Raw genomic sequence first — 121896 nt, 5'->3', positions numbered from 1 at the left:
AGTTCATTGTTCCATGTCCATCTGTAACTGTTGCTTCTTGACCTGCATACAGGTTTCTCAAGAGGTAAGGTGGTCTGGTATTCCCATGTCTTTAAGAATTTTCCACAGTTTGTTGTAATTCACACAGTCAAGGCTTTGGCTGAGTCAAAGAAGCAGAAGTAGATGTTTTTTCTGGAATTTCCTTGCTTTTTCTATGATCCAGTGGATGTTGGCAATTTGATCTCTGGTTCCTCTGCCTTTTCTAAATCCAGGTCTTATGGTTTCAGGTCTCACATTCAAATCTTTTACCCATTTTGACCTAATTTTTGTATGTGGTGTAAGACAGTGATCTAGCTTCATACTTTTGCATGTGGTTGTCCAGTTTTCCCAGCACCGTTTATTTAAGAGCATGTTCTTTTCGCATTGTATATTCTTTGCTCCTTTGTCACAAATTAATTGATCATATATGCATGGGTTTATGTCTGAGGTGTCTATTCTGTTCATTGGTCTATGTATCTGTTTCTATGCCAAAACCATACTGTTTTGATTACTATGGCTTTGTAATAAGTTTGAAAACAGGGAGCATGATGTCTCCAGTTTTGTTCTTCTTTCTCAAGATTGCTTTGGCTATCTTGGAGCTTTTGTAGTCTACACAGATTTTAGAATTGTTCTGTTTCTGTGAAAATGCCATGGAGTTTTGATAGGGATTGCAATGAATTTGTAGATTGCTTTGAGTAATATGGATATTTTAACAATGCTAATTTTTTCCAATCCATGAGTACAGAATATCTTTAAATTTAAGTGTCTTATTCAATTTCTTTCATCAATGTCTTATAGATTTCACTTACAGGCCTTTTATCTTTTTGGTTGAGTTTATTTGTAGGTATTCAATGCAATTGCAAATGATATTGTTTTCTTAATTTCTCTCTCTGATCACTAGTATGAGTGTATACACCCATAGTGTATACACTACATAGTGTGTATATACTACATAGTGTATACTAGTGTATACAATACAACCAATATTCGTATTCTGATTTTGTACCCCATAACTAACCTGGATTTGTTTATTATTTCTAAAAGCTATCTTTTTTTTTGGTGGAATCTTCAGAGTTTTCTACATACAAAATCATATCATCTACAAATAGTGACAGTTTTACCTTTTCCTTTCCAATATAAATGCCTTTTATTTCCTTTTTCTACCTAATGACTGTGACTAGGACTTCCAATATTGTGTTGAGTAAAAGCGGCAAGAGTAAGCACCCTTTTCTTCTTTCTGGTTTTAGAGCTGAAAGCTTTTCATTTGTCAGTATGATGTTAACTATGGACATGTCGTGTGTAAACTTTATTATGTTTAGGAAATTCCCTCTATAGCCACTTTATTGAGATTGAGGTGAGGATTTCTCAATTTGTAAAGAGATTTAAATAAAAAATTTACTCTAGGATCCTGAACATTATTAATTTAAAGTCAGCAATTTTTAAAAATTGGGCTTCCCTGGCGGTTCAGTGGTAAAGAATTTGCCTGCCAATGCAGGAGATGCAGGTTCAATCCCTGGGTGGGGAAGATCTCCCAGAGAAGGAAATAGCAGCCAACTCCAGTATTCTTATTTGGGAAATCCCATGTACAGAGGAGCCGGGCAGGCTACAGTCCATGGGGTGGCAAAAGAGTCTTGTTTTGTCTAGCAACTAAACAACAAAAATTTTTATAAATTAGCTATATGCCTCAACTATAATTTTCTTACCTTCCCCTATTTTGAAAAGGAACAAACTTTATAAAAATGATAAATTTATTAAAGCTGGAGAGAATACTAAGGTTCCCAAATGTTGCTTCCATCTGTCTGTCCTAAGTCACATTCAACTCTTTGTGACCCTATGGATTACAGTCTGCCAGGCTCCCCTGTCAATGGGGATTCTCCAGGCAAGGATACTAGAGTGGGCTGCCATGCCCTCCTCCGGGGGATCTTCCCAACCCAAGGACCGAGTAATATGGAAGTCTCCCACATTTCAGGTGGATTCTTTACCAGCTGAGCTACCAGGGAAGCCCAAATGTTGCCTTAGACCTTCTCAAATATAAGATCTTGAATGTCTTGAATTTCTTCTAGTTTTAGGAATAAAACATTAACTTGGTGAAATCCTCTAGATTTACAATTTTGAAATTATTCATATTGTTAAAAATATGACATATAGAAATACAATTATATAATACTATTTTTAAATGCTAAAGAAACAAAAACAAAATAGAACTTACAACAGACCTAGGAAGACCAATATGAATCAGTTCAGTTCAGTTGCTCAGTCGTGTCCAACTCATTGCGACTCCATGAATCGCAGCATGCCAGGCCTCCCTGTCCATCACCAACTCCCGGAGTTTAGCCAAACTCACGTCCATCGAGTCGGTGATGCCATCCAACCATCTCATCCTCTGTCATCCCTTTCTCCTCCCACCCCCAAACCTTCCCAGCATCAGGGTCTTTTCCAGTGAGTCAACTCTTCGCATGAGGTGGCCAAAGCATTAGAGTTTCAGCTTCAACATCAGTCCTTCCAATGAACAACCAGGACTGATCTCCTTTAGGATTGACTGGTTGGATCTCCTTACAGTCCAAGGGACTCTCAAGAGTCTTCTCCAACACCACAGTTCAAAAGCATCAATTCTTCGGTGCTCAGCTTTCCTCACAGTCCAACTCTCACGTCCATACATGACCACTGGAAAAACCACAGCCTTTACTAGACGGAACTTTGTTGGCAAAGTAATGTCTCTGCTTTTTAATATGCTATCTAGGTTGTCATAATTTTCCTTCCAAGGAGTAAGCGTCTTTTAATTTCATGGCTGCAATCACAATCTGCAGTGATTTTGGAGCCCAAAAAAATAAAGTCTGACACTGTTTCCACTGTTTCCCCATCTATTTGTCATGAAGAGATGGGACCAGATGCCATGATCTAAGTTTTCTGAATGTTGAGCTTTAAGCCAACTTTTTCACTCTCCTCTTTCACTTTCATCAGGCTCTTTAGTTTCAAGAGGCTCTTTAGTTCTTCTTCGCTTTCTGCCATAAGGGTGGTGTCATCTGCATATCTGAGGTTATTGATATTTCTTCCAGCAATCTTGATTCCAGCCTGTGCTTCTTCCAGCCCAGCATTTCTCATGATGTATTCTGCATATAAGTTAAAGAAACAGGGTGACAATATACAGCCTTGACATTCTCCTTTTCCTATTTGGAACCAGTCTGTTGTTCCATGTCCAGTTCTAACTGTTGCTTCCTGACCTGCATACAGGTTTCTCAAAAGGCAGGTCAGGTGGTCTGGTATTCCCATCTTTTTCGGAATATTCCATAGTTTATTGTGATCCATACAGTCAAAGGCTTTGGCATAGTCAATAAAGCAGAAATAGATGTTTTTCTGGAACTCTCTTGCTTTTTCGATGAGCCAACAGATATTGGAAATTTGATCTCTGGTTCCTCTGCCTTTTCTAAATCCAGCTTGAATATCTGGAAGTTTATGGTTCATGTATTGCTGAAGCCTGGCTTGGAGAATTTTGAGCATTACTTTACTAGTGTGTGAGATGAGAGCAATTGTGCGGTAGTTTCAGCATTCTTTGGCATTGCCTTTCTTTGGGATTGGAATGAAAACTGACCTTTTCCAGTTCTGTGGCCACTGCTGACTTTTCCAAATTTGCTGGCATATTGAGTGCAGCACTTTCACAGCATCATCTTTCAGGATATGAAATAGCTCAACTGAAATTACATCACCTCCACTAGCTTTGTTCGTAGTGATGCTTTCTAAGGCCCACTTGACTTAACATTCCAGGATGTCTGGCTCTAGGTGAGTGATCACACCATGATTATAATCTGGGTCGTGAAGATCTTTTTTGTACAGTTCTTCTGTGTATTCTTGCCACCTCTTCTTAATATCTTCTGCTTCTGTTAGGTCCATACCATTTCTGACCGTTATCAAGCCCATCTTTGCATGAAGTGTTCCTTTGGTAGCTCTAATTTTCTTGAAGAGATCCCTAGTCTTTCCCATTCTCGTTTTCCTCTATTTCTTTGCATCGACCGCTGAGGAAGGCTTTCTTATCTCCTTGCTATTCTTTGGAACTCTGCATTTGAATGGGAATATCTTTCCTTTTCTCCTTTGCTTTTCGCTTCTCTTCTTTTCACAGCTATTTGTAAGGCCTCCTCAGACAGCCATTTCGCTTTTTTTTGTGTTTCTTTTCAGTGGGGATGGTCTTGCTCCCTGTCTCCTGTACAACGAACCTCCATCCATAGTTCATCAGGCACTCTGTCTATCAGATCTAGTCCCTTAAATCTATTTGTCACTTCCACTGTATAATCATAAAGGATTTGATTTAGGTCATACCTGAATGGTCTAGTGGTTTTCCCTACTTTCTTCAATTTAAGCCTGAATTTGGCAATAAGGAGTTCATGATCTGAGCCACAGTGAGCTCCCGGTCTTGTTTTTGCTGACTGTATAGAGCTTCTCCATCTTTGGCTGCAAAGAATATAATCAGTCTGATTTCGGTGTTGACCATCTGGTGATGTGCATGTGTAGTCTTCTCTTGTGTTGTTGGAAGAGGGTGTTTGCCATGACCAGTGCTTTCTCTTGGCAAAACTCTATTAGCCTTTGCCCTGCTTCATTCTGTACTCCAAGGCCAAATTTGCCTGTTACTCCAGGCGTTTCTGGACTTCCTACTTTTGCATTCCAATATGAGTAGCTCTACCTAAAGGCAGAGTTATGTAAATTCAATTTATAGGCCTTGAATAGCTTCCCCAATATTAGCCTTTGAAAAGCTCTACACTGATATTTTCAAGAAACTAGCAGCACACTTCACCTTGGAAAAGTAATACTATAAAGACACTGCCATTAGTGTATTTATGTACTTCTACATACCCTTCTTGAAATTGAAATAATGGATAAGTTCAGGTAATAATTTTTGTTCTCTTTCAAATTTTATGACTAAAATATTGAGTTGTGTTTTATGACCTACATTTATTATATTCTGTCGAGTCAGCCAGCAGCTTTAGGCAAAGAATATCTTTGCAGTCAGAAATAAGACTTGGGGAAGAAATCAGAGGTTTAAAATGAGTAATCATACATTCTGGAAGCAGAGGAATTTTCCAAAGATTTTGAAAAACAACCAATTATTGCATACTGTGTAATATATGAGCAATAATTTTCCAAGTCTCTATACCGTTTCTTTTTCTTTTGTGACTAGGATAATTATCTATTCATGCATGGGCCAGCATTGTCACTATAAAACTTAATTTCTTCCAGAGCAGTTTAGGTAGTTTTTTTTGGAGAAAGAGTTTGTTTAACAAATTGCACACTGACAATGGTAAGGAATTTTTAACTATGAGGAATTCTGACAAGGTTGCAGGAATAATACAGTCTCAGTTTTCAGTCTCAAGAGTCACATGGAAAGAATGAAATTTAAACACTATAGATTTAAACATGGTAGATTCAAAAACAAGTAAGCCTACTTAATATTTGCATGACAGGACAAAACACTGAAACTTTAGATCTTTTTCTTTTTAAATTAGGTTCTCACTCTAACGGACCAGATATAATCTGTTAATGTAACTTGTTTAAAAAGAATGAGAACATGGCTTCTATAGGAGAAAGAGATGGAAAGGACAGGGTTCTGACCTGGATTATGATCCTGTTGTGCTCCTAGCTTTCTAGAAGGTTCTAGAGAGGGCAATGGCAACCCACTCCAGTACTCTTGCCTGGAGAATCCCATGGACGGAGGAGCCTGGTAGGCTGCAGTCCATGGGGTCGCGAAGAGTCAGACATGATTGAGAGACTTCACTTTCACTTTTCACTTTCATGCATTGGAGAAGGACATGGCAACCCGCTCTAGAATTCTTGCCTGGAGAATCCTGGGGACAGGGGAGCCTGGTGGGCTGCCGTCTATGGGGTCGCACAGAGTCAGACACGACTGAAGCGACTTAGCAGCAGAGCTATCACAGTACTTTGATAAGCTTTGCTTTATTTAACAATATGTGAAACAAATATTTAACCTGGCTGTGATGAGTAAGATAGTATATTTATAAATAAAAGCACTTAAAAAATAATGTAAGTTATCATTTATTAGGGAAAAGCACAAGTCAGGCACACCGAGTTTTCACCATAGTATTAACATCACAGGCTGCTGCTGAGTCGTTTCGGTGGTGTCTCACTCTGTGCAACCCTATGGACTGCAGCCCACTAGGCTTCTCTGTCTATGGGATTCTCCAGGCAAGAGTCCTGGAGTGGGTTGCCATGCCCTCCTACAGGGGATCTTTCTGACCCAGGGATCAAAGCCGGTTCTCCTGCATTGAAGGAAGATTATTTACCATCTGAGCCACCAGGGAAGCCCACAGACTAGCTAGGTTGTAAATTCGGTTTATTTTATGGCTTTTAACATCAGAGCCCACCTAAAAAATTTCTGCACAGGGGCTGTCCTTAAGCAGTAGTTGCGGCTAAATAGATCTACTCTCATTTTGCGCACTCACTGGCTATTACTGACAGTGGTGACTAAAATCTGGTTAAAGTATCTCAAAAATTATGCAGTATGTGATAAATTACACTACTAAGGCATTTGAGAAATAATTTACTTTTTTAGAATTTAGGTCAAGAGCAAAAGCAAAATTATCAGTTATGCATAAACTCAATTTTCTTTCCCTTCAAGCATTTAGAACAAATGTGCTATGGATTTTCTCTGAAGAGGTTTGTAGTTATTATGTTTGTTTTACTTGTTTTTTTACATAGGGAATCTTATTGGCCTTTAAAATGCAACTTAGCAGTTTAACTGATGTATTTTTTGCCACCAATAAAACCAATACATATGACAAAATGAATGCATACTCATTTCAGTCTCTAAGATTTGTTTTTAAATTATTCTGTTCGCAGCCAGGAGAAAAACATGAGATCATTTCTTTTCCTTCTGCCAAAGACAAGCTGATTTCTCCAACTCACGTGGGCAGTTGAGTGGTAAGTCTACCACCGTAGCGTGCGCGAGTCTCCGGACTAGTGTCCTACCTCCTGTGGGGACGCGCTAGGTCACGGAATGGGGCAAGATTCAGTAGGCAAGGCATCTCTGGTTCACAAGAAAACTGTGGTCATTTAGCTACATGCGCCTGCCGCATCTGCCCACTGGACAGGGAAAGAAGGAAAGGTGCTCTCTGGAGAGTACACGGTTGTTCCCATTCACTCTCTCCCACTTCATACACTGTATTCATCTCCCCACGTGCTTTCCAAGTGCAAGATCACAGATACACTGCCACGCGCGCGCGCGCGCACACACGCGGACGGACACACAGACACACACAGACACACACAGACACACACACACACACACACCGTCTCTCTCCCAGGCGCCAGCCGGGACTCGCCTCTCGCACACCCCAACCTCCCTGCGGCTGGCTCCACGGCCTCTCCCTATCATCCGCACTCCACGTGGGCGTAACCCGGCGCCAGGCGGCCAGGCTGCCCAAGGAGCCCTTCGCCCGACCAGGAGCTCGAGGGAGGGCGAGGCCCGGGGTCGGACGGACAAAGCGGGCGTCCAATCGAGCCCGGTACTGCCTCCCCGAAGGGAGGGAGCGGCGGCTCTGACCGGCCCAATGAGCGGGGAGCCCGAGTAGGACTTCCTCCCGGAATCCCGTTGGCCAGAATAGCGGGGCCGTGGGTGACACGTAAGTTGGGTGGGAGGCGGCGGCCGCCGAGGTTCGGCAGCCCCGTCAGTGACATTGGCCCGCGGTCCCCCCCAAACTCGGCCGGGGCAGCCGGTCCCCCACCCAGCTACTCACCCCCGCGGGCCGCGCGCCGAGAGGCTGCCTGGAGTCCGGCTCCCTTTGTTGGGCGCGCACCCCCTCCTTTTGGTGGCCACAAAGTCGCGCAGTGGGAGCCACCGCGAGGGGGCGGGGAGCGGCCGGGGCGGGACTCCGAGCGCCGCCGGGGGCAGCCGGGCCAAAAAGTGGGGAGGAGGGAGAGAGGCAGGCGGTGTCTGGGGACCGGCGCGAGGACAGCCCGCCTGAAAGTATGCGGAGGGCCCCCTCCCGGGCCCGGACACTCGCGGAGAGTCAGCCTCGCAAAAGTTTGGCGGCGGCGGCGGCTGCCTCGGCGGCGTCGATGGCTACGCGCCCCGCGGCGCGCGGGGGCTGAGCGGGCGCCACTTCCCCTCCGGCCCGGCTTTTGTGTCTCGCGTCTCCTCCTCATGCTGCGTCCGGCCACCTCCTTCGGCGGCCGCTATTGAGGCGCTTGCTCGGGCCGAGGGGAGAAAGGCACGGCGGCGGCGCGGACGGCCGCGGCGCGGGGCCCCGGCGGGACTATGGGAAACGGGATGTGCTCCCGAAAACAGAAGCGGATCTTCCAGACGCTGCTGCTGCTAACCGTGGTGTTCGGCTTTCTCTATGGCGCGATGCTCTACTACGAGCTGCAGACGCAGCTGCGGAAAGCCGAGGCGGTGGCGCTCAAGTACCAGCAGCACCAGGAGTCCCTTTCCGCCCAGTTACAAGGTACGGTTAACGGGATGCGCGCGGCCAGTGGCCAAGTTTGCCCCGCGCCTCCAGCCCTGGCTGGAAAAGTGGCTTTGGCGAGCCGTTGGCCCTGCGGGCGCCGCCACCTCTGACCTTCAGGGACAGCAGAGGCGAGCCCCTCCGGGCCTCCGGACCCCGGAGTGTCAGAGGAGTTGACACCTCCGCACCCTCCGGCCTCCTCCGGCAGTTACATTTGAAATTGGCAGCACAACCTGGGTCCCACTGGGCGATGGGATGGGCGGGTGCACGCTGAGTCTAATGCCCCAGCACTTGTCAATTGTCAAAAGGCCCAGCTGCCATCTAGGCAGACAAACCAGGATCCCTGCCTCCGCTCTGCCAGCGCATCCGGAGGAGCTTGGTTTTCTGGTTTCTAGGTATTTGCTTTTCAGATGACTTTGTCAGTAGCCTAAGAAATGGGCAGTTTGGCCGAGACTTCTCAAACTCTGCTGTTTTTCCCCGAAGGAAATTAAGCCTGACCCAGTGGTCCGAACTAATGCCCTAGTTGAATGTAGCCTACACTTGCTAGTATCTTATTTCTGCTAACTCGGTAGTGTGACTTTAGAGATGTTCAATGTATTGGGGAAAGTCCACACTACTGTTCACCATCCTGCAGGTATGCTTTTGGAATAATTTTAAAAAAAAGTTTGAATTGTTTTCCTAGTTAACTTTTAGTTTGTCCCAGAGTGTGGGTGAGTGGGTGTGGGGTGTGTGTGTGTGTCTGTGTGTGCGCGCGTTACAGTTAGCCTTGAGAAGAGCAAGAGGAGAAACCTGGTTTTTCACTTTGCCAAATACACAGCAAGCACAATGTGAGCAAGACCTGCAGAATGACTTAAGCTCCTATTCTTCTATTTTAGAATCCCATTTAATGTAAATTTCAGGCACATAAATGATGCGTGACTGCAAATTCAGAACCAGGTGGCCTTGTTAAGAGCAGTGTCATCCTGTACATATTTTTTGAAAGCTTTTTCTTGTACTCCTGGTTAGTTTTCAACACTCATGCAGCCCTCTCCCTAACCAGAGCAAGTAATAATAGTAAAGGGCTGTGAGTAGTGAAATGTTGACAGTCTTTGCTGATAATGCAAATAGAGCTTATTTCACATTACTAGGAAGATACAAGCCGCATGGCTGGTTTCTGTCAGTGTATATTTATACAAATACAAAACAGATGCCTTTTCAGGACTTAGCTATTCTGAATATTCTCTCTAGTTAAAAAAAAAAATAAGAAAATGATCCACAGCTGATTCTTGGTCTTATTTGTTTTTCCCAGTTTAGAAGTAAAGGAAGTATTTTTAGCTTACTGAAGCTGTGTCACCACAGGCAATGAAAATATGTGAGCTGGGTTTGTTTCAAAAGGAAAATCTGTTTTGATTCAGCCTTAGGTTAAAAAGTTTTTTTTCTGTAAAATGTGTTGAAATTTACCCATGAATTACTGTTGGTTTGCAAAGTATGGATATTTATTTATTTACTTAGAAGACACTATGGTTTTCTGTGCAGTTCAGTGCACAAAACTATGAAGAACTATGAAGTTCAGTGCAGTTAGATCCAGGGAAATATTTGCCATTTAGGAGTACAATGGCAGGACTGCATTTTCACACTCGTGATAGGAAGGGTGTATATGGTGGAGTACAAGGTTGGTGCCTTATTCTTTTAGTTCAGGAGACTCAAGAGAGCAGGTGCTATCACGTTCACCAAAACATCCTCAGCACTGCACAATGTCTGACCCTGAGGGAGGGTCAATGTATTTATTTATTCACTCAACAAACAAAAATTTACTGTGGTAAGAAAACTAGTTCCAAGCACTTTTGTTTGCTTTCTCAGATTTCATTTCCCTGTCTGCTTTTTTGGAAAAGCCCAAGTAACAACAGTGAAATATTTAACCCAAGCACCACATTTGCTTTCAGTTACCAGCGCTGGAACTCATTGACTGAGGAGGTGCCGATTTCTGAGTCGTGGCCTTTATTTGCAGTATTCTATTTAGAAGATCAGGCTCAGTGTCTTTTCTCCTTTTATTTGCCTTCTTTTGATGGTGGTAGTGGGGGAGAAGGGTAGTACTTGGTATCCAAGACCATTATAGTGCATAGCAGTTGCTTTGCTGCAGGAGATGAAATAAAAAATGTTGTAGCCAGTTTGAATGAGTGACCTTACAGTCCATTTCTTAATTTACTCTTTTGCTATTTCCTTTTGAATTGTGATGCTGCAGCAATTGCAGTATGATTGTGAAGAATTATTTCCCACTCAGATTACAGTTTCTTCTTCTACAGTTTTTCTTTTTTCATACTTCTATTCTGTGGCATTTTATTTTGAATTTCACATCTGCAGGCCATTTAATGATGATTTTCTGATGGCAGGCAGCTTTTCTTCCCTTTTCCAACAACAAATGTCATTTTACTCAGCAGTGCTGTGTACGACCAGCATAGATTTGTTTTTAGGACATTAGCTATGTGATATCTTCAGACTTGTTTAGCTATGTGAGATCTCTTGACCTGGCTTGGATTAAAATCAGTTAATTATGAGTGGCAAAAAAAAAAAAAATGCCGGTTGAAACACTTTTTAGTTTGGCCATGTAATCTGAAGGTGTCATTTGTTAAATGAACATATTTGGGTCATCTTCAGTTTAATAATGGGTTGTACACTAGACATTATTCTAAAAGTAGGTTAAGTCTAACTCCAAGTGCATTTTGGAGTCAAACAGTCTCATAAATAGGAAATGGTGGGGGTGACGTGGTGAAAGTTCAAGACTTGGCAGCGCCCCCTCCACTAAAAAACAAATGTCTGTGTCTGCCAGCCTAGCCTGTCTTCCACCCATAATATTCCTTAATTATACTGAGGTGTAGGGCAGAGGTTACCTCTGGTGGCAGAGGCAGTAGTAACAACCTTTGATTAGCTCAGTGTTTAGCTAACTTAAAAATTAAGAAAAAAACACTTTGGGGGCCACCCACCATTTTCTGTGTCTATAAAGAGTGTCTCAGCTTTGACTGCCCATTAGAATCACCTGGGCAGCTCCCAGGCCTATTGTCACAATCTGTGGGAGTGGAACCCTTCTGGCCGTCTCCCCCGGTGATTCAGTGCAGCAGCCAAGGTTGAGAACCACAGCTCTGTAGTCTTAAGACTGAGCTGATTCACACATTGACTTCACTGGCTTGGCTGAAAAGACATTTGACTTTTTTTTTTTTTTTTTAAACCCAAGCATGTGATTCAAATTCTAGCCCTGCAACTTTTTGTGTGATCTTGGGCCTCATTTTTCTTATTTATATAATGGAGATTAGAATGGCCTATTTCATAAAATACTATGAGGATAAAATAATACCTATTAAGCTTCTGGGCTTCCTTGGTGGCTCAGCGGTAAAGAATCCACCTGCCAACGCACTTAGATCCCTGGGTCGGGAAGATCCCTCGGGGGAAAAAACAGCAACCCACTCCAGTATCCTTGCCTGGGAAATCCCATGGACCGGGGAGCCTGGTGGGCTACAGTCCATAGAGTTACAAAAGAGTTAGACTAAACAACAACAAATGAAGCTCCTAGCATATGCCTAGCACATAGTAGGTACCGCTCATTCACGATTAGCTTTTGTTATCATTACGGTTTCTGTTTAAGAGATTGGACCTCTTTTTCTTCCCACGGTTGCTATGGGTAAAATTTTGAAATTCACAGAATTTGTTTTTATAATTAGCTCCTTTTTTGTTGTACCTAAATGCACATCAAAGAAAATAGGTAGACTGGTGTAAATCCAAGTACTTGACTCTGGAGAAGGGACCCTCCCTGACAGTTTAAAGTTAGAATTCAAGTCTGGTTACTAATTAACTGTATATTATGTCAGATTAGGAGAGGGAGTGATAGCCAGAGATAGGAGTAACCTTGTGCAATAAGATCTGGGAGAGGAATGTAACTATGTAAAAAAAAAATTTTAAGTAGGGTCAGACAGTCCCTAGTTCTTAAAACACTGTATTACATTATTGCAGTGCTCTTGGTCTTCCCAGTGATGACCAGAAACCATCAAGAAAAGGCTCATATGTTGTCTTCTATGCTCCTATTCCCAATCAGTGTATGACAGTTATTTAAAATAAACAGGCTTGGTGCTTAAGGCTGACATGGTTATTTAAGTTAGTTGTCCTTTGCATGGTGTTCCCCTGAGACGTGGGATGACCCATTTACCTGAGCATAAAAGCATGCTGTTTCTGGTTACTCTTTTTCGACCTCCCCTGAATCTGCTTTAAAGAATAAAAAAAGTGTCCTTCAGCTAAGGGCCAGATTTTTTTGTTGTGGTGGTGGTTCTTTCTGTTGTTCTTTCCTCTCCAGTGCCAGGTGCTTGGCATGGTAGGTGCTGAATAAATAGTAGGTCTATACCTATTTGATATTGGCTCTCTGCTGATGAATATGCTTATATAAGGTGGGCAGTGAAATGTAGTGGATGTGGGCTGAGGAGTCAGAGTGCTTGGATTTGATGTCTTGCTATATTTTTCTTTTTTTAACCAGCTGGTGATCTTGGATTCCGCTTCCCAGGTGGTGGCGTGGTGGTAGAGAATCTGCCTGCTAATTCCTCAGTCAGGAAGATCCCCTGGAGTAGGAAATGGCAACCCACTCCAGTATTCTTGCCTGGGAAATCCCATGGACAGAGGAGCCTGGTGGGCTACAGTCTATGAGGTCGCAAGAGAGTCAGACGCAACTTGGCGACTAAACAACAAACAGATACTGTCTATTAAATGGATTTTTTCACTGAAGTACATACATCTTGCGGTTAAAAGGTGAAATTTATCAGCCTGTTTTTGTTTAATTCTCTTCTATTTAAAAAATGGAACAGAAATGACAACTTTTTAAGTTCAGTCAGTTTTATTTGTATATAGAATCCTGCCTTAAAATTCATTCCCTGAATAAAAGATAAAACTTTGGAAAATATGACTCAATTAAGACTTCTGTTAAATATATGTGACATGCACAAATATGTTTGGTTCTGCATATTATACCTGCCTTAGTCATGCCAGTAATGGAACTTGCCAATATTGGTTGACCAGGGAAGAGAATCGCCCATTATCTGTGAGCCTTTTATTTTGCCGTAACTTTTTATTGTATATTGGGGTAAAGCTAATGCCTAGCGTGCTGCAGTCCGTGAGGTGGCAAAGTCAGACACGACTGAGCGACTGAACAACAACAGCAAATCATCTGATTAACAATGTTTTGAGAGTTTCAGGTGAACAGCAAAGGGCCTCAGCCACACAAACACATGTATCGTTCTCCCCTAAATTCCCCTCCTGTCCAGGCTTCCAGGTAACGTTGAGCTGAGTTCCATGTGCTATATAGCAGATCCTTGTTGATTATTCATTTTAAATATAGCACTGTGTACATGACCTTTGGAAACTCCCTAACTATCTCTTCCCCACCATTCCTTCTCCCCCGCAACCCCATGCACCACCGGCAGCAGTAAGTTTGTTCTCTAAGTCGGTGAGTCTCTTTCTGTTTTATAAGTAAGTTCATTTGTATCGTTTCTTTTTAGATTCCATGTATAAGGGGTGAGTGAGCCTTTTAAGTCTCAAGTATGTTGTACAGTTGACTACGTGTTTCCAATCCACGTAGATTGGAAACCTTACTTGAGCTTTTAAAATTCCCTCTTGGCTCACCAAGAGCGTGGACATTAGACTAGGTTTTAGAGACTTAAGGAATGGGTGAATTGGAGTTTGAGAATGAAGACTGAAGCTGAGAGGACCAAAGTGCAGAGAATTTGAGAGGAACCAGAAGATGGAAGAGAGAAAGAGAGGGAAGAGGACTAACATCAGTTTATGACATTTCAGAACACTGGAGAAGATTCCTGCCCACACCTTCATGTCCTCAAAAGAAAAAAATAGGGAATAGTGAAGGGGGTGTGGATTTGGCATCAGATATTGTTTGAATACAACTCCGGTTTTACCAGTGGAGTGACCTTGAGCACACAGGTAACCTCTGTGAACTTTGGTTTCTTCATAGTGCCCTGAGGATAGCAATGTCTATTTTGCACACTTGCATGGACTAGAAATAATACATCGAATGTGACTGGCACGAATCCCAGAGCATGTCCCTATGACATTTACTAGGAAACCAGGACTGCTGTTGCAGTATTAGCATTGTCTGCTTTTCATTTCATTTGCCCTCCGTATTACACCTATAAGGTAACAGTTATTAGCTGTGGTCTAAATGTGGCTCTTTTTGGAGCCATATGCCCAACTTGGCTGAAACTTTAATTTAAGATGCTCTCACTCTGTCTTTTCTACCGTATTGACCCTTTTTTGGTAAGAAAGGACCTGAGAATGCTGTACATGGTAGCAACTAAGTGTTGCTGTTTTTCATTTTGACAACTAAGTGTTCTTATCGTATCACTGAGGACAAAATATTTTTGCTTCTCTTGCCAGTCAGTGGTTTGTGGGTTTTGTAGCTTTGTTTGAAAGTGAAAGTTATGCATAATATAACTGTACTTTAAAATAAAAATGGCCAACTGTATTTTGTCTTTCAAGCCATTAAAGCGAATTTATTTTGACAGAAATTTGGAAATTTCCTCAAAAGAATTAAATTATGTGAAGTACATACCATTTATTGTCTCCCACATTCAGGGGCTGTGCTAAGCGTGATACTTGCATTTTCTCACTTTAACACTGAACCAAGCACTGTGGTGTGAAGGAGCAATCTGAGGCTCAGAGGGGTTAATTAACTTTCCATCGTCAAGGCTGAATCTAATGAATCTGAATTTGGAACCCTAATGTGACTTTGTAGCCTGGGTTCTTTCCACGGTACTACATTGCCCTCAAAATTATTTTAGTGTCTCGTGATGATATTAATGGTTTGAAGAAAGTGGGTTAGGTGGGTCGTGTGAGGATTTAAGATAAAATTTAGAACCAGAAGTAACAAGTCTGATTATTTGATGCAGCATCTCCAGGGTATAGGGCATTTGGTTCAGTTACAGAATGTGATTTTAGTTGATTCTTGAGTTGATTTTAGGTGGTCTGCACATGCTGCTTGAAATAACATAGAATCACATGAGAAACGGCTGTTTTTTTGAATTCCCTTTCAGTGTTTTCTTGACAAGCCAAGGAGGAACTCTCAGTTTGATTCTAGAATCTCTCTCGTGGATATAGATGCTCATTTGTTTTTCTTAAAGAGAGCAGACTTCAGGCAGCCAACAGCCTGATAGCTAGACTTTAATAATTGTTTTGTTGTTTTATTGCATTTAAATTTTACAATTACAGCCCATTGATGCTGTGTAAGTAAGATTTTTCATTTACAAGGTAGTAATGTAAAGTTTCCCTTTTAGAAGTTTATTATAGGGGAAAAAGTGAACATTTGGCATCTCATAGTACCTGTACAGGTTTTACATGCATGAAATAAGAACTCGGAAGTACCTGCATCTCCAAAGTTTAGGAACAGATCAAATCACTTTGTGATACGGACACTAAATTTTACAGTTAAGAAAACAGTTTGGAAGAGGATGAGTCACTAGGTATGTGTCTTAAGCTGAGCCCAGAGTCCACATACACTGACTTCCAGAACCACATAGCATTCCTTACTGCACCCTGCAGCCCCTGGAGACCAGCAGCACCCTCATGGCAGTTTGAGCTGAAATGGGTGTTGCTATTTTTAAACAATGCTATGTAGTTCTGAATGGCACACTTGTGTTCTTTGTTTTTATTGGCCTATGGGTGCTTTTCTAGAGGACATGCCAGCCATTGCCCCACGCTAATAAGCCTCACTAAATAGGCTCATAGCCTGGAGGGATGCAGGTATGAAATAAATTGCTCGTTATAATAGTGTAACATTTTAAAAAATGTTGCTTTAGCTATTTTTCATATATACAATGTCATAATATGATAGGTAATGAATAGAAAGATGTGCTGTCACTCTGAAGGATGAGGCATTTTAGAACATTTGAATAACACCATTTCCTTTCCTTTGAGAATAGTGAATTTAAGAAAAATGTGTTATCATTTTAGGAGAGTCAAACATTTCATTTCCTATTTCACATCTCATTTAAAGCCTCTTTTTAAGTGGAATTTTTGTTTAGAAAAACAAAAATAATTGCAAATCAAGGTATGTAAGAGAACTTTGACATTTTTTATATGCTCTAGACAATAGCTATGATCCTATAAAATATTCTAAATATAGATTAAAAATGGGAAGTTGATAAATTGGTTATTTAGTTTGATTAGTGTAGAACAGTTTATTAAGCTTCACATTAGTGACATTTACTATTATAAATCTATACTTCCTACTGCATTGACCTCTCAACCTAATAACAAATATTTGGAGGGAATTTTAAAAAGGACTTTATATCCTTTATAAAGATTTGTTTCTGAAAAACATGTTAAATTGTACTGATGTTAAACATCACTTTTATTAGAAAATGAAAAAAATCCTCCTTATAGGTAAGTGTCAGCTCAAAATCCAGAAGTCATCTAAATTTTATCTGGGTGTGGGTACAACTCCTTGGATATAGTTCCTCAAGTATAACTTCTCAAGTTCAATTCCTCTTCATTGATGGATCTGTGAAACTAAACCTCAACTCAAGCAACATACAACAGTGGAGCAGGCATAAGATACCTACATATTCTTATTCAAAAAAGGGCAAAGTACAAGGTATGTAGGAGTGCTGGTCCATGAAAATTCTGAAATCCAGTTAGGCAAATGTTCCTCAGCTAGGTTCAGGCCTGGGAATAATCCTTCATGGTTCTTGATTCTACCCTGTGGACTATTGAGTTATCCTTCCTTTTCATGAAGGGTGGTATGTGTTTACAGCTGAGTTTTCTCAGCCTGTTTCTTGCCTGTAGAAAGTTGGGGATTTGTGGTGTTTTTTTATTTAGGACCCTCTCCATGCCTTCCAGTCAAAACTGGCAGTGTTTCTCCTGATAAAATCCTCTCAAAACTTTTGTGGGCCTCCTGTGAAGCTTATTGAGGTTTACTCTGTTAGCCAAAAAACACACCCATCATAGAGATGATTCCTTCTCTCCCTTGGCTTTCTGCAGAAATAAAGGAGAGACAATGCCCTTTAACTTAGCAAAACCCTGTTGATAGAACCTGTGTTAGGTGAGCTTGATTAAGGAAACTCACACTTAAGAGGACCTGTGAGTCACACCCTTAAAAGTTGTAGGAGATCTTATAGTCTGATTGAATAATACTCTGACATGCCACATTTCCCAGGGCTTACCAAAAGGATTTCAGAAGCTACAGCCTTGACCTCACTTCACACTTTTTTTCAGACAGTTCCCTAGAAATGATCTTTGGTTGGAAACTATTTCTTGATTTTAGCGTTACTGAGAATCTTCAAAACCTTCAAGTCTTGTGTTTTTTGTTTAGTGATCCCTCCCCCAATTTATCTTCTCACAGGTTTCCCTAAACAGCAAGAAGAAACCAGGTAGCCTTTTCAGTACTTTGCTGGGAAATCTCCTCAGCTAAATCACACGGTTCATTTGGCACTTTTTAAACATCTCATCTAACTGCACAAATCTGCAGATCACGTAACTACATGTTAAGTGTCAGTATTGTTAAATCTTCTGCCACTATGTAATTTCTAGTTTCCAATAAGATTTTCTTCACTTTCATTCATGCCCTTATTAGAAATCTCTTCAAAGTCCAAAGTTCTATGAACAATGTGTTCGAGATAGTTTTCACTTTGACTCATGCTCTTCTTAGGCCCACTACACAATTCCATAGCCACTACCATCATTTAGATTTTTGTCATGGCAGCACTCTGCTTCCAAAATCTGGATTAGTTATCCTGCTGAATAGCAAATTACCCCCAGACTGAATTGATTTTGAACAACAAATACTATCACAGTTTTTGCTGGAAAGGAATTGACTTAGCTAAGTGATTCAAGATCTCTCAGGATGTTGGAGTCAAACTTCTGATCAGGGTTGTGTGTACTGTGCTGTGATTAGTCACTCAGTCATGTCTGCCTCCGGAGAAGGCAATGGCGTCCCACTCCAGTACTCTTGCCTGGAAAATCCCATGGACGGAGGAGCCTGGTAGGCTACAGTCCATGGGGTCGCTAAGAGTCGGACACGACTGAGTGACTTCACTTTCACTTTTCCCTTTCATGCACTGGAGAAGGAAATGGCAACCCACTCCAGTATTCTTCCCTGGAGAATCCTAGGGATGGCGGAGCCTGGTGAGCTGCCGTCTATGGGGTCGCACAGAGTCGGACACGACTGAAGCGACTTAGCAGCAGCAGCAGCATGTCCGCCTCTTTATGATCCCTTGAGACTGTAGCTCACCAGTCTTCTCAGTCCATGGAATTCTGCAGACAAGAATACTGCAGTGGTTTGCCATGCCCTCATCCAGGGGATCTTCCCAATCCAGGGATCAAACCCACGTCTTCCGCATTGCAGGCGAAATCTTTACCGTCTGAGCCACCAGAGAGTCAGGGTTGTAGTCATCTCAAAATTTGACCAGGACTGGAGAATTTGCCTCAGAATTCACTAGTGTGGTTGCTGGCAGGCCTCAGAAGATCCAATTCTAGTCTCACTCTTCCAGGGCTTTCCAAAGGAATTTCCATGGTTCCAACCTGGAACTTTCAGCAGAATAGTTGGCTTCCCTCAAGGCAAGAGATCGAAGAGCAACAGCCAGGGAGAGAGTTTGTATGAACCCAGGATGAACATGAAAGGATTTTAATAACCTAATCTTGAAGGTATAACTCACAACTTCCTGCCCTATTCTGTTCATTACTGTTGAATCACCAAGTTTAGCCTGTGCTCAAGGGTAAGAATAACAGAATGCAAGAATCATCTGGGGCTATCTTACTAGCTGCCTGCCACAATGTAAGAATGTCATTGTCATTGTTGGAAATATCCTTACCAAAGTCATCTTTGAGTACTTGCTATATGACTTCCCTGGTGGCTCAGACAGTAAAGTGTCTGCCTACAATGCGGGAGACCCAGGTAAAATCCCTGAGTTAGGAAGATCTCCTGGAGAAGGAAATGGCAACCCACTCCAGTATTCTTGCTTGGAAAATCCCGTGGATGGTGGAACCTGGTAAGCTACAGTCCATGGGGTCGCAAAGAGTCGGACACAACTGAGCAACTTCACTTTCATTTTTCACTTATGTACCAGGTACTGTTCTAAATTATATTTTTGGATTATCCAGTGTAATTGTAATTTTCTAAAAAATGTTTTACTGTATATTAAAATGTGATTTACCATTTAATTTGACATAGTAAAAAATGACATTTGAGATCATGGCACCTTAGAGGGAAATTATCTGGTCTTTATCTGACCAGGAAGAATTCAAATTAAGAGATTTCCAGGTAACTCTCTGAAGTATAAACCTAACTAGGAGGCTGTTAAGGGAAATCCCAAAGTTGAAGCCATCCTGTCCTTCAGTTCAGTTCAGTCACTCAGTTGTGTCCGACTCTTTGACTCCATGAATCGCAGCACGCCAGGCCTCCCTGTCCATTACCAACTCCCAGAGTTTACCCAAACTCATGTCCACTAAGTCAGTGATGCCATCCAGCCATCTCATCCTCTGTCGTCCCCTTCTCCTCCTGCCCCTAATCCTTCCCAGCATCAGGGTCTTTTCCAATGAGTCAACTCTTTGCATGAGGTGACCAAAGTATTGGAGTTTCAGCTTCAACATCAGTCCTTCCAATGAACACCCAGGATTGATCTCCTTTAGGATGGATTGATTGGATCTCCTTGCAGTCCAAGGGACTCTCAAGAGTCTTCTCCAACACCACAGTTCAAAAGCATCAATTTTGCGGCACTCGGCTTTCTTCACCGTCCAACTCTCACATCCATACATGACCACTGGAAAAACCATAGCCTTGACTAGATGGACTTTTGTTGGCAAAGTAATGTCTCTGCTTTTAAATATGCTGTCTAGGTTGGCCATAACCTTCCTTCCAAGGAGTAAGCATCTTTTAATTTCATGGCTGCAATCACCACCTGCAGTGATTTTGGAGCCCAAAAAAATAAAGTCTGACACTGTTTCCACTGTTACCCCATCTATTTCCCATGAAGTGATGGGACCAGATGCCATGATCTTAGTTTTCTGAACGTTGAGATTTAAGCCAACTTTTTCACTCTCCTCTTTCACTTTCACCAAGAGGCTCTTTAGTTCTTCTTCACTTTCTGCCATAAGGGTGGTGTCATCTGCATATCTGAGGTTATTGATATTTCTCCCGGCAATCTTGATTGCAGCTTGTGTTTCTTCCAGCCCAGCGTTTCTCATGATGTACTCTGCATAGAAGTTAAATAAGCAGGGTGACAATATACAGCCTTGACGTACTCCTTTTCCTATTTGGAACCAGTCTGTTGTTCCATGTCCAGTCCTCACTGTTGCTTCCTGACCTGCATACAGGTTTCTCAAGATGGAGGTCAGGTGATCTGGTATTCCCATCTCTTTCAGAATTTTCCACAGTTTATTGTGATCCACACAGTCAAAGGCTTTGGCATAGTCACTAAAGCAGAAATAGATGTTTTTCTGGAACTCTGTTCCATGGCTGATTCATGTCAATGTATGGCAAAAACTATTACAATATTGTAAAGTAATTAGCCCCCAACTAAAATAAATAAATTTATAAAAAAAAAAAATAAAGAGCATTAGTTGCATGAATAGTAATTTCAACTTGTTCATTCATTCCTATTTTGAAAGTCAAGTTTTAAATATTATAATACATGAGGTATTCTTTTGTGCTATTGATAAAATTAAAAAATAGAGCCTATAGGCGTATTATGAAAACATCATTAAATGTTCTGAACAATTGCAATTTCAAATTCATACTCTGGCCTCACTCTTCCAAACATACGTTAGTAGTTAGATACTTGAGTTGAATATTTCTATTTTCCATTTTACTTCCATTGTACTTTCCTAAACAGATTTCTGTAAGAGGTGGGATCATCAGGAAGTGGATAGAAAATACTTTGTCCAAATGTTTGAAGCCGTACTCCACTTAAAAATCAAGGGGAGTTTCCATTCTTGTAAGTGAGAATTTGCTGTTGAATATCTGGCTATCAGTGATCGTCTTCCTGCCCCTGCTACTGTCTATGTGGGTGCCAGATTGCTGCCATGATCTTCACTGTTAGGCTAGGTTGCTGTGGACCTCATGTCTTGGTGATACTTCATAGACTGAAGTCCCTTGAGACATGGTCTCCATTCTCTGTCTGAACACGTAGAAAATTCCCTATGTGTTCTATAGGGCACCGTGTAGTTCTTAGGGAGACTTACAGTCTGCATGTTGTATTTTTCTTTTTTACCTTTTGCTACTCTGGTTGGTTAGGGTCCGTATGGATTAAGCCAGAGGATGCTCTTTTCTGTTGATACTGCTCAAGGAAGCAGTAGCTACTAACTCGGTTAACTAGAAAGATGGCATTTATGAGTACATATGAGACCCTGTTTTTAGCCTCCAAGAAGTCTTCATCTGAGGCTCCCACAGTAGCAATACTCTGAGCAGAGGCTGAGCTTTTAAAGAAAGACTGCTTTATTTTTATGGTAGGCCTCCAGCTGATCTCAAAACTGCCTCCTACCAGGCTACAACTCAGTCCTAAGACCATGCTGTGTGTCTTGGCTGTGACCCTCTCTTCCTCAAGGGTGGCGTTTTAAATTTGGAATCAGTGAGAGGTCCATGAACTTTCTGAAAATGTATGTCAATTTTGTATATGTGCCTTTTTCCAAGACAGAAGTCATAGCTTTTATCAGATCCTCAAAGCATCAGTGACCTGAAAAAGGTTAAGAACCACTGCTTTAGGGCAAATTCCTCCTTCTGAGGTTTTTTTAAGTCCATCTTGGAATTTGACCTCCTCTGGTTCTATCTCATGAATCCTTTGGAAAGTGGCCCTGTTTGTAATGGGGTTGTCAATGCTCAATGCTGTTCCTCTAAAGCCCAAATCCCCACCACCCCCCTTAAGTGTAAGAATCCTGATTAGAGATTTAAATGACATCTCATAAATTGCATTCCTAGAATCTACTAGTAATTGCTTGTTGCTGTTGAGTCTTTACGTTGTGTCCAACTCTTTTTGTGGACCCCAGGAACTGTAGCCCATCAGGCTCCTCTGTCCATGGGATTTCTCAGGCAAGAATATTGGAGTGGGTTGCCATTTCCTTTTCCAGGGGACTTCCCAACCCAGGGATCGAAACTTCGTCTTCTGCATTGGCAGGAAGATTCTTTACCACTGAGCCACCTGCAAAACCCATTAGTAATTGCTTATTAAATAATAAAAGAATGTCTTGTTATCACATGAGAAATTTAGGCTTTTCAGATTGCTTTATATTCATAATATTTAAAGCAATGTGCAACAATTATTTTAAATTTGGGGAAACAGAAATCACACAGCAAGACAGTGACGCACTTGGGATTGATGCTCAAATTACTTGAATCCTAATTCAGGGCTTTTACTCATCCTCAGTTTCCAAAGGTACATCACCCTGGAACTCTTGATAAAAGGAGGTTTTGACAGTATCTGTTCACAAAATAGTTTCTGACTTTGCCGCCTCAGAATTAAGAATATCCCCAGATGGTGACTCAGCACGACTTGAGAACTTGTCTCCTTGGGGCCCACCTGCCATCCTCCATCACTTTCCATCTCTGGGTCCATGGAAGGTACTGCTGGCTGCTCATGCTCCCACTTCCTGCTCCACTCTGCAGCTTTCCACTCACTGTCGGTGGCATGTTTCCTTGCTCCTTTCTGCATCACACGTGCCCTGGAGGATGGAGGCAGGCTCCATAGGGTTGGATCCCAGGGTAATAAGAATGATAGTCACCGTAGTGAACTTGGCTCCACCACACTTCTCATCTCTCTCTGACACGTTGTCCTTGGTCCAAAACAGGGGCTTGAGCAGTCCCTTACCTTTGGATGGTTCTTTCTCAGACTCCTCCACAAGCTGGAGTATAGACAGGGCTAAGCCCACACCCAGATCCTGCTGTTGGAACTTTCACCACAGGCTGTGTACCTTCACCTTGACTTCACAGGGGGGCTTTGAAGTTCTCCGCTCAACTGGTTCTCCAGCTGTGTTTTTTAGCTTCCAGATGTAGAAGCCAAATCACTCCTAAATAAGTTACAGATTGGAAAAGCAGGAAAGAATGTTTGTAGAAACCAGGTTACAAAGAGAAACATATGGATATGTTTTGGTTTGGTCCACACAGTGCCTGGAAAAATTTCAAGGTAGTTGTCTACATGGAAAAAGAAAGATATTTTATGTAAACATCTAGATTTCAGACTGTTTGAAAAGTTATAGGATCTCTTGACCCTGAGCTGCATTCTTGTGTGGCTTGTGCTTTGAGTGCAGCATGCGGGCTTCAGTTGGCAAAAAATATCCACTGGAATTCTTCCTCTCGAATAACTTATTTAGTTTATCAATGAAAAAGGCAAGCCTCAGAGAGATCAAATGACTTGACATCTGTGCCATCCCATGTGGTAGCCACTGGTGCTGCGTGGAAAACGCACTGAAAGTGCAGCTAGTATATGACTGAGTGGAATTTCATATTTTAATTTATTTAAGCTTAAAACTTAAAGCTGAAGCACTGTGAAATATTTTTCAGTTAAGCACAGCTTTATTGTTTTGGTGGTACTATATTTCGATTAACTCTTGGGTCATGTTAGATATCATTGGATTATTAGATATTAATAATTATTAATTATTAGATATTATTGCAATGCATGTATACTTTGTACTTTTTAAAATGTGGCTGCAGAAATCTAAAAATTGCAAATGTGGTTCATGGTGTATTTTTGTTGGTTGATGACAGAGGTTACACAGCTGTTGGTGGAAAATCTGAAATATGTCAGCTGATATCTACAGTTCTAACCATATTTTTTCTTTATTATCAATACTTTATAAAATGTTGCCCAAATTTTCTTCTAATTCTCAAAACCTTTTCATTGTACCAGACAAGCTCACAAACTCCTCTAGGAGTTTGTTTTTCCTCATTCTTGCATGGCACATGATACAGAGGTGACTTTATGCAAATACAAATTTAGCTTTGTGTATTATAGTGATCATGTAGTAAAGGTAATTTTAAAGACAATGCAGTTAATGTTCATGATATTTAAAGGCTAAAATTATTTTCTCATTTTAAGTGATACCATTAGTTGTCTCTGAATTATTTAAGAAAATAATTTTTAACACATTCAAAATAACATTGTATTTGATTTTGTCACAAATGTATATTAGTCTAAAATTAGTTGCATATTATATCTCATTGTATAACCAGCAACCTGATGAAAACACAACACCACCAGCATCCCAGAAGTTTCCTTGAGCCCCTTGCAGTCATGAACTGTTCCTCACTCCCAAAGGATAATTGCTATGAATTGATTTTGCCTGTTGTTATACTTTACATAAATGAAATCAAACAAATGAATCAAACAGTTCTTTTTCTTAACATTGTGAGATTCATCCAAGCTATTACATGTAGTTATAAATTGTTCACTTCGTTTAGTGTGCCATCTTATAAGTCTATCACAATTTATCCATTCTATGATTGATAAGCATTTGAGTAATAGGTCTGCTGCTATGAATGCTCTAGTTCCTTTTGACTTTTTAAGGGCTAGCAACTACTTGATGTCCTCAATGACTATAGCTTAAGGTCTATTTTGAGTGCATTTGCCAAGTTGTTATTTTATTATTTCCCCTCTACTAGTGCTAATTTAATATCCTTATGCATCCTGTCTGTATACACTGGACTATTACCACTACAAATTAAAAAATATGACCAAAAATAAAAGCAACTAAAACTTAACATTCAAAACGCAAGCGTTGGTGTCATTGTAAAGCTGCCTAGGGATCTGTCCAGATGTGAGCTGGCTTATCTTTTCTCTGTTCACCATCATTTGTGCTTTTCTGATACATTCTTTTTCCATTTGTACTGTGTAAAAGGGTCATTTTAAAGTAATTATTTATAAACTTAAAATTACATCAGGCCCGATTCCTCCTTTTTGCTAATTTCCTGAAACATGTTCACAATCCCCTGATTTGGGAACATTGCCTCTCACTGGAAGTGTGCAGAGGATAGCTAAGCATTTGAGAGGAGTGTTACCGAGTTAACTCTGATATCTGGTGGGTTGTTGAACTAGCCTTAAGAATATTTTTAAACTAGAATAATGTCATTTTTAAATTCTGAGATGCTAGCTTAAGTGAGCAATAATGAAAATAAGAATTATTTGTAGTGACATGCTCAGCAATTTATTAGTACACAGTTCACACTAGAGTTTGCTTTATTACATATAAATGGCTAAAAAGGCAATGATGTTCTTGGAATTGATTGATGAACATTCATTAATGTTACTTTTATAACTTGTCTTAATAGAACATGTGTCTTGCAATGCTACAGTTTGTCTTTGTACAAATTATGATAGAAAAAAATTAATAAGATATTTATGTTAACCAAAATCTACCCTAGTTTTTTAAAAGAATAGATTTCTAAATCACTGAGGAGTATATCCTCCTAGCCACAGAATTAATAGATATTTCCTATCTTGTGATTCAGGCAGGCCCTAGAAGTATTAGTATTCAAAAGTAATAAGCTTTTATGTACTAAACTCTTCTTTAATTCCAATTTTTTAGTGATTTATACTGACTCCTGTCCCCAACACTACTTAGTTCACACCTGTGAAATTTCGAAGGGACACTATTCAGTAACTGCTCAAAAAACCATATGGATGGTTCTGGAATCTTATCAGGTAGTTATGGAGATACTTGCAGTTCACTTAGAGAATTGCTTAGTAGAGACATCTGAGGTTAAAAAATTATAACTTGGGTTTCTTAAAATATAGCCCATTTAATATATTATAGTTTATTTCTGAAAAATTAGACTACATAGAACAAATGTCTTTCCATGACATTTTCTTTAATTTTTTTTAATTAAAAAGATTTCTGATTCTGTTTTCTGAAACAGAAGATAGTCAAGGAAAATTACTGTTATTAATTTAGGATGGGTAATCCAAAGAGGTGTGATTTGATGCAACTAATGTTATATGAGTAGCCATATAAAGATACTGAACATCAGTATTTTTTTGTTTCGTAACAGTTTAAAAGTCTGTTACTTAAAAGAACAGACATATTCATGATTACTGCTTGTCTGTGGTTTGAACATTGTGGTTTGGACTTGACCTGGCCTGATTTATCTGGACCTAAGGGGTAGACGAACTTGGAACTGGCTCACTGTCTTTTTGTCACCTCATTGGCCAAGCAAGACGCATGGTTAGTCCCAACACTGGTGGATTGCAGGGCGGAAGAATACTCTGCCCACAACAGTAAGCACCTCTATGTGGTTGGCAGGGTGTGGATATATAATTACAGTAATGAAGGTTAAAAAGTTTGGAGTGATGACCTCATCTACCAGAATCAATTTCAAAATTGATACAGTGTGAGATAAAAGAAGAAAGCTTCTTTCATTTGAAGAAACATTTTATGGTGATTTGACATAGACTTTTTCAAAGGTTAACATTGATTAACATAAAGAGTCAGACATAGCAACTAAACAACAACAAAAACCACAGTTTTAATCATATTTGGTTTTCTAGGCAAAAGGTATGAGTTCATAATGAAAAGACATGTAGCAGAAATTATAAACAAAAGGCAACAGGTAAATATGTTCCTTTTTTCTTCAGTCAACAAGCTTTTCTGAAGCACCTGCTGTCCACACGCTTTCTCAGAGGATATAATTTTATAGGTGCTGCCATTAAGAGAAAGAATGTAAATGAAGTATCCTTTAAAGCTGAAGGCTTATCTGTTTGGTTTTTATGCCTGCTCTTTCAGTGGCATAGAATTAGTAGAACTTCTCTGCTGAAGTATTTCAATGTTTAATATGGTGATTTTAGCAGCAAAAGCAGATGTGATAAAATATAGGATTCAATCTTACATACTAGTTTATAAGGGTTTTTTGAAAAACTAGAACAATTTAGAACATGGACTCATGGATAAATTTGGGCATTTAAAATTTTTTGTAGACTTCTTGTAGATATTCAAATAATGCTTGGCTTTTAAAAAAATATTCATTATATATTCACATGGATTCTCTTCTTTAAAAAATTAAATGAAAAATTATGCCACTAGTATTTGTTTGAAGGTTCTAGCACCTACTATGAGAGAAGGCAATGGCACCCCACTCCAGTACTCTTGCCTGGAAAATCCCATGGACAGAGGAGCCTGGTAGGCTGTGGTCCATGGGGTCGCTAAGAGTCGGACACGACTGAGCGACTTCACTTTCACTTTTCCCTTTCATGCACTGGAGAAGGAAATGGCAACCCACTCCAGTGTTCTTGCCTGGAGAATCCCAGGGACGGCGGAGCCTGGTGGGCTGCCGTCTATGGGGTCTCACCGAGTCGGACACGACTGAAGCAACTTAGACTTAGACTTCTAGCACCTACTATGGCAACTATATCTTTTTATACCCAAGGCTTTATATGTTTATACCTAAGGCTTTGGGGGAAAACTATGGAAAATTGAGAGAAATGGATGGCCTTTTTGTCAGTCTTTCTGTTTTTCTTTCTATATTTTAATAGATATATCTAATTTTAAGCATTTCTTCAAAATACCCTCATTTTTCAAGTTGCATATTTTTTTTTTTACTTTTTAAATAATCTTTTATTTAGTTATTTTTGGCTGTACTAGGTCTTCGTTGCTGTGCAGGCTTTTCTCCAGTGAGTTGGGGCTACTCTAGTCACAGCATGTAGACTTCTCATTGCGGTGCCTCCTCTTGTGGCAATAGTTGCAGCACATGGGCGCAGTAGTTGTGGCTTTGGGGCTCTAGAGCTCGGGCTCTGTACTTGTTGCACATGGGCTTAGTTGCTCTACAGCATGTGGGATCCTCAGACCAGGGATTGAACTAGTGTCCCCTGCTTTGCCAGGCGGACTCTTAACCAGTGGACCACCAGGGAAGCCCTACATATTTACTAATTCCTTCCATTTAATGTGAGATTGTGTATGATTATATGTATGTGTCTATATATATCTAATCACTTAAGAATGATATTGGTCTTTAGTTACATAACCCTAGTAGCAATTTATTTATATTTTTACTTTTTAAAGCTTGATTCCTCATGTTTCAGCTTGAGAATATCAGAATTTTTTGCTAAGAAAGGGAAGCTGAAGGCTGGTCCCTCAGTACACAAATAATGGCCTTAATTTGGAGATAGTTAATTTCCTGTGAGTCGTCCTGACATGCTTTTTGTGCTTACACTAGAAGAAGCAGTAAGAAGAGGCAGATTTTTTTTTTTTCAACAAGTTTATTTCTGTACTTTTTGTGAACAATGCCTGCTTAGAAAGTTTTCAGAGTAGGAACATGCAGATTCTTGTTAAGCACCAGTTAGTGAAACTAATACTCTGTGAAACCAGTGAATAATTGGCCAGTTACCATGTATTTATTCTTTAACTTACTTAAAGAAATACTTCTTGTTATTAACTTTGTTCCTTTGGAAATATGTTGATGTGGAAAGAAAATCTGGCTTTGGTTTTCCTTCATCTCTTTTTTTAATTTATTTTTTAACTCTGCTAATTGATTGCTTGGCTTCAATTGGAACAGACACCAAAAAGAACATTTCTGAGTAATTATTTTGTAAAGAGAAGAGTCTTACCAGGCCCCGTAGCATTTTAACTGCAAGAAATTACAGTTTTTTAACTATCATACCCAGAATTATGTCTTGAACTTTGAATTGTATCTCATTCGATTATATCTAATTTCTCCTCTTTCTAGGTCTGTTCTGGTGTTATCCAGGTCGCTCAAAAAACCTACTGGCATAGTGTAGACTACATGGATTATTTTTTATATTTGTGTTGACTCTACTTTCAAAATACATATCCTGCCTCTTACTAATCTGTACTATTTCTATTTCTAACATCCTAGTCTGATTCACTGTGCTGTCTTGATTGGGCTGATTGCAGTAGGCTTCTACCTGGTTTTCTTGCTTCTACCCTTACCTCCCACAAGGTAGCTCAGTAGTTGATAAAGATTATTCTTTGTGAAATATAAGTTAGGTAATGTTATTTCCCATTTCTCTGTAGAGGAACTTTTCTATTGCCACTTAGTTGCACCAGGTTTCCAACCACATGGACCTTTTAGCTGTTGCAGTGACCCTCCAAGCTCACAGCCTTCTCGGAGTCTTTAAACCTGCTATTCCCTCTATGTGGTTGCTTCTTCCCTGAGAATCTCTTCATCATTGACTGACTTTTTTTATTCAGGCCTCAGCTTTGATGTCAGCTCCTACAAAGGTAGCTGTGTTAGCTGTGTATTGCTCCATAACAAATTATCCCTAAACTTAACACTTTCAAGTAAGAAACACATGTAACCATTAACTATTCCACACATTTTCCTGAGGGTCACGAATTGGTGGACCCAGACATTTGGCTGGGCTGTAGTTGACTCAGGAGGAAGCTGCTGGCAGGCTTCAGCTTCTCACTATTGGTCAGATAACTCCATTTTTGCAAGGGAATGTCCCACCATAGATTGCCTGAGCATCCTCCTGATGTGGCATCCCCCACAGAGTGAGGCATCTAACAGAGGAAGAGCCCAACACAGAAGCCAGTCTTTTGTAATCTAATCCACTTGTATTGGATGCTGTTAGTCACACAGACCATCCCTGGTACAGTGTTGGAGCAGAGTACACAAGGGTGTGATTACCAGGAGGTTGGGGGTGTCATAGGGAGCCATCTGGAAGGCTGGCTACTATAGCATCCCATGAGAATTGCATTGGTTACTTTTGAGAAGCCTGCATTTTTCATTTTTTTTTTAACCTCTGAGCAGTCTTTAGAAGTCATAGCTGTGTCTCTTCCTTGATAAGGGAATAGCTGAACAGTGATGAGAGTTCATCCACCCAAGTACTTTCTCTCTCATTATTTACACTAATGACCTTCTGAAATCCCATATTGTGTCTCCTTGTTAATTGTATCTTGTTTGTCTGTCTTCCTTTATGAGGGTATGAGACCCTTGAATTCAAAAAACTGATATTTCATGTCCACTACATTATAATCCTTGGGCTTAGAACAATGCCTGAAATATAGTAGATCATTATTTGAAAAAAAAAAAAGGTTTCCCTTTTCGAGCCCTGGAAGTTTTATTTTAACCATTTCATGTGGAAAGTTGTTTTTACATGTATCACTGTTTCTAAATTTTGCTGTACTGAACATAAATTTCATTAGTTTATTATTTTCTGAGTTTACCTTATGTAGAAGGCACTGTGCTAGATACTCTGAAGTTACAAACCGAATAAGACATGGTCTTTACCCGCCCAGGAGTCCTTTTAGTGACGAAGGGCAGACTCTGGTGTGTGACATGTGAGAACAAGTAGTGAAAAAGAGGAGGAGATGGCAGGGTGGGAGGCAGGGTGAGAATTGAAAGAGGCTTCACAATAGAAGGACTTCGCTGGTGGCTCAGACGGTAAAGCGTCTGTCTACAATGCGGGAGACCCAGGTTCGATCCCTGAGTTGGGAAGATCCCCTGGAGAAGGAAATGGCAACCCACTTCAGTACTATTGCCTGGAAAATCTCATGGATGGAGGTGCCTGGTAGGCTACAGTCCATGGGATTGCAAAGAGTCAGACACGACTGAGCAACTTCACTTCACTTCACTTCACAATAGAAGGTCTTCTTTTGTCTTAGGGTCAGCATGTTATTTTGTGCTATGATATTGTGTTTCTTTTAGCATGCTCAGAATGCAAGAAGGAAAGAAACTATATTTTCTGAACAACACAAAGTCAGGAAGCTTGATCTACAGAAGTAGAAATGGTAAATTATTTAGTTACATATATTTTAAAGTTATATATTGTTAAAGACCACCTTGCTGAAATGACTAAAAATACAGGAAATTTTATTTCATAATATATGGTTGTCATCACATATAGACAGTTGCCCGTACTTCAGCCTTCAATCAGTGTACCTTTGGAATTAGTTCTCTGAGTAATAATTATGTTTATAGTATTCTTCAGTGTTACCAGTTTATTAGGGTAGTCCTTCTGTCTCCATCTCCTTAAAGTTGCTTCATCTAATTTTGCTGTGGCTTGAATGCCCAATTATCGCACTAGATAGAATTATGTATGTGAAAGTGAAAGTCGCTCAGTCATGTGCGACTCTGAGACCCCATGAACTGTATAGTTCATGGAATTCTCCAGGCCAGAATACTGGAGTGGGTAGCCGTTCCCTTCTCCAGGGGATCTTCCTGACCCAGGAATTGAACCAGGGTCTCCTCCTTTGCAGGTGGATTCTGTACCAGCTGAGCTACCAAGGAAGCCCAAGAGTACTGGAGTGGGTAGCCTGTCTTTTCTCCACTGGATCTTCCCAGTCCAGGAATCGAACTGGGATCTCCTGCATTGCAGGTGGATTCTTCACCAGCTGAGCTACCAGGGAAGCCCCAGAATTATGTATAATAAGAATAAATGAGACTCCAAAAAGAGTTTTTGAGTAATTAAGGGAGGATTTATTTTTAGTGTAGCTCTCTCTGACTCATGGTTTTCATCTTTCTTATACTCACCTGTGTTTTAACAACTTCTCTTATTTACTAGGTGGTGTTTTACTTAGGTTTGCTGTTGAACTTTGTGTTTCTGATCAATGTATCATAGTTGGCTTTGAAGTCAGACTGACTCATGAGTCTGCCAAATTTTAGTTTTATATCCTTAAACAAGTTGTTGAATCTTTCTGAGCCTTATTTAAAAATATATCTGACAGTATTGATGTAAAGAGTAAATATGTTCAAGGCCTAGAATGTTACCTGGCATGACTTTCCTTCTGCCCTCTCTGCTTCCCCAGTTATCCCCACCAGGTGGGCTGGGCTTCACACTCCACCACCTGGTGCCTGGAGACAAATGCTTCAGTGAGCATCATCCGTATGTATGCCACTTGGACAAGGATGTCCTAGTTTATCCCCAGTGGTGTTGGGCTGGACTTTGAAGAACAATCCTGCAGATACCTTTCCTTCCTAAGATTGTCAGCACAATTTGGGGAGCAATCCAAGATTGAGTTTCATGGCAGACTGGTACCAGTAACTTGGCCCAATGGAAAATGCACAGTCCAAGATTGACTGTAATATTAAACTTACTTTCTAAGTATCCTTTAGAGATTTGATCCTCTGAAGCAGGTATTGACTGCTACATGGTATTTCACTCCCTGCCTGGGATTTATAACAGTGGAATTCAGGAGCAGCTCAGCCCTTGAGAAGAAGAAGGCCATGGGGGTTTCTTGAGGGAGATGTATCAATCCCTGTGCATACTCAGAGTTAACAAAACATTCAGAGCAAGGAATTTTTTAATTAAAGTAAGTTTTACAACATCCATGTAATTACTTACATATTTTCCACTCCCTAACATATTTTCTTGGGTAACCCACCCTTGTGACTCATTCAGTAGCAAAATCAGTGAAATCAGCATTCCCTTCTAGTCATCAAGCAAAACAGTTCATCTCCGTACCTGCTGGATTGTCTGGTGTCCCCCCGGAGAATCTCATTTCAGTTGAGGTCTCTTCTGCTGCCATATTTCCTTGTTTTCCTCCTGGGTGGTTTCCACTGAACCGTCGGGAACTTCTCACCATGGCCAGTTTCTTCACTCCTGTTGCTCTCTTTCAACTGTTGGATTTCTTGTGTTTATTCATCATTCATGCCTTGAGAGTCATGCCAAGATTCTGCCCTAGTTTTAAATTCAACTAAAATTCATTGAGTATCTATTTTGTACCCTACATGGAAATAAGCTGTATTACTTACATTATGGAATAAAAGAGTAAGGTTCAGAAAGGTTTTGTGTTCAGAACAAAAGTAGTATATGAGCGAAGGAATCTGAATGAAAATCTGCCCACTTTAAATTCAGTTTTCTTTCCACTTTAGCACAACTCCCATTTCCTCTAGGTGTGCCAGGGTGTTGGGAACCTCTGATGACATGAACTGGAAGGCTTCATTAGGTCATGCTTAAGTCTGTGCCACTGAGCATCATCCTTCTGCTGATGCAGGAGGCTGCTGGAAGCAGTGTGTGGCAGATGTGCCCCAGGTATCTGGAGGGTATGGACCTGGAGTCCGTACTGCCAGCTCCTGGCCTACAGGATGGAGAAAATGCTGTTATTTCGCTATTGATTTTTTTATTTTAAAGGACTGGTCTTAAAAGTAGATTTAATAATTTAGGGAAAGAAACCTCCACTCATTAAAAGAAGTGAACTTATTAAAAGCAAAGAAGTCAGGGGAACTCCCTAACTTCAATTTTTTTCAGAACATGATTTTACTCTTTCATTAGAAAGATGTTACATTGAATAAATAGGCTTTCCCTTTTAAGTTATAAAGCTGTATGCCTCTGTCTAGGCAGGCCATAGAAATTGTTTTTCTTTTAAAATTACTTCTTTAATAACTCTAATGAAAATGAAGGTGGTTTCCGTGAGTTGAAAATTAGGCCATTATTTGATTGATTATATCATTGGTTGATGAGAGTATTAAAAATAATTCATTTGGGGGGATTTCCTGGCAGTCCAATGATTAGGATGCCTCACTTCCACTGTTGAGGGCACAAGTTCAATCCCTGGTCAGGTAACTAAGATCCTGCATCTTACAAACCTTACTGAGTGGCTGCCAAAAAAAATTCTTTTTGGGTTTTATAACACTTTTTAGAGATTCTGTGAATCTGTATTTGATGAGGTAGATGATTATGTCAGAGACTTTAAGATACAGTATGGACAGCAAACTTAAGAAGATGAGGAAACTATTCACTTTCCCCAAATTTGAAATGACTGTAGCCTGTGGTTCAAATTTGAACTCCATAATTAAATACTTGGATAAGCCTTGACTGGTTACCTAGCCACTCAACCTGTTACATTGCCTATTCAAGTAGAGATTATACTTGCTCTCTGAAGTTAATACTTGCTCTCTGAAGTTAATGAGTCTAATTAAAACATCAGTTCTATGTCTAATACATAGTAAACATTTTGAAAAAGGTAGTCAACTCTACCTCCATTTTAATTAGTTGAGCAATTACAACTTCTAGAAAAACAAATTCCCAGGTGGTGCAGTGGTAAAGAATCCACCAGCAGTGCAGGAGGTTCAAGAGACACGGGTCCAATCCCTGGGTCTGGAAGATCCCCTGGAGGAGGCATGGTAACCCGCTCCAGTATTCTTGCCTGGAAAATTCCCTTGTAGGCCAACAAAGGAGCCTGGCAGCCTATAGTCCATGGGGCCTCAAAGAGTTGGAGATGACTGAGCACATACACAAAATACAGAGAAAAACAAATTAAAATATTTGCCTTATTAATGGTGAGTTAGTAGCTATGGTTTTTCCAGTAGTCATGTATGGATGTGAGAATTGGACTATAAAGAAAGCTGAGTGCCGAAGAATTGATGCTTTTGAACTGTGGTGTTGGAGAAGACTCTCAACCAGTCCATGCTAAAGGAGATCAGTCCTGAGTGTTCATTGGAAGGACTGATGTTGAAGCTGAAACTCCAATACTTTGGCCACCTGATGCGAAGAGCTGACTCATTTGAAAAGACCCTGATGCTGGCAAAGATTGAGGGCAGGAGGAGCAGGGGACAACAGAGGATGAGATGGTTGGATGGCATCCCCGGCTCAATGGACATGAGTTTGGGTAAACTCTGGGAGTTGGTGATGGACAGGGAGGCCTGGCGTGCTGCGGTTCATGGAGTCGCAAAGATTCGGACATGACTGAGCGACTGAACTGAACTGAAGTAACTTCATCTTTCTATACAAAGGCTTCATATTTGAAAACTAGCTACATTACATCAAAGTTTTTATGTAACACCAACTTAGAAAATAAAAATAGGATATAAAGCTCTAATGACACCCTTTAAAATCTCCGTTAGGAAGTTTAGCATATTAAAAGACATGATTTTTTTTAACAGGCATTTTTATTTCTCTCACGAAGCATATTTTGGAATGATCTTTGAAAGGCTCCTGCTTCAATCGTTAATTCATTTTACTCAGCGATTATAAACATCAAAGCAGTAAAACTCAGTTAAGTGAAATAGTCAGGAAATGGCATATTCTGGAACATTCAGTTGTCAGAGTTAAATAAGAAAAGTACCACTTTGTCCACCCATATGTTTTCTGGTCTGTATACTTAAACCATTCTGTTGAATTTGAGATTATATTGAAAACTGTATGCCAAGTATTTTTCTGGTAAAAGAGAAATCAGTTAAATTACTTTTTGTTTCCTGTTATATTATTGAAAGACATTCCAAACTGTACTAATTGCTTAAGTGCTAAGAATGGTTATCATTAGAAACAATAGTCTCCTCTAGTGCTGGAAAGGAGAAGGCAATGGCACCCCACTCCAGTACTCTTGCCTGGAAAATCCCATGGACGGAGGACCCTGGTAGGCTACAGTCCATGGGGTCGCTAAGAGTCAGACACGACTGATCGACTTCACTTTAACTTTTCCGTTTCATGCACTGGAGAAGGAAATGGCAACCCACTCCAGTATTCTTGACTGGAGAATCCTAGGGATGGCGAAGCCTGGTGGGCTGCCGTCTATGGGGCCGCACAGAGTCGGACACGACTGAAACGACTTAGCAGCAGCAGCAGCAGTGCTGGAAATGTAGATCAGATATGAAGAAGATTCAGCTAACTGTATACTGTTCATTGGACATGGCAATGAACTTGTCAATAGATTTTGATCTCTCCCTTTATTTTAGAAGATGAGTACAAAACAAAAAAACTCCATTTAGTCAAGGTATGGTAAAATTAGCATCAACATAATTATTACGATATAAATTTAAGAGTAGTTTATGTTCCTGTAGAAATTTGAAAAGTGCAGAAAAATTTTAAGAGACAAAAAGTCACTCGTAATAACAACCAGGGCTAGCTCTAAAATTTTAGTGTTTAGTCTTTTTATAGAATTAAAGGCAAGTGGATGTACAGGGTGTTTTTTTTTTTTTTGACTATTTTAAGTTTTTATAGAACTGTTTAAGTTGATGTTTTACTTTATTTGTATTTCCATTTTAAGTTTTAGAGAAATCATTTTAAAATGGATGAGAAGAATAGAAATGAAGTTTCCCTTATGGCTTAAAAAAATCTGCCATTCACTTAATCAACATTCAGTATGTTATTGGTGAAACATAAAAAAATAACAGATTATTTTTAAAAGTTTTTTTTATCCTGCAAGAAACTGATATATAAATATATAAAATAGTAAATCACGTACCTGCTTTCAGAATTTAGGGAAAAATTTCTCTGAAAAATAGAACCATTAAGAAGTTAAATTTTAAGAGATTTTTATTTTCATTTTATTTTTTGACTTGGAGTATTGAAAGAAAAATTTTAATCACAGTAATTTTTGTTGATTTGCTTTCAGGGTTTTCCACTGCAATAAGGAATGTAAGCCTAACTGATAAATGCATCCATAAATTATCAATATTTGCTTTATCTTACATAGGTTAATTTCTTTTTTTTTTAACTGAAGGATAATTGCTTTATAGAATTTTGTTGTTTTTTGTCAAACCTCAAGATGAATCAGCCATAGGTATACATATATCCCCTTCCTTTTGAACCTCCCTCCCACCTCCCTCCCCATCCACCCCTCTAGGTTGATAAATTATTTTAACTCAGAATGATAAATTAAGCTTATAACGCCTTTTATTTCTTAGCTATGAAGTTAAGAAATTATAAAATTACTTCTGTATATTCCTAGTAAATAACCAGGCCAGAAAATATTAATATGTTCTTGTTAGATTTCATCTATGTTCTTTTCAAATTCATGAAATTCCAAAAGAGGCGGTAATGGAATACTCCCTTTGTACACCTCAGATAAATATCATGTATATTTTGTATATTGATAGTGTAGAATTTTCCTTTCTGCTTTATAGGTATGTTTTAAAATGAGTCCTGGCCTTTTTTTTCTTCCTCAAATGCCTGTGTTGTTTTCTCTCATGCATTTAGTACAAGGATGATTTACTAAGTTGACAGTACATTGGCAACTATGTTTAGATCAGAGGGTTTTATTTTTTTGTTTTTCGGGCTTTTTTTTTTTTTAGTTCTTTTTATATCGTGTGTGTATGTGCGTGTGCATGTGTGTGTTAACCTCAGAAGAAAAACTATAATAACTAGTGCTGTTTTTTATTTGCTTACATATACTGCTATTTATTTAGGTAACCATCTAATGTATATTTCTAGGTTTATTGTTTTGAATCAGGGACTGCAGTTCCTAATTCATAAATTTGTAGTGTTGAAGGGATAGGATACTTGTAAGTACTGTAGTTTTTATTTTATCATGGAGTAAGTAACAGAGTAGCACAAAGTTATCTTCATTAAAAGTAGAACTCAAAAGTGCATTCCTTAAAATGTTAAAAAATTTACCTAGTGAGTTCCCAAGATTCTAAAGCAAAGATGAAAGAACCAAGCATGAATATTAACTAAAATTTGTCCCAGTTCTCCTATGGTAATTCATATTCAGCAATAATTAATAAAACCATTTCTTTTATCTACATACTTAGATTCATACAGCTTTATGGCAGGATGGCAAATATGTTGTATCAACAACTTAAAGGTAAATTTAAAGACAATAATTTCCTTTCTCACAGTCTCTTGAATGACAATCAGAAAATTACCATAATAAATGAATTTCTTTTCTTATCAAGTATCTCTACAGAAATTTAGAATAGTGGAACAAGACCACACTAATTCACTAAAAAGTTTAAAGCTTCTTAAGTAAATACCTTTTTCAGTGCTATACATGTAAGATGAGCTAATGGCTAAAGAAAGGTCACTGGATTGTCTAATGAATAAAAAGGAGTAGTTTCTAATTAGCACCTTGTTCCACCACAAATTACTTGTGAATTGGGAGTAAAAACCTCTTTATATATAAATTATAAAGAAGTATAAAAGCATAGTCTATGATGATTGCTACCAAAGTGGGTTTTAAAGGATACTTTTTCCTCCTGAATAGATGAGCGCTCATCTGCAAATGTATTTAACCTTTTAGTGACAGGTTTATCTACAAGGTAATAAAGAATAGAACTGGGATCTTTAGTGGAATAACTGTTTACTCTTTCAGAGAAATTCTGATTTACACTTTGTCAATAGGGAAATAGCATCACACCAGAGGTGAAGTGTCTGCTATGCTAACGAATCTTGTTTTAAGCTATGGTTATAATTAGTTTTATTCTACATTTGAAAATCAAGCTGTAGTATAATAATAAATGTCAATTACTCATGTCCAAATTACTATAAATATTGAATTGTTAGAATCTGGAACTACTGAGGTTATTCTTTGCCCAAACTTCTGTTTTCACCCATCTCCCAAATACTTGGCAGCTGTCAAAATAATTTTAATCATTTTCAGATACTTTGCAGAAGAAAAGAGACTTAAGCCCTTCAGCCAAAAGAGATGTTGCCCCTCCTCTCGTCTTCATTTATAGCCCCGCTGGGCCCCCCTATTCTAGTCAGGCCAGCATTCTTTCTGAGCATCACTTTTCTGCTATAAGATCTTAAACATTTATTCAGGTCATTCCACGGTGCTGATTCTGTGTCCTTGCCTGTTAAGTCACATCAGAGAAGCAGAGAATTTTAGAGCTGGAGGAAGCCTGAGAAATCAGTTGCTAAGCCAGGTTTATTTTACCAGTGATGAAATGTATGACATTAGATAAATACTTTTCAGATTAAAAATTAAACCCAAATCTCTGGACTTCTAGCCTTTGACCTGCTCCACTATGGAATGTTGCCTGCAGATATGCTCAAGTAGACAACCACAGACATCTGCCTACTCTGAAAAACACTTGACATTTGCATTTTCCCACCTCTGTGTCCAGGCTTTTCACCAACTATGCTTGAGTATTAGTCCCTGGTATGCGGAAAAGTCATGAAGAGAGCAAACTGAAACATTTATCAGGCAGGGAAAAAAAAGAGGCAAGCATGCTCCTTAGACCTGTTTACAGTGGAAGTAGTAACTGTGTGTATGCACTTTACTGCTTTTATTATTCTTTCAGTATCAAAATTCAGTCAGTATCAGAGAAGGATAATGTGCTTGTAGTTTGTTAGAGTCGTACCTACAGAAAAGGAGAGCCCCACCATAGGATGCTTTAAGTGTAACACAGGGTCTTAGTTTATACATAATGCTGCTGCTGCTGCTAAGTCGCTTCAGTTGTGTCCGACTCTGTGCGACCCCACAGATGGCAGCCCACCAGGCTCCCCCCGTCCCTGAGATTCTCCAGGCAAGAATACTAGGGTGGGTTGCCATTTCCTTCTCCAATGCATAAAAGTGGAAAGTGAAAGTGAAAAGTGAAAGTGAAGTTGCTCAGTCGTGTCCAACTCCTAGCGACCCCATGAACTGCAGCCTACCAGACTCCTTTGTCCATGGGATTTTCCAGGCAAGAGTACTGGAGTGGGGTGCCATTGCCTTCTCCTTATACATAATAGTTTTCAATTAGTTGAAAATCATAAGTGACAGATAAATCCAAAATAGTGTTATTTTTTTTAATCTTTTTTCTTTTTTTAATCTATTTTTTAATTGAACGATAATTGCTTTACAGAATTTTGTTATTTTCTCTCAAACCGCAACATGAATTAGCCAAAGATATACATATATCCCCCACCTTTTGAACCTCCCTCCCATATCCCTCCCCATCCCACCGCTCTAGGTTGATACAGAGCCCCTGTTGGAGTTTCCTGAGCCATACAGCAAATTCCCCTTGGCTATCTATTTTACATATGATAATGTAAGTTTCCATGTTACTCTTTCCGTACATCTCACCCTCTCTTCCCCTCTCCCCATGTCCATAAGTCTATTCTCTATGTCTGTTTCTCCACTGCTGCCCTGTAAGTAAACTCTTCAGTATCATTTTTCTAGATTCCATATATATGCATTGGAATACAGTATTTATCTTTATCTTTCTGACTTACTTCACCTTGTATAATAGGTCTAGGTTCATCCACCTCATTAGAACTGACTCAAAGGCATAACTTTTTACTGCTGAGTAATATTCCACTGTGTGTATGAACCAGAACTTCTTTATCTATTCATTTTTTTTTTTTTTTTAGGTGTGGAGTTATTTTTGGGTTTTTTTCTTTTTTTTATTTTCTTTTTTTTAATTAGTTTATTTTCTATTTTTTAATTTTATTGTATTTGTTTTGCCATAAATATTCTCAGTAAAATACATGAGAGGAAAGATTCAATTTAGCAGAATGCTGGGAATGGCTCTGATTTTTCAGGAAATGGTTTTTGACAAAAATAACACTATTTTAACATGTACACCCATGGTGGATTCATGTCAAAACAGTGTTATTTTTGTCAAAAACCATTTCCTGAAAAATCAGAGCCATTCCCAGCATTCTGCTAAATTGAATCTTTCCTCTCATGTATTTTACTGAGAATATTCAAGTTCAGTTTGAAATGATTAACGTACTGTCGATGCCTCCTTTGCTTTAAATATGTATATTGAGAATTTTAGCATTGGAAGGACCTTGGTGACTCAAATGTCCAACTACTTCATTTTATTACTCAGGAAACAGAATTCAAAATGTGAAGATTCTTAAATATGACAACAGAACTGATTAGTGTATGGTAGCATGGGGCTCAGGAATCTTGGCTCAGGCAAGTGTTATTTTCCCTAAATTACTTGAAAATTTTCTCATTAAATTGTCTCTTGGCTCCATCTGTTTCTTTTTCTCTGTCCTTTTGTCCCCTTTTTCCTTCTTTCTCTTCTTTAATTCTTCCAGGTTAATTCATATCAGTCCTACTTAAGTAATTTTCAGTGGATTTAATATGCCTACTAACTATGAAATGGGTTGAAATGAGAAACTGGAAGTCTCACTTTAATTAGAATGCTGATATCATCAAAGTTTGTTCTTTTTCCTTTAGCATCCACTTATTCACCTTTCTACTGACAGATCTGGACTGTCAGTTGATTTTACTGTGCTTTCAAAAATCCCCATGTACTCTGTTAATTTAAACAGTATAGATATTAGATATATTGTCTCTACCTTTCACAGAAAAATTTTAGAGGTTGCCAATGAATTTCTATGTTTATATCGGTATAAGTTAAGTGTATCAAATAGCTGGACTCTCAGAAATCTATCTTGGTATATAACCAATTACATGTTTTGTAGGTAAATTTTATGAAGTAATTGATATGAAGAGTACATTGTAAACATCACCTGCTAATTCTCTTCATCCAGTCATTTCATAAACCATCAGCAGGTACCCATACTCAAGGCTAGGTAACACTGCACAGTTTTGATTCTCTCATGAGTAATTCTACAAAGTAGTAGGAATGACAAATCCATACATAAAAGTATTATAATAAGACCATGGATAGAGATTTGCTGAGGACCCTGTGGGAGAATAGGCGTGAGGCATCCAGATGACCTGCAGAAGCCTCTGGGGACCACGGTAAAGGTGGACACTGATCTCACATGCCAGGTGTCATGTAGGTGACTATGTTTATGTGATGGAGTCCAGTATAATGGAAGTATTTTAAGGCCTACTCACCAGAATTTCACAAAACCCTCTGTGTTCTCCTCATGTCGCATCATGATCAAAAGTCTCCTGCTATCACGCTGAAATCCAGATGTCCTGATATGTACTATACCCTTTCTTAAATGTTGAAAAGAGGATGTTTTTATTTGACCTTTGGGGGTCTTAACCAGTGAACTTATCCTTCTACTGAAGGGCTTTTATGTGCTGTGGAGTGAGTAGAGATTAAACTCTTACCCTCACCCCACATCAGACAGTGCCCAGGATCTTAGCACAGTGTATGTGTGTATATGTTAGTCGCTCAGTCATGTCCGACTCTTTGCAGCCGCGCCAGGCTCCTCTGTCCATGGGGATTCTCCAGACAAGAATATTGGAGTGGGTTGCCCTCAGTACAGTAGATATTCTTATTTAGAGTTGCATATGATCTTCCTAGCAAACCATCAGGAAAATATTCATTGCTCTATAGCAAATATGAGAAAAGAAAAGAAATTATACCTAACTATATTCCTATCTCAGAGGAGAGCTTAAAATGTCAAAAAATGGAAAAAGAATGCAGGTTATCACTAAGAATTCCAGTCAAACTGGTAAAGCAGGTTTTAGACATCTGTTGTTGATCTTGTCCCCACAGTGTCTTGTCTTAAGTTCCCTCAGTGGTAACTGGGAAAAACAGTTTGTTGTGGAACAAAAATGTCAGGAAAAGTAAGAGGTGACTGTGGAGGGTTGGCTGGGGGTTTCCCTTATAGGGGTCCTTGTGTTGCGTCTTCTTAGACTTGTGATAGTGATGTAAATGTTCCCACCATTGACCTTCTGGCTATCAGCCACTTGAGTGTTTCCTTGGTTATTCTTAAAACTTTCTTGTACTATTCTGGTGTCCATATCAGGCATTAAACATGTCCACCATGAGATGCATGATACCCTGCCCCCCTCCTACAACCCCTGCTGTCTTCCTTGGTCTTGGACCCTCCTTCCTTTTAGTGACGAAGGGCAGACTCTGGTGTGTGCCATGTGAGAACAAGTAAAGTGAAAAAAAGGAGATGGCAGGGTGGGAGGCAGGGTGAGAATTGAAAGAGGCTTCACAATAGAAGGACTTCCCTGGTGGCTCAGACGGTAAAGCGTCTGTCTACAATGCGGGAGACCCAGGTTCGATCCCTAAGTCGGGAAGATCCCCTAGAGAAGGAAATGGCAACCCACTGCAGTACTATTGCCTGGAAAATCCCATAGATGGAGGTGCCTGGTAGGCTGCAGTCCATGGGATTGTAAAGAGTCGGACACGACTGAGCAACTTCACTTCACTTCATAAGGCAGAAATCTTTGCATCATCCTTGATCCACTTTCATAATGCACTTTGAGTCAGTCACTCAGGCATTTTGCATTTTTTTCTTAAATATATTTTGCTTCTGTGCATTCGTCTCCCTGTCAGTGGTTACTGCATATACTTGAATATTATAAAGTGAAATTCCCTTCACCCTGCAAGATCACTCCTCAGAAAAGAAGGGATCTTGTTGTACTGGTATGAGTACAAAGCCTCTGCTATTTTTGGGTGCTTTCCCAATTGCTTTATTTTAAACAGCAGAGCACTGTGTGGGGAAGATGCATTGGCCCAAAATGACTTTGTTTAATGCGGCCAGATATTTATGGAGGGCACCTGACAAAATCTTTTTTTTTTTAAAGGATGTGGCAGCATTAAAGATAGTGTGGGTATTTATTCCCAGGAATGTGATCTCGCAATTATAAATGTAAAATGTCTTTATACATAAGCCTTTTTACTACCCCCACCCGGCAAAAACAAAACAGAAAACCCTCACCCCTAAAACGTTCAGGAACTAGGGCTACTGGAAGTATGAATCTGCACCTACAAGACAAATGGAGATGTCAGCTATCCTAATTTTTACCAAATATCTGTGACTTAGGACTTTTCTGGTAACAGCATCAGATGGAAAATTTCACAAATGGTGTACCTCTAGGGAAGATGAGTATGCTCTAGAAAACTGTCAGAGGACTGAAATACTGACCTGAGATGATGCAGACACAGATGCCAGACATGCCTGTGAAGAATTTGAATCAAACTGCTGGGGTGACACAGACAGAGGGGAAAAATGATCTGTCTGAATGTTTTCTATTTCACTATTAATTTCACTTATAATATGTAACTCAAAATAGGACTTCCCTCGTGGCTCAGTGGTAAAGAACCTGCCTGCCGATGCAGGAGACATAAGAACCACGGGTTTGATCCATGAGTCAGGAAGATCCCCTGGAAAAGGAAATAACAACCCACTCCAGTACTCTTGCCTGGAGAATCCCATGGATAGAGGAGTCTGACGGGCTACAGTCCATGGGGTTGCAAAAGAGTTGGGCACAACTGAGCGACTAAGCAACAACAACTGAAAATAATAAGTCCATGATCTTAGATAAATATACATTCAGAAAAGTACATTAATTCTAAATATATAGCTCAGTGAATTTTCACAAAGCAGACAATGTGGAATCAGACCAGGAATCAGAATGTTACCAGCACCCAAAAATGTGCTCTCCTGCCCTCTTCCAGGAACCACCTGCTCATCTCCCACTGCCACACGCAAGGTAGAACTGCCTTCTCTCACCATAGACTGCACGTGCATGCTGTTGCTTTAGTCATGTCCGACTCTTTGCGACCCTGTGGATGGTAGCCCACCAGGCTCCTCTGTCCATGGAATTCTCCAGGCAAGAATATTGGAGTGGGCTGCCATTTCCTTTTCCAGGGGATCTTCCTGACCCAGTGATTGAACCTATGTCTCCTGCAACTCCTGCATTGGCAAACAGGTTCTTTACCTTCTGAGCCACCTGGGATTATCAAGACCCTTCCCAGGAAATTCTGACTCAGTAGATTCTAGTTGAGCCCCAGGAATCTGTGTGATGAACAAGCACTTCAGGTTCTTCTCACTTTCAGGGAAGTCTGAGGAATACTACAAACAGATTGTTTTTGTGTTTGCCCCAGTGCTTTCACATGTTCTCTGTCTTCTGTCTCTGCTGCTCTCCTTTAGAAAAGAAACATCCTTCCTCCATTGGAAGGAAACATCCACGCAAATGTTGCCTCTGGGAATCTAGACTGACCCCTGCAGGCTGAGTAAATCACTCTGTAATCAGTAGTCTTAACTGCTGGTCTTCCTCATAACCCTAGTCCATGGTGACCTTCCCCATCTCAGCTGATTACAGGCACTGGTGTTACCTTCAGTTTAAATGCAGAACTGGCTGAGGCTTCTGCATCGTCCTATTCTATCATTATACTCAGGCCTGGATGACTGCAGAAGCCGGCTACTAACTAGCTTTCCCACTTGCATCTTGCATGCATGTGGTCAGAGTGATCATTATTTTAAAAACTAAGTGAACATCACACATTACTGCTCAAAATTCTCCACTGGCTCCCCATTTCTCTCAGAGTAAAAGCCAAGTGTTCACAGGGTTCTGCAAGACCCATTGCCATGTGCCCCCTTCCCCACCTTCACCCTTTAACCTTCTAGGCTCACTCTTCCTCAGCTATTCTGACCTCCCCGCTTTTCTTAGACATACTTTCGCTGTAGGACTTTTGCATTTCCAGTTCCTTATATTTGAAACACTTACCCTGAGGAGTCTAGAGTGCCAACTCCACTTTTTTTCAAGTCTTGGCTCCTTCTCTGTGAAGCCTATCTTGACCACCCTATTTAAAAATGAAACTTGGGGAAAAAAAGTGAAACTTGATCCATTCTTCCTACAGCTCCAGTCTCTTTTACCCTTTCTATTTCTTCCCATAGCATTCACTAACTTCTTATATACCATTGACTATGTCATCATTTTTATCTCTCTGCAAAATATGAGCAGAGAGAATGGTAGAAAAGAATGGTAGAAAATATCATATTTTCTACCATTGTGCTCAGGATATATTCCCAAAGTAGTAAATGCTCAGTGAATATTTGTTTGATTTGTTGAATGAAATAGTCATGATGCAATAGATAAGAGGTTTTACATAGTGTCTCTTAATAAGCCAGATTTTCATGAAGACTTCTAAGAAATGTTGCAGACTTTCACATTTTGAAGTGAAGACTTGACACTGGGAGTTTGGACGATTTTGGGGGTGCTTATGTACTGCTGCCTTAATTTGAAGAAGCCAGTTGCAGCCCAGCTCACCCTTTCTGAGTTGTGTGCTGCTAGATACAGGTTTATACAAGGGGGTTGATACTTGAGTACTGGATTTTCTTTCTTTGTTGGCATTACTTGAAGTGTCCATAGAGGCAGGTTTCCATGAAGAAGCTAGATAACTTAAGAAAATTAAATAATGTCTTTCATGTTTGGTCCAAGCACATAGACTTTGAAAGTTTATGCATAAATTCTTAGGTTCATTATAAAACCAGTGTGCTTTTGCATATTTTAGCCCATCCGAAGAGCATTCTTATATGCCCTTACTTCAATTTTGGGATACTGGAAACCTAATCATCTCTGTCATGCATTATTTCCTGAAGTGTTGTGATGCAGTCCATCTGAAATCTGATTTCTAGATACGAATATTACTTTAGAGGGTCTATTTTTATTCATTTGATTTTAGAATAACTTCTGTTACTGTGAGTTCATAAGTTTTTAATATATATGCATGTGAAGTGTTATTCGCTTAGTCATATCTGACTGTTTTCCAGCCCCATGTACCCACCAGGTTCCTCTGTCCATGGAATTCTCCAGGCAAGAACACTGGAGTGGGTTGCCATTTCCTTTTCCAGGGGATATTCCAGACCCAGGGATCGAACCTGGGTCTCCTGCATTGCCGGTGGATTCTTTACTGTCTGAGCCACAAGAGAAGCCAATATATACTCATATATACTTATTTAGGCCTTCGAGAATGTAACTTTTACATTTGTCATGGGACAGGAGGATAATTTTTCTTTTAGCTTACAAAGAGACTAGGTGTAAAAATCTGCTGGCGCAGAAGGTTATTCTGTCATCCTGGCTCACCTAGCCTTTAGAAAGAAAGTGAAGCCTCTCAGTCGTGTCTGACTCTTTGCGATCCCATAGACTGTACCCTGCCAGGCCCCTCCATCCATGGAATATTCCAGGCAAGAATACTGGAGTGGGTTGCCATTTCCTTCTCCAGGGGATCTTTCCCACCCAGGGACTGTACCCGGGTATCCCGCATAGCGGGGAGGCTCCTTACTGTCTGAGCCACCAGGGACATCTAGCCTTTGGTTGTCTCTAATTGTCTTCTTACTGTTTTACCTGTCTTAACCTCCTCTTCGCGTCCAAATTTATTGATTAGAGGCTTTTTATAAGAGTAAATCTTATACTTTAGTGTCTCCCAAGGTGCCTGGAATACTGCTGGGCTATGATAGCTCTGAGCATCTAAGAGAAGAATTATTTCATGAGGAGTGAGTAGGTTTCCTCTAATAATAAGAATAATTATTAGTAGTTTACCACTTGAAAGAATGCCAAGGAGAAGACTTGTGTGAAGACAAATATCTTAAATCAGCTAATACAATACATGTTTGAAAAAAGGCAAATTTCAATTAGATAGTGTCATGAGGAAAAGCCTGGGTATAGTTTTATCCAAAATAGGAAAGGCAGTAAAGCACCAATTCAAATCATGGTTAAAATTTCCATTTGAACAACTTCACAAACTATATGCATTAGCACACTTAAAAATAGACACTTGTGTGAACTATTATAGGAAGTTTATTGTGCAGCTAAAAAAAAAGTACAGCAATTGCCATGCAGTAGAAAAATACCTAATCAGACTATCTTTTTTTCCTCTTGGCTTTCTGAAAGCGTCTGTATTTCAGGGCTGTGATTTAACTAACACTAATCTTATGAGCCTATACATCAAGAGATAAATGTATATTTAATCTATTCTGTTATCTGTCTGTTCTCTGGGATGTGTGAGTACTAGTGAGCCTAAAAATACGGAAATTCAGTTAAAAATACTGGGACTTAAAGGATAGCAGGCAAATGAGGAAGAGAATGACCTATCTTCTAAATGCATTCAATCATTTCACAAGTATTATTGAATCCTGCTAAATATTAGGAGATGGGGGGTTGGAACTGAAATGGTAGCAAGGGTTGGGGATATAGAAGAGAAGGAAAGGGAACCAGCCAATCCCAGCCTTCATAGCATATATAGTTCATTAATTTAGTCATTCATTTGTTCATTCATTACCTATTCAGTGCCTGTAATTCACTGTAACGGGGATAAATCAAACCAGACATTTTTGTCCTGTCTGAACTTATATTCTGGTGAGATGGCAAGGCAATAAATAAAGCAAAAATACAGTAGAAAGAGTTAAAGAGTAAGGAGAAAAATGAAATGGGGGAGGAGCCTGGAAGCGTTGAGGGTGAGAAGCAGGTTGCAAACTTAGATAGGTTGTCCAGGAAAGTTGTTTATGAGAAGGTGTCTTTTTAGTGAAGATCTGAGAGAGGTGAGGGAGATAGTCACGCAGAGAAGGAGCAGTGGGGGCACCAGAAAGAGGCAGTGTGAGATGCTGAGGTGAAAGCTCGCTGGTGTGTTCAGGGAATAATGAGGAGGCCGCTGTGGCTGGAGCAGAGGATGGACGATAGGGTGAAGCCTCGTGAGGCTTTGGGCTTCATTCAAGGCATGACAGGAAGCCACTGGAAAGTGTTGCCCCCAGGCCTGCAATACAAAGATGTAATTTGGCAAAGGGAACTAACCATAGGACAGGGTTCTTTAATAATTCAATTCACACATGCACTGTCGAGCAAACTGGAAATGTGGAATTGTACTGGAAGAAGTAAAACCAGAATGGGGTGAGAGGCCGAAGCTGGACTTAACTGTGTAGGGGTTAGAGGTCCTAGTGGAGTGAGGAGGAGGGGGCAGAGCTTGAGGAGACCTCGAGGAAAGACCGGGGCGGAGACACTGAAGAGGAGCCTTACGGGCACTAGAGGGGGTCCCATGTGATCTTCAAAACGGTGATAGTTGTCCCCCATCTTTTGTCTTTTACTTGCTTTATGTGGGTTGTTTTCTAGGGAGATATTTGGTATTCTTTCTCAGACTTGGTATGGAATGAAATTATGAAAGAGGGAAGGAAAGAAGAAAAAAAGATGATGTTGACTTTGTGTTAATTACTAACTTGTTCAGCACAGGAGGTGAGTGGGCAAGTTGGGGGGTTCTACCCCACTTCTGACTAATTAGAACCACAATCAAAACTGTTCTTAAAGATAAATAACAATGATTTTAGGCCTAAAAATCCAAAATGAAATAAAACCTCCAAAGTATTGTGTTCTGAGAGCTATGATGATTTCAGTTGATTTTCCTTTTATGTTATTTGTCTTGCTATCCTAAAGATCTTCAGCCACAATTACCAAAGCACAGACTTGTTCATTTTAACTTTTATCACCTGTAAAACGATAAAGACACTCACAAATCAGTGTTTTCACAAGTTGAACGGTGTGCCTGTCCTACCAAGACTCAGTTGTTGTTTTTTTTTTTAAATAAAGATAAAATTTTGTGTTATCATCAGGACTGAACAAAATTTCACAGAAATTCCAAAGAAACATTGCCCTCTCTTGGCTTAAGGTGTTAAAATGCTTAGCAATGTTTTCTGTTTAATTTTCAAGTGTTGCTTTCTAATTCTGATTGGAAGCAGTTTACCCTGAAATGTTATAGATGTTATGTTTTACCCTTAAGTGGATACACACGGGCTTCCCAGGTGACTCAGGTAACAAATCCATCCGCAATGCAGGAGACACAGGAAATGTGGGTTCGATCCTTGGATCAGGAAAATCCCCTGGAGAAGGAAATGGCAACCCACTCCAGTATTCTTGCCTGGGAAATACCATAGACAGAGGACAGCTAATTTCTCTGTGCCTTTCAAATGGAAATCAGTTAAAATGGAAAATTGCTGTAGGAAGCTGGCATGTTTTAAAACTCTTGAGTGTGTTGAGAGAGGTATAAAAACTCTTTCCATTCTTGACTGCATGGAAAATATTAAACTCCTTGTCAGTAAGCAGGGGAGATAATGAGTATTGTGGGTTTTCATCTTTTTCTTATGAGTTCTTGTGATTCACATCCTGTCCTGGTTGCAGTGTTGGTCTGCGTTAACGATCTTGAATGCCAAGATTGAACCATTATTTTTAAACTTATTTTTCCTGGAGCCTGTTTGGTGCTTTGAGCATATTCATTATATACATATTTTGCTGCAAAAGTTCTAACAGTATGATTTCATCTCGACTGATGCCTTTGACTTAAGAGTATAAATAGAAAAATAGAGATAAGTGACAAGGATTGATTAGCAATCCTCCTTCTAAGCAAAACAGTACCTACCTAGATAAATCACTAGCCCCAAAGCCTGGAGAATGTGTGTTAAAGAATTAAAGGTAGTGTGGGTATATGTATGTGTCTAATTGATAGGGACATTTTCTAGAAGAACTGTAAGAACACAAAGATTCCATCTGGTCTGTTTTGCTGTCCTTCAAGTTTTATTAAAAATAGGCTTATAGGTTTTACTAAAGTATTAGAAAGTTTATTCACAACCCTCTTCCCTTTTTTAAGGGAATTTTTTTTAAGTAACAAGAAACTGAGACCAATATTTTATCGCTGTTTCAAGTCTCTCTCTCAATACATATGTATATGTGTGTGTATGTATAATTGCTTTGTTATTATTAGACTTTAATTGTAGGGTTGAAAGAGATCAGGGAATCACCTGACTCATTTTCTGGCACTTCTAAGCCATCACAGACAGATGAAAACATATTTTAGTATTTTCTAGCATTTTCTCTGTGTCCTGCAGTGTTTGAAGGAGTTGATGTAAATTAACTCATTTACCCTGACATCCACCCGAACGGATGTGCACTGTTATTATATTATTCCCACGTGCCATATAAGGAAACTGAAATGCAAAGAAGTTCAGCATCTTGCCCTGTAAGGACTGGATCATGAACTTGAACCCAGACACCAGAGTGTGTATTTTTGATCGTTATATTACCACCTGCCTCTTCTCTCTTTCTTACTAGAATTTCCAATTTTAAGGGTTAATTTTTACTCTCACTTTCCTTTACCTAATAACATGGTTTTCCCAGCCTGTAATGTTCCTTTTCAGTTTGTTTTCCTTTTTCTGAGCACTTCTCCAACCTTCTGTCAGTCACTGCTGTTCCATCCTCTCACCTTCCTCCTCAGTGATACTCTGCAACCCTCAAACCATTTCTGAATTCTTAGGTTATATATCAGGACTAGATGCTGGCGCTTTAGTAATGGCTTGACCAATTCTGAGTAAGTTAATATTAATAGTACAATTACATCATGGTTTCTACACATACCCTCTTCCTGTTTATCACATCTTTTTTCTGCTGCAATTTGCAAAAACACATTTTTCTTGCCTTAGGTTGTGCTATGAATGATGCCATTTTATGCATTCATGTGTCGGATTTCCCAAGACCTTTGTGGACTGTAATCCACAGATATATTCGCCTCTTTGTGGACATTGTATAGCATCTCGTCAGGTTATTTATGAAAGTTTCTAACTTTCGTGTATCCTGGAATCTTCTAGCTGTTGAGACAGGCTGCTATTAATATGTCAAATGTGTAAATTCCCATTCTGCACATAATTGTCAGACAGCTTTGTGATTAAGTTTGGTCGACGGGTACTTTGTACCAGCTGTTTGCATGTTATCCTCCTGACTGAATTGGAGCGAAGAGAGTAAAGCGCAGAACCATCTCTCTGCCATCCTTCAGGCTCTCCTCACCCCATCCACCAACTCCCTCTCCACTAGCTGTGACCTAGTGACCTTCTACCCCAATGAAGATGCGTTTCTGCAGATGCAGATGTGTTTTCTGCTCCCTAAACCAAAGATAAGCATTACATGATGACCAAGTACCACATAAGTGATTGCTGCTCTATTTTATTGTCAAGAAGAATTTCACAGGATTATAATTTGTAAATGCAGCGTTTTCCCCCATCCTTACCTTGCCATGGTAACAGTTAATATTAGAGACTGAAGTGTCTAGGGATGGTGATTAACAGTTCGCTCACATATGTTTTCTTGACTGTGCTGCTGCTGCTGGTTTTTTTGTTGTTTTTATCTTGGGTGTTGCTAGCCTGCATTATCTCCCCCTAGCGGTCCTGACCTCCATTCAGGAGCCCCTAGACTCAGGACCCGTGCTGCCACTTCGCTTCCTTTAGAGCAAGATCTTGACTACATTGCCTGTTCACCTTTCTTTGAAAGTGATGCACATGCTTGCTAAAATTGTCCATATGTCCAGTTAGTGCACCCATTTAGCATAATAAAGGTATATTTAAGCCTTATTACCTGGCATGTTTATGTTCCTGTGAGCCACTGCCCAGACCGTGGGGACTTTAGCCAGTGGATTGGAGATGAGGGAGTGTTTTTCCTACCAGCTGGAAGCTTAGATGTTCTCATGGCATCCTGTTCTCACCTGTGTATATCATGACAACATTGTAATTTATGTTTCCCTGTAGGCTTCCCCCACTTGACTGAAAATTTCAAAGACTGTGAGCACAGAGTTCCGGGCTTGGCTTGGTGAGGTTCCATCGCACTAATCTTTGTTTTCCCTGCCTTGTTCCAAATGTCATTCAAGATGATAGCATTAGTACCAATCCAAGGAAACTCTTGGTTTTAATAGACTTTTAGAAATTGGCCAAGAAACATATATACTATACACCTATATGTTTGAAAAACAATGTAATTTCTCAGCAGTGGACTTGGAACCAGCTTTTTGGAAAACAACTACCTTTGGTCCAATTTCATCACCTCTGCACCTCTGTCCCTGTGATGCCCTCCAGGAATGCCTTTCTCCTGTGGTGCCCCCACCTACCAAATTGTTCTTCACTCTGAAAGCCAGCCAAGAGTCTTCCCTCACTCCTCTTCCTTCCAGAGCTTCACTGGGCTTAAATATACTTTTATTATGCCAAATGCAGTTAGCTCTGATTATTTAAAATTACTGAATCTATCTCTTGTGTTAGACTAGAGCTTCTTGAGGCCAAGGCCCATATCTATTCACTTTGTGTTTCTACTCATATTACAGTGCTGAGTAAAGTGGAGTTGGATGAGATCCCTTTATAATAACAGCACTGGAGGAGGGGGAAGGATCATCTGGTGAAGAGAATAGGGACCCTAGTGGAGAAAGGGAATGGGGAAGGTTGTTATTTGGATGACTGTTGGGAGGCTGAGACGAGAGGGAAAATGAGTTTGGGGCAGGCCAAAGGAGACAACACCAGGCCAGTCTGGGTGGTGGCAGGCATTTTAGCAGTCGTGGACTGAGATGTAAGCAGAGGTGTGAGTAGAGTAGGGGCTGTGGGAGTCGTAGATGGAGCCCTGGCAATAGCAGTTTTAAATGGGAGGCAAGATGAGAGATGCAGTGTTGGGAGAAGGGGAAGAACCTTGGAGATGATGGCCATATTGAAGAAGGACAGCCAAAGCTGGTACCTGGTGGGGGCGGGGAGGGGGGGCAGGCAGTGGGGAAAGGTAGAGAGGAGGGTCAGGGAGGGGATTGCAGTGACCCTGGCAACTTTGGGTGGCCAGCAGTTTGGGGCAGTTGTACACACTTTGCCAACAAAGGTCCATCTAGTCAAAGCTATGGTTTTGAGAAGCTATGAGAAGGACATGGCAACCCACTCCAGTACTCTTGCCTAGAAAATCCCATGGACCGAGGGGCCTGGTAGGCTGCAGTCCATGTGGTAGTGAAGAGTCGGACACGACTGAGTGACTTCACTTTCAATTTTCACTTTCATGCATTGGAGAAGGAAATGGCAACCCACTCCAGTGTTCTTGCCTGGAGAATCCCAGGGACGGAGGAGACTAGTGGGCTGCCATCTTTGGGGTCGCACAGAGTCAGACACGACTGAAGCGACTTAGGAGCAGCAGCAGCATGTATGGATGTGAGAGTTGGACTATAAAGAAAACTGAGCACTGAAGAATTGATGCTTTTGAACTGTGGTGTTGGAGAAGACTCTTGAGAGTCCCTTGGACTGCAAAGAGGTCAAACCAGTCAATCCTAAAGGAAATCATTCCTGAATATTCATTGAAAGGACTGATGCTGAAGCTGAAGCTCCAATACTTTGGCCACATGATGCGAAGAGCTGACTCATTGGAAAAGACCCTGATGCTGGGAAAGATTGAAGGCGGGAGGAGAAGGGAACAACAGAGGATAAGATGGTTGGATGGCATCACTGACTCAATGGACATGAGTTTGAGTAAACTCCGGGATTTGGTGATGGACAGGGAAGCCTGGCGTGCTGTGGCTCATGGGGTCACAAAGAGTCAGACACGACTGAGCGACTGAACTGAACTGACACCCTGAAGGGTCAGTCAGTGATTGACAGTTGAATTGTATCTTAGGTAGCTGTGAGGAGCTGGAGGTGGTAAAAAGAACGCAGTGGCAAGCTTGGCTGAGCTTGCCAGGGAGTGAGGTCATCTGTGATCATAATGCTGAGCAAACAGGATTAAAGGGCACATCAGAAACTTGCCTTATCCTCTCCTCCTCTCCCCTGTTCCAACCGCTACTCTGTGGGCTTGAGTTTTCTGTCCTTGCATGAAATCTAAGACAGACTTCACTACTTTTCGGCTTCTCTCAGATTAAAAAAATATTTTTTTCCTCAATAACTTTTATCCAAAAATACAGCCTTGGTTTAGTAATATCTGGCCTAGTCCAGTGTAATAATACTTTTTTTTTTTTTCATTAAAGGTAAAACTTCTCTTGCTCTTGCAGCTCCTGTTTCCTGGAGATGTGAAGCCTGTAGTGAGGGAGGGAGTACCCAGGGGCTTCTCCCTGTTTTCCCCCTAAATCATCGGCACTCCCTCCTCCCCTCACCAGGCGACTTCCTCTTCTTCAGAATAGACGGGGGAGGTGGGCTTGGTAAAGTGCAAGAAGGTCCTGTGACACGACATCAGCTTGCCTTGGGTTTCCTGCCATGGCAGATGTCAATCCTGTGGGCTTCCCAGGTGGCTCAACGGGAAAGAATCCGCCTGCCCAGCCAGAGGTGCAAGTTTGAGCCCGGGTCGGGAAGATTCCTTGGAGTAGGAAATGGCAACCCACTCCAGTTTTCTTGCCTGGAAAATTCCACTGACAGAAGCGCCTGGCAGACTACAGTCCACGGGGTCGCAAAGAGTCAGACACAACTGAACATGCAGGCATGGCACAGGTCATAAGCTCTTCAGTGGGGACAGTCTCCCTCCTTCGTCTCTGTGGCTCTCTCGCCTGTATTTTCTCTGACATGGGGAATACACCTCCCTTTTCAGCAACCCTTAGTGTGCTGCTGAGGCTTCCACACCCATCCTCCGCTCAGCTCGCTCAGCTGCTGTGCTGTGCTCAGCCCTGTCCACCTCAGTGACGCAGTGGTCTGTGGCCTACCAGCCTCCTCTGTCCCTGGAATTTTCCAGACAAGAATACTGGAGCGGGTGCCATTTCCTACTCCAGGGGATCTTCCCAACCCAGGGATGGAACCAATGTCAGGCAGCTCTAAATCACTGTCAGCTCATGTTGACTTGGCAGCACTTATAGGATCTCTGGGTGTAAATATTCTCCTAGTGTCTGAGAGTGAGTTGGGAGCTGGACACACAGACGGGGGTAAATGCTGTGCAGATGGTGGCTGAAGTGTGGAAAGTGGACATGCTAGTCCAGCAGGAGACAGGGAACCCCACAGAGACTCACATTCCAGAAGCAGGAGAACAAGGAACTGGCCAAGAAGCTGGAAGCCTGTTCCACAGTGTTGTTTCTACAGAGGGGCAGACCATATAGGAGTCAGCTGAGTATTACATCTATTATTGTTTCCATCTTTTACCCAGATTAAAGGCATGCATTTTAATTTTAATTGTGAAAGGACTCTAAACTATCTTCTTCCTGTTTGAAAATTGATGTTGATTTTACTTTAGAATTTCTGATTTATTGAAAATAAGTTTTAACTTTTTTTTGTCCAGTTGTGTATGAACACAGATCAAGATTGGAGAAATCCTTGCAAAAGGAAAGACTTGAACATAAGAAAGCAAAGGAAGGTAAATAAATAATGTAATTCATATTTTACGTGTTTTATGCTCTTCTTTGAAGTATCATGTACTTGCTTTACTGTTTTTTTGCTTAGAAATTTTTCAAATCACCCGAAGTTAGTCAAGCAATATGCTATACATTGTGCAACAAAATAATTCCTGCTCAAGATTGGATTTAGAATTTTTCATTAAGTTTGTGCCTCTTTGAGGTCATTCATATATTCGTTATATGTATTACTTCAGAAATAGCACACAGTTCTTCATTTGAATATTGTATATGTTATTAACATCTGTCAACAGACATCTGGGAAAATAATACCATGCAGTCCAGAATATGACAAACTTTATGTATACATATATGTATATGTATATATGCATTTATAGCATAATCAATTTTGGTCTCATTGCATGACATCTTTTAAGTTATAGACCTGTTTTTCTCTTTTGCTAGAGGCTTTATTGGCTTAGCCGATTGGTTTGTTTTGAAAAATTAACATTTAGCACAGGTGTTAAATAAAAATAAATGCTGTTGATTTTTATCAGAATTTTTCTATAAAGCATGGACCTTGTATAGCTTGTGATTTGGAATTACCTGCATTCTTATTTTTATTTATTCATCTTTCTGGTTAAATATTAGATTGAAGTGGTATTTTTTCTGATTACTTTGGTATGGGGTAGAAGGAGGGAGAACAGAGGAGGACAGTGTAAGCTGGAATGTTTTACTGAGAAGTTTTAAGATTATTAAAATGCTTTGATAGGGTTTGGATTTTCCTTGTCTTCAAATGCAGAGTGATTTTGTAGAGCCATCTAGTGGATAATAAAGCTTTAAGAGCATTAAAGATGGTTTCCATGGCTTGAGTTCCTTTTCAGGTCCTGGATGATTTTAGTGTGCCATCTAGTGGCTGGCAATAAATCATCTCCGTCCTTAGGTGCACTGCATGGTTTTGTTTGTTTTCTCCTTCATTTCAAGGAGAGTTCATCACCAAGTCCACACTCTAAATGCACTTTTAGTCAGTTGTCTATAGTGTGTATTTTGTTGATACAAGATTCACAACTTTAAGGTATGGAGGAAAACTTTTAAAGCATTAAAAGACAAAATAACGTATGTCATCAAGTAGATTGTTTAGGTCTGAGTAAAACATGCCCTTGCTTTTTTAGATGTCTAAAAATGCCACAATGAATTAACTTACACTAATGTAGTTAATTAATGCAATTATGTTCTCCATTTTGTATTTTCTAGATTTTCTGGTTTATAAATTAGAAGCACAAGAAACACTGAATAAGGGAAGGGTAAGTTGTTTTTTTCTCCCTTAATTTTTTATTTCACAAAGCTTGACAGAGGGGGAAATAAAATGTCCAAACATTTTACTCTGTTGATCATTAGGACTGAAATACATCTCCCTCCGTCCTTCCCTTCCTTCCTTCCCAAAAAAAATTCTGAGAGGAAGACCTTAAAAATTGTTCCTTTAAAACTACCTTCCTTTGCTTATCACATTATTGGCCATAGTGATAAATTGAAAATATCCTTAATGTTCCACAATAAAGAGATTCATTTATTTATTCATCTGTAGTCTCTGTTTTCTATAGAATGTGATATTTAGTTTGATTTGGCTTTGCACAATGTTACTGTCACTTGCAGAGACATTACTGTGTGATGTCTAACACAATATTTGGCCTAGAGTTCACATGTTCAAATGTTCAAAAACCTCTGTAACATGAATGGATAAATAAATGATATTGACATTTTTTAGAAGTTTTAAAGTCCAAATTAACTAGGGGAAAACACTTTTTTCTCTTACTCTAAGAAAAACTTGTAAGTGTTGGTTGAAGAAAGCACTGGTGTTGTGGGGTATTAAAACTGAGAAGAGTCGGTTCCTTGAATAGCTAGGAGGTTACTGGCTTTTCATTCTTACTTGCATTTTTAAGACCTAGTCAAAATTGTGTGTGTTCTGTTGTGCATTTTGTAATGTAATATATTACAAATTAAAGTGGTAAAGTGATAAAAATAAAGTGTTAAAGCAAAAATGCGGTCCATTTTAGAAGTTGCAAGAACATGAAAGAAAGAAATAAATGAAGCTGTGCTTATACTGCCGATGTTGTAAAGTAAGGGGCGGGGCACGTAAGATAGAAAAACACAGCAGCCTGGGGAGAGAAAACTGGCAGATGTGGTTTGTACACTGACCCGCTGTGGCTGCCCAGGACTGGACATGTGTGAGCTCCAAATGTGAAGATACTCCACTGCTGGAGCATGGAGTTCAGCTGGACACAAAGGCTCAGGGTTCTGTCCTGGCTCTGCTACTAAAGGAGACATTTGCCCTCGGCCTGTTCCTTAGCCTTTCTGTTTCTCTCTGTGAGCTGGCGCTGTAGCAAAGAATCTGCCTGCAATACAGGAGATACAAGAGATGTGGATTCAATCCCTGGGTAGGGAAGATCTCCTGGAGGAAGAAATGGCAACCCACTCCAGTGTTCTTGCCTGAAAAATTCCCCAGACAGAGGAGCCTGGAGGGCCATAGTCACTGGGATCACAGAGTCAGACATGACTGAGTACACACACAGTCAGACATGACAGTACACACACACACACACACACACACACACACACACACACACGAGGGCCATAGTCACTGGGATCACAGAGTCAGACATGACTGAGTAACACACACACACACACACACACACACACACACGAGGGCCATAGTCACTGGGATCACAGAGTCAGACATGACTGAGTAACACACACACACACACACACACACACACACACACACACACACACACACACACACACACACACACACACACACACACACACACACACACACACACACACACACACACACACACACACACACACACACACACACACACACACACACACACACAGTATGTAGAATTTCTTACCCATAGAAACTCAAGGAAGAAAAGTGCCTTTTCTTTCCCTTTTTGGAACCCATTCTAAGCTTGTGAGGCCTGGTCTCTGCTGGTTTCTTTCCTGTTCCCCTTGAGCACCAGGCACAAGGTACCAGCCATATGTGGTACTGTGTCTCAGGACAAGCTCTCCTGTGCCTCTGGCCTCAGTTTTTCTTTTGAATATGAGAGTGGAAGTAAATCACCTCCAAGGGCACTTTCAAACTGCTGTTTTATAATTCCATGCCCTGTTTTTTCATCATTAAAGTCTAGCAAACTTAGAGGAATGTAAAACTTCATTTCTGCTATGAAGTAAAGAGAGGACCTCAGAAGCATCCTGGATCCAGCTTAGAATTCATTTTTACTTACACACGTGAACAAGTGAAAACCTTTCACTAAGAGCTTCAAGTTCTGTTTAACAAAAGAGCCAAATGTGTTATCTTTTTGTTAATTATTTTCTTTTCAATTTACAGCAAGATTCTAATAGCAGGTACAGCGCATTGAATGTCCAACATCAGATGCTGAAGGTGCGTGATTTAGAGGTGTTCTTCATGAATGAATGAATGAAGGGGTTAACTAAGTAACTTATGTGATTAAGGAAAGTTGACAGAAAATTAATTTGTACCATGATATGGTATCATAAAGTCATTTTTGGCTAAAGGTGATATATAATTGTAATGCTCCATTATGTTTATCACCTGATTACAAAGGATGTATTTAACTCTTTATTCATTTTCTTATAAATCAGGGTCTCTAGTCACTTAATTTTTTTTTTATTAAATTAGTTTATTTTCTATTTTTTAATTTTACAATATTGTATTTGTTTTGCCATACATTGACAGGAATCCACCATGGGTGGTCACTTAATTTTTGAGTTTGTTCTTTATCCTTTAAGGATTTTCATTTGTTTTTTAATCTAATTTCTCAGGGTGGTTTTTCTTGAATTTTTTTTTTTTTATCTTAGACACAGTGGGGACAGTAGAAGTATTAGAATGCTGTCTTCCTGTTAGTAATGTGTCATAAGTGGCCCACCTACCACAGGAGCACAATTTAAAGATGTTCCTTCCTTGGTTCTTGGATAAAACTCATTGTTGTGTGTCAGGAAGACTGAAGAAAAGAGAGAGAGATGCACTGTTTGTGTCAGGCCAGAAGAGATGAGCAGCGGCTATTATGCCATCCACACAGCAGGAAATCTGTGCCGTTGTCTCCCACACCCAGTGCCCAGCTTTTTGTCTGGTGTTGTCTTTCCTCCTGGATCAGTAGGGTATATGCCTTTTATTGAAACCAGAATCTTTACTATTATCAGGAAAGCAATACGCGAATTAAAGCAGACCACCCATTCACGTTAAGCATTTGGAGCCTATAGAATTTATCTAGATTGTGATTACAGTATTATAACCTAGAGTAGTATAAGTAAGAATCATTTCTACAAATAATCAATTTTTTTTTTTACTTCTCCCAAAAGGGAAAAAGGTCTTTTTTTCCCTCTTCTTTAAACTGGGTTACCAGAATGGCTGATAATCAAAGAAGGGAAATAAAAAACATTGCTGGGAAAACATCAGATTGAAAGGCAGTCTAGAGGCTCCATGGAAGGGTAATTTTTCCATTAGCTTTACCTTGTTTCCACAGTAACTTGAGTCCCTGGGAATTTCCCCAGATCCCTTCCTTTTCCATCACTCTTGTAAACTTCCAACTTCTTGTTGTTCACATTAATGTTAAAAATTAAGGAGAAAATTATTTTTGGCCACCATCCCAAACTATTCATTTGAAATGGAAGGAAATGGAAGAGAGCTGCACAAATTTAAAGCAGTCAGGAAAACGAAGCCTACTTCATCTGTGCTTACTTTCTTACAAGAGAAAGGCTGTGCTGTCGAGAGAAACTGATTTAGAGAATGTGTTAGTGCAAATTCTCTGTGCCTAACGCACAGTGAGGCCAAACAAACCAAACCATCAGAGTTTGGAGCAGAGCAAGGTTTATTGCAGAGCCATGCAAGAGATTGGTAGCTCATGCCCTAAAAAGCCCCCATGCTCCCCAAGGGTTTGGCAAAGCATTTTTAAAAGCCAAGTGAGGGAAGGGGGTTGCAGGGTCTGTGATCAGCTTGTGGACAAGTGCCTGATTGGTTGACTGCAGGGTGGTGTCACAGGAGTTAGCATTATCAGTCCTTAGGCTCCAGGAGGCCTGAGGCTGTATACTCATGGTCATTAAGCGGTTAACATCTGCCATTTGGAAGGTGGGGGGTGGTGGGGGGGATGGTTTCACATCTACAAAACAACTCAGGAAATGGGCATCAAATACTGTTATCTAGGTACTTAAGAGAGGAGCTAAAGCAGAGAATACATGGTAGGCCTGTCCGAGGAAAGCCCCATGGGGTCCTGCTCAGTTACAAATGTATATCCCTGCTCAAATTTTCATCTTTGCAGAGTCAACACGAGGAGCTAAAGAAGCAACACAGCGACTTGGAAGAGGAACACCGCAGACAAGGAGAAGACTTCAGTAGGACATTTAATGACCACAAGCAGAGATACCTGCAGCTGCAGCAGGAGAAAGAACAAGAGCTTTCTAAGCTAAAAGGTATTTGGAAACCTAATGAGCCAGTGTGCATGGAAATGAATACTCATAATAATGTTTAAATGGAACAATAGACTTTTGTTTGCTTGGTGATGGATTTACATTACATGGGTGTTTTACCAGCTACTTTTTTATTATATTTCACACTGATCTCTCTGGGTTTGTTTAGGCAAACAGTAAAGAATACTTAGTGTTTCTCAATGGGACATATTGGTCTTGTTGGGCAAGACAGTTCTTTTGTGCATGGTGAGACATTTAGTATCTCTGACCCCACCCACAGAATGCCATTAGTGCTCCCCAGTCACAGTGACAGGTTTCCAGATCTCCACTGGGGCTCAAAGACTCTGTTGATCACTAATAGTCACTTCAAAAAGCTAAGGCTCTGAAGTCTGACTGTCCTGGTGAATCAATGACTAGTTTTATGACCATTGGCAGGTTGTATAACTCACCACAGACTTAATTGTCCTCATCTGTAAAAGTGGGATATTCATAAAAATTATAAACCTTATAGAGTTAGTATGAGGATTAAATTATGCAAAGCACCTAATACAGTTACTGGTACCTGGTAAACCTTCAATATATGCTAACAACCATAAATATCAGCATCAGGTATTTTCATAGTAATATGAAATGAAATACATCACTTCTGAGTACATATGAGTTCTGAAAGAGAGCAACAGCATATTCTACAATCACCTATTCAGGTCCTGAATAAGTTGAAGTGTGAGATTTGGTTTAAAAAGATACATTGTGCTCACATAAACAAAGATGAAATCAGAGTAAGGTCTTCTATAATCTAGTTAATTGCCCTGTGCCAAACAATTTCCTGGTTTTATGTAAAACGTCATCATAGAAATCTGCTGTGTGATAGGTCCTTTGGACTCTCTGCACTTTTCTTTTGCTATGCTTTGTCTCTCAGTATTCCAAAATAATAGGTTAATAATGGTATTCCAAAATAATAGGAATACATTGTAAGTATTTTCTAGGTGCCTGACCTTGACATACTTCACATAATTTAGTTCATTTAATTTTAGTGAGAGGCTTAAAAGGCATGTTATCTTAAGTCTACTCTATATTTACACCTTTCTTTGAAACTCAGTCCATGTGTAGTAAAATTTTATCAAGAAATCAGAAGCGTGGAAAATAGGAAGACAGTTGTATGTGAGTCCTGCTACTCAGACAATTCAAGCCTGATGGCTGGTCTGAACATCCTGGGATCCAGAACAAAAGGAGAAGTACAGTCAGTTCTGGGGCTCTTGTCATCAGAAGAGAGAATCTCCCAATATCTTGGAGAGTGAGAGAGAGAGCCAGAGACAGAAACACGGAGAGCGAGAGAGAGCAGTATTTTTGGTACCAGTTAATATTTGAAAGACATCTCTCATAGAAATTTTAAGCAACTTAATATGACAGTGCCTTTGATGACACTTGATAAGTGATTTTCACATCAGCAGTTTTGTTTGATCAGGGTCCCTGACAGTAAATTGTGATAGACGAGGGTCTGTCATGGCAAACCATGACGTGTGTAGTCGGAGTGGTCTTTGGTAGATTAATGTGACACGAGGAGGGAGTTTAGAATTTAGAATATGGGTAACGGTGAGTTGATACCATGTAAGCTTAGATGATTCTTCTCATCATTACGGTTATAATAAGAGCTGACACTCAACAAGTATTTGCCACGTGTCAGTACTGGGTGAAACTCTTCATGCAGGTATCTTATTTAAGCCTTATAACAACCTGGCAGGTAGGCATTATATTTAACCCAGTTCAACAAATGAAGAAATTGAGGCCTGCAAAAGTTAAGTAACTTAGGGTCACACAGCAAAGGCACAGGAGACACTGTCCTTAAGGTTATAAACTGAATTCCTTTAAAAGTCAGCCCTGTATTTCAACTGCATGTGTGCGTGTGTAGACGGAAGGCCCATCTAGCCCCTGATACACTTGGGGTCCTCCTGGATGGCCGCTGGTGTCCCGTTTTGATGTTTGAGAAAATCTGCTGTTACAAATAGGTGGACAACCCCACCACTAGCGACATTCTCACCTTCTTCTTGATCTCTTCCCAAACGTAGTCATAAAGCCAGTGCCCAGGGATCAAGCAGGGACTCTTAACGGAGTGAAAGCGGGCAGAGAATATGAGGCAGCATGGTGACTGGCAGTTTTCTGCAGTGCTGAGGGCCACCCTGGAGACAGTAAAGTTCTGCCTGCAGGGAGTGGCTGCCACTCTGGGGAGTGTGTGCCCAGCACCATGCAGGTCCACACCTGCTGCTGTCCCAGCATCATTCTAAAACAGCACCCCTTTCACTGTCGACCATATCTCCCATTGGAGCATGCATCATATGATCACCCAGCTGCCATTTAACTTCTGCTGAGAATTGGCCTGATGTTGCCAGAATCTTATGAGACCCAGCTTCTTGATTTTTACTTGGTGACAACTCTTCAAATGTGGAAGACATTGTATGTCGGCTAATACTTGCAGGGGCCAAAAAGAAAAAGAAGGGCCAAAAAGAAAAGTCTCTGTGTTGGCCCAGGGGCTACCAGTTCATAACAAATAATGTCCAGATACAGAAAATGTGGGAAAGTTACCAAGAGGCTGTTCCCTGAATTGCTTGTGGCTGGGGAGGTTTTAAGACTTCACTATGATCACTGCGGTCTCACATTGTAACTGTGGAAAGAATTGTCCAGTAGCTGTTGGAGGAAGAATTTAGACCAGTCAAGAACTCAATTGTGGGAGAAGGAAAATACATTTAGAATTTTTGAGCATATGGGGTGTCTGTCTCTTATTTGTTTCTTGAGATGCTTTTGTAACTGAAATCCCTTTGGAGGACTGTGGAAATTATTCATGGCTATGAGAGATGCAGTTTGTGCTTTTTGATAGCTTTGTTTTTAATTTATGGTGAGACTAAAATCTTAGATGACTCCTACCCATTATATTTCATTCCTAAGGGTTTGCTTATTAACAGAAATATTTCATTTTTAGCTCAGGAGTAATTAAAAATCCTTAACTTCTATCCAGATAGCTTGTTTGAGCATATTTAAACCACTGAGTCAGATTGTATTGGGTTGTCCAACTGAATCTGTGCCACATCCCAAAATGGTGCTAAGTTTTGTTAATTTGGAGTATTGTACTGTCAAAGTTCAAAGCGATCTTTGAAAAAGTTATGTGAGGCTTTAGATAGGAAAATAATAGAATCAAGAGCCTGAAAGGCCCAGGTGTTTACGCATGATTTTCCTTTTTCTAAAATAGAAACCGTGTACAATCTGAGAGAAGAGAACAGACAACTGAGGAGAGCGCATCAGGACATGCACACACAGCTGCAAGATGTCAAGGTAAAAAAAAGAAAAACAACAACCTAAAAACCCCAGTATTTGATTGTTTTGTGTTTGCCTGCTTTACTTTGTAGTGACTTTAAAAGTCGTTCACTACTTGACTTGCTTTACAATCCACACTGTTATTTTGGGCTTTTGTAGAAAGTGAACCTGCCCATTACTTCTTGTGCATTGTAAGCTAAAGAATGATCTGGAAATCTCAGCATTTGCATTAGCACTGGAATGATTCTTTTGCTACATGGTTGAATCTTAATAAGCTTTTTATTTGCAAAGGTTTATTGATAACTAAAAGTATTTTTCTTCCTGTTTTGATTTCCTTGTAAGTGATTATGATTTTTGGGTAGCACATTTTAGATTGTGGATTACCACCTTAACCATGGTCTTCCCTCTGCAAAGATCTTTGAACTTATCAAATGCTACACAAGCCAGCAAGTGAGCAACGTTTGGGTGGCCATACCACTACCTTCCCAAGAGGAGTTTGTCCCAGAATGTCAAAGCTCAACATGTAAAATTCTTTTTTGTGTAGCAACAGCATAAGAATTTACTCTCCGAGCATGAGCAACTTGTAGTGACTTTGGAAGACCACAAGAGTGCACTAGCTGCTGCACAGGTTAGAAGGGTAGCAGCCTCTCTGGGTTCTTTTTAAGTCTGCTTAACATTTCTGAATTCCTCTATGCATGCAGTCTCTTAAAGGCCAGTCTTCACTGAGTTCCTTAGGACAGAGCTTTCCTGATCCTGAAGATCATGCATGCTTTTAAAACTCAATCAAGAGAATATTAAGTAAAGCTTTGACTTTTTTCTTTTCTTTTTTTTTCCTGCACTGGCAGTGTGGCTCATATGACTTTTTCTACCCTCCACCAACTCCTACATGCAGTAGTCTAATACTTGTCTAAATCAGAGAATTCATCCCACATATATGGGTTTTTTTGCCACTATATAGACCTATGTAGACTCTTGCTATACTATCTACAGGATTTTATATGCTAACTACCTAAATAAATTATTGTAAAACTCTATATTTTACTCCTCCTTCCCTTGCTCCCAGCTTTACGCCTGCATACACTCCTTTTGGGCCTAGGCTTATGTGTTGTTAGGTCAAATTACAGGAAATGAGAAATCTCAGGTAAATAGAGAAGGAAAACCAGAGTCATAAGTTTCATTTATTCAAAGCCTACAACACTCCTTGCACAAGGCAGGCCCTCAGTAGATAATGTATTAAATGAACAAATACAGGTGTTAGAGAGCTTAGTGAAGTAATGTCACACTGACTGTTTTACAGCTTTATCGTTGAAGCAAATAGGAATGGCTAGTTTAGTCACTGTATATTCTTAATCACTGGTCTTCACTTTTCTTCTCTTGGAAGAATTAAAGGAAAAGAGCAAAGGAAAACCAACTATTTGTTCTTACCAGGAGACTGTGCATTATTTTTTGTCTTTATAAAATTTTTAAAAGAATCATATTCCAGGCCCTGATCTGTTTCAGAGACTGTAACATCTGGGTCTGTGGGACCCCTTTTCAAGGCAGTCATTGATTATCCCCCTACAAAACTGTAGCTGTGTGGTAATTTTTTACATGTTTATCAATTAAATTGGCTTTAGAGGATATTATTACACTTAAAATCTTCTTTATAAAATTTCTGCCAAGCATTTGTTACATGAGGCCACTATTCATATTGAAAAATATGACAGACCAATTTGAATACTCTAGGTACTATAATAACCATAAATATTAAATTAAGCAACGACTTGAAAATTCAGAAAAATGTGAGTAAAGTAGTTCATTTAATGACCAAAACCAAATTCTGTTGTAAGCTCACTGGGGAATATTACTCACAAGATTTTGTAATAGAAAACAAGTTTTTAAATTTAACGTACATATATTTTTCTATTTCTTTGAATATTTTTTTTGGTTCTTTTGGATGAGGTCGTCAAGTTTCTCCTGTTTTTTTACTCCCCAGTTGAAACTTTCCCCAGATCTGCATAGAAAACAACTGCTATTTCAGACATATACATTTCTCATGTAAATCATCTTATGAGATTCTGTCTTGACAATCTGATTTTTAAATGTAATTAAGAGGGGAGAAAGCAGGAACTGAGTGGAATTCGAGAGCTTAGAATTTGTCAGGGATTATCATAATAACTTTATATACAGAATTTTATTTAATATTCACAACCTACTGAGTTATATAATAACTGTATTTTTTTTTTTTAACTAAATAAAACAAGGTCAAAAGGAGTAGAGAAGCTGGCCCAATATCAGTGCCCAGAACCACCTTGAAGCTGGGATTTGTGGAGATTCCCTGTATTACGGTTACGTGTGCCTTGCCCCACACCTACTGAATACTGATTTCTAGGGTGGGCATCCAGGAGCCTGCATTTTTAACGTGATCATTCCAAAATTTAACATGATTCTTCATGCATGCTTACATTTGAGGACCATAGTATTTCTCCCTTCAAAGGTTATATACGTAGGAGGAGGAGAAAGAAGAAAGGGTAGAATATTTATCTTATTAAAAGCATCACTGTGTGGATGTCATTTTTTTTTCCCTTTGACCTCCAAAGTTGGTTTGCAAATGTTTTGATAGGATTCTGGTTAAGGGCCAGTGTTAGCCATATGGCACACGTTTGTACAAATGATAAAGAAGCACACCCCTGAGACGGATTTAGCAGGCAGACTTCTCTGTGTGAATTAGAAAAAGGCAGGAAGCGGGTGGGAGAGTACCGTGCAGGTGCACAACTGTGGCCAAGGGAGCAAGACTCACCAGCCTCCTCTCTCTGCTCTGCTGGGCACAGTGAGGGGGGTGCCCTGCCTGGGAAGCTTGTTCAGAAGAGATTTCTGCGTTCTTTGTATGTGCTTATGTAAATATGTGTTTACACATATAGCACTTCTATTTTAGGATAACAGTGCTGGTGCATATGATAAGCTAAGTATAAGCAGTCTACTGGTTTTCTTAACATGTTTATTTTTTCCATCTTTATAGTTTCTTGTATTTAAAGTATCACACACACACACCACACACACACACACACACACACACACACACACCCTACTACATATACACACAGATAACACACATACGAGTATATTCTCGTCCTATACCTGCATTAGTGGCTTTGTCATTTTAGAAGAAAAGGATATTCAGAATCGAAGAATAAGAATAAAAATCCAGCCTCCTTTCATGCCTATGCTACTGCTTTCCAAAACTGCAAAGCACAATACAGGGAGCTTTTTGAGAGGAAGGGACCTTACATGACCACAGACTGACTGGGAAAGAGGGTGGCCTGAGTGATTTTACATATATAATCAGTTACTTATTTGAAGCGTATGGTTCTTTCTGCTGATAAGTGTTGCTCAGACCATACTGCTAAAAGATATCTGCACTTAACATTTATATAAATGTGGAATGTTAAAATAGATTTTAGTGTCATAAAACTGATTGCATAGCTGTCTTTTAATAATGATATTTGTACTAGAGAGTTATTTATAAAAATTCTGACTTAGTTTAATGTAGCATGGGAAACTAACATCTGTCTTAGATATTTTTTTCTGTTCCCTTTAACTCTAATTCTAATTTGCATGTGATTAAAAATGGTTGAGCATGTCCAAGTAAGTATAGCTAATGCATGGAAACAGTCTGCATATTTTTCCTCTCGCATTTAGGTATATTTTTGTCTAGTCCTCCACTGAACTATCTATGAATGATATCCTTTTCCCTCCTCAAATTGTGCAATTTGCATCCAATTGTGCAATTTGTAATGCAGACTCAAGTTGCAGAATATAAACAACTGAAAGATACACTGAATAGGATTCCAAGCTTTCGAAAACCAGAACAACCAGAACAGCAAAATATTACCCAGGTGGCATATTCTCCACAAGGTGACAGCACAGCAAGGGACAAGTCACCTGGAGAGCCTCGGGAGGTAAGAGTTGGGAACTGGTCTGTGGTCGAGCCATTTTCTCTGTCAAGCTGTTCTTAGGTGAACTGCTCTAAATATGGTCAGCTCTTCCTGCAGAACATTGGTTCTCAAATTTTAGCACATATCAAGAGTTCCCCATTAGGGCTGTTAAAACAGAAATAGCTGTTTCAGCCCACAGGTTAGGCTTCCCAGGTGGTTCAGCAGTAAAGAATCCACTTGCCAAAGCAGGATAACTCAGGTTCAATCCCTGGGTCGAGAAGATCTCCTGGAAGAGGAAATGGCAACCCACTCCAGTATTCTTGCCTGGAGAATCCCATGGACAGAGGAGCCTGGTGGGCTACAGTCCATGGGGTCACAAAGAATCAGACATGACTGAGCAACTGAACAACAAGCCTACAGGTTACAATTCAGCTAGTTTGGGATGTAACCTAAGGATCTGCATTCCTGTTTCAGCTGGTCTCGTAAATGTACACTTTGAGAACTGCTGTCCTGTTTTCTGACAAACACTAAACTAGTTTTATCTTTCTTCATATGGGTCTATTTGGTTGAAAGGAGCTATCATGAGTATTTTAAGGTTTTTTTTGGGGTGGGGGAGATTGGGGTAGAGTAAGAAGGTTAAATGATTGTGAGGATATTATGTGATAATCAGCCCACTCAAGTACTAAAGCTGATAATATATTTGAACTTGATACTGTACTAGGCCATACAGCATATGTCAAAGTTTGTATTTTCAGACCTTCATGAAACTGCAAGAGAGGAAGTCCTAGTCACAGAATCCACTCTTTTGTATTCCTGTTCTTTATAAAATTAAGTCTTGTTGTTTAGGAGTATCTCCCAAGTGGAGCATCCCAAAGGGTGTCATCCATATGATTAATTCTTACCGAGTTGTTTTTGTAATCAGATCTTTCCCCTGACAAAGACACTTTAAACAATGAATGTTTGAGAAGACTTTTCCCAACTCGTCTTCTTATCATCTTATGGGAATAATTAAGTTGGTATAATTGGACTTCACTTGAATCTTCAGTCTGAGCAAAGCATTCCTTCACGGACAGCTTCTGTGTCCTGGATACTTGTTCTTTGTCTGGGTCTTATGTTGCTCCGAAATTCAGAAAACACAGTCAGCGCCCTGGTGTGCGAACTGGTTCTATTCTCTATCCAAGTTCAACTGGATTAATGTTTTAATGACTCTGACTTTTTAGTTTTTCTATCTGTGAAATGGAGGTAGTAGTTATTGGCCCTAACCTTTCTCACAGGGATGTTGTGGAGATAAATGACAGGTGTTTGAAAGCACTTAGAGTCCTTCAGAGAAATATTCCCTATAAAGCCAGGCAGCCTGCTTGCTAGGTTTCCTCAGTCATGTCTGACCCTTTGCAACCCCATGGACTGTACCCTGCCAGGCTCCTCTGTCCATGGGATTCTCTGGGCAAGAATACTGGAGTGGGTTGCCATTTCCTTCTCCGGGGGATCTTCCCAACCCAGGGACAGAACCTGTATCTCTTGATTCTCCTGCATTGGCAGGCAGGTTCTTTACCAGTATAAAGCCAGTTCAGTTCAATTCAGTCGCTCAGTCGTGTCCGACTCTTTGCAACCCCATGGACTGCAGCATGCTAGGCTTCCCTGTCCATCACCATCTCCTGGAGCTTACTCAAACTCATGTCCATTGAGTTGGTGATGCCCTCCAACCATCTCATCCTCTGTTGTCCCCTTCTCCTCCCGCCTTCAATCTTTCCCAGCATCAGGGTCTTTTCCAGTGAGTCAATTCTTCAGAATCCGTTGGCCAAAGTATTGGAGTTTCAGCTTCAGCATCAGTCTTTCCAATGAATATTTAGGACTGATTTCCTTTAGGATGGACTGGTTGGATCTCCTTGTAGTCCAAGGGACTCTCAAGAGTCTTCTCCAACACCATAGTTCAAAAGTGTTGATTTTTCAGCTCTCAGCTTTCTTTATAGTCCGACTCTCACGTCCATACATGACTACTGGAAAAACCATAGCTTTGACTAGACAGACCTTTGTTGGCAAAGTAATATCTCTGCTTTTTAATATGCTGTCTAGCTTGGTCATAACTTTTCTTCCAAGGAGCAAGCATCTGTTAATTTCATGGCTTCAGTCACCATCTGCAATGATTTTGAAGCCCCCGAAAATCAAGTCTGTCACTGTTTCCATTTTTTTTCCCCATCTATTTGCCATGAAGTGATGGGACCAGATGCCATGATCTTAGTTTTCTGAATGTTGAGTTTTAAGCCAACTTTTTCACTCTCCACTTTCACTTTCATCAAAAGGCTCTTTAGTTCTTTGCTTTCTGCCATAAGTGTGGTGTCATCTGCACGTCTGAGGTTATTGATATTTCTCCCAGCAATCTTGATTCCACCTTGTGCTTCATCCAGTCCAGCATTTCTCATGATGTACTCTGCATATAATTTAAATAAGCAGGGTGACAGTATGCATCCTTGACATACTGCTTTCCCGATTTGGAACCAGTCTGTTGTTCCATGTCCAGCTCTAACTGTTGCTTCCTGACCTGCATACAGGTTTCTCAAGAGGCAGGTCAGGTGGTCTGGTATTCCCATCTCTTTCAGAATTTTCCACAGTTTATTGTGATCCACACAGTCAAAGGCTTTGGCATAGTTAATAAAGCAGAAGTAGATGTTTTTCTGGAACTCTCTCACTTTTTCAATGATCCAACGGATGTTGGCAATTTGATCTCTGGTTCTTCTGCCTTTCCTAAAACCAGCTTGAACATCTGGAAGTTCACAGTTCACATACTGTTGAAGCCTGGCTTGGAGAATTTTGAGCATTACTTTGCTAGCCTGACTATAAAGCCAGTGAAGTATCAGTTCACACTTGCCAAGTATGTGAGGACTTGGTAAAATGTGTACCTCCAAAAGCTGTCCTCAAGTGTCTGAGAAAAGACTTTTTCCCTTGGTTTATTTATTTATACAGTCCAGTTTCTCAGTTATGTTTCTGCTAATTTAAGAAGAGAGCTTCACATTTATTTCAATTATGGGACAGTCTGACCAAACAAAGTGTTTTTTCTGATAAAGAAGGTTGGCAGGAGGAAGAGCAGTGACACATTTTCCTATTGATACAGTATTTACTTTCTTTTGCCCCTTTTTCCTAAGTAATGAAGACCATATAGAAATCTCTGACACTTTCAGAGAAAACTGATTTAAGTTCACCAATTTTAGAAGAGGAGTTCTCTGTAAAAAAGACATATCTTTTTTTTTTTTCAGAGTTTTCTGTATTAATAATATAAAATATTCACAGACTTTCTCTGGTGTACAAAGAAGTATTACTTTTAATACATTAAAAATGTTTTATTGTACCTGATTTAATGGACACTATCTTAGCTAACATGGATGTCCACTAGTAATGGCATTCTTTTTTATATTAGGTAACAAAAAACGAACCTAACTCATCCTCAATTTGATCTTATCCTTTTCTTTTCAAATAATTATGAAGACAAAATTTACATCGAAGAAAATTACATAAGTATTCAATCACTTCAAGTATGAGGGTTTTCCCTTTTCATTCGGAGAGAACAGGAGTTAGACTGCTTTTGAGGGCAGAGTCTACTGAGATGTGGTCATTTACAGGCTTTACTTTTAGGTTACTTATGGTATGCTTCCCATGATGAAATTTTGCTTATGTTATCTCTATTTTATAGGTGAGATTACACAATGAGAAGAGTTAAGTGACTCCATTGCAGCCATACTTTTCAGTCAGGACTCTATATTTCTAGACTCCAGGATTTTGCTTATGTTGTAACCCTGTAGACATGGTAATAAAGAAATTCTGTCACTACTTTCGAACTAGAAGAGTGTCATTTCCAGTGATGTGCTTGACCTAGGTGTCTCGAAATAGTGAAGTGTGGCAGAACCATGAAGCAGCCCCTGGAAGAACAGAAGAAACAAAACCTTACCCTTCCACCCAGAAGGAGGCAGAATTTCAGGCTCCTGCAGAACTGACCCGGCAAGAAGCGGGACCCAGGGAGCCGGAGGAGCGGCAGGTGGAGGAGGAGCACAGGCGGGCCCTGGAGGAGGAGGCCATGGAGCAGGTCGGGCGGCCTGAGCACCTCGAGGAGGAGCACGACCCGTCACCCGAGGAGCAGGATCGGGAATGGACGGAACAGCGTGAACAAAAGGAAGCCAGACTTGCGGCAGGGGAGGTTCATGCTGAGGTATGAGGTTTCCCAACCAGTTGGCTGGGGTAGGGGTTGTGGCTTTGTCTCTACATAGCGTTGACCCATGAACAAGGAGAGTTTGAACCTCACAGGACCACTTCTGTAAGGATTTTTCTAGTAAACACTGGAAAATCCGTGGTTGGTTGAATCTGCACATGGGAAACTGAGACAGAAGGGCCCCCACAGGGAGGCTGTGGAGGATCCCTGCATATAGAGGGCTGACTGAAAGTTTTATGAAGATTCTCACTGTGCTGAGGGTCCATGCCCCTAACCCCTACATTGTTCAAGGGTCAACTGTATCAAGGAAAAAGCCCATGTGTAACAGTCTCTAAGATAAAATGGGGGTGATTTCACTAAATCTTCCATGTACTTATTTAAATGTTCTGTTGTGACGTTAGTAGCATAGCTACCTTACCCCAGAAAGATGTTTGGGGAAAAGAGAAGGTGCTGTAGATGTTTATTTGTCAAGAGTGCACAGTAGGGCGGGGGTATGAGGGAGGCTCAACAGGGAAGGGATATGTGTATACTTACAACTGATGCATGTTGTTGTACAGCAGAAATCAAAACATTGTAAAGCAATTATCTTCCAATTAAAATTTTTAAATAAAGGAAGAGAAAAGAGTGCACAGTAAGGGAGACTTGGGCACATCCCTTTAACAGACTAGGAAACTAGATGGTCACCTCATCCTGCACTTTCTCAGTCTGTGCTCAAGGCCCATGGGCATCTTGATGCCAAGAAGTGACTCATTTTCTGTGATCAAGGGTACTTGTCTCACTGTTCACTTACTGTTAAATTTATGTTGGCTTTCACACATTCAAATTCAGGGTGGTTAGTAAGTCATCAAAAGCTGACCTGATTACTTAAGGATATGCCACTGGGTGAGTGTGTTTAACCAGTGACTGCTCAAGCTGAGCATTCCCCTCTGCATATGAGCACTGCCCTCTCACTCCACACCCCTCTCACTCCACTGAGCACCCCACTCTCACTCCACTGAGCACTCCCTTCTCCCTGTGAGCACTCCCCTCTCACTCCACACCCCTCTCACTCCACTGAGCACGCCCCCTCACATAAGTAAGACTCATGAAAACAGCCATTATTATTATAAATGATACTTTAAAAGAACTGAGAGCAACACTGAAGCAGCCAGGTATTTTTCGTACACAGCCTCTAAGGTAATACCTGACAACAGGCTACCTGGCTCTTACATGGATGCTGGTCATCTTTTATTTACAGCTCTGAAGCTCTGTTTGCTCTCAAACTTTTCAAGACTTCAAGCTGCTAGAGGCTTGGCTGAGCAGGTGTGAAGGCGCCTGTAGGTTTACTCTTAGACTGTTGCACACTTAGTGTGAAGAAGCCTCTCCTAGTCTTGCGTCCATAAGCTTTCCTCCAAGATAATTCCCCACTAGGTTTAATTTCCCTCAACCATGCACCCTCTTTCCTTCGGTGAGAATTGTACGTGCTTGTATTAGTTGGGGGATGGAGGAGAGAATGGTAGATTGCTTAATGGAAGCAGAGTTTAAGAATTCCTGGATCAGATTTTCCTTTAATCTGAAAATCCTCACTTCTCATCCATTTTTGATTTCTTTGAAGAAAACTGATTCTGCCTCTCCACCCTAACCTGAAATTTGACCTTTTTTTGGCTCCGCTTAGCCTGAGATTGGTGTATGCATTGCTAGAGTTAATTAGCTTCCCAAAGTCTTCAGCTCTTCATGGAAAAGCCTTAGCCTCAACTTCAGCTCACATGTTGCCCCAGTTAGTCTGAGGTTATTAAGTACCCACTTATACCAGAGTCTTTTGAGCATACATTTAATTAAAGCTGAAACATTTCTTCTGTTGTGTCCTTTTCCATTTGAGAGGGAGCACATTAAAAAAATCTACGTTAATGCCAACAACGGGGGAAGGTCAAAAGAAGCCAAGCTGCTTCTTGCTAAAAGAAGCCAAGGGTGATTCAGAGAGAGTAGGGAAATAGCAGTGGAGTCCAGCAGCGGGTGGTGTTGGACCTAACATACAAGACAATTGACCTGACAGAGAGGTATTAATAAACCAGCCCCGCCGTCTGCCCGTGTCATGAGGAACGGGTGAAGGGCAGACCCAGGGGACCCGACTGCTCTTGCTCACTGTTCCCCAGGTGCATCCTTCAGCCAGGCCGGTTACCAGACTCCAGTCACCGTATGAGGAGCAGCTGGAACAGCAGAGGCTGGCGGCGCAGCGGGCGGAGGAGGCCCAGCGGCTGAGGGCGGAGCAGGAGGCCCTGCGCCAGCAGCGGCTACAGGGACACTTGCTACGGCAGCAGCAGCAGCAGCAGCTCCTCGCCAGGGAGACAGCCCGACAGCAGCAGGATGGGCTCCGGGAGGGCCAGCTGCAGCGCCCCGAGCAGCCACGGTAGCCTTCTGACGGGCCCGGATGGCTCGGCCTCCAGTGTCCACAGGCAGATTAAAGACAGCTCCACATATTCCTTCCCTGTGAATTTGAGGGGCTCCTCTTGCTCATGGGAGCTGAGGCAGAACCGAAAATCAAATTCCAAATATTTAACTTCCAAAATAATCAACATTTTTTTTTCTGCCTAAAAGTAACAGTTTACATCTCAAAGGAACCTATCAGGTTTTGTGCAAACTTCATTTTAGTTTTTGAAAAGCATTTTATCTTTTATAAGGTATCTTTTGAAAGTGTACCTGGAATCTTTATTAAACCTAATTGGATAAGTTTAAGAAATATATTTATGGCTTTTAAAAGAATGTTGAAAATTCATTGATAACTCTCTTTAAAGATAAATGACTTAGGTCAAATTGTGCTACTTAAGTTGTGTCCTGGAGTTGATGACTGTTTCCTTGCAGGCAGCAAGCTCGTTACGATGCTGTGGATAATGATATCGTTCAGGGAGCAGAGGACCAGGGCATCCAGGAAGAGGAAGGAGGTGGTGAGCTTCTTAGATGATGAATGTTTTAATAAAGCTGCTTGGTAATATATAATGTCAACTCAGAGACATATGCATACCTGTGTACAGGTTTCTCCTGCTCTCTGAAAGAGGGTATTCCTTTGAAACCATTTGTAAGCTGAAATGGTATAGATTGAAGAAACAATTACCATAGGACACATAAAATAAATTGAGATAAAGCACAAAATAGCATTGCTATCAGATACACAAAATAAATTGAGATAAAGCACAGATGCTCACCGGCACATTCAGAGCTCTGGGGGTGTGATGTTGAGATGCTGAATGTAGGTCCTGGGGAAGGAGGGGGCTGGCGTCATTCTTGCTTCTCTGCTCAGGTGTCTGTTGCCTCAGTACCTGCTTTCTCTCTCTACAAATGAAACACTAAATGGCTATTTTTGCTTTCACCTATTTTCATAAAATTGAAAATCCTCTTCCAATTTCTTTCAGTTAGCCAAAACAGGTACTAATGTAGATCTTCCATAAAGGCGAAGGGGCATAAAACAAACTTTCAAAAAATGGAGGGTACCTATACGTACAGAGATTTGTGCACCATATGTCTTTTGTTGTCATTGATTGTTTTCCTTTTTCCTTCCCAAAAGTTTACATTGATGGCCGAAATCACCCAAGCTAATCTATTTGCTCTCTAACACTTTAAAGTAGAGAGGAAATAGTGGTTTACTCTTCTTATATGGCAGAGAAGGCAATGGCAACCCACTCCAGTACTCTTGCCTGGAAAATCCCATGGATGGAGGAGCCTGGTAGGCTGCAGTCCATGGGGTCGCTAAGAGTCGGACACGACTGAGCGACTTCACTTTCACATTTCACTTTCATGCATTGGAGAAGGAAATGGCAACCCACTCCAGTATTCTTGCCTGGAGAATCCCAGGGACGGGGGAGCCTGGTGGGCTGCCGTCTGTGGGGTCGCACAGAGTTGGACACGACTTAAGTGACTTAGCAGCAGCAGCAGCAGCTTCTTATATGGAAGGCGTGCTTGCATGCTCAGTCGTGTTGGACTCTTTGCAATTCCGTGAAGTGTAGCCTGCCAGGCTCCTCTGCCCATGGGATTCTCCAGGCAAGAATACTGGAGTGGGGTGCCATTTCCTACTCCAGGGGATCTTCCCAACACAGGGATCAAACTTGCATCTTCTGTGTCTCCTTCATTGGCAAGCAGGTTGTTTACCTGAGCCAGATTGTTTACCACTGCGCCACCTGAGAAGCCCCTAAACTTCTTGCATGTTAATACTTATTTCTAGCACATTGTCATAGGAATATTAGGCTTTGGGAAACCTCTACATTTTCCTCTTACCTTGGAGACATATAGATTATTGCCTTGAAAGTTTTTCAGATTAAGTCATTAGTAGCTTTCATTTGTGGTACACATCTATATGTCACTGAACAAATACTGCTTACTGTGATAACAGAACTAGAGAATAACCATCTCTCTAGCAACGCTAACACTTAGCTGTGAATCCTTTCCTAAAGAAACTAACAGAAGGTGATTACCGAACTCCCTCTATAGCCTATTCTGATATTTTATAGCTCTGATAGTCAAGAAATTGTTTACCTTATGTGCCCCCATGCAACACTTGAAGCTTTTTTGTTCCATTATCAGTAAGACTGGAGAACCATTTGCTCTCCCTTTTTTTTTAATGGATCCCTTGGTGCACTTGAAACATGATGGTAAGTTTACCTGTATCTTTATTTTCTACAGGCTAAATAATCTACATATATTTAACCTTTCCTCTGATATCTGTGTGTTCTTGTCTAAATTCTCTGTATTGAAATATTTTTTTCAAAAAGTAACAAGTAAATATGTGAGTATAAATAGGTGATGTTCGTGGTATCATCATCACTACCACCTCAGAGAACACAGGACGGGCTGAATTTGATTTTGAGCTTCACAAATGGGGTTACCATTTCTTTCATTTCCTGAAGTAGCATCTGTTTCTGCTTCTGGTACCTTGCTATTTTCTCTGACATTACCAAAATTTTGTCAAGAATTTTAGTGATGTTCAATTGATTGGACTTTATTTTATGGAGAAAGTCTCTATTGTTGTTTTTGGCATAATGGGGGAAAATGCAGCTTCTGTTGTAAATATTTGTTTTAGAGAGTTAGAATATGTCAATTATCCACATTGTCTCTGTAGATACAAGGACTGGGAAAAAGACATAACTTCCAGAAAAGCTGAGACGTGTTCCTTATGTTGAGCTAACCTAGAGGGAAGAGAGAGTGAGTGATGTGGTCTGTAGGAAAGCCCACCAGTGGCTTGGCTTTGCTTTGAAAGGAAGAATCCTGTCTGGTTCATTGGGGCTGATAAGGCTTCCTTTGATTTGCTAGCCTATGAGAGAGACAACCAGCACCAAGACGAGGCAGAAGAAGACCCAGAGAATGGACATGAGCTGCAAGAACAAGGGCCCCATGAAGCTGACCCAGAATCTGAGGGAGATGTAAGTGTCCTCTCATCCAGTCATGACACTTGGGAACTTACAAGGCAGAAAGGAAACATAAAGGTTTACCTGACACTGTGACTCCAGCTCCAGGTGGCTTACATAATTATATGGTAACTGTTAACTGTCAACCATGGGGTGTTTGTGTGATGAGAATGGGTTAAAGGTTGTTCAAGGAAAACATCCAGGGAGTCTCCCTCTGGGGACTTTTGTAAAATTAAAATAGAAGAGCAAAAAGAGGCACTGCAGTATGTAGTAATTCTGAAAGATGAAAAAGAAAACACAACAAAGCGAATGTGGGAGTTAGAGAGAGAACAGAGAAAGGAGGTCAACCAGCATGAAGCACGTTGAGTGGTCTGCTTGGTTGTGAATGTGTGGCCTGCGACTGTGTAATTTCTCAGCAGTCCAGTGACTATTTTAGTAAACACACAGCTAAGAATGTGAGGTTTGAGAAATGAAAAACGTTTCCCAGATACCATAATGCCATAGAAAAACTAGAGTATTAACAGGTAGAGATATAATAACCAAAACTATTCTTTTTATTTACCCAAGAAAGGACCAAGACTCCCAGTTCAGTTGGGTGATATGGGACCTTGACCTTGCCTGTAAGTGTGTCCTTGCACTTATGCGTAGATAATTTTGACAACTTACTGTAGCTCTCCTGTCATCTTTTGCTAGCAAATTAACCACCACATTTAGAGAATGCAGTCTGCTGTCCTCTGGGCCCTGTTTACATTGGTCCAACGGACTGAGAGGAGGAGGATTGATATTCTTCCTTGATAAGCACTGACAAAGTCTTCCTGAGCTGCTTGAAGCAACCTCGATGGAAACGGCTTTCCCCTATAACTTGCACAGAGAGCTGGCGGGACATATTTACCCACCAGCTCCTCAATCAGCAGTTCTCAAAGTATGCTCCAGGGAACCCTAGCCCTGAAATATTGTCAGGAAAGAACAAGAGCTATAGATAACAGGAAAGTCTGAGAGAGCCAGAGGATGTGTAGGAGCAAGAGAGTGTCTGTGAGAGAGCAGGAAAGCGAGTATGCAAGAGCCTGAGAGCGATGGAGGGCACAGGAGAAGGGTGGCTATTCCAGTTCCTGATGTTTGGGAAATGCTGTCTGTCTCGATTGGTTACCTGACTACATAATCCTTCACTCTCCTTGCATCAGTTGATTTGCTCTAGATAACACTTTGGGAAACGTTGGCCTTTCTACTGTGCCTTCCCTTAATTAGAAATTATTGGCCTGCTTGTCTCTCTTTGTCTCACCTATTTTATTTAATTTTTTTAAATTAGAAACATTTTTGTCCAGCTTCACTGAGGTTTAGTTAATCATCCTTTTTTTTTAAATATCTAACAACTGTGCCTATTAAACCTTTTTTATTACTTGGTTAGAGTTAGAGCTAATCTGTATATTTTTATAAACTTTTGCAAAGGACATTCAGTACATTTTTCTCTGAAGAAAACACGTTACATTTTCCCTATATTTCCACACAGTTTATTCATAACACACAAAAGGAAATCCATATGACAGCATTGTGGAGTAACTGGAGTTTAGTGTGAAGGTTATGATTTGTCATTCTCTGTATCCCCAAGAAAAGTGTCATTTTGTTCTTGAACAAATTATATCGCTTGGGAGGTGCAGATAATACATAAACTGAGACTGCAGTGAGCTCTTGAACATGTTCAAGGCCCTGAAGTAAATTGAAGTAGAATTTTGTGGTCTGGAGACTAAATCTCACTCAGGCTTCCCTGTCTGTGGGAAGCATTTGCTGCTTCAATGAGATGTCCTGTTGATGAGCCCAGTGTGATCAGGAAGCTCCTCCAAGCATCATCATTTCCACCCAGCTCACACTCTAAAAATCTGAATCTTTATGAGGGTGTGTATTATTTTGAAAGGTGCTTTGCGATCATAAGTGGGACATCCAGATAATTCTAAAGTTGATAATATGAAGGGCATTTGTTGAACACAATAACCGAGAACTATTTGAGAGGTAGGATGGGTTGGGGGAGGTATTTTTCAAAATATTTATATTGCCAGAAGGTGAGTTAAGCCCAGTCCCTCTTATTTTGTCTCTTATCGGTGCAGCATCTCTCAGCTTCACATTAGTGTTCCTTATAAAGAAATGTGATCCACACTAGAAAGTGATGGCCTACTCTTGAATTAGCCTCTTCTTGTCTCCTTACAGGCCCTCTTCTTGGGTCCCTGCTGGTGTGGGCTTCCTCTCTCTTCAACTGCTTTTCACCCACTTATATCAGCTGGTTTGCAAAGAATAACTGGTCTGTAAAAATCAATGTACTGGTGAAAGCAGTTACCATTTGCCTATCTAAATCTCTCATTTTAATTATTTCTCCTACTTGGCCCTTTGGCTTTCATTAACTGTTTTTCTTGTCATCAAGTTATGCTCATATTACTTATGGCATTGGAGCTTTGAGAACTGTTTTGGAATCACTTGCAGGAAAGAAGTGCTCTTTGAACTTCTTTCTGATGCATCTGTCTCTGAGAAAACAGAGGCTTTATCTTTTGACAGCAGGATGGGTACCTGTGAGTCTTGGCAAGGATAGACCTGAGCAGTCTGGTAAAGGACAATTTAATTTTCTGTCAGCCTGTGGCCTTTCAAATGAAATTAAACTTGATCCTGGATTTTGAAGTGGTGCTTGCTTTTCATTAAAATTTTACAGAGGGCGGCTGTAGAGGACATAAACCCAGCAGATGACCCTAATAATCAAGGCGAGGATGAATTTGAAGAAGCCGGGCAAGTGAGGGAAGAAAACTTGCCAGATGAAAATGAAGAGCAAAAACAAAGTCACCAAAAGCAACAGAATGCAGAAATGGAGGAACATTTGGTGGTAAGTGGGTGCCATGACGGAGGGTGGTTTTAACCTGGGATTTTATTATTATTTTTAATCAAGTATTTTAGTTGGAGGCTAATTACTTTACAATATTGTGGTGGTTTTTGCCATACATCAACATGAACCAGCCATGGGTGTACATGTGTCCCCCCATCCTGAACCACCCCTCCCCACGTCTCTCCCCACCCTATCCCTCTGGGCTGTCCCAGAGCACTGGCTTTGAGTGCCCTGCTTCATGCATCAGACTTCACTGATCATCTGTTTTACATATGGTAATATACATGTTTTAGTGCTATTTCCTCAAATCATCCTGCCCGTGCCTTTTCCTACTGAGTCCAAAAGTCTGTTCTTTACATCTGTGTCTCTTTTGCTGTCTTACATATAGGGTCATTGTTACCATCTTTCTAAATTCCATACATATGCATTAATACACTTTATTGGTGTTTTTCTTTCTGACTTACTTCACTCTGTATAATAGGCTCCAGTTTCATCTACCTCATTAGAACTGACTCAAATGTGTTCTTTTTAACAGCTGAGTAATATTCCATTGTGTATATGTAGCGCAACTTTCTTATCCATTCGTCTGCCAATGGACATCTAGATTGCTTCATGTCCTAGCTATTGCAAACAGTGCTGCAATGAACATTGGGGTACATGTGTCTTTTTCAGTTCTGGTTTCCTCAGTGTGTATGCCCAGCAGTGGGATTGCTGGATTGTATTAACCTGGGGATTTTATAAATGCCTAAAGTGAAAGTGTTAGTCTCTCAGTCATGTATGAACCTTTGCGACCCCATGGACTATAGCTCACCAGGCTCCTCTGTCCATGGGATTCTCCAGGCAGGAATACTGGAGTGGGTAGCCAATCCCTTCTCCAGGGGATCTTCTCAACCCAGGGATCAAACCTGAGTCTCCTGCATTGTAGGCCGATTCTTTACCATCTGAGCCACCAGGGAAGCCCTATAAATGCCAGATTTTATGCAAAAGGTTTTAGTCACGACCTGTGTGGACAGGTGGTTTACCTCATATGCAGTGCTCGCACTCAGAAGGAGTGGGTCATGGGCATCCTGGGCTTTGTTGGGAGTGATTAGTCATCACTTCCTGCCCACTGAGGTATTGAAATGCACTGTTCATGGTGGCCTGCCTGTTCTTTGTCCCAGAGGACTGGAAAATGCATCTCCAGTGTTCAGTAACCTGAACCTCTCCTTTTGTTTCAACAGATGGCAGGAAACCCAGACCAGCAGGAGGACAATGTGGATGAGCAGTACCAGGAAGAAGGGGAAGAGGAGGTAAGAAGGGGGAGGGCAGGAGGCCAGACTGCATGGGGTCTCACACTCACCTGAAAAAAACTCTCCGAATGGGCTTTCATAGGAAGGTTCAGAGAGCCGTAGACTGGATAAGGAAAGATGGTTTCGAGGAGAAATGGACCATAGGCATGGAAACATTTGATTGGAAGATAACAAAAACAGGGTGAATTCTGTTCTCTGGTTTTCCCTAGAAATTTTGAATTAAGAAGACACTTGACCTTCCAGGAATGGCATACTTAGGTTTATGTGATCTTTGTAAAAATATTTTCTACTGTCTCTTTCCCTCACAAGAAAGAAGAACAAAGCTCTGCCCCTTAAGGGTCTGGACAGACCCCAGAGACTTTCTCTGTAGACATGGCCACTGTTCCTGCCTCATAGCGACACCCCATGGTGTCCAGGATAACACACATAACACCCTCCAGACATGTAAAACATTTTCACTTTTAGCCTCTTCGCTTATAAGAATTTAGTATCTTAAATTTAACAAAGACGAAAAGGAAAAATAGGTAAGCTCAGCTGAGTAAAATGCATTTGGGTAGAATTTCTTAGCATTTCATTTTAGTTTGCTTTTTATTGCAAACCTCTAGCATATTACTGTTAATTAGCTTCATGGAGCATCTACCATGTGTAGTTGTGTGTAGTGTGTAGTGTTGTTGTGTGTAGTGCCACAATTGTGTAGTTGACTGATTAAGGCTGTTGGTTGAGCTGGTTAGTCTCAGCAGGGTACCGTATGGACTGCTGGAGCTCAGAACACAGGCATATGATATGGATGAGGCCCAGGCCCCAGGCTCGGTGTCTCTCTGGACCAGAAAATGGTCCAGCAAATTAAAGCCCTGGTTCAGAGGTGCTTCTCAACCAGGCCTTTGCAAATGTGTGACTCTGGCCCTAAGGGGAGCGGCAGGAGAGAACGGACAAGAGGCAGCCTGAACCTACCTGAGAGCCTGCTAAGAGGCCCATGCTGCCGCCTCATGGACAGGGCTCCCTCAGCCAGGGCTGCTGCCTCGCCTGGTTGCATTTGTCAGCTTTTCAGAGCTGATGGTTGCTGAAGTTTGTATTTATACCAGGAAAACAGAAGAACGTCGTTCTTTGCACCCATTGGCAACATATACCTGTAGTTTTACATGCAATCTACCTGCCTTGATCCTCTTATTCTCTCTCCTTTTTCTCATCCTGCTGTTCATCCTGATCAAACCCCTGAGCCGTGCCATCAGAAGAGAGTGTTAGAGAACCCGGCAGCCTCTCTGGCAAGAGAAAGATATTCATCTGGACCTCTCTTGTAACAGGATGTCTAGACTAAAATTACTTGTTTCATTATGTCCACTGCCAGGGATCTTTGAGGGATTAAAAGAGAACAGGCTCACCTTGGCTTCTTTTTAAAAATTCAGAAGGGTAAACATAAAATTTTAATCAGTATTTACTGATTAATTTTTTTTTTTTTACTTTGTATTCTATCAGTTAATGTGGGATCCAAGAGGGATCAAAGATAGAAAAGAAAGGCAGAGAGATGGGAGGGAAGGAGAATGGTGACAGGCAGAGGCCCCCCAGTCTCCAGCCCAGAACTCCCAGCTCTGCACCTCTGTCCCCGCTCTCTGACCCTGACAGACTCAGTCATCACACCTTCTCCTTTAGGGTGGCTACCACGTGAGCTCTCAGCAGAAGCCCAGCTAGCCTCTCTTCTTCCCTGGGTACCTTTCCCCTCTGCCCGCTAAGCGTCCCTTGTTCAGGCTGCATTTTATGTTTTTGGCGGTTCCTGAGGTACTTAGTTATTGGATTTTCCAACCTCTTTCCATTGTTCTCAGTTCTTCCTTTGAGGAGGGAGAATTTCCATATACCAGTCAAGGCCTAGTAATAGAGACAAAGTTCTCAGCAGAGTGCAGCAAAATGAGAAAAATGAGGGATGCTGTATGTGAGAATACATAGCCTGTTGTCTATGAGTGCCGCATATGTGAGCACTCAAAACCGTAAAATGCAGGGTAATGTGCATCGTTCTTCTCTTCCTTAAGCCTCAGAGTCTTCCAGCTGACCCCTGAGATGTAAGGCCCATTGCCACTGTTGGCTCCCCTCTCTTCCAGCCTACCATCAACCTGCCTTCTGTCACATTTGCCTCTAGGGAGGAATTGCATCTTGCCAGGGTTGTACCTGTTCAAAGGCACAGCCCATCAGACTTGTGACTTGAACTTTGAGAGTAGAGAACCCGAAACAAGTGTGATGTTAGGAAATCTGCCCTCTCCCTGCCTTCTCTTCTCTTAGTGCAGCAGTGTTTTCCTTCTAAGATCTAAAAACGGCTGTTGACAAGCATTGATTGTTTTTACTTTGGGATCCTTAGAAAGACATTCCTATAATAAGACATTCCTATGAAAAGCCATCCACGTGTTGCATACTTTACAGATTTTTTTAATCTCCTTATGAGCAAATGAGACAAACTGTGACATTGCCAAAAAGTGCTGTGTGTACTTTAAAATGATTTAAATGTTTAAAAATATAGAGAGCTTAAATGACTACTGTGAAAAACCCAAGCGCTCTGTTTCCCCCATCTGAATAAAACCAGATTGATCTGAACACTCACGTAAGAACAGGTACAGGGTTTCCTGGCTGCCTTTAGTGGCATGTTGGCCTGGGAATCACCACATCAAGAAGCTGTCCAGATGGCAGAAACTCTGCTATTAAACATTAGCTGGCAAGCAGGGGTGTCCATCACAGATTGAACATTGCTGAAGGTCTTTCCGTGATCATGTCCCACCCATCTCTTTGGATTCTCAGCTTCTTGGTTACTTGAGGGCGTCCTTCCAGTTCCTGGCTCACCCACTAAGATCTTTGATGCATCAGAGAAAGGCATGAATACATACGGGGACTGGGTAGCTAGCCAAGTCCATTCAGATTCAGGAGATCTGTTTTATTTTGTTTTGTTTTCGCATAGAAATCACTGATTTTTATCTAACCCTTTCTTTGACAGATAAGAAATTTGAGCTTCAAAGAGATTACCTAAGTTTTCAAAGGTCACACAGCTTGTTATTGTTAGAACCATGATTAGACCCTACCCAGGTCTGCTTTTAAAAGCTATCATAATTAAGTATACCAAGCATAGTAACTGGGCTTCCCAGATAGCTCAGTGGTAAAGAATCTGCCCGCCAGTGCAGGAGACGCAAGAGACATGCATTCGATTCCTGAATTGGGAAGATCTGTAGAAGGAAATGGCAACCCACTCCAGTATTATTGCCTGGAAAATTCCATGGACAGTGGAGCCTGACGGGCTCCAGTCCGTGGGGTCACAAAGAGTAGGACATGACTGAGCATACACACACATGCACATTACATTGAAGCATAGTAACTAAATAGTTGATATAGGCAAGTTTTTCATTTTAGAAATTAGTGAATACAGAAGGAATGATGGAATTAGAAAGTCACCATTTTTGTAACCCCTAATTAAAACGGTGGATTTAGGAGCAGTCATCAATGGATGACATCACCATATTAATGGAGGTCAGGGGATTTTACCATGCAGGGATCAGGCTGTAGCTGTCTGAGCTCACTGACCAACTTTAGCTTCACTAAAAGTAGAGCAGACATTATATGCCTCCTGATGTGACAGAAATATGAAGTCTACAGCATCATCTCTGAAAAATCTTTACTTTGCAAATTGAATCTAAATTCATTCAAGCCTTTAAGCTAACTTTCTTTTGTAAGAAATGTGGAGGCTAAAGAAATAAGTGATACCTCAAAGAAGCAAATAAATCCAGAATCTGGGTCACTTTACTGGACAGTAATTTAATATAGCATTAAGGAAAAAAGAAGGGAGTGGAATTGGTGTTGGATATGACTTTTGTTTAGAACAAACCAGCTGTAAATAGACATATTTAAGACAAGTGGAAAAATGTATGCAAGGACTAGACATTAGATGATGCCATGGAATCATTTATTAGAGGTGATAATGGCATTATGGTTATATAAGAAAAGTACAATGTGTTTAGAAATAGGTAGGGCTGAAATTACATGATATCTAGAATTTTTAAGAATAATTCATCAGAAAATAAAGTGATAGGTGATGCAGGCATGGCAACATTGAGATAACCTTCGAGCCTCGGTGATGGCTATTAAGGAGTTTATTGAATTATTGTCTTTGTGTGTGCTTGAAATTTTTCATAGTAAAAACAAATGACCTTATTGTTTATACAGCTTGGAGAGTTGAGGAGCCAAGGATTTAATCTAGCTCTGTCTGACTCCATGGTCTGTGTTAGGGGGTTGGCAGCCTACAGGCCTGGGTCTATTTTATAAGTGAAGCCTTACTGGAACAAAAGCCATGCCTTTTTGTGTACATGTTGTCTAAGGCCACTGCTGTGCTAGAGCTGGGTAATTGCTACAGAGACTTTATGACCAAGAAAGCCTGGATATTTACTATCTGGCCCTTTATAGCAAACGTTTGCTAACCCTGATTTATTCTTTTCACGTACCACAGTCTCAAGGCAGTTCCCTCCCAACCCCAACTACAGTATTTAGTGTTCACTACTATATTTTCATTATAAAGGCTGTAGAAGACATGTCTTTTCACTGAAATCAACCGGGACACTTTAGCAATTTTCAATTAGTGAGACCTTAGTACAGTCTGAAATAAGTGCTTCACTGTTTTCACTATAATGTCCTGGGGAGTGTTGTTATTCTGCGACTAAAGGCCGAAGAGATACCATTGGCCACTGCTACAGCTTACGGGTGAGGCAGAAGTGTCGTCTTTATAGCTCGCTCTACCAGGACACGTAAATACAAAATATACTCTATATCTGTCCCCACAATGTATTTATTTGGTGCCAGTGTGGTGTAGGGGCTGTGAGTCCAGCCAACAATGGACTGGTTAGACAAGACTCATGAAGGCCAGCATCTTAGGCTGGCATCTTTGAAGGGTCACCTTTGTAGGCTCCTAATAGGCCAGGGTCCCTCCAGAGTGAGTCTGGTGGGTTGCAGTTCATTCTGCTGAACCTGGGCTATGGACATCTTGACGCAGCCCTTAATTTGTTGTTCCTTAAGTGTAACACCAGTATACTTTGCTTTTCTTGCCCATTTCTGGGATATTTAACACATATACACCACCCCCCCTCCCAAATTAGGTAATTTTGTGTTACTCAAGAAGACTTACTCTTATGCCATTGTCATAGTTAAGTTATAAAATATATTACCCTCTATTTTCATGGATGTGATCCTTAAATAGAGATTACTTAGCAAAAATATTTGGATTCTTTCTCTGATTTTAATTTTGAGATAATCAGAATCAATGACACATAATAGTAGTAACATACATGAAAGAGAACTACTTAAAACAGAAATGTGTTAGAATACAAAGAGATGCAGGGATATGAGGTAGCTTAATAACTATTCTATGAAGAAACTGAAATGATTATGTTCTGTGTTCTAGATATTTTAGCCAAAAAAGTTTATTCTTAATTATGGAAATGTATATATACAGGTTTTCCTCTGTTCTCTATTACACTATATGTAGGTGGTGGTGCCTGATTTCTGTGACTTGTAAATATCTGTAAGAGCAGATATTTTTTGCATTGATTCATTTATCCAAGAATATTTATTAAGCAGTTGCAGCATGCCAAGCATGCGTCTAGGTATTGAAGGCAGTTAGTTGAGTAAGATCGATGGTTCCTGTCTTCGCAAGAACTTACATTCTGTCAGAACTTTCGGACTTTCACAGTTCTCTCTTTTGGAAAAGAGTTTTTTAACTTTATAAGGTGAATTTCTTCAGGTGTTATACTTGGAGCATTAACCCTTATTGAAACAAATCAGAAACTCAATACACAAAAGTCCTAGATTCTGAATAACACTAATTTTTTTAGTAAGTGTGTTATGCATTTATTCATGGCTAATAGACAAGTCAAATCTTTGTCTTTTCAGGTTTATTTTTAGTTTAATTTTGTCTTTACTGATCTGATTGAACTTTTTGGAAATCAGAATACGCTGCTTCAAGTGTTGAAATGATCCAAGTGTCCACTTGATGTTTCTGGTTTGTTTTAGGTTCAGGAAGATTTGACTGAGGAGAAAAAAAGGGAGTTGGAGCATAATGCTGAAGAGACCTATGGTGAAAATGATGAAAATGTATGTGTAGGATATACATATTTCTATTGCACATGTGTGCCTTTGTGCACATGAGTAGGAGACATCTATGTATAGTTGGAAAGATCCCAGTGGGCACATCTAAGGTGCCACAGAGTATAACAGGCTAACCTAGGATTAGGAAATTGTGTGACAGTGTGAAGATTAGAAAAGACAGTAGCAGTCTTGCCTACTGGAATATTTTCTTCACTTGTTTTCTTTCTGTTTGTGTTTTTTTTTTAGAAAGGGAATTATTTATACCACTAACTCTGTGTCCTATTTCTCAGTTTTCCTTTTTTTTCTTTTAACTTTAAGGCCGATGAGAAAAATAATGAAGGAGAAGAGCAAGAAGTTCGAGATGACAACCACCCCAAAGGCCGAGAGGAGCACTATGAGGAGGAGGACGAGGAGGAGGATGGGGCTGCTGCCGCTGAGAAGTCACGGCGAAGAGCTGAAATGTAGCCATGCCCGATTTCACAGGCAGAGCTCAGCTGTCGGATTCTTTTCAAGCTGCTCAAAAATAAATCTGCCTACTGAACTCTAGGATATTTAATTACAAAGATTAAAAATTTAGACTTTTTTTAACTTTTGTATTAGAAATGCTCATACATTTATATGAATATATTTTGATAACCTAGGTTAGAGCTTCTTTTTATATTCAAGCAAGACCTGAACAAGAAAAAAAATGATATAGCAGACCTTAGCCTCTGAATCTCATTTTTTGCAAATTATGTGATGTTGGAAAAGACCTTGATTTTGTATATGTTTCAACTTGTTCCTTCTCTGTCTTCTAGTTTCCAAGTGTTCTGCTGTCTGCCTTTGATGAAATGTAGGATTTCAAGATAAGGAATACTGAAAAATACTGTACACATTTTAAGGAGAATGGCCAATTTACTAATTGGTGCCTTTCCAAGGTTCTTATGTATAGTTCTGATAGAATTTTCACCTGTCTGTGTATCTCGGATAAGATTCGTAGACAGTGACATACAGTTAGAAAGATGATTTTGTTATAAAGACACTGTTTTTCAGGCTTCTTGGATCAGTTAGAGAAATGTTTAATTTTACTTAAAATCACAGGTCTTCCTCTTGAATTAAATTTAAAAGTGAGATAGTACTAAAACTTACGTGGCATTATTCTGGACTTAGATATTTCAGCATTCAAACAAAGTATGACACATCAGCATATTAACCTTTTTAAAGTACTGACACTTTGTTTAATAATGAATTTGGTGTGTATGGGTGGTATTTTCCACATGAGCACCCCTTCTTTTTTCAGTGGTCACCCAGGATAGCCTTGTTTTAGTATCTAATTCTTGACAGTAATACGTATTTCCCTGTAAACTCTGTGCCTCAACACTTAATCATTGATGACAAGCATGAATATGAAGAAGTACCAAACTGTACAACTGAACAGGATATTGTTCAAAACTATATGGTGAAGTACATAAGGTGGTATGATTGACCCTCATGACTTTTCTATTTGCTGCGATTAGGTCTGCATTATACCCATGGATAGACGTTTAATGATGATGAATTATACAAACCCCTTAAAATTAAAAATCAAAAATTTCCCATGGGATAGAGACATATTTCAGTCTCAAGTATAAAAATTTTTAACTAAATAGAATTAGGTTATATCATTCATTCATATGTGTGTGGTTTTATAATAGTACATTCAAATTAAAACCGATTTCAATTTGTACTATTATTGTATGAATATAATTTTATTTTTTAATAACCACACTCATGTATGGTTTTTGATTATCCCAGATGAGTGATTATGTATGCATAGGAATGCTTTGTTCAAATATATTTTGGATTTTCAGTAATCATGAATCAAATCTTACCTTTATGTATAAAAACCCTTTATGTAATGTAGAATGTATAATATTGTACATAATATTCAGAATACAATTATTTTGGTAAATTAGTTTGTATTTTTAATGTCCCAGTTGCAGTATTTAATTATTTGAACACATTGAAACTTGGTAATAGTCAATAAAATGAAAAGGAGCAAGCGGTAAATCTTCTAAAAGTATGTGATTTTTTATTAGTTTCCAATCTTACAACATTTTTCAGTTCTTTTTCATAAAAGGAAAAATTTTAAGAGTTACCAATGTATAGTAATGAATTATAAAGTGCTTTTCCCAATCTGTTCCTATTTTGCTATCTCTTTCTCTGCTTGGATTGGCACATGAGTTTTTTTCCCCCCTTTTTCTAAAGAAGGAGCTAAGAATGTTTTATTTGAGCTAGTTCTGGAGGAAGAAAAAAGGAATGTAAGACAGTGTCATGTGCACATACACAAAATAAACAAAAAACTATTATATCATCCCTGGAAAAGCAGACAAAGCAATTACAAACCATTCTACTCTGTATAGCACCAAGTTATAGAGCTGTTTTAGCCAATGTTTGGAAGAGAACTAATCAGCCAGAGCTGATCTACATTAATGAGGTGAGCAGAAATAAAATGTCACTTGCATTTACCTTACCAATTAATCTGTGACTTGGTACAACCCGTATGTCAAAGGACTTGGTACCAGTGACATAATAAGGGGTCGGGGGCGGAAGGCACATTTTTAAAGGACAAGTACAATGGAGCACAAAAAAGCTATATTAATATTAGTACAAATGGAATAACTGGATATTTAAGAGTGATTGAGTTAGATCTAGGAATAAGAGTATAATCTGAGCCACATGGAGGTCACAGTGACTCACTGTGATAAAGGAAAACGATGGACACACTGTCTTCTTTGTGTGAGAAATGGGAGAACAGGGTCCACTTTATCTCCACAGTGTTCTTTTAAGGCTCATGGAATTCCCTTCTTACAACTGAAGAATTTTGGTTTCCTGAAGCATGTGAGAGTGTTTAAACTGCTTTGAGTTCTTTATTTTGCTTTTAGTTCTCATTACCTCATTTTGGTACATTGTCCTGTGGCAGGTTGCACAGCATTAAAAAAAAAAATTTCTTCTCTTGAATTTTCTTTTGGCTTCCCTTGTACTGTCTGTTCCTAGTTTTCTTCTAACCATCCTGGCTACTCTTTCCCAACCGCTTTTTCTTTTCCCCCTCAGATTTCTCTTCTGTCTGCCCCTAGCATATCAGTGTTCTTCAGCTTTTGTCCTGGAGTCTTCTCTACCCAGTCCCTTTCTCTCTCATGTCTTGGACATGTCCCAATTTATCTCCTCAACCTAGCTTTCTGTGACCCACCCTACCTTAAACTTATGATTTTCAAGGCTGAATTTGTCTTCTTGCCTTCCTAAAACTTACTTCTCTTTCTAGGCTCTGAATCTCAATTCATAAAGTTTCCCAAAACAGAAGCAAAGTTTGTCCTTGATTCTGTCTTCTCTCCCTATGGATGTTACCATGATATCATTTGCCCATTTCTTTTCATCCCTACTGTCCTGGTTCAGGCCCTTGTTATCCTTTACTTGGACTATTGTAATAGTCCCCTAACTTTTCTCCTTGTTTACCCTCTCCTGTCCTTAAGTTCTGTGTCAGTGTGATCTTTCCAAAGGTAACACACTATCCCATTATAAAATTATTTAATAAATTGCTATCACACATAGAAAAAGTTCCAGACTCCTTAACATGACTGACATAGTTCTTCATAACCCATCTTAACCACTTCAGCCTTGTAATTTATACTCTAATTCTGAATCATAATAAGTATGACTCATCTTTGTCAAGCACTAATAATGTCTTAGTAACCGACCTTGACTCCTGCCCTTGGGTAGGAAGTTGATCTGACAAGAGCCGATAATACTACCCCACATCTTGGGAAAAAGTGCTTGATCCAAAATGGGCACATGATTCATGACACACCAATTCAATTCCTTCCCTGGGATTTTCTTGTTGGAGGGCAATTCTCCACGGTGTTTCTATACATCTTGTGAGTTTTTATCCTGAACAATCTTTTCAAGGGTATTTGCCTATCAAACAGCCAGCTGCTAGAGACAGTATCTCCCACTGGGTCAGAGGGCATGTTTGTTCCTGGCTGGAATAAAAAAGATAATGTCTCCCTGCAGGGTGAAATTTGGGCAGATTTACTAGCAGTCCTGTAAGATGGAGAATTTCTTCAGATCAGAGATCCTTAGGAGTGACATGAGCACTGTGGGCGCATCCTCTGACCTGGGATGTTCCACATCAACCTCATGACACTAGGGGACCAAGGAGGAACTGATGTGAACGTGAAGCTCACGTTGCCTGCTGTGCCATGAGAAATATTTGTTTTTAAGTGAGCAGTCTAGAGTCTTCTACCAGCATCCATGGAACTGTGGCAGGCTAACTCATTAGCTCATAAGGTGAATCTCAGACTCTGCACAATTACTAACATTTATGCAGGCTGGAGCAAATGGAAAATAGCATCTCTCTTTCCTTCCAATAGCAAAGCCTACCATTTGTAAATTCACATCAGCTGATGTCTCTTTTCTCACTTGTGTGGAGAAAATAGTGTACAGAGGTAGAGAACAAACCTAACCTGCAATGACAAGCCAAAGGCAGAGGGAGGGAAGAAAAGAGCTGTGACAATTTTTTACTCCCTGTATCCTGCCATCCCTGATACTGGGCAGGTCCACCCACAGATTGATTAATGAGCCAATAAATTCTACTTTTTCAGTTGAGCTAGTTGGAAACGGATTTCTGTCACTTGCCACCTGAAGATTCTTGACTAATACTTGACTAACGTTCAGTTCCTTTAAATCATTGTGCTCTCTTGTAGCATGATAAATTTGCTCCCCCCAAACACTTCAATCAGTTTGCTTTCCTCTCCTTTACCTGGCTCATTGCTTTAGTCTCACCTTAATACTAATTCTGAGAAGTGTCTACCTCTCATCCCACCCCTGTCTAGGTTGAATATATTTTCTCTGTCCCTCTGTAGCATCCTGTGTTTCATATCATGGTACCTCCCACAGAACATGGAAATAGACTATCAATAAGTCTGTGCATTCCTTGACATAAATGTTCTGTGAAGGTGGAGACCTTATTTCCCTTGTTCACTGTTGCAACCCAAGCACTAAGATCTTCAATATATATTTACTAAATAAAATTTCAAAATCCTTACCTGTAAAACGAGAATATTGATTATTTCAAGGTCATACAAGTAAATGGCAGAGCTACGAAGTCTTTCCAGGTGAATCTGATTCCAATGTTAATTCCACATACAGTCAGGGTTGTATGGATCTTTATCCAGTGTCTCATTCTGAGTTTCATATATTAAGAAGATGTGTTTTAAATTTTGCAAAAATAAATGTAACAGGACTAAAAAGCAAGAAGTCTCAGCCATACGGTCCTGAGGAAGAACCAAAAAATTGCAATTACTTGACCTGAGAAAGATATGGTCAAAGGAAGATGTAACATTGTATGTCTGTCTTCAATGAAGCATCAATTGTAACATGAAGAATAAAGAATGTCTTGAGAAACGAGTGAATGAAGTTGTGAAACCTAGAGTCATTTTCAAATCAGAATATATTAAATAATTTCAATTTGTAACATGAAGAATAAAGAATGTCTTGAGAAACGAGTGAATGAAGTTGTGAAACCTAGAGTCATTTTCAAATCAGAATATATTAAATAATTTCAATTTATACCAGCCATGCATAAGCCAAAAAAGAGATGCAATATCCTTTTCAAATTTCCTTGGGTCTTGTCACTAACTACTGTAGGAGACCCAGCTGGTATGATGGAGTAGGCTATGTATCCATCCACTGGTTGGCCTTTTGTCTTCACACCATTTCTTTTGTTCTTCATCTGCAGAAAGGCTTAACCTTGTAACTGCTAGAGTAGGCTTCAAACCAATCTTTGGACTTCATCTTCTGTCTCTATACTGATTCTCTACTTCTGATTTCTATACTGAGGCTAGATAGGAGAAATGTTCTCTTGGCTCCTCTAGTGATGACAGAAATCATCCATTTGGAGCTTCTAGAAGTCATGCTCCTTTATGACATGGAGAAAACTCAGTTGAAGCAGAAGAAATGAAGTCAAAACAGAAAGAGGGACAGAATTGGGGCACGAGTGGAGAAGCAGAGGGAAGGTGAAAAAGGGAGAGAGACAGAGTCACAAAGAAATTGAACGGTGCTCAGATTCCCAGGTTCTGACTTTAATTTTATTTTCCAAGTTTCCTCTCCCTTTTGTCCCACTGAATTACTTTAAAATTCTTTTCTATCAATTATATACTGAAGAATATTGACTGACTTCCACATTATATTTTTATTTTTGTAACGAGAAGAAATACTCTCATTAACTTTTAGTCATATTGCCCTAAATGTAGCAAGTTTTAGTAAATAATGGTCATGCTTTTTGCCAATCTCTTGATCATCATGTTTTTCTCTTGGATCTGTCTTTAAGCCCAGAGAATTCATCACAAAAACTTTGGGATTATTGTAATGAAGTTAAGAATACTTACATATTCTCATCTTTAGTCTATATCAAAGACTGGCAAACTTTACCTGTAAAGGGCCAAATAGTAAATCTTTTGACCCTGTGGGCCATAGAACCTCTTTTGAAACTACTTAACTTTGCCACTGTACTGTGAAAACAGCCAGGGGCAATGTGTAAAGGAATGAGCATGGCTGTGTTCCAATAAAACTTTATTTACATAAACAGACAGCAAGCCAGATTCAGCCCACAGACAATAGCTATCTAGTTTAAATGATCCAAATGTTTGCTGTAAAAATAATTATTTCAACAGAAAATAGAGCATTTTAAGATCTTCAGGTATCAAGGCTTTCCAGTTCTTTTCTACAATCCTTTCTTCTATTTTGAGTTGGCAAGCACTCAACATTATTCTAGCTGCTGCATTTGTACACCATTTTAAGTAACTGGAAATGAAATACTTTTGTCCTTTACCATCTTGGCTGACCTTGTTCTTACCATTCCCTGTATGTTACTAATGGAGCTTGAAATTAAACGTCATTTCTGTTTATCTGTTAACACATGCATAGCATTCCCCGTAAAGTACATGTCTTTTAAAGACATTGGAAAACGGGTTTGAATATGATGAGATGACTTCTTTGGTCTGGTGTGTTCTTTCTCCTTCTAAAGACTGAAAGTAGGGAAACCAGTTTCCATGGCTGCTCGTTAAAGTATTAAAAATCATGCAATTTGTGATCTCAACTCAGAGTTTTTTGAGTGCTATGGGTGTCTGATTGCTGTTAAGCTGATGAATACTAATGGAAATAGACATTTTCTTTCATAAAAGTAATGCAAGCACCTTTTATGTTTCCTTAAGCCTATACAGTGTGTTGAAAAGCAGAGACATTACTCTGCCAACAAAAGTCAATATAGTCAAGGCTATGGTCTTCCTAGGGGTCATGTACAGTTGTGAGAGCTGGACCATAAAGAATGCAGAACACCAAAGAATTGATGCCTTCAAACTGCGGTGCTGGAGAAGACTCCTGAAAGTCCCTTGGAAAGCAAGGAGATCACACCAGTCAATCTTAAGAGAAATCAACCCTGATACTTGTTGGAATGACTGATGCTGAAGCTGAAGTTCCAGCATTTTGGTCATCTGATGTGAACAGCTGGCTGAGTCCCTGATGCTGGGAAAGGCTGAGAGCACAAGGAGAAGAAGGCATCAGAGGGTGAGATGGCTGGATGGCATCACCAATGCAATGGACATGAACTCGGGCAAACTTCAGGAGACGGTGAGGGACAGGGAGGCCTGGCATGCTGCAGTCCATGGGGTTGCAAAGAATAGGACATGACTGGGCGACTGAACATCAACGGCCCTATCCAATTATCTTCTGAGATGGTTTTAAGATTTGGCCACGAAAGATTATCCTTGATAATCTTCCTTCAAGAGGTGGAGTCTAATTTCCCTTCCTTTGAGTGTGCGCTGGACTTAGTTACTGGCTTCTAACAAAATTAAAAGGGGTGATGGTGTGACTCAGAAATTAGGTCAAAAGACAATGTAGCTTCCTCTTGTGCTGTCTCTTGGAAGCCAGCTACCATGTCATGATGGTATTCAAACAGCTTTATGTTGAGACCTACATCCATGTGGCAAGAAATTGAGGCCTCTCGGCAACAGCCAGTGAGGAACTGAGGCCTCCCGCCGACACACACATGAGTGAGTTTAGAGCGGACCATTTGGCCCCATTAAGCCTTCAGACTGCAACTTGACTGTAACCTTCATTAGAAACCCTGACCCAGAACTGCCTGTATAAGTCATTCCTAGATGCCTAGCCCACACGAACTATGAGATAATAAATGTCTATTGTTTAGGTTTTAGAGTAACTGGTTACACAACTGAAGATAACTAATACATCTTCTCAGAGTGCTATGGCCCTAAGTGGAGAGGCCAGTGCTGGAGGTGATGCATAGCAGTACAGTGTAACTGAGCATCCAGCCAGTTGCCAGGGCCAGATGTGCAGGTGAGGGAAAATGAAGTTCAGCTTAATTAGCTGAAAATTTTAAGCCAATTTATTTGTCCAAAATTATTAGATTATTTGTGCCAGATATCAGTAACCTCTTTACAGTAGTTCTTAGCCTTGGCTATACATCTGAGGAATTTCAAAAGTAATGATAACTTGGGTCCCACTCCCAGAGACTCTGAATTACTTGTACTAGGCTATAGTATGGGCATCAGGATTTAAAATTTTCCCCAGGTGTTTCTAATGTACAGCTAAGACTGAGAACTACTGCTTTATAAATTAGAAGCTGGAAAGAGTTATGTTTTCCCCCAACATCTCTCTGTACATGCCTGCTAAGTCACTTTAGTCATATCGGACACTTTGTGACACTATGGACTGTAGCTTGTCAGGCTGCTCTGTCCATGGGATTCTCTAGGCAAGAATACTGAAGTTGCCATTCCCTTCTCCAGGAAATCCTCCTGACCCAGGGATCAAACCCATGTCTCTTATGTCTCCTGCATTGGCAGGCAGCTTCTTTACTACGAGCGCCATCTGGGAAGCCCAAAATATATCTTCCCAACCCAGGGATGGAACCCAGGTATCCTACATTGCAGGTGGATTCTTTACTGTCTGAGCCACCAGAGAAATCCAAGACTACTGGAGTGGATAGCCATTCCCTTCTCCAGGAGATCTTCCCAATCCAGATATCGAACTGGGGTTTCCAGCAACATAAGTGGATTCTTCATCATCTATTAGATGGTAAATTACAATGAAAGCAAGTCTCAGAGTAAATTTGCAAAGCAAACATTTACAGGTAAGCAGAAACAGACTAAAAACTTTTAGGAAGTCTCAGATATCTATCCTTTTAGGCACCCTAGACAGGCATGAGGCTTAAAGGATTTGCTCGTGATCCTGTAATATTCTACAGACAGAATTTGGCTAAATGTCTGGTCAGATCCTGCCTGACAACCTTCCCTTATGCAGCCCATGGCCTTCTGCAATGGATGGTAGGCTCCCCCAGTGCCCAGACTATTTTGTGGGCAGGGAAGGTGCCTGTGCAAGACTGCCTCCAGCTCACGCACATGTTTTGAGCAGCATTCATTTCTACAATGAAAAAGAAGTCTTTAATATCCATGGTCCTATCTAACTAAACACATTGAGCTGAAGCAAGTAGAAGATCTTATAACAGAAGCCTCTGGACTTGGGCCCAGGTGAGAGCACCAGCTTTTCAGCCTGGAAGCACATTCGAGCCACCAAAGAAACTTTAAAAAAAAAATTTCCAATGCCAACCCGTCTAATTTAATCAGAAACTCCGAAGGCAGAGCCTAGGCATTGGTACTTTTAAAAAATCTCTCACCAAATCAAGATTAGCAGGGAGGTGCAACTCGTAACAGGTGTAATACATACAAGGGAGTGTTTTGGGTGGTGAAAATCTTCTATGTTCTGATTGTGAGAGCTTTATATGAATCTGTACATGTATAACACATAAAACTGTACAACAACAACAAAGGAAAAGGTCAACCTTATTGTATGATAATTGTAAAAACAAAATATTATATCTATTAAATTCTTTATAGAAGTCTCAGTGTCTAACATAGAGGCAGGGTCGGAAGTCACTGATTAGATTCTTTCAAGGGTGGATCTACCATTTCTGAGATGTACATTCATAGTTAGGGTACTACCAGCACATATCCACATAAATAAGCTCACCACATAGTCTATGCAGAAGTATTTTAAAGTGAATTATAAATATTGTAATAGTAAGGCTTAGCTATCTTTTGGAGATTCACACTGAGGAAATTTAGAATATTACAGGGGGGCATTGCACAAGTGAATAGCTCTATTAATCTCTTGCTAGTGGAGAAAAACACTTGAAATGCAATTACTTTGCCTCAAAACAATGTTTCTCAAACCCCTTAAACTGGGATTTTTGTAGAATAACAAAAAATCTCAAAAGGAGAGGAATTTGGCAGTTTAATTAGTTTCATTTCTGAGTAGGATCACAGGAAGAAATAAACACAGTTTATATCACAAAACAGTGTGGTGAATATGTGTGTTTATATTAGATAAATGAAACAAAAGTTTGAAGAAACAGCTCATGTCTCTCCTAATGCTAAGTCGCTTCAGTCGTGTCTGATTCTTTCTGAACCTATGGACCATAGCCTGCCAGGCTTCTCTATCCAAGGGATACTCCAGGCAAGAATACTGGAGTGGGTTACCATATCATCCTCCAGGGGATGTTCCCAACCCAGGGATCAAACCCATTTCTCTGGCATCTCCTTCATTGGTAGGCAGGTTCTTTACCACTAGCACCACCTGGGAAGCCCATGTCTCTTCTACTTCATTTTATCAATATTTCATGACAATGTTGGTCATGACTCAGTATCTTGCTATAATGGTGAGAGACTCATAGTTAAAACACTTGGGGAGAATATAACCAGGTACTTAATGCTTGTAAATGCCATGCATCAAGAAGACAGGTGGGAATTTGACCACAGCATGCACCATTCTCAAGCTTTCTGGAGTTAGACAAATTTCTTAATCTCTGTGTGCTTCCACTTCCCACTCATAGAATGGGGATGATCACAGAAAACTTTATGCCAAAGTTGGGATCACTGAGTCCTCATCTGAGGAACCCAATGCCTGTTTCTCTCCCTCTACCTGTAAGACTCACTAAGACAGAGACAGGACATGGAAGCCCTAAACTATTTCTGAGTTTAGAGGCCAGAAGACTATACCTGAATTTATCATCTTTTTCCTTGAATGATGTAATGTGGTAGCTAAGTCTTATCAGAGCTTTCAATATATGAACCATCCAAGGATCTAAAAAATAGTATGAATCCTTTAACCTTCAGTAATTTGAGATACTTTGTCTGGAGGAAGAAGAATAAATTAAGCAGTTGTTCTGACCAAAGAGAATTGAGTGGTGATCCAGGTTGATCGGTCCCATCCACATCCTTACTTTAAAATAACCAATAAATCACTTTTATGAATTTGCCTTATGGAAAACCGACAGTATATGAGGAAAAATGAGACGATTATCCTAGGTAAAATAAAAGGTGTGCAAGCAGTCTCAATGCAAGGGCATGGCCACACAAACAGTTTGAGTTGAATTCCTCAACATTCAGTACTTCCAAGGCATCCCAGAGCATCTGGGGGCAGAGTTTATTCACATGTTCACTAGGGCACTTCCTAAAGCTTAAGAGACATGGAAAAATATGCTATATGTATAGAAATATAAATCACCCAAAATGTAAGTGAATACTAAGAAATAAATCACAAGGCAGTACATCTACTTGTTCAGCTTCTCACTTCTGTTATTTTGGGCACAGGCTGTCAGGCTTGGGGGGTGGAGGGAGTCGATGGTGGTTGTCTCAGCCAACCAGTCCTGCTCTTAATCCACACCTTGGGCAACAGAACCTAATGCACTAACATGTGCTGTTCAACCTAACGTGTGTTCAAGTCAAGACCAGAAATTTCTCCAAGACAAGGAGGAAAACATTGCCACCCTGGTAAAAATTTCGCAGCTAAACTAAGGTATGGGTTCGTTACACACAATACATTGAAATCTCCAGGTCCGTGTTTAGATTGCAAAAGTTATCAAACATATTGCTAATCTTGAGAGAAAAGCAGGTTTGGTTCACAATTCTGGGTATCACCCCCAGACCCGCAAGGTAAAATCTGACACTAGCCCCTGTACACAGAAGGGCAGGGAGGGACGGAAGAAAGATGCCGACCACTGCAGATTGACAGGTGGCAATTTGATGAGCAAGGAAACTTACATAGGAGGCTTGTCTTCCATGACTGCCGGACAAGTAGATCTCCGCACCCGCCTGCCAGAAACTTAACGGTTTATACAGAGGCCTTAACTGGGTTCAGTCACGTTTTCTGTCCAGATGGTCTCAACACCACATTGTTTTCTCAAAGCCGCCTCCTGGAAACCAGCTCCTCCTGTGGGAATGATGTGTAGAAGGTACACTCTGAGGACCCTGAAAGGGTGAGGAGCCACCCATTTCCGGTCCAGCTTCCGGGTCAAACGTGACCACATCCTCCCCACGACTTCTTCCAGCAGCTGGAGCAATAGGTTATTTGAAGTGCCGCAAAATTACTAAGGTGGCTAAAGAGCACAGTTCAGTTCAGTTCAGTTCAGTGATTCAGTCATGTCCGAACCGCAGCAGCCAGGCCTCCCTGTCCATCACCAACTCCCGGAGTTTACCCAAATCCATGTCCATCAAGTCGGTGACGCCATCCAACCATCTCATCCTCTGTTGACCCCTTCTCCTCCTGCCCTCAATCCTTCCCAGCATTAGGGTCTTTTCCAACGAGTCAACTCTTCGCATGAGGTGACATAGTATTGGAGTTTCAGCTTCAACATCAGTCCTTCCGATGAACACCCAGGACTGATCTCCTTTAGGATGGACTCGTTGGATCCCCTTGCAGTCCAAGGGACTCTCAAGAGTCTTCTCCTCCAACACCACAGTTCAAAAGCATCAATTCTTCGGCGCTCAGCTTTCTTTATAGTCCAACTCTCACATCCATACATGACCACTGGAAAAACCACAAACCATGCTTAATAAGAATGAAACTGAATCTGGAGGAAAATTAGCATGTTATAGCCTACATTTTAGAAAGGGAAGAAACTTCAGTGTTGACTCTAAAGATGATAAATTGTATCTGCCAGGGAACAGGCAGGAAAGGATTGCAAAATGATATCTTGGCTTCTCATTTTGAAAAGGCACTTGAGGGGCTTCCCTGGTGGCCCAGTGGTTGGGGGCGGTCTGCCTGCCAGTGCAGGGGACACCTGTTCAATCCCTGTTCAGGGAGGATCCCACATGGTAACTAGGCTCTTGTGCCACAGCTACTGAGCCCACACACTGCAACTACTGAAGCCTTTGTGCCTAGAACTGGTGCTTTGCAACAAGAGAAGCCACTTCAATGAGAAGCCTGTGCACCAGAAGAAAGAGTAACCCCTGATCTCCATAACTAGTGAAAAGCCTGTGGGTAGCAGCAAAGACCCAGCACAGCCAAAAATAAATAGTAAGAAAATGCACTTGAATTTAACATGAATGTACACGCCTGACTTTTGTATTCGGTCAGTCGGTTACACCACAGGACAGCCCATGACGGAGGCATCTGTGTCCAAAAGCTCACAGGCTTTCTGTAACTTGAATGAACTATACCAGGTACTCTTCATTTGTTCTTTTTCCTTCTTATTTTCTTCTTCTTCTCTTTTTTTGCTAACTAGGTTACTAATATTTGAAATATCCTTAACCAAACAGGAGGACTTGAAAGCTTCATGTCCTCAATGAGGCATGAGTGGTTTACTACACAGTTCTGTCTGGATGGAGTAGACTATCCACTTCCTAAATTTCAGGTAACCATATGTGTGTCACTGAATATTGGTGATCTGGACTTGAGATGCTGCTGGCTGAAGAGCCAGAGAATGCTGGTTCCTCAAGACTAGAGAAGGAGGAAGAGAAGGCTGACGGATTTGCCTAAAGCCTACTCTCCTTGTTTGCCTTTAGCTGTGGGTAGAAATTTTTTAAAAAACTGACATTAAAGTTCAAAGATTCTGACCCTTTGCAAAGTCTAGGAGTAGTACTTTTATCCCAACAGATTTGAACCTGATTTCTTAAATGGGTTAATAATTTTGTCCTGCACCCCTGCTTTGAAGTGGGTTTTAACAACCCTTGGGAGCCTCTTCTATTCTGCTTCATCATAGTGTCTTGGCTTCCATTATCTCAGACCTGTAGGAAGACACACCGGCAATGTCAAAGCTAGTGGAACAGAGACCATGATTCCAATTCCTTTCTTCTTCTTTTTACTCCTTCTGCACCACATCTTTAAATATTCTTGGTTTTGAGGACAGACATCTGAACTAATAAATACCTGTGCATATGCATGTACCACAGTGGGGACATATATGGGTTTTAATCCTTTGACATTTCCCCATCCTCAGCTCTTAAATTGTTCTCAGCTCCTGAATTTACCCATGCTTCCTCTTCATAAGCAAGCTTGGCTGTGGGCTCCTTCCTCTCCACCCTACCACCTATTCTCCTTACCTGGTAGCCTGGTAGAGCCAAGTTTCTGTGAGCCAGCTTTCAGTGTGAAGGATCACCTGGCCACTGACCACTGGTCTCCTTTCTTGACCTTTTTATTATTTTTTTAAATGTGATATCATAAGAGTAACAAATAAGACAAAATTTAAATTAATCCAGGAACTGACTTCTGAAAGGATTCTTAATGTCATACTTTCTTGTTTTTAGGTAGTTTAGGAAAACAAACATCCTATGGTCAGAGATCAATACTAATTTTTCTACAAATTTTTATATAATGTCTATGTTCTAGAGTTTCCTTATTTAATATAGAATTCTCGATGGCCATTTAAGATGGCCATAGACATTAGTAAATATATACTATAAAACTTCACAGTGTGGTGTTAATTTTGTGTATATCTGAGAGTGCTCTGAGCATACAGTCTTTTTTGCTTGTGTGTTAAGTTGCTTCAGTCATGTCCGACTCTTTGCAACCATATGGACTGTGAACTGCCAGGCTCCTCTATTCATGGAATTCTTCTGACAAGGTTTTTTTAGCAGTCTCATTCATATATAGAATTGATGAATTAAGAGGAATTGCATTTACTTTTGTGTATTCTCCAGTCCACAGTTTTTTTGAACATGTATCACTGTTTTGCCTTTTAAAAAATCATATTGTTGTGAATTACAAATCTGTAAATGGTGATTGTTTGGTTCTACTTATTTTGAGGTTTATTAGCATAGTTGCGAGAAGGAAATGGCAAACCACTCCAGTATTCTTGCCTGGAGAATCCCATGGACAGAGGAGCCTGGTAGGCTACAGTCCACGGGGTCGCAAAGAGTCGGACACGACTGAGCGACTTCCCTTCCCTAAGCATAGTTGCACATCCTAGTTTTTTGAGATGCTTTTTTGGTTCAACGTTATACACCTAACATTCATCCATATTGATTTAGATAACTGTTCTTCATTTAGTTTTGTTGTTGTATTGCCTGCTTTTAAAATTTATTCATTCATGCCTTTGTCCAGATATTTGGAAATAAAGGTGTGGAGAGTGAAGAAATTAAGATTTTGAGACAAAATTTTCAGAAAGCAAAACTTTTTGCACATAGGGATGTCAGTTTAGCTCAGTCTCTCAGTCGTGTCCAACTCTTTGCTACCCCTTGGACTGCAGCACACCAGTTTTCCATGTCCTTCACCAGCTCCCAGAGCTTGCTCAAACTCATGTCCGCTGAGTCGGTGATGCCATCTAACCGTCTCATCCTCTGTCATCCCCTTCTCCTCCTGCCTTCAATCTTTCGCAGTATAAGGATCTTTTCCAATGAGTCAGTTCTTTGCATCAGGTGGCCAAAGTATTGGAGTTTCTTCAGCATCAGTACTTCTAATGAATATTCAGGACTGATTTCCTTTAGGATTGTCACCAGCTTACAATTTGGTGACAAATAGGGATGTCACCAGCTCACAATTTGAGGGCAAATCATTCAGTTATTATACTACCACCTTAATACTTTCTTTACTTTACATGCTTCCCTGACAGCTCAGTTGGTAAAGAATCCACCTGCCATGCGAGAGACCTGGGTTCGATTCCTGGGTTGGGAAGATCCCCTGGAGAAGGGAAAGGCTACCCACTCCAGTATTCGGGCCTGGAGAATTCCATGGACAGTCCATGGGGTTGCAAAGAGTCGGACATGACTGAGCAACTTTCACTTTCACTTTACTTTACATATGAAAAATTAATGAACTGTAGTTTATATTTAGAATAAAGAACTGGTCATACTTTCATCTCACACTCTTTGCTCATGAATTTCCCTGTGTTATTTCCCCAGGAATGCAGTACCTGTATGTCTTTAAATCTACAGGTGATGCCAGCAGCAAGTAAGGTTTTCTAGTGGTTCAAGCACACAAATCCCAAATGAAAAATTTGAAAAAAATTCTAACTGTAAATATTACTTTTCTACCAATTGAAAATCATATGTTTCTCCCTGTTGTTTGAAAATGAAATCAGCCTCTTAAGTGGTATTTCTTAGAAAGCCAAGAAATTGCTAAAATAAGAAAAAAAATCAGTAGTTCTAGGTTACAATTAGTACTGTCATTATTTTTAAGAATATTTAACTTATATTTTCAGAATTTAATGCAGTTGCTAAGTGGTATCAGAAGCAAAACCTAAATATCAATACTTTTTCTTTTCCTTATTTCAAGCTGAAAATATTTCTGAGACTTGTGTGAGTAACTAAAGAAAATAATTTTGTATAATTACCAAAGGCTTCATATAGTTAGAACTGACTTGAGCAATTTTTTTGCCAATTCAGTAAAATAATCAGCAAATTTATTATTTAATAATTTAACATTTAATGAATAAATGGATTAAATGTAGCTTTTGAAATTATTTCGAAAGCCCTTGTATTACCTTTATAAAAAACCAGGAAGGAAAGGTCATCATTTTGAAAACTTGGGTAGGTCTGACTGGCTTTTGATTGTAGGTTCTATTGAATGAATTGTACAGTGTGAGAAACCCAAAACTTTTTCTGTTAGGGAGGAATGAAACAATCTACTGTTAGTATTAATAATGAAAATATAGTACTTGATCAAATCACTGCATAGCAACAAATAATTAACTGGCAGAAATTAAGCTTATTCAAAAACTTAAATAAGATATTTAAATACTGCTTTGAAAAGTGATCATTTTAGATAAATAAAGACCGTGTATGTTTACAACAGAAATAAAAACAGTGACATTTATGAAATAGCTTTTCTTGCTCATGTCTCAACAACTGAGGCGACAGAAAATTTCTATCTAATCATGAGCAAATACTAAAATGTAATGTAGTGTCTCTATTAGTTACTTCGGGCTGTCGTAACCAATTACCACAAACTGAGTGGCTTAAAACAACAGAAATTTATTCTCTGACAGTTTTGGAGGCTAAAAGTTGGAAATCAAGGTGTCTGCAAGGTTGATTCCTTCTTTAGGGTTTGAGGGAGAATCTGTTCTGTTCTTCCCTCCTGGCTTCTCCCTCTGGCAATCCTTGGCCTTCCTTAGCTTATAGATGCATCGGTACACAATCTACCTCTGTCATTACATGACATTTTCCCTGTTTTCTCTGTATTGTCTCTGCCTCCTTCTTATCAGGACAAATCTAATCTATTAATATAGTATGACTTCATCTTATCTATTTACATCTGCAAAGACTATTTGCAAATGACCAAATAAGATCATATTCTGAGAGTCTAGGTAAATATGAATTTTATGGGGGAGGGACATGATTCAATTATTCAGCCCAGTACAATGTTTTAGCTCTTGTAAAGGAAAAATCAGAAGTTTAAAAAAAGTGATTCAGAATATATTTTTGTTACTCATGTGTTAAACACTTGAAGTGGCAGTTAAATAATTTTACTTGGGAAAGATATTGTTTAATTTTTATTGAATTTTATCAAGCTAAAGAATTAGGAAGTAACTTGATAATACTTACTATTTTTAGGAAATATTGGCATAGTCTTTATTAGAAAGAGTCAACAAATATTTACTATGCTCAAAGCATGTCTTTGTGGAATATTGTTTTTTTCATTTATCTGAAACATGATTACTATTGATTGTATCTCTTCTTGATTGCTTGCAGTATATAAAGAAGGACATGAGATATTGGCAAAAAGAAAGCAAAACAGATAAACTACTTTTCTTCAAAAGCTTTTGAATAAAGATATACTATATTATTGGAAAAAGAAATGGCAACCCACTCTAGTATTCTTGCCTGGGAAATCCCATGGACAGAGGAGCCTGGCTACAGTCCATTGGGTCACAAAAGAGTCAGACACAATTGAGTGACTAAACATATACTGTATTATAAAGAGAGCAGGGCAATATGGTGAGGACATCACAGGCTGCTACTGACTAGCCATGTGAGTAAATTTCTCTGCATCTCAGTTTCCTCATTTGTAAAGGCAGTAATTTGTGTTATATGCCGCCCAAGATTATTAGGAAGATTAAATGAGTAGATGTGTGAAGAGTGTTTAGAAACATGAATGGATCCAGGAAGTCTTACATGTGTTAGCTATTGTTACAAGAAAAGCTAGTACATATCAATATATTTTTTAAATTTTTATTTATTATTTCATATTTGTGCTGAGGCTTCAGTGCTGCACAAGGGCTTTCTGTAGCTGTTGTGAACAGGCTTCTCATTGCAGTGGCTTCTCTGTTGTAGAGCATGAGCTCTAGGACATGGGGGCTTCAGTATTTTCAGCACACAGGCTCAGTAGTTGCAGCTTGCAGGCTCTAAAGAGCAGGCTAAGTTGTTGTGGCACAAGGGCTTAGTTGCCCTGAAACATGTGGAATCTTCCCAGACTAGGGATTGAACTTGTGTCCCCTGCATTGGCAGGTGGATTCTTTACCACTGAGCCACCAGGGAAATCCTAGTATATATAAATATTTAAGGATAATGTGGGGCCTTTTTTTGTCTTTTGGGGCCCAGATAGTCTCCAAAAAATTGATTTCCAGAGAACCCTGAATAACTTGGTACAATAAACAAATTATTTGTGACAGTAGTTTATTTTCTTATTGGTAATAATTGTTTGTCTATTTCAATGTAATGTGTGGTTTTTGCTTGAATAGTATAATAATTCATTCTGGACTTGAGTTTGCTGTTAAAAGTAAATCAGAAAAGTCAGGAAATGAAAAAACTTAAAATATTTTATGAATTGTTCTTTCTCTTTTTTTTAGTATCATGTGAATTTATTGCACTCGGTGAGGTCTTCTGACGACGGTCATGATAAAAGTCTAGACTTTCTTTTTTTCACCCCATTAAAAAAAACAAACAACACTGGTTCAAGTGAAATAGGCAGGTTACTTTGAGCATACTCTGGTCATGTATTCTTGTCTCTAGAGAGGAATCTTCTGCTGCTGTAGATTTCTCAGACCAACTATACATCCTGGGACATCTACTGCCACAGACAAAAATGTACTAGACTGGAGAAGTTGAATTATCCTGATTTAATGTTTTCTTCCCCCAACTTGGCCAAGGCTAAGTAGGTGAACTGAAATGAAATCTGAGTGACTACAAATCCTCTACAAGTGTAACTCCGCCACTGGCTATTGAGCAGTGCATGTTTTGTTGTTGCATTGACCAGCAATATTTAAGGGGAGAATAAGTTGTAAGCAGTGGGAGGAAGTGAGTGGAGGTGATTAAGGCATGTAAAACCTGCTGCTATAGCTGTCATCCACTCAGTGTGTTTATTAAGGTTTAGGGAAAGCTGTGATAAGCCTGGCTCTGCCACTCACTGGATCATGAAGGACCAGATATTCCGTAGTTACAATTTAACAATGTCTTCAAACTGAAAAAGGTAGGATGCGTGCTGCATCCTGCTTAAATGTGTCATTTCCTTCTACTACACCTACCTCCTGCAAGTGCTTTTTAGAGCGGCTATGAAGAAAAGGACAGGACTAAATTGTCCAATATTGTCCCGTGCAAACATGGATGTATGGTCACCCAACTATGTCATCTTAGATCCTATTTAGGGTGATAAGAAATATTTGTTTAGGAAGGAGATAATATATAGCATTTCCAAAAATTATGTTGGAACACATTAAGGATCCAAGTGGACCACTGTCTGAAATGTTTTATGAAACAAAACATGTTTGTGAAATGGTTTTAAATGTGTACTTAGAAATAATGAATTTTGCATTCCCATCCTCATTCAGATTTAAAAAGAAACTACATGAAAGCCAAAGGAGGAAAGTATAACTTCTATATCAATTTAAATGCCTATGGATAATGTTAAATTCTTTAATGAGGACATTAATTGGGTAATACAAATCTTTGGGATTAAAGGTTTCTAAGGATGGCTGATATCCCATTAACTTTTTAATAATGTTATAATACCTCAGGAGGAAATTAAGTCTGTCCCTAAAGATCATTAAAACAGTCTGCCTATTTTGTCTACATTTTCATCATGGTGACTTTTGATTCTAAGAGTCTTTCACGGTTGTTTCAGAAAAATGGTTTATTGTTAAGTCCCATTCATTTATGAGCATGAGATCATTTAAGTGCAGATTTCCCTGTTGCTGGAAGTATCCCTCTTATAATTCTAGCAAGTGTTCCCAATTTTATAAAATGATAATGAGAATTTAACGACTCTCTTCCCCCTAGAGGAAAAATGGTTTCTAACACATTAGAGATACAAGGACTTTGCTTTCTCTGGAAAGACAAAAACCAAAATTGACCCCATTCTCAAATTTTAATCCTCCAGTGGTTAGTTGGATATTATTCTTTGCATGTTTCAGTCTGTTTTCAAGGGTCCCCAAGCTCACGGAATAAAAACTAACAGGAGGAAAGAAAGAGAAGAGAATCATGATTTAAAGTATGAAGAAGTAGGACACAGTAGTTCAAAAGAAAATTACTGTCTTTCAAACAATAGAATCATATGAATATACATACTTGTGTTGTTTGCCATACATAGAGCATGGGTTTGAAACAGGGTAGACAAGGGAAGGTTGTGAGGTGGTGAGAGGTGGAGCTTGGGGAAAGGTACAAATTGCTTGAGCAGAGTAAAAGTTCCAGGAGAAGCTCAGCTGCCTTAGAATAACAGCTGGAATGCAATAGACACCCAACAAATAGGTCAATATTCAGTGAGTATTTGTTGAATGAATTGATGACTCACAGTAGTAATCAGATCTTCTCTTAGCATTTTGCAAGTGCTAACACACTGATTAAGAAATGCTGTTTGGATATAGACATATAAATGATCATTTAGAAAAATTTTTCTGTTTTATTTTTAATCATAAAACAGAAAAGAAGAAAAAATGTGCACATTCTTCCTTTTCTTTTGAGTAAATCATCAAGATTCAGATTCTAATATTAGAAATGATAATATTTGCTCTACCTTCCTCACCTGTCTGTCTGAGGATCAAATGAGAGAGGTGATAAGGATATATTATACAAACATATTGGATTATTACTCTGAGAGAGTATCAGTGATTTCCTTTAGAAGGTTTTCTCACATTCCCAAGTGATCAAATCTCTACATGTGGAGAGGAAGGTGCAATGTGGAGATGCGTGGCAGCCACGTGTGTACGTGTTGTTAGTAGACGAGCACAGATCAGTGAGTCTGAACTTCTCAGTGTGCATTAGATTCACCTGGACCACTTTTGGGTTTCCCTGATAGCTCAGTCAGACAACTTTTACAACATGCCTGTGTCTGTATCTTGCTTCAGGAAATTCTGATTTAATTAGTCTGAATAGGTCCCAGGCATTGGAATGTTTTTAAAGCTCCCTAGATAATTTTCTATGTAGGTAGAGTTGAGAATTACTATTGTAGACCAGAGTTAGAGGGCGGGGAGAGACATAAGGGGGAGGGATGCAGAGCCTACAATTTTTCCCTATATTAATTCAGCAAATATTTCCTGAATATCTACTATGTGCCAGACTCTGTTTTAGGCACTTGGCACATATTGATAATTAACATAAACAAAATCTTTTCCTTCCTTTTGTGTCTATTCTAGTTTGGAAAAGCAGACAATACATCTCATTTATTTGAAGACACATATATTTTCCCTAATTTAATGTCTTTAAAATTATCAAGCAGTTTACAGCATATGATAGCTTTGCAATGTATAGTTATTAGACACTATTTCCCTCAGTGGTAAATGGAATAATAATATATCTTATAATCTTTCAGCTCTCAAAGTCAATAGAATATAGAACTATAATATAATTTCAGGTAAAGTCAAGAAAAAAAAATCCTCTTCATAATCAACAAAACATTATCACATAATTCAAAAGTTTAAAATCTCAACTAACGAAGTAATTACAGTTGAATTACTCATCTAGATAAATTGATTTCTTCATTGATATTTTACTTCCCTGGGCCAGCAATGTAATCCCTCAGGAGATTGTACATATTTTACTGAGCAAATATTATACACTTTTTCAATATATATTATCAGTTTGAGGACACAGTTCTCCATGAGTCTCTCATGTTTCTTGACGTCTTGATAAGTGAAGCACAAACTGTCCTTTGTTTCAATTATCTTTTCAAGGATTTTTGCATAGTAAACACCTTTGAAAGATAGAGATAGTGTTTCCCTCCAGACCAAACGGCAGGCATGCTTACTTCCCAGTCTAATAGAGTTAACATCTTCCTCTAAAATGAAGGGCAGGCATCTTATTGCCCATTATAAAAGATCCAGATTCCCCAAACTCAGAGCTCCTCTCCTGTAACACATCCAGCTGCATATTCAGATATCATCTCATCCCTTTTGCATGGCCCTTTGGGCTTAGGGAACCAGCACAAAAGATGTTGATACTCTGACCACTACAACTATTGCCATGAGTGATAAACTGTCCTATGTCTCTGACCCAGAAGTCTTGAGCCTTCTACAGTCTCTCATGAACTTGGGATTGGCCAACGTGTTAGCCTACGAGTAAGGTAAAAATCTCAGACATTTCATAGTTCTCATAAATCAGTATCATTTTCAAATAGCCTTTTGGAGTTTTCTATTTAGGAATAAAGAGAGTTATGGAGATGATTAATGGAATATAGTATCTTAAGGGGCAAGGTAGGTTGCAACCAACACAGATATTTTGAAATGTATGCAAAGAAATCAAAGATACTTGGTCAGCAGATGGAAGGGAGTTTCACCAATAAAACAATCATGATCCTTTGCCTAGTTTTCAGAAGTGAGTCACTTTTCAAACTTAGAGACCACTTATGATGAAACAAAGGTCAAGTTCCTTGGAGAAAGGTTATCTGAAAGGCACATCATGAGGATTCCCTAGTCATTTCACAGAAGGACCTACAAAGTAGTAATGTAGAATTCCCCTGTTGTAGTGAGAGTGGTTGAGGTCAGATAATAAATGGAATCTTGGCCCGGGTCCTACTCGTAGTGGTCCACAGAACCACCAGTGAACATTTTCTCATTCCTAAATGAATAGTTGTCATAGACATACTCAGCAGTTGGAAGATCCTCCATATTGATTCCTCAGTCTGTGGAGTAAGAATTATAAAAGAAAAGGGCAGGTCAAAGCCTTTAAAACTGCTCCCCAATCCCATACTGAAAGATTATTTGCTGAATCACGAAAAGACGCCGGAATTCTTGGCCTCCAGAGGAGAAGAATTCAATCTGGGGCCAGAGACGAGGCTTGATCGCTCAGAGCTTTTGTGTAATAAAGTTTATTAAAGTATAAAAGGGATAGAGAAAGCTTCTGATGTAGGCGTCAGAAGGAGGCAGAAAGAGTACCCCCTTGCTAGTGTTAGCAGTGGAGTTATATACTCTAAGATAACAGGATTAGCCAGAAGGTTTAATCCAGAGACTGTCCTCAGGCAGGATACATTATTGTTATAATCCTTGTAAAGACAGACCTACGCCCATAATTTACATTTTAGGATAACAGAATTAGAATCCAGAGAGTTTAATCCAGAGACTGTCCTCAGGTGGGATATATTATTGTTATATAATCCTAAGGAATGTAGAGAGAAAAGAAAAAGTTTTTCCTTTCTTCCTCCTTCAGAATTCCAGAACCCTCTCTCCTTGGGGACCCCTAGACTTCTTATCAACCTGCCTAGGAAATGACTCTCTCACTACCAAAACAGTCACAACAATTTTAAGCTCCAAAGGAAATGGTAGAGTATATTGCAGCCTTTAAACTAAAGGATACAGAATTAGTGATCCCCATCATATTCTAATGAAACCAGATAAATTCTGAAGGATGAAAGAAAATTGTGCCAGGTATTATCCTTGTCAGAGTAGAATATCTGACCCAAGGTATACAGAATGCAGTCATTGATCTGGTGAATTCATTCTTTTCCAATTGTATCAGGAAGAGAGTCAGAAATAGTTTTCACTCATGATAAACTAAAATATTCATTTAAGGTCTTGTTCCAGGGTTATGTTAACTTTTCTCTTCTGTCTTAATAGAATAAAAAACCTGGACTATTGAAATGAAGTGTGGAACATCATGGTGGTCCATCACAGCAAATGATATGTTAATTGGACTAGAAAAACAAGAATTGGCAAATAAAGGCCAGAAAGGGAGGAAATAAACCCTCCCTTTGATGAAGGTTCAGGATCTTGTGCTCAGCAGTGTAGATTATAGGACTCTAGTGGTCTGGGGCAAGAATGTCCTCTCAGAAATAAAGAACAGATTGTCACATATTGCACTTCCCACCACCTAGAAGAGAGGGTGATGCTTGGTAGGCAGTTTCAGCTTCTGCAGTATATTTCAGCAGTATATTCCAGAGTTGTAAAATGAATCTAACTAATTTACCAAGTGACAGAAAGGCTTTGAGTGCTGAGTGAAACGTGGCATGGGAAAGGTTTCTGCAGCAGACCCAGGCCAGGGGGGCTGCTGCTGGAGCTGCTCAACCCAGAACTTCTTTAGTACAAAGGAAAAGATAGTGGGTTTTGAGGAATCTTTTCTAAGGAAACCCTACTTTAAAAACAAAAGTGAATAGGAAGAAAAAAGAAAATGAATAGGAGGAGGAAGAACAATAGAAGGGAGAGGATCCCATACTTAGGATCTCTCTCTAATATATACATGTGTGTGTATATATATATATATACACACACACATATATATATGCATATATTGTATATATGTATGTATGTGTGGCATTTCAGAATATCCTCTCAGAAATAAAGAACAAATTGTCACATGTTGCATCTCCCACCACTTAAGAGAAATGGCAATGCTTGGTAGGTAGCTTTAGCTGCCTATATGTGTGTGTGTGTGTGTGTGTGTGTGTGTGTGTGTGTGTGTGTGTGTGTGCAACCATGTGACTGCTGATCATGGCTTTGCCAGAGCTATCCTTTTACAAAGTAAAATTTGCAGTATCACTGTAATACGAACACATGAGAAAATTTTCAGAGATGTGAGCTGCTTCTTGGCCCTCATAAATTGTTGTTATTGTTGTTCAGTCACTAAGCCATGTCCAACTCTCTGCAACCCCATGGACTGCAGTATGCCAGACTTCCCTGTTCTTCATTATCTCCTGAAGTTTGCTCAAATTCATGTCCATTGAGTCAGTGATGTTATGTAACCATCTCATCATCTGCTGCCCCCTTCTTAGTATGTCAATTTAAATGTAGTTGAGAGAAGGAAAGAGTTATCATAGTTTTACTATGTAAGTTTTCATAGGCTGTCTCACAAAAGTAAATTAACCTATTTTGTTTTCACAATAGTAGTTTTATTATAAAAAATTAAAAATAGTTCCTATGCCAAGGATGGGAGAATGTTTAAGCAAATTGCTGCACCTTCAGACTTTGGTATAGTATGTAATAATTAACAATAGTGTTTTGAAACAATGCTCATGTTATAATAAATATATATATTTGCTATATACATATTTATATATGTATCTATATATACATATATCATACCATATATATAGTAGGTACATAATAAATTATTAATATCATCAACATATACATGATAGCAACAAAAACATATATCAATCATTTATTCATTCTACAGACAGTTTATTGAGAACACAATGTCTGGGGACTAATTGTCAATATAAATATCCATGACAGTGGAATTTTTCTTCTTTATTTCCATCTTCTCAAAGTCAAGAATAGTACCTGGCTCATTTTGAGCAGCTCAGTAATATTTATTAAATGATTCCATTCAGTCTTTCTGACAGTATGATAGTTTTAATTGTCCATAATTTTCTTTAAAACACTTGATCCTATACAGTGGACTGCAAGTGTGTATTTTAATTTTTATTTTTAATCCAAAGTCATTTGGTCAACAATTCAATATTCAGATCGGAAAAACATTCCAGAGGTGATTGGTAGTGTTTGAAAGGCATTGATCACGAATCTATCCTGCAGGGGAATCTATACCAGGTTTCATATATCACTGTTATTTTTTTATTAGAGAGTTCATTAATTAGCATAAGGAATGCTGTTGGGAGCCGTTCTGGAACTACTGCCGGGTGACAAAGTCACGGCACCACTCAAGAAGAAACTGCAAAGCGTTTCTCTCCAGGATCGGAACCTTCCCTCCTTCCTGTTTCTATGCTCTTGTTGTGGCTAACTCTGTTTCATTCTTTGATGGCTGGAGTTGTAGGGGCTTCCATGATGAGATCATGAGAGTCCAAGAAAAAGAAAAATGATCCCTTGCCCCAGAGAAACATTCCAAAAATGATTAAACCTACTGAGGCCCCTGACTGGTGGGTCCCCAACATTCAGCCAGGGAATAAGGCCATGATCATTTGGAAAACAAGCCCTAAGCCTATTGTGACCTGGCCTCGTGAGGAAATTGTTATTGATGACTGGAAAACTTGGGTCGTGTATCAGGGAAAGTTACAGAAACTAAGCCAATTGCCTTTTCCCCTCAGAATCTAAGCATAAACAGAAAAGATATATATAAATTGTATTGTAAATAGTTTCTAGGTAAACTGCAAAAGACTTCCCCCTGCCAGAAATAGTCTTGTGGTATGTGGGTAGATGGTAAACAAGCCACCACTGACAATGGCTGTACTATGAAAAACTTTGCCCTTAGCCACCGCTATAGTTTTTAGTCATTGAAGCAAGACGCTGTACTCACTGTAGGAGCAGGCTGTACAAAATAAGCAGGTGGAATAATATGATTTATAGATTATGTTTTAGTAAAATAAAAATAGGTTTCGGGGTAAACATGTAACCAAAATGTGACAATAGACTAGGAAAAAACTTTTAACACATCTTAGAATCAAGGGATGTTGATCTGAATGGAAAAATATTGTAAGAATCATTACGTAGAAGATCATGTGCTATATAAATAGAGACTAAAGCAATAAAGATTGTGGTCCTTGGGCCATCAAAAACTCTCGGTCTCCTTTCTTTTCCTTTCGCCGACGCCGTTCATCCCTTGGGGAACCCTGGACCAGCTGGAGCGGGACTCCAGCAGAATGCTAGTGGTTATTTCTCATGGGTGAAATGAGTGGTGTTCCAACTATGTTGATCAGTTAGAAATACTCTATATTCACCTGTAAATTTGCCTGAATAGTGTATTAAACCTGGGAAGCCTACATCTCTGGAATGGTGTTTTAGATACCATCTGTTCGCATGAGAAGGACTGTTGATCCTCATCTTGGAATAGTGTTAACATCTTTGGCTTGAAGTGTAACTTCCAAGAAAACTGCTGGGAGGTTGCCTAAAGAGATGGAGAACTGGTGTTACCTGATTGTCATGAAATGTTCATATTTGACAAAAATCAGTCTGAGCTTTGCTTTCATTGCTACAGATCTCCCGACAGCCAGAATGTTGGAGAGGAATTCTAATTATGGTAGATCACCAATATTCACCAAAAAGAGCCTGACAGTTGTGAGGACATGCATTCAGTGAGGTCAGATCACAACAGACAAATGTCAGTATTATCCCCATTTTATAGATGATGGGGCTTCTCTGGTAGCTCAGCTGGTAAAGAAGCCACTTGCAATGCAGGAGACCCTGGTTTGATTACTGGGTCAGGAAGATTCCTCTGGAGAAGGGATAGGCTACCCACTCCAGTATTCTTGGACTTCACTGGTGACTCAGTTGGTAAAGAATCTGGCTGCAATGCAGGAGACTTGGGTTCTATCTCTGGGTTGGGAAGATCCCCTGGAGAAGAGAAAGACTACCCACTCCAGTATTGTGGCCTGGAGAACTGCATGGACTTGACCGTATAGTCCATAGGGTTGCAAAGAGTGGGACGTGACTGAGTGACTTTCACTTTCACTTTCACTTATTGATGAGAACCAAAGACAGAGAAATACATGATTTGTCAAGGTGACAAAAATAAGTGAGAGGCAGAACTCATTGAGACAGAGTTTAAAATAGCATTCTAATGTCCCTCTCCTTGTACTTAAAGCTACGGGGGCGGAAATAATACCAAACCAAAATTATACATTAATAAAAAAGAAATTATACCAAAAATATTACTAATAATGGTCTTACAGGCAATTATTTTTATTTCTACTTTTCTGTATTATACAAAATTTCTGCAGCTAGTATTTTTACATTTATAAAGAGAAAAAAACTCTAAATTTCATTTGATTTCTTAAAAAAGAAAACATTTCTGGCTGAAGCAAACTGTTCTATCAATGTTTCTCAAAATAGGGCTTATAGAGAAAAAAATTAATTCATAGGCCAAATAAAATTTTTCATGTTTCATAGCCCTAAAATATAATTATGCTGTTGACAGAATTTTTGAAATTCACAGAACATCCCAAGCAATGTATTATTTTTTCTGTTGTTAAGAGTATTTTTTAATTTTCTAAAATTCATTTCTTAAAAACAGAATACTGACCTTATTGACTAAAATATACTGTTACCCATTATTTCAAACAACATCAGAAGACAATGTTGAAAAAGAATAGAAATAAATCAAACCTCTACATTCTACTTTAAATTTCCTGTGCATAGTTTATGTGAATATAATAATAAAATGCATTGCAAATCTTTCTAAGGACACCCTGGATGAAAGAGAGGGTTATATTTATGTTTTCTGTTGTTGTTAATAATGTGAGAGCTCTAGTATGTTTCACTTAAATGCTGTTTGAGTTTTCTAGCTGATGAATTGGAACATTATAAATATGTATGTGACTGACAAGGCAGGTGAATAACGCCAGTATAGTGACAATCATTTTCCAAAATTGTTTTCAGTAGAGCAGTTGCTCACTGAGTTTTAAATTAAGTAACTTTCCAATGTGTGAGATGTTTTAAAATGTAGACTTTTGGTTATGCAAAGAACAAACTGCAGCAGTGCATGCATGGAGCCTTTTGAGGAGATCACCATTATCTTCGTTACCTCCACCATAGTTTGCCCTCAGGTCAAATAACAGCGAGGGAACACAGCCCCGCCCATCCACAGAAAATTGGATTAAACACTTACTGAGCCTACTCCTTGAAAGAAAAGTCGTGACCAACCTAGACAGCCTATTAAAAAACAGAGTCATTACTTTGCCCACAAAGTTTCATCTGGTCAAGGCTATGGTTTTTCCAGTAGTCATGTATGGATGTGAGAGTTGGACTATAAAGAAAGCTGAGCGTCAAAGAATTGATACTTTTGAACTGTGGTGTTGGAGAAGACTCTTGAGAATCCCTTGGACAGCAAGGAGATCAAACCAGTTTCCATCCTAAAGGAAATCAGTCCTGAATATTCATTGGAAGGACTGATGTTGAAGCTGAAACTCCAATACTTTGGCCACCTGGTGCGAAGAGCTGACTCATTGGAAAAGACCCTGATGCTGGCAAAGATTGAAGGTGAGAGGAGAAGGGTACAACAGAGGATGAGATGGTTGAATGGCATCACCGACTCAATGGACATGAGTTTGAGTAAACTCCAGGAGTTGGTGATGGACAGGGAGGCCTGGTGTGCTGCAATCCATGGGATTGCAAAGAGTTGGACATGACTGAGAGAGTGAACTGAAATGAACTGAACTGAGGATAGCCCTGCCCATCAGAACAAGACACAGTCCCCCCCCCCCCCAGTCAGTCTCTCCCATCAGGAAGCTTCCATAAGCCTTATCCATCAGAAGGCAGACAGAATGAAAACCACAATCACAGAAAATTAACCAATCTGATCAAATGGACCACAGCCTTGTCTAACTCAATGAAACTATGAGCCATACCATGTAGGGCAGCAAAGATGGATGAGTCATGGTGCAGAGTTCTGACAAAATGAAGCCCACTGGAGAAGAGAATGGCCAACCACTTCAGTATTCTTGCCTTGAGAACCCCATGAACAGTATGAAAAGCAAAAAGATAGGACACTGAAAGATGACCTCCCCAGGTCAGTAAGTGCCCAATATGTTACTGGAAATTGGTGGAAAAATAACTCCAGAAAGCCAAAGCAAAAACAACACCCATTTGTGGATGTGACTGGTGATAGAAGCAAAGCCTGATGCTGTAAAGAGCAATATTTCATAGGAACATGGAATGTTAGGTCCATGAATCAAGGCAAATTGGAAGTGGTCAAACAGGAGATGGCAAGAGTGAATATCGAAATTTTAGGAATCAGCAAACTAAAATGAACTGGAATGGGTGAATTTAACTCAGATGACCATAATATCTACTACTGTGGGCAAGAATCCCTTAGAAGAAATGGAGTAGCCCTCAACAAAAGAGTCCAAAATGCAGTACTTGGATGCAATCTCAAAAACGACAGAATGATCTCTGTTCGATTCCAAGGCAAACCATTCAATATCACGGTAATCCAAGCCTATGCCCCAACCAGTAACACTGAAAAAGCTGAAGTTGAATGGTTCTATGAAGACGTACAAGATCTTCTAGAACTAACACCCAAAAAAGATATCCTTTTCATTTTAGGGGACTGGAATGCAAAAGTAGGAAGTCAATAAATACCTGAAGTAACAGGCAAATTTGGCCTTGGAGTACAGAATGAAGCAGGGCAAAAGCTAATAATTTTGCCAAGAGAACGCACTGGTCATAGCAAACACTCGCTTCCAACAACACAAGAGAAGACTCTACATAAGAACATCACCAGATGGTCAATACTGAAATCAGATTGATTGTATTCTTTGCAGCCAAAAATGAAGAACTCTATACAGTCAGCAAAAACAAAACAAAGAGCTGACTGTGGCTCAGATCATGTACTCCTTATTGCCAACTTCAGACTTAAATTGAAGAAAGTGGGGAAAACCGCTAGACCATTCAGGTATGACCTAAATCAAATTCTTTACGATTATACAGTAGAAGTGACAAATAGATTCAAGGGATTAGATCTGATGGGGAGAGTGCCTGATGAACTATGGACAGAGGTTTGTGACATTGTACAGGAGGCAGGGATCAGGACCATCACCAAGAAAAAGAAATGCAAAAAGGCCAAATGGTTGTCTGAGGAGGACTTACAAATAGCTGTGAAAAGAAGAGAAGAGAAAGGCAAAGGAGAAAAGAAAAGATATACCCATTTGAATACAGAGTTCTAAAGAATAGCAAGGAAAGATAAGAAAGCCTTCCGCCAGTGATCAGTGTAAAGAAATAGAGGAAAACAAAAGGATGGGAAAGACTAGAGATCTCTTCAAGAAAATTAGAGATACCAAGGGAATATTTCATACAAAGATGGGCACAATAAAGGACAGATATGGTATGGACCTAACAGAAGCAGAAGATATTAAGAAGAGGTGGCAAGAATACACAGAAGAACTATACAAAAAAGATCTTCATGACCCAGAAAACCACAATGGTGTGATCACTTGCCTAGAGCCAGACATACTGGAATGTGAAGTCAAGTGGGTCTTAGGAAGCATCACTATGAACAAAGCTAGTGGAGGTGATGGAATTCCAGTTGAGCTATTTCAAATCCTAAAAGATGATGCTGTGAAAGTGCTGCACTCAATATGCCAGTAAATTTGGAAAACTCAGCAGTGGCCACAGGACTGGAAAAGGTCGGTTTTCATTCCAATCCCAAAGAAAGGCAATGCCAAAGAAGGCTCAAACTACCACACAATTGCACTCATCTCATACGCTAGCAAAGTAATGCTCAAAATCTTCAACCCACTTTTCAACAGTACATGAACCGTGGACCTCCAGATGTTCAAGCTGGATTTAGAAAAGGCAGTGGAACCAGAAATCAAATTGCCAACATCTATTGGATCATTAAAGAAGCAAGAGAGTTCCAGAAAAGCATGTATTTCTGCTTTATTGACTATTCCAAAGCCTTTGACTCTGTGGATCACAACAAACTGGAAAATTCTGAAAGAGATGGGTTTACCAGACCACCTGACTTGCCTCCTGAGAAATCTGTATGCAGGAGAGGAAACAACTGTTAGAACTATACATGGAACAACAGACTGGTTCCAAATCGAGAAAGGAGTACATTAAGGCTGTATATTGTCACCCTGCTTATTTAATTTATATGCAGAGTACATCATGAGAAATGCTGGACTGGATGAAGCACAAGCTGGAATCAATAACCTCAGATATACAGATGACACCACCCTTATGGCAGAAAATGAAGAAGAACTAAAGAGCCTCTTGATGAAAGTGAAAGAGGAGAGTGAAAATGTTGGCTTAAAGCTCAACATTCAGAAAACTAAGATCATGGCATCTGGTCCCATCACTTCATGACAAATAAATGGGGAAACAATGGAAACTGTGATAGACTTCATTTTTTTGAGCTCCAAAATCACTGCAGATGGTGACTGCAACCATGAAAGTAAAAGACACTTGCTCCTTGTAAGGGAAGTTATGACCCACCTAGACAGCATATTAAAAAGCAGAGACATTACTTTGCCAACAAAGGTCCATCTAGTCAAAGCTATTGTTTTTCCAGTAGTCATGTATGGATGTGAGAGTTGGACTGTAAAGAAAGCTGAGCATGGAAGAATAGATGCTTTTGAACTGTGGTGTTGGAGAAGATCTTGAGAGTCCCTTGGACAGCAAGGAGATCAAACCAGTTTCCATCCTAAAGGAAATCAGTCCTGAATACTCACTGGAAGGACTGATGTTGAAGCTGAAACTCCAATACTGGCTACCTGATGCAAAGAACTGACTCATTGGAAAAGACCCTGATGCTGGGAAAGATTAAAGGTGGGAGGAGAAGGGGACGACAGAGGATGCGATTGCTGGATGGCATCACTGACTCAATGACATGAGTTTAAGTAAGCTCCGGGAGTTGGTGATGGACAGGGAAGTCTGGCCTGCTGCAATCCATGTGGTCGCAGAGTCGCACACGACTGAGCAACTGTACTGAACTGAACTGAACTGAAGAAAAAATTGTAAACCAATACAATAGTAGAGTGTTGTTCATAAAGTAAGGGATGGCTGGAATAACCACCTCTCTTTTCCTGATACTTCTTTCTCTGCTTATATGGTTGGTTGGTGCGTGCTCTGTTGTACCCGATTCTTCATGACCCTATGGACAATAGCCCACCAGGTTCCTCTGTCCATGGAATTTTTCAGGCAAGAATCTGGAGCGAGTTGCCATTTCTAACTCCAGAGGATTTTCCCAACCCAGAGACTGAACATACATCTATTGTTTTTCCTGCACTGGCAGGTGGATTCCTTACCACTGCGCCACGTGGGAAGTCCTCCTCTACTTATGTATGTGTATAATTATTTATGTTTACATACGTGTGCTTGAACCACACTCTCAATTACTTTGATTTATTTCAATAAGTATACTTTCTAATGTTTGAGACATTCCAGTCTTGGTAACAAAAAACAACAACAAAAATGTTACAATAACAATTGCTAAAAGCTCACTATGTTTTCTCGACAATGTCATTTAGACTATTTCTATTTCTTCAATACAGAAGACAAAATCAA

General features: G+C 39.9%; 1 protein-coding gene across 8 annotated transcripts; it reads left to right on the top strand.

Moving 5' to 3' along the window:
- The first annotated feature begins 7621 nt into the window (after positions 1 to 7621).
- On the top strand, positions 7622 to 90305 carry GOLIM4 (golgi integral membrane protein 4). 8 transcript variants are annotated; one of them, XM_081532909.1, is made up of 16 exons: positions 7622 to 8465; positions 55695 to 55769; positions 57001 to 57050; positions 59141 to 59194; positions 61089 to 61239; positions 64478 to 64560; positions 65087 to 65170; positions 68322 to 68480; positions 72325 to 72654; positions 74787 to 75040; positions 75493 to 75572; positions 77932 to 78041; positions 80719 to 80886; positions 82107 to 82175; positions 88203 to 88283; positions 88596 to 90305. In XM_081532909.1, the coding sequence occupies exons 1-16, from the start codon at positions 8279 to 8281 to the stop codon at positions 88740 to 88742; spliced, it is 2082 nt and encodes a 693-aa protein (XP_081389035.1). In that variant the 5' UTR covers positions 7622 to 8278; the 3' UTR covers positions 88743 to 90305. The 8 variants fall into 8 exon arrangements, with proteins under 8 accessions (XP_081389035.1, XP_081389031.1, XP_081389059.1 ...); XM_081532905.1 differs by having other exon boundaries at positions 75493 to 75575; XM_081532933.1 differs by lacking the exon at positions 65087 to 65170.
- The last annotated feature ends 31591 nt before the right edge of the window (positions 90306 to 121896 follow it).

Source organism: Giraffa tippelskirchi, chromosome 2 (assembly GCF_054371585.1).
Source record: "Giraffa tippelskirchi isolate mGirTip1 chromosome 2, T2T-mGirTip1v1.2.pri, whole genome shotgun sequence".
In the NCBI taxonomy this organism is placed as follows: Eukaryota; Metazoa; Chordata; class Mammalia; order Artiodactyla; family Giraffidae; genus Giraffa; species Giraffa tippelskirchi.
The sequence above is the reverse complement of the archived record's forward strand: the minus strand, read 5'-3'. Positions and strand labels throughout refer to the sequence as shown.

What these genes read in the sequence shown, in the direction of transcription:
- GOLIM4 (XM_081532905.1), top strand. Translation starts at nt 8,279, where the DNA reads ATGGGAAACGGGATGTGCTCCCGAAAACAGAAGCGGATCTTCCAGACG. An exon ending in ACATAAGAAAGCAAAGGAAG is followed by an intron (nt 55,770 to 57,000) that starts GTAAATAAATAA and finishes TGTATTTTCTAG; the next exon opens with ATTTTCTGGTTTATAAATTA. An exon ending in CAGGGGAGGTTCATGCTGAG is followed by an intron (nt 72,655 to 74,786) that starts GTATGAGGTTTC and finishes ACTGTTCCCCAG; the next exon opens with GTGCATCCTTCAGCCAGGCC.